This window comes from Dipodomys spectabilis, unplaced genomic scaffold, assembly GCF_019054845.1.
Source record: "Dipodomys spectabilis isolate Male_0828 unplaced genomic scaffold, ASM1905484v1 ptg000097l, whole genome shotgun sequence".
Classification (NCBI taxonomy): domain Eukaryota; kingdom Metazoa; phylum Chordata; class Mammalia; order Rodentia; family Heteromyidae; genus Dipodomys; species Dipodomys spectabilis.
Window position 1 is genome coordinate 2,326,780 of NW_024870774.1, and position 139,698 is coordinate 2,466,477.

The 139,698-nt window shown below is 45.9% G+C and overlaps 6 protein-coding genes and 1 pseudogene across 8 annotated transcripts; 3 read left to right on the forward strand and 4 right to left on the reverse strand.

The window, feature by feature from the left end:
* Positions 1–1,114: 1,114 nt before the first annotated feature.
* On the reverse strand, positions 1,115–2,052 carry LOC122113417 (annotated as a pseudogene).
* A 7,966-nt stretch (positions 2,053–10,018) lies between these two features.
* LOC122113371 (chymase-like) lies at positions 10,019–13,082 on the forward strand. Its single transcript, XM_042686336.1, has 5 exons — positions 10,019–10,086; positions 10,999–11,149; positions 11,846–11,981; positions 12,189–12,443; positions 12,787–13,082. Exons 1-5 carry the CDS (start codon positions 10,029–10,031, stop codon positions 12,928–12,930), a joined length of 744 nt encoding a protein of 247 aa, XP_042542270.1. The 5' UTR covers positions 10,019–10,028; the 3' UTR covers positions 12,931–13,082.
* A 20,952-nt stretch (positions 13,083–34,034) lies between these two features.
* Sdr39u1 (short chain dehydrogenase/reductase family 39U member 1) lies at positions 34,035–36,748 on the forward strand. Of its 2 annotated transcripts, XM_042686329.1 has the most exons (6): positions 34,035–34,104; positions 34,344–34,450; positions 34,614–34,696; positions 34,824–34,945; positions 35,665–35,808; positions 36,051–36,748. In XM_042686329.1, the coding sequence occupies exons 1-6, from the start codon at positions 34,089–34,091 to the stop codon at positions 36,464–36,466; spliced, it is 888 nt and encodes a 295-aa protein (XP_042542263.1). In that variant the 5' UTR covers positions 34,035–34,088; the 3' UTR covers positions 36,467–36,748. The 2 variants fall into 2 exon arrangements, with proteins under 2 accessions (XP_042542263.1, XP_042542264.1); XM_042686330.1 differs by lacking the exons at positions 34,035–34,104; positions 34,344–34,450; positions 34,824–34,945 and having other exon boundaries at positions 34,615–34,696.
* A 1,216-nt stretch (positions 36,749–37,964) lies between these two features.
* Khnyn (KH and NYN domain containing) lies at positions 37,965–48,916 on the reverse strand. 2 transcript variants are annotated; one of them, XM_042686328.1, is made up of 8 exons: positions 48,758–48,916; positions 47,314–47,531; positions 45,770–46,881; positions 45,500–45,630; positions 45,318–45,414; positions 40,520–40,627; positions 40,211–40,312; positions 37,965–39,386 (listed from the first exon to the last, which is right to left on the reverse strand). In XM_042686328.1, the coding sequence occupies exons 2-8, from the start codon at positions 47,512–47,514 to the stop codon at positions 39,116–39,118; spliced, it is 2,022 nt and encodes a 673-aa protein (XP_042542262.1). In that variant the 5' UTR covers positions 47,515–47,531; positions 48,758–48,916; the 3' UTR covers positions 37,965–39,115. The 2 variants fall into 2 exon arrangements, 1 of the variants encoding a protein (XP_042542262.1); XR_006148436.1 differs by lacking the exon at positions 37,965–39,386 and having other exon boundaries at positions 40,221–40,312; positions 40,444–40,627.
* Positions 48,917–49,940: 1,024 nt separating this feature from the next.
* Cbln3 (cerebellin 3 precursor) lies at positions 49,941–51,064 on the forward strand. Its single transcript, XM_042686337.1, has 3 exons — positions 49,941–50,243; positions 50,501–50,620; positions 50,867–51,064. The coding sequence occupies exons 1-3, from the start codon at positions 49,941–49,943 to the stop codon at positions 51,062–51,064; spliced, it is 621 nt and encodes a 206-aa protein (XP_042542271.1).
* A 10,474-nt stretch (positions 51,065–61,538) lies between these two features.
* Nynrin (NYN domain and retroviral integrase containing) lies at positions 61,539–85,161 on the reverse strand. Its single transcript, XM_042686470.1, has 8 exons — positions 84,915–85,161; positions 74,374–75,017; positions 72,055–73,614; positions 69,697–69,827; positions 69,465–69,561; positions 67,632–67,733; positions 67,303–67,404; positions 61,539–66,239 (listed from the first exon to the last, which is right to left on the reverse strand). Exons 1-8 carry the CDS (start codon positions 85,110–85,112, stop codon positions 63,389–63,391), a joined length of 5,685 nt encoding a protein of 1,894 aa, XP_042542404.1. The 5' UTR covers positions 85,113–85,161; the 3' UTR covers positions 61,539–63,388.
* A 28,551-nt stretch (positions 85,162–113,712) lies between these two features.
* On the reverse strand, positions 113,713–124,742 carry Nfatc4 (nuclear factor of activated T cells 4). Its single transcript, XM_042686414.1, has 10 exons — positions 124,400–124,742; positions 122,212–123,307; positions 119,766–119,928; positions 118,952–119,151; positions 118,471–118,643; positions 117,505–117,645; positions 115,903–115,958; positions 115,495–115,621; positions 114,756–115,331; positions 113,713–114,112 (listed from the first exon to the last, which is right to left on the reverse strand). Exons 1-10 carry the CDS (start codon positions 124,497–124,499, stop codon positions 114,045–114,047), a joined length of 2,700 nt encoding a protein of 899 aa, XP_042542348.1. The 5' UTR covers positions 124,500–124,742; the 3' UTR covers positions 113,713–114,044.
* Positions 124,743–139,698: the final 14,956 nt, after the last annotated feature.

Genomic DNA, 139,698 nt, shown 5'->3' on the forward strand with positions numbered 1-139,698 from the left:
GAATATGTATGTCTTTTAGATCTAGCTTCCACATATGAGTGAACATGCCTGGTGGCCCATGGTTATAATCCCAGCTACTCAGGAGGATAAGATCTGAAGATCACTGATCACTGTTTGAAGCCAGTCTGGGCAGGAGAGTCCATGAGAGCCTTATGTTCAGTTAACCACCAAAAAAATCCAAAATTGGAGCTGTGGCTCAAGTGGTAGAATATTTGTCTTGAGCAGAAAAGCTCAAGGACAGTGCCCAGGCCCTGAGCTCAAGTCCCAGAACCATCACCAGCAGAAGAAAAAAAAAAAAAACACCTTACTATATTTTATTTAGCTTGCTTGTCTCACTCACTATGATATCCTCCAATAGTATCCATTTTCCTGTAAATAACATGATTTAATTTTATGGCTGCCTAATATTCTATAGTCTATACGACTCCTGTTTACCATTCACTGGTTAGGATGATTTTCTTTCTTTCCTAGTTCCTGTTACACTGGAATGATTAACAATTTGAATGGTTTTATTTTGGTTTTGGCTTGGTTTTTTTTTTTACATTTTAAAAGGGCATCACTTTTTATTATCCTGCCTTATAGTTAATGATTAGAGGTACGCAGATTCTGACTTCCTTGGGGAAATATCACTTATATTTTATTTGCAGATCCTTAATACCATTTTTAAAATTTTTTTTTTGTTTTTGTTTTTGTTTTTGTTTTTTTGCCAGTCATGGGGCCTGAACTCTGGGCCTGGGCGCTGTCCCTCAGCTCTTCAGCTCAAGGCTAGCACTCTACCACTGGAGCTGCAGCACCACTTCTGGCTTTTTCTGCTTATGTGGTGCTGAGGAATCAAACCCAGGTCCTCATGTATGCAAGGCAAGCACTCTACCACTGAGCCACCTTCCCAGCCCCTAAAATTTATTCTATAAACTACTATTCTATGAACTATAAATGAAATGTCCTAAGATAGCCAGTTTTGTTTTCATTGTGATTATGGAATAATGAAAATTTCTATCAGACAAACAAATCACTGTTTTACATCATTTTGTACATGTAAATATTATGAGAAGAAAGCAAGCAGCTGTTAAAGAAGTTCATCATGGGAGCTGGCAAGGCTCAAAGATTTTCTTCTTCACTTGTCATCTCCTCCACAGATCTATGAGAGAACGATTTCATAGGCTCCAGAAGTGTCTGATTTGATCGCTGAATATAGGGAATATCCATAATGCTTCTTAAACTCAAATGTCTAGAAGGTCAATTTCTGATCTGAAAACCATTATTCAGTTCAGAACAAACTCATCAGTTTCAACACCCCTCAAAGATTGATGCAGTCTTTCAGCTAAAAAGGTAGGTGTGTTCCTCACACAACGAACTATGGCCAGCAGTTAAGTCTTCAGAATGCCCAGATAATTCTCCTTTGATGCTGTCTTCCATGTCCTTCTGGCTAATATTAATGTATTCATCAAATGTTAGTTTCAGTTGAGGAAAGCTCCTTAAACACAGGATCTCGGTAAATTTGTCTTCATCTGTGCCCCATTTGTTCTCACCAGCATTATAGAGGATCTGGGCATCGTTTTTGGCCAGATGTCCATCAACCTTCAGGCTTTCATCTCGTCTTCCATCTGCCAAAGTCAACAGAACTAATATCATCTCCAAGACTCTTCTTGAATACTGATAATAGGCTTGAGAGATCCCCTTTATTTCCCCACTTGCCCTGGTAGTTAAGATTTCAGTCAAGGGTATCTTCATCTGTTCCTGTGCCCTTCATGGATTTCTTTAGCTGCTTCTCATCAAACACGGCTGGTGGAGTTACAAGAGCCACCATGACATATTTAAAGTTGCCAGAGAGCTTGCCCTTCAAATCATCTTTCAGCTCCTTCTCATACACTGCTTGATATTCCTTGGCAGTCAGTTGTTGCTGTGCATTAGATCTCTGAATCAAAATGCTGGATGAGCATTTTCTCATCTGTTCCAATTCCTCTGATTGCCTTACAAACCGCTTCAGCATCCACAGGCTAAAGCCTGGATAGTCTCTAATTGTCCCTTGGTGCCAACCCAGACAGATGCCATGATATCCTACATTTTCCTTGAATGAAGATTACACTGACCCTGAGCCCCCAGGACCATGCCAGGAACAGGAAAGGCCAGCCAAGCTGTGAGCTGTTGGTTTTGGTTTTTTGAAACCGTCAAATTGGTTTGTTTGTGGGTTGTTATTTTTTCTATCACCTCAGTTGGCTTTGAACTCACAACCCTTCTGCCTCAGCCTCTGTATTTCTGGGATTACAGGATTGGACCACCACCCCAGTCTTAAATAACAATTTCAAAAGCAAAGGCACTGGATATATTTCCTAGGAGACAGCTAAAGCCCCATCTCCACTTTATTCACAGAACAGCACAGACTACTCTAAGAACTGCACAGACGCGGCAGTCTTCCAGAAGTTGAGCCCACATGAAGTAATGGGGCAGGGAGAAATGACTCAGACTGAGCCGACAGATTAAATAGGAATAAAAGTACTTCCATAAAGGTCATCTCTCCAAACCAAACTGCAACACAAGAGTGACTGGTGTAGAAAAGCAGTTGACAGCCCAAAAAGAGATTAGAGCACCATTATCTCTGCAATATTAATTTTGAGATGCAGTGAAGTGGACCCACGTAGTGGGCCTGTCTGACAGACTCAGAGGATAAGAGAATCATACTTCCACAAGATCAGCAGGGGAAACTGTCCAGATAAGGTTTTGTTCGTGATGAGAGGCAGTGTCAGGCAGCCCAGCTACATGGAAGTACACTATGGCAGCAGGCATCTTCCCCAATGCCAAGATGCCCAAATGGAAGATCAGCTTAGACAAAGCAGGTAAAGAAAGAGCCCAAGAGAAGGTCAGCAAGGTTGGCAGATAAACCTGCTCCTTTGAAAGTAGAAACAGTCCCCACAAAAAGCAAATGCAGCAAGAAAGGAAAAATCTTGAAGAAGTGCAAATATGGGGCTGGGAAGGTGGCCCAATGGTAGAGTGCTTGCCTTATATGCATGAGGCCCTGGGTCCTCAGCACCACATAAGCAGAAAAAGCCGGAAGTGGTGCTGTGGCTCAAGTGGTAGAGCGCTAGCTAGCCTTGAGCTGAAGAGCCGAGAGACAGTTGCCAGACCCAGAGTTCAGGACCCATGACCAGACCCCCCCAAAAAAGAAGAAGAAGAAGTGCGAATAGAAGGGAAAAAGAAAGCTGGGCACCAGTGGCTCACTCCTTTATTCCTAGCTACTCAGAAGGCTGAGATCTAAGGATCACAGTTCAAAGCCAGCCTGGGCAGTAAAGTCTATGAGACTCTTTTTTTTTTTGGGGGGGGGGGGTCCGGTCCTGGGGCCTGAACTCTGGGCCTGGGCGCTGTCCCTTGGCTCTTCAGCTCAAGGCTAGCGCTCTACCACTTGAGCCACAGCACCACTTCCGGCTTTTTTCTTTTTGCTTATGTGGTGCTGAGGAATCGAACCCAGGGCCTCCTGCATGCAAGGCAAGCGCTCTACCACTGAGCCACCTTCCCAGCCCAAGTCTATGAGACTCTTATCTCCAGTTAACCACCAAAAAGCCAGAAGTAAAGCTGTGGCTGAAGTGATAAAGCACTAGTCTTGAGCAAAAAAGCTCAGGGATAGAACCCAGACCCTGAGCTCAAGTCCCACAATGGAAAAACAAACAAAAAGACTGAACAGTCAAACCTCTGTTGAAGTAAGAGGGAAAGAAATCTAGCTAGTATTATAAACCAAATGTTACCACTGGTCCCTAACTCTACACTTACATAATCCAGAGCAATATCTGTTTCAACTACTTAGTAAAGATAAGCTCTTTAGTAGCTCTAACAACATTTCTAAGAAAGAGAAGATGGGTACAGTAATTTTAGCTACTAAAGAGCCTGAGACCTGAGGATCCAAGTTCAAAGCCAGCCTAGCAAAAAGCTGGAAGTGGAGGTTCAAGTAGTGGAGTGTCAGCCAAGTGAGTGAAAAAGACAAGATGGAGCTTGAAGCCCTGAGATTAAGCCTCATTACTGGCATAAACCAAAAAAAGGAAATAACATGTCATCTCATGTCATTTTTCAGGTATAAATTACTTTTTAAGAAATTTGGGGCTGGGAAGGTAGCTCAGTGGTAGAGTGCTTGCTTTGCATGCATGAGGCCCTGGGTTCGATTCCTCAGTACCACATAAGCAGAAAAAGCCAGAAGGGGTGCTGTGGCTCAAGTGGTGGAGCACTAGCCTTGAGCTGAAGAGCTCCGGGACAGCACTCAGGCCCAGAGTTCAAGCCCCATGACTGACAAAAAAAAAAAAAAAAAAAGAAATCTGGGGTTTATTTGCGGGGAGAGTTAATTTTTGAGCTCTAAGTATATTTTAGATATGAGGTCTTTGTCTGATGCATAACTGGTAAAAAAAAAAAAAATCTTCTCTCCTTCTGTGGACTTTCTATATATCTTGTTAGCTATTTCCTTTGCCGTGCAGAAATTCTTCTGTTTGATGCAATATCATTTATTCAGTCTTTCTTTGATTTGTTCTGATTCTGGATCTTTACTGAAGAAGTTTCAACTCGTGCCTAGTAGGCCTAGTGTTTCCCCTACCCCTTCCTATAATATTTTCACAGTATCTGGCCTTACATTGAGGTCTTTGACCCATTCAAAATTGATTTTGGTGCAGCATAACATATGAGTATCTAGTTTTTTTGCACATAGTCATTTTGCTAGCACCATTTGTTGACAAAGCTGTCTTTCTTCCAACCTGTGTTTTTGGATCCCTTATCAAATATTAGGTGACTAGAGGTCTGAGAGTTCATTTCTGTGTCTTTTATTCTGTTCCATTGGTCCTCAGGCCTATTCTTCTGCCAGTACCATGCTGTTCTTATTGCTAAGGCTTTATAATAAACTTTAAAGTTTGGTATTGATATTCCTCCAGCACTCTTCTTCCTGCTACAGATTGCTTTTGCTATTCAATGTCTTTTATTATTCCATATGAATTTTTTTATTGCTTTTTCTATTTCTTTGTAGAAAGTTATTGGAATTTTGATGGATATTGCATTGAATTTGAAAATTGCTCTGCACAGTATTGCTCAGTTAGAAAGGTTATTATCAAGAAAACTAACAATAACAAATGCTGGCGGGGATGTGGCCAAAGGGAACAAATGCAAACTTGTTCAACCACTCTGGCAAGCAGTATGGAGGTTCCTCAAAAGTCTAAACATAGAGCTATCCTATGATCCAGCAATCCCACTCCTGGGCATTTATGCAATAGAACACAAACAACACCACACTAAAGCAACCAGCACAACCATGTTCATTGCAGGGCTGTTTACCATAGGCAAGATATGGAATCAACCCGGATGCCCCTCAGTGGACGAATGGATCAAGAAAATACGGTAAATATACACAATGGAATTCTACTCATCCATCAGAAAGGATGATATTTTACCATTCATAAGGAAATAAAAAGACTTGGAAAAATATATTAAGCAAAGTAAGCCAGAGCCAAAGAAACATAGGATGCATGGTTTCCCTCATTTGTAGTATCTAGAATGTGCCTATAAATCTACATATATGTATATGTTATATATAATATAACATATATGTCTATGTTATATATATAATATACATATTACATGTATATAGTATATAATATAGAATATATAGAATATAATGTATGTGTATACATATATAGTATCTATACATATATACACACTGGAACATGATAAATTATATAGGGCTTCAGACAGTCACACACTGAAGCCAAAGAAGGATATGCATAGGAGTGGTGGACAAAGGCTCAATAGCTATGTGCATATGATCATATAAAATAGTATTTTATGAAATGAACTCCAAGAAAAGGAAACAGATTCTTTTTAGTTGCTGTCATTGCTGTTTTTGTTTTCTTTTCCTTTTGTTTTGTTTGTTAGTTTGTATTGGGAGGGTAAGGAAGGGCACAGAAAAAGTGGAACAAAGAGTAAAGAAATACCAGTGGTACTCACCAGACACTATGTGGAAAATGACCTGTAGATCTTGTGGGTTGGGACAAGAGGGAAAAATTGGGAGAAAGCAAAGGAAAAGAGACATGGCTCAAAAAGGATTGTACTCATTATCTGACTCATGTAACTGTAACCCCCATATATCACCTCTACAATAACAAGAAGGAAAAAAAATCTGGGGTGGCAGGTATGACTGAGTTGGTAGAGCACTAGTCAATGAGCAAAAGCATCAGGTACTAGGTTCAAGTCCCAGTCTCGGACCTAGAAAAAGAAGTGAAACCAAGCTGGGCAAGTAGCATACCTTTGACTCCAGCACTTTGGAGGCTAAAACAAGAGAATCATAAGTTCCAGGCTACATAGCAAGACCTTATCTCAAAAGAACAAAAGTAAACTCAAAACAAAAAGTCATTCTCTGGCTGCTTATTTTTGTACCACCAGAAAATAGTGAGCTATTGGACTGTGGCAGGCTTTGACTTTGTTGGGTATCAGCTTAACACTCCATGGGGTTGGAGGGAATAGATTTTTATCCTATTAAATACAAAGCTCCTATAGGATAGTTTAGGGTCACACTCATACATTTAATATGTCTTAAACATCTTAATTACTTGTGTGTGTGTGTGTGTGTGTGCACATGTATGTGCATGCACATGTTCGTGCCAGCCCTGGGGCTTAAACTCAAGATTTGGATGCTGTCCCTGAGCTTTTATGCTCAAGGCCAGTGCTCTACCACTTGAGCCATAGCTTCACTTGTAGACTTTTGATGGTTAATTGGAAATAAGACTCTCACGGAATTTCCTGCCTGGGCTGGATTTGAACCATAATCCTCAGATCTCAGCCTCCTGAGTAGCTAGAGTTGTAAGCTTCTGATACCCATCAAAAATTCTCAAAACTGGGGAAAAGAAGCTCAGATTTGAGGAAGAAAGAGACAGGCTGGGTTACCTTCTCTTTGACCACCTGATCAACATCTCATTTTTACTTCCACTGTCCACATCATCTCCAGCTGTGAAACAAGCTCTTTGAACTGCCTACTTTTTGTCCCAGGAAACCAAAGGCTTTAGGAGCCACCTATGGAGCTGATTTTCTTCCTCAGCCCTTTCTTCAACTATGGTTGGATAGAAGTAACGGTGGCACACTCCTATAATCCTAGCTACTCAGGGGGCTGAGAGCTGAGGATAGTGACTCGAAGCCAATCCAAGCAGGAACATCCGTGAGACTCTTATCTCCAATTAATCACCAGAAATACAGAAATGATGCTGTGGCTCAAGTGGTAGAGCATTAACCTTGAGCTGAAGAGCTCAGGGACAGCCACCAGGCCCAGATTTAAAGCCCCATGACCAAAAAAAAAAAAAAATTCACAAGTGACCCTTAGTGGGTTGGACCTATCATATGATTGTTGTTTCATGCTTTTGAAACTACCTGTCTCATTAGTCTCATATTGTTCCCTTTCCTTCTATCTATCCCATCTGCCTTACCAAAACCATGTAGTCCATATATCTGCCATTGAAGACACAAATGCAATGAAGATTTTGAGGCATAGAGGAAATACTAGACCAAAAGGATAGGTTTGTGAGTCCCCAACATAATACAACAGTCCTTGTAGAAGAAGAATATGAGGCTTTTCTGGGGCCATCTTAGGAGACAATCACTTCCAATCCAGAAATATACACAGAAGCTTGGCTCTGAAGTAATGGTGAGGAGCAGAGGTGACTTTGCAAGCATGACTCTACCACTGGCAGCCAGAACAGACCAAATCAACATTATGTGGACCAGAGGAAAAGGAAGTATAATTATCACTTCATCTTGTTTCCCCCATAGGCCAACAGAAAAGATATGATCAGCATGGCCACACAGATGAGATGTAGACAATAAAGGCCCAAAGAGTGAGCTCTCTGACTGGTGTGTGCCTGTATACCTGGAATATGCCTGTCATTTTAGCACTCAGGAGGCTGAGGCATGAGAAAGCTTGAAAGCAGACTGGATTACAAACCAAGACCTATTTCAAGAGAAAACAGGAAAGGATGCATAAGAGAAAGCAGCCAGGTAAACTACCTTTCCCAAACTCATGAGAAAGGGCACTCTTGCGCTTTCCCTCCTGTAATTCTCACTTACTGAATAAATGGTAATTAGAAAGAAAAATCACGGAAATAAACCACCAAATGAAAATTGTTGAGATAATTAATTTTTCAGTTTTTTAATATTTTAAAATGCTTACTTGTAGAAGTTAACACTTGTGTGAATCATTAGAAAATTCAATTCTTTTCTCTCTGCAAACATTTATAACAAGTTAGGAATACTAGACAAAAAGGTAATACATTATACAACAGTAGCCTGTGACTATTTGTACATCTGATAGCTAAGGACTGAGAAGCACCTGGGAGATTAGTAAAGCACACCTCTGGGTATGTTTGTGATGGAGTTTCTAGAAGAGAGAAACTAAGTAGTGCTACCATGAATATGGGCAGAGCATCCTATAGGTTGTGGACCCAGATGGATGAAAGGGAAAGAAGAGCTGGGTGCAGATGGCTCACATCTGTAATCCTATCAAGAGGCTGAGATCTGAGAATCACAGTTAGAAGCCAGCCCCAGGCAGGAAAGTCTGAGACTCTATCTATCATAAACTAGCAAAAAGCCAGAAGTGGAGTTATGGCTCAAGTGATAATGTGTTTTTGAACACCAAAGTCTAGGCCCTTAGTTCAAGCCCAAGGACTGGCATTGAAAAGCATTTTTGAGTAGAATGGAGTGGATATTGAAAATACCACATATGGAGTTAAAGCAATAGCATAATAAAATAAATAAGTTGAAAAAAGGTCTTTCAGCTTACCTTACAGATGATGAATATCAGCTTAGTATCAATTATAAGTATACTTTAAACTTCTAAAAAGAAAAATTGGCCACATAGAAATGTCAACTGTAGAAGTAGGTCAAGCTAGGTGTTGGTAACTCGTGCCTATAATTCTAGTTATTCAGGAGCCTGGAATCTGAAGATCACTATTCAAAGCCAGCCCAAGAAGGAAAGTCTATGAGATACTTATCTCCCATTAACCACACACACACACACACACACACACACACACACACACACACACACACAAAGTCAAAAGTGAACTGCGGTTCAAGTGGCAGAGTACCAGTCTTGAGCAAAAAAGCTAAGGGATAGCACCCAGACTCTGAGTTCAAATCCTACTACCACTAGTACATACACGAATCTAATTCTGGACCATAAACCTTGATGGTCAGATCAATGCAATTGAGATTATATCTATTTCACAAGTTTGCTGTCAAAATAATAATGTACATAATAGGTGTGACCAAAATAAATCATATCCATGACTATGAGGATATGCTCATTTCATCCCTTTTGCCTTTGTGACAGTATGTGTCAAGTCCTGTCCCTAGGCTCTGTTTCCTTTCGCAGTCTACTCCTTTGGGTCTCTCTCTTCCTCTGCCAATGAACAATGGCTCAGAGGAAAAGATGCAGACTTACGTTTTGTTTTTTTTTTTTTTTCAAATTGCAAATAACCATCCAGCAAGGCAAGAGGCAAGAATGAAATGGAGAGGGTTACACCTGATGAGGATAAATATTATCCCTGCAACTTTTGCTTACTGGTATGTGTATTTGTGTACATCTCTTTGTACATACATATATACGTGCATTCCACAAGATACATGCACTACTGTGAGCCACAGTGACAACAGCGTGCATGCTGCTGAATGCTCAGTGTGAAGACTACCCCTGGCCCAAAGTTTCTGATGGCCTTTAACAAGCTTCCCTGACTGGGAAAGATAAGATCCTGTCTCTCATATCCATTCCCCAGACAGGATGTATGCATGAAAACTCATATGGAGAGCCAGGATATAGGAGTTCCGTCTTCAGCTTTACCTCTAGTATGATACTGGGGAAACTTTTGATCATAAAGACAATTTAGGGTAAGGGAAGAAATGTGACTGTGCATTTCCTGTGGTTACCAGCCCTGCTTCTTGCTTGCTTGCTTGCTTACTGGGAGTAATAAATCCAAAGACTGAAAGCTAAAATCATCACTGCCCACTGCAGCCTCTCTAAGAAGATGCATCATCTTTCTCTCCCTCTGCTGCTCTTCTTCTTATGCTCCGGAGCCAAAGCTGGTGAGTACTGGGATCCTTTCCTCTGTAATCTACAGGATCAATCCCTAAAATGAAGGTGTTTAGTCTGAATATAGACAAATCTTTTGTTTGTTTATTTGTTTTGATGCTGATACTTGGGCCTGAACTCAGGGCCTTGATTCTATCCTTTAGCATTTTTGCTCAAGACTAGCGCTCTACCACTTGAGCACAGTTCCATTACCAGTTTTTTGGTGGTTAATTAGAGTTAAGAGTCTCACAGACTTTCCTGCCAGGTCTAGCTTTGAACCAAAAGCCTCAGATCTCAGCTTCCTGAGTGGCTAGGATACAAGCCACTGGTATAACCCACTGGAACCCAGCTGAATATCACTGATTCTTAAACAGGTCCCAAGATCACTCTTCAAGAGTGAAGTCACCCCTCCAGATCCTTAGACCCACTCTGTCACCTACAGTAGTTTCCAGGAGCAAAGAATTCTACATTGGTTGGGGGAATCCCAGAGCTAGTGGAAGAGGAAGAGGATCCTCAGGAAAATAAGCACATTCTTGACATCCTCTGAGCTTCAGGACTACAGATAAATAACTGTGTGATTGAGCCACTGTGTGGTGCTGTTCATGGACAATGAGAAGACCAGGACAGGTACCTGCATCACATGCTCTATACAGAGACGGGGCAAGGTGGGAGTGGAGGGAATCTGAAATGAAAAAGAAAAAGTCTACATGGCTTCTAAGGCAGGTTGATTGTTGCGTCCAGAGGAAAGAATAAGAATGGAGGTGAAGGTTGTAAGTAGGGAAAAACAGATAAAGAGAGTGGGTGATGGCCAGAAATCAGGACAAGAGTGAGATTCAAGGGAAACTTCTCCCAACCTTAACCCAACTGTGCATTCTCAAGATAAAGCATCAATGCCAGTCTTCATGGCTTGGGCTTTTCTGTTTCAGAGGAGATCATCGGAGGCACAGAATGCAAGCCACACTCCCGCCCTTACATGGCCTCCCTGGAGATTGTCCATTCCCAAGGTCAAGTTTATGGTTGTGGTGGTTTCCTGATCAGGCGAGACTTTGTGCTAACAGCTGCTCACTGTGCAGGAAGGTGAGACTATAAGTAAGATCTTCACTTTTGAAGACAAACAACTGGGGTAACAAGCTGGGACATGCCTATGGAAGAGCTGAATGGGGTTTCTAGTCCTGAGTCCACTTTCAGGACCAAAAAAAAAAAAAAAAGAATTGGGCTTAATGAATGTGCTCTTATCATAGATGCCCTGAGCTTCAGTCACTATGAGTACAGCATCCTATAAAGGAAAAAGGAGGCCCTTTTCAAGGTCTCCTAAAAGTAGCTCTCTTCACCCCCGCTCCAATATATAAGATGCACTTTATAGTCTACACCCAGTTCTCTGGGCCACTTCCTTCATGCTGTTTCAACAACACTATTCATTAGTGCCCAGGGTCCAGAGCACACCCTTTCTATGGGAGGTAGAAAAAAGGATTCACAGAGCACCACCTCTTCCCCTTTTCTCTACCATCTCTTGCTCTCGAAGACTGGACTCTGTATAGGCTTCCTTGAGCCCTATCCCCCAAGCTCTTCCATGGCTCATTCCCCAGCCATTCCTAGACATTCTGCCCTGAATCTTCCCTGACTGAAATATGAGACCCCAAAAAGGAAGTCTACTTCAGGTAGAGTCTGTTATCCCAGTGAAAGATTCTAGCCTCTACTGAAAATAGACACAGGTCAGGAGAAACCTCTAGCTAGCATTTGTTTGTGTTTGTCCTTCCTTCTTCCTCCTAACAGGTTCATGACAGTCACCCTAGGAGCCCACAACACAACAGGGAATGAAGACACGTGGCAGAAGATTGAGGTTGAAAAGCAATTCCCTCATCCAAAATATGATGATAATTTCATTGTCCACGATATCATGTTACTAAAGGTGACAGTATCTTTCTCCTCCTTTTCCACCTCTTTATAGACTTTGTCTTCAGCTTAACTTTCCTTGCCCAGTGTCTAAACAGTACTCCTTCACCATTCCTTTGTGGTTTGGCTCTAACACGAAGCTCTTGGCTCTGCCCTGCCTGGGTTGCCACAAACTACCTCATAGCCCCTGGTCTGTGCTGAAAACCCCTCATTCCTTTCACAGTTGAAGGAGAAAGCCAAACTGACTCTGGCTGTGGGAACACTGCCCCTCCCATCCCAATTCAACTTCATCCCCCCTGGAAGAATGTGCCGGGCAGTTGGCTGGGGACAAACAAATGTGAATGAGCCCAGCTCTGACGTTCTGCAGGAGGTGAAGATGAGACTCTTACCTCCCTGGGCCTGCAAACACTTCCCAAAGTTTAACCACAAGCGTCAGCTGTGCGTGGGCAATCCCACAAAGATAAAGAATGTTTACAAGGTGATCCTTTAACTATGTTCTCCATCCATCACTACTCAGGGGTCAGAATTCTAGTAGCATCAGATAGATAAAGATAACTGTCACCAAGGACAACGTTTGGGGGACACAGGAGTGAAGAAACTGAAAGTGGCCCTCCTCCCATGATGCAGGACATTCTCTGACCATGCATCCTGTCTGCTGTACAAGACATATATGGAGTAATAGGAAGAAGTGGGGATGTCTGCCCCAGGAAAGAAGACTACACATATAAGTAGAGGAGTCAGGCATCTGGGGCTAACTCTGTGTGGTGGACCTGCTGTGGTGGACTTGTTGGCTCACCTCCTGTTTTCTCTCTCCTTCCTAGGGGGACTCCGGAGGCCCAATTCTGTGTGCTGGGATAGCCCAGGGCATTGCATCCTATGTACATATTAATGTGAGGCCCCCTGCTGTTTTCACCCGAATCTCCTACTACCGGGACTGGATCAACAAGATCTTGAGGGAGAATTAATCCAAGAGCCCAGACAACCTGAAATGAGATCTGAAACTAGAGCTGAGCAGGTCCTCCGTGCCACTTACACTGGCCCATCTCTGGTTCTAGCTGAAGTCTTGCCACCTCCCTGAGCCACTAGAAGGTTCCTACACGTCACAATCTTCGTGAAATTCAATAAAGGTCCAAATTTCAATATGTGTTTCCTATCTTGGCTGTTCTCTGTGCACACAGTAACCTGATTCTCAAAAAACAAATTGTTTAAATAGTTGAAAAATGAATTTTACAATTTAGGCAAGGGGGGGTGTAGTTGAGGAGGTGGGAGGGAAGGGATAGTAGGGGAAAAACAAAAGAGGAGGCAACAATGCTTGATAAGAAATGTACTCATTACCTTGCTTATGTAACTGTAACCCCTCTGTAGAGTATTTTCACAATAAAAAAAAAAACTTATTAAAAAAAAGAAACCTGATTCCCAACCAAAACAATTTGAAGATTTGGGAGGGAAAATGGAGGGGGGGAATAAGACAGAGGAACAGAGAAAGACTGGGCAAGAGACAGAAACAGAAAAACAGAAATACTTAAAGACAGAGATAGGGAGAGACAGAGTCAGAGTGCTAGAGAGACACAGTGATCTTGTAAGCAAACAAGATATGGGAATCTTTGGGCTGTCCTTGGCCTCCCGCTACTACACACCAATAGCAATATCCTATCTACTCAAGAGGTTGAGATCTGAGGATCATAGTTCAAAGCCAGCCTGGGCATGAAAATTCATGAGACTCTTATCTCCAATAAAATACCATAAAAGCCGGAAGTGGAGCTGTGGCTCAAGTGGTAGAGCACTAGCCTTCAGCAAGAGAAGCTGCCAGAACCTGAATTCAAGCCCCATGACCAGGAAAAAAAAATAACGCAACGAAGGACTAGGGCTATAATTCAAATGGTAGAGCACCTGCCCATCAAGTGCAAGGAGTACAAACTTCAGTATTGCCAAACAAAAAATAAATAAATAATGAAAATTAAAATAGAAGAGAGAGAAGAGATAGTAGCAGAAAAAAATTGAATAAAATTGAGGCTACAACGGAGACATGAGGGAAGGAAATTTACTGACAAACCAAAATGAAAAGACTTAATTTCTTTTTTTAACTTTTATTTATTTTTAGTATATTTTTATTGTAAAGATACTGTACAGAGGGGTTACATTACATCAGTAAGGTACTAAGCCCATTTCCTATTGAGCATTGTTACCCCTTCCTTTGTTTTTCCCTTACCATCCTTTTCCTCCCCACCTCCCGATTCCTCCCACCCCCCCCCCAAGTTGTAAAGTTCATTTTCAACATAATGTCTTATATATCTCATTGTTACAATGAGTCAACCTGTATCCTTATTTAAGCATTTTGTTATCTCCCTTTCCCTCCCCAAATTAGAATAATGTATATGCAAGATGCAGGGCACTAACATCAAATACAGTGAAAACAGTGGTTTTACTATGGGGGGAAGAACATACAAAAGAAACAAAACAAATCACATAGTACATTATAAATACATTAAAAACAATAGCAAGAAAAAAAAACACTGTGTCCCTATTGTGGGGTTCATTTCATTGAACATTGTCTTACATGGTCATATGTATGGAGCTTTTGACCTTTTCTGCTTGTCCTAGACTTATACTCATTATTGTAAATAAGGGAAATCATGGGACCTATGTTTCTTTGGGCCTGGCTTACTTCACTTAATATAAGTTTTTCCAAGTCTTTCCATTTCCTAAGAAATGGGGCAATGGGGCAATGTCATTCTTTCTGATGAAGGCATAGAATTCCAGTGTGTGTGTGTGTGTGTGTGTGTGTGTGTGTGTGTGTGTGTGTGTGTGAATCACATTTTCTTGATCCATTCATCTACTGAGAGGCATCTGGGTTGGTTCCATATCTTAGCTATGGTGAATAATGCTGCAATAAACATAGTTGTGCTGATAGCTTTAGTATAGCCTTGTTTGTGATCATTTGGGTAAATGTCCAAAAGTGGGATTGCTGGGTCATAGGGGAGCTCTATGTGGAGTCTTTTGAGGAACCTCCATATTGCTTTCCAAAGTGGTTGAACAAGTTTACACTCCCACCAATAATGCAGTAGGGTTCCCTTTTGCCACATCCCCTCCAGCATCTGTTGTTATTAGATTTCTTGATTATAGCCATTCTAACTGGGGTGAGGTGGAATCTCAAGGTTGGTTTTTTGGTTTTTTTTGGGTCCGGTTGTGGGGCCTGAACTCTGGGCCTGGGCGCTGTCCCTCAGCTCTTCAGCTCAAGGCTAGCGCTCTACCACTTGAGCCACAGCGCCACTTCCGGCTTTTTTCGTTTTGCTTATGTGGTGCTGAGGAATTGAACCCAGGGCCTCAGGCATGCAAGGCAAGCGCTCTACCACTGAGCCACCTTCCCAGCTCAAGGTTGTTTTGATTTGCATTTCTTTTATAGCTAGAGAGATTGAGCATTTCTTCATGTGTCTATTGGTCATCCTTCTTTCCTCTTCAGAGAAGTTTCTCTTTAAGTCTTTAGCCCACTTATTTATCAGGCAGTTGTTTCTTTGAGGATTTGTTGTTGGACGATTTAATTTTTTGAGTTCTAAGTATATTTTAGATATAAGAGCCTTGTATGGGGGCTGGGAAGGTGGCTCAGTGGAAGAGTGCTTGTCTTGCATTCATGAGGCCCTGGGTTCGATTCTTCTACACCACATACACAGAAAAGGCTGGAAGCAGTGCTGTGGCTCAAGTGGTAGAGTGTTAGCCTTGAGCTGAAGATCTGAGGGACAGAGCCCAGGCCCAGAGTTCAGGCCCATGACCTACCAAAAAAAAAAAAGACCCTTGTATGGCTGGTGAAGATCTCACAATCCGTGGACTTTCTATTGATCTTGCTAGCTATGTCCTTTGTCATGCAGAAACTCTGTGGTTTCTTGCAATCCCATTTGTCCAACCTTTCTGTGATTTGTTGTGTTTCTGGGTCTTTATTAAGAAATTTTTATCCTGTGCTAAGGAGCCTTAGAATTTCTCCTATTCCTTCCTCTAATGTTTTCAGGGTGTCTGCTTTGACTTCGAGGTCTTTGATCCATTTGGAGCTGATTAAAAGACTTAATTCCAAATGATTGGCTTATCCAGAGCCCAGTGTACTGACTCAGTCCTGACTCAGCCCATGGCAGTGGTGCCATTGAACAAGCTCCATGTGGGTTGTGTGTTAGGAAGGACAAGATCACGTAGCAGTAGAGATTTGATTCTGAGTTGTGAGGGACTGTTACCATCACTAAATGCAGGTGAGGGCTTGTGAAATTCCCCTCTAAAGATACTGACTCTTCACCTAAGGTCCTTGACTTCGATCACAGAATAAGAATATCTGGACAAGTTATAATAGTAAGAACACTTGGCAGGGCTTTATTGAGTAAGTAAGCAAGCAGGCAAGCAGACAAGCAGACAAGCAAAACAGCAGAGACACACTCTAACAGGTTGTGAGTGCTCTCAAAGGGAGAGAGATGCACTTGGCTCTTTGACATCAAGGCAGGAACTGACTTAAAGTTATGCGGGCAGGTCTTTAGCTTTGCTCCTAATCACTCTTGATGTTACACATTTACCACTGTGGCTCAGGGACTCTGAGACTGACCAGTACCTTAAATATATGATCATTACATCTGAGCATCACTTTTAAGAAAGAATGCCACATATTTTAAAACATGTTTATTCCTGAGATAGAATGCATCTTACCACAAATGTTTATCCTTTGAGATAAGCATTTAGTGCCAGGAGGAGCCATTTTTCCAAGTATTTGCTTCTCCAGGATACATGTCTTTTTATGAAGTCCTTTCTCAGTTTTTAGAGCACACTAATTATTTGGGGACAGCAGGTAAGATCAGATGGAGAAAGCTGTTCCTGCTCTTTGTTTTTTCTTGTGTTAATATTGCAGCTTATAAAGGGGTGCAGGGGTTAAAACAAAGATAGTGCTATGTTTTTAAATTCCCTGTTTCTTCAAACCCCATGACTGACCAAAAAAAAAAAAAATCCATGAAAACTGGGGGAAGTGGCGCTGTGGCTCAAGTGGTAGAGTGCTTGCCTTGAGCTGAAGAGCACAGGGACAGCACCCAGTCCCAGAGTTCAAGCCCCACAACCGACAAAAAAGAAAAAGGAGAAAAAGAAAACCTTCAGTGACCTTTCCATTCTCAGTGGTCTCTTGAAGTGTGTGTGTGCTGGTACAGGTGTTAAATACCCTGTTTCTCAATTCCTGGCTGCCATTCACCTTATTTTCCCTTGTCTATTTTCCCCTGAACCAACTTTAGTCCCTGAAACTTAAAGGAAGTTGAAGGGTGAATATCAGTCTACTGTATTTGCTTTAAGATGAGTTTTTTTTTAATTCCTGGCTGCCATTTACCATGTCTTATTTTCCCTAATCTCAGCCCATGGCAGTGGCACCATTGAACAAACTCCATGTGGTTGTATGTTGGAAAGGACAAGATCACCCAGCAGTACAGATTTGATTCTGAGTTGCGAGAGGCTGTTACCATTGCTTGCTCCTGCCTGGCAGGCACTGAAAGCCAAAGGCAAGTACTCATCTGACTTTCATCCCTCCTTATGAGAGGTTTACACAACTGCTGGGATGGGAAACTCAGGCCTGCCCAGCACAGACACTGTCCAGATGCATGCCCGGTACAAAGGGAAAGAGAAAAACTAGCACTTCTCAAATTAAATTGAGGGGAGCAGGGGAGGTGGAGAGGGATGGAAAATAATGATGACAGGAGTGATTTAATTCATGATGCATTATACTGCCAGGTGCTAGTGACTCACACCTGTAATTCTAGCTACTCAGGTGGCTGAGATCTGAGGGTCATGGTTGGAAGCCAGCCCAGGCAGGAAAGTCCATTAAGACTCTTATCTCCAATTAACCTGAAGTGCAGCTGTGGTTCAAGGGGTAACGCAATAGCTGGAGCTTTTTTTATTTTTAGAAAGAAATCTCAAGGATAGTGCCCAGGCCCTGAGTTCCAACCCCAGGACTGGCACAGGAAAAAAAAAAGGCACAGCATAATCCAGGTGCCATGGCTCAGGCTTGTAAACCTAGTTTCTCAAAAGGCTGAGACCTGAGGATCCCTATTCAAAGCTAACCCAGGAAGATAAATCCAAGAGAGTTTTATCTCCAACTAATTAGTAAAAAGCCAGAAGTGGAATTATGCCTCAAGGGGTACAGCACCAGCCTTGAGTGAAAAAGCTAAGGGACAGAGCCTAGGCCCTGAGTTCAAGCCCCACTGTTGGCACAAAAAGAAAAATGAAAGAAGGCAGCATGGTATATGAAGCTAAAGGGGAGGGATGTTTATGTGCATGTGTGAGAGCTCTCCAGCAGGCTCAGTTTTTTCTGGAAAGAATCTGGACTTTTTCTCTTTCCCCTGTAAAATATCCTATGACTGAACATTCTTCACCAAGACCATCTGTGGCTACCCTTCCGTGCACCAGATCTCTCTGCCTGCCAAGCTAGAGAGATGGAAAAAAGTAGTTTATAGATCTCTGTCCAGATTATGTGATTTGTGGCTTGGGCAGTTATTTACTGAGCCCATGGTTTTGATTAAATGACAAGAGGCTTCTGTCCTCATTCAACCTCTAAGGACTTTCAACTTCTTTGGCTAATTGGGGTATAGGGATTGTGGTTTTGTTATATGGATTTGAGGCTATCAAATGCAACTTAAGAATTGGTTGTATTTATTTGGATTCATCTCTTCATCACTCATTGTATCATTAAGCAAATAACCAGGTAGCTAAGATCTCTGTTAGTTTTCTTGATAGTTTGTTAGATGGAAATCTGCTGTGGCCTTCATCCAGCACATGACCTTATCTTTACTGGGCATGATGACTCTGAAAAGTGCACCATGACCCACAATATGTTTTCCGTTTCTACTTCTGGGCTGCAAAACAATCTGTTTGGCTTGTTCTTGGGACTTTTTTTACTCAAAGGGCCTTTCTGTCGGGTCCTGACAGTGACAGATGATACAGTCACATAGGATAATTGGGGGAATGTCTGATGGAGGAACTCTTTGCAGAGGGAACTAATGGGAGCTCATGCTATATCCCCAGAACTAGAAGAGTAAGAAGCCAGCTTACCTCTTTAACATAACATAAAGAGGCCTTGGGAAGAAGCTACAGAACTAAAAGAGAGCTGAAGTTCTGCCTGTGCTAGTGCTCATTGTAGATACAGGATAGAAGCTATAAGCAGTGATAGGAAAAGGACCAACCGTGATCACTGGTGTGAATAAATTCTACCTCTTTATTCTCTTGCTACTCATAGCCAACTCCAACTGCAAGCCAGAAGAAAAGGCCAGCCTTCAAAGCAAACTACAAAGATGGAGCCAAGAGGTATGGAGAGTGGGTCCCTTAGTCTGTCTTGTGTTACTACAAGTGCAAGATGCAAGAGCCAGACTCTATAAGGAAATGTGGCCCACAATTCTGGTGGCTGAAGGGTCTAGAATCTGACTGTAACAAACTATGGCAGAGAAGTGGGACAGGAACCCAGCCTCATGCAGAAGGAGCCAGGAGCCAGGTTGGGGGGGGGAGGCTTGTTTTATAATAACTCATTCTAGCAAGCACCAATGCAATCCTTCCAGATCTATGCCATAGTTGCAAGACAGGCACTGATCCCTGCCAAGGTCAGCCCCATAACCTAATCAACCTGAAAGAGACACCACTTCTCAATAGCACTATATTGGGACCAAGTTTCTAGCATGTGAAGCTTTAAAGAGCAATTCATGTCTAAACCATAGCAAGGGGTAAATGGAGACCAGCCACACAGGATCTCTTTCCTGCCTGAGCCCAAACCCCAAAAGTTCCTTCCATACAGTCCTTCAGCCTGCTTTCTCTCCCTGCCTTTGGTTGAAAGTCCCAAAATAAGCCATACTTTGTTCTTTTCACAGGAGCTTCCTCAATTCTTCCACTTCAAAGAGGGAAAAAGAAAAACAAAGTCACATTACTAAGACGACATATTCTCAATGCACGCTAAAGTAGTTTTGTTGTAAGAAACATAGTGTTTAAGAAGTGTACTTAGACAGGGTATCTATGGCTCTTGTCTGGAAACCTAGCTACTCAGGAGGCTGAGATCTAAAGATTTCAGTTTGAAGCCAGCCTGGGCAGGAAAGTCCATGAGAGTCTTATCTTCAATTAATTAGCAAAAAGCCGAAAGTGGACCTGTGGCTCAAGTGGTAGAGCACCAGCCTTGAGCAAAGTAGCTAAAGTACAGCACTCGGACCCTGAGTTCAAACCCCAATATAGGTGCTCATGCACACACACACGCGTGCACACACACACACACACACACACAAAGAACTCTTAGTAATCACCTAGAAAATTTGGCTTCTCTGTTCCCACAACTTTAGGTCTCACTTAATCAAAGATCCTGTTTCAATTCCACAGGGCCAGAGTTACAGCAAGAGTGTCTTCAAATGTAAAGCTATGGCTACCAGCTGTCATGTCAAATTTCTCTTAAGAGAACTGTAGGCAACAGGGAAACTATCAAGTGACCCCGATTATCATGAAGGAATAGAGTTGTCACATAACACTGTAATCAGGGGGCAGGGATCTTCATGATTCTATACCCAAGAGTAAGTATAACATGCAGTTGCCCCAAGAAGGCAACTTAACCTCAGAGATAAAGGTCTAGGTTTTGCCACTGGATAATCAACCAACTGACACTCTTATCAAGGGGTTAGGGGGTAGACAGGGGTAGGAACAGTGCTAGAGGAGAAAGATGATAGCTATTTAATAATGACTCTGAGACTTAGGAGCATGATCAAGTCAGCATCTTGAAAGTAAAGTCCTGAGTTCAAAACCTTGCACCAGAAAAAAAAAATTTTAATGATACCTTTAAAAGTAAAAAAAGGGGCTGGGAAGGTGGCTCCGTGGTAGAGCCTTGCCTTGCATACATGAGGCCCTGGGTTCGATTCGTCAGCACCACATGGACAGAAAAGACTGGAAGTGGCACTATGGCTCAAGTGAGCTAAGGAGCTGAGGGACAGCGCCCAGGCCTAGAGTTCAAGCCCCACGACCGATGAAAAAATAAAAGTTTAAAAAAGTAAAAAACAAATGCAAGCCAGGTACAGTGGACCACATCTGAGATCAGGAGGATTGCAGTTTAAGGACAACTTTGACAAAAAGTTTGAGTTCCAGTATCAACCAATGAAAAGCTGGACACGGGTACACACCTGTCATCCTGGATATGTAGAAAGTATAACTAGAAGGATTGCAGTCCAGGAGGCCCTGGCAAAAAAGAAGACCCTATTCAAAAAAAAAGCAAAAAGATCTAGGGAGGTTGGGTCAAATGGTGAGGTGCCTGTCTAGAAACTCCAGTGCCATATGAAAAAGAAAAGTAATTGTAGAAAGACAAATCAGAGAATGGAAGGTGTTTGTACAAAATTAACTAATCAATAAAAAATAATCAGAAAGCCAGGTATTTTGTACATGCCAGTAATCCCAGCATTCAGAAGGCATGCAGATAGAGATTTCTATGTCAGCCTAAGCTACATAGCAAGATTCTTGCCTCCAAAGAGAAAAGGAAGGAGAAAGGGAGAGAAAGGGGAAAATAAAAAAGGAAGATCTGGGTATCAGTGGCCACACCTGTAATCCTAGCTATTCAGAAGGCTGAGGTCCGAGGATCATGGTTTGAAGTGAGCAGTGGCAGGAAAGTCCTTGAACTCTTATCTCCAATTAACTACCAAAAAAACTAGGAGAAGAGCTGTAGCTTAAGTGTAAGAGTGCTAGCCTTGAGCAAAAAAGCTCAGGAACAGCACCTAGGCCCTGAGAAAGAAAAAGAGGAAGGAAGGGAGGGAGGGAGAGGGAGAGGGAAGGATAGAAGGAAGAAAGAGGTAAAGATTCTCAGGCACAGCTTGAAATCCCAGCTTGTTGGGTGGTGAAATTGGAAGAATCATAGTTCACAGCCAGACTGGGCAAAAAGTTAGTGAGACACTCATCTCAGTCAATAGCTAGGTATGGTGGCTTGCACCTGTCATTCCAGCCATGCAGGAAGCATAAATGAGAGGATCAGTGTCCAGGTCAGGCTGGGCAAAAAGCACAAGACCCTATTCAAAAAATAATGAAGGCAAGAAGCACTGGAGGCATGGCTCAAGCGATTAAAAGAAAAATCTGCCTAGAAAGACCCTGAACTTTCCAAAAAAAGAAAATGGAAGAAAAAATTAAGAAGATAGGACAACTCTATAGAAACACAGACAAGAGGAAATTAACAAAATAAAATAAAATGGCAAAAAAGGGAAGTTACTCAACGGCATTACTAATCAGGAAAATAATACAAATTGAACCACAAGTGATAGTCCTACACACTCCAGAGTGGCTAATATTAGAAAGACTGATAATGTCAAGTAAGAATAAGAACAAGAGGAAAGAATGTCAATTGACTCAACCACATTAACTGCAGCTGCTGAGGAGCTGAAAATGCATGTATAGTGTGCCATTGGCTCCACACCTAGGAAAACACAAAAGAAATCACCCCACCATAAAGCATGAGCAAGAATATTTACAACCATGTGAGGAGAAATGAATACAATGGATAAATAAAATATGGTAGGATCATGAACCCAGCCATATAAATTAACCACTGTTACAATAATATAGATGAATCTCACAAATGTAATTTGTGTATATGTGTGTGTGTGTGTGTGTGTGTGTGTGTGTGTGTGTGTGTGTGTGTGCTGGTGCTGGTGAATGTAAGGCCTGGAGACTGTCCCTTAGCTTTTCTACTCAAGGCTGGTGCTTAATTTTTGGTGCTTATTTAGAGATGAGTGTCATAGACTTTCCTGCCCAAATGGGCTCTGAACCTCCCTCCTCAGATCTCAGCCTTCTGAGTACTTAGGAGTCCAGACATGAATCACTAGTGCTCAGCCTCAGACATAATTTTGAGAAGAGAAAAATGTGAACTTAGGAGATCTACTATGTAAATCTATTTATATAAAGCCTAAAAATACCCTAAACTTAGCAAAGTATCAAAAGTCAAGATGGCAGCTTGGTCACTAGTGACTCACACCTATAATCCCAGCTACTCTGAGGATCAAGATTAAAAACCAGCTCAGGCAAGAAATAGACTCTTATCTCCAACTAACCATTAGAAAAAGCTGGAAGTGGAGCTGTGACTCGGATGGTTGAGGTTAGCCTTGAACAACAACAATAAAAAAAAAAAACTCAGAGACAGCACCCAATATCTGAGTTCAAGCCCCAGGAATGACGCAGAAAAAGCACAGTCACTATGATAATTACTTATGGCAAGGATAGAGGAGGGTTAAAAATTGGGAGGAGGCATGACTAGGGTGGGAAGCAAGCCTCCATCCAGAGTGAGGGTGATGCTCTATTTGCTGACTGGGTTAGTGGTTATATAGCCAAACACAGTGGGAGAATTGGAGTTGTAACTCAAATGGTAAAGCACCAACCTTGAGCAGAAAAGTCAAGTAAAAGTGGGAGGTCCTGAGTCCGAGCCCAGTACTGGCGCACACACACACACACACACACACACACACACACACACACACACACACACACACCATAGGTTAACCTTTTGATGAGTGATAAGCCAATAAGCCTGACCAGGAAGTTTATCACTCACCACAAGTAAGAAGAGCACTGAAATTAAATTATTCTTCTCAAATAGCAGGCAAAGAACTTTCACTGAAACGTTATACTAACTTATATAGGTTAGACTCATCCTCACAGAGAAAGGGAGGCACGTTCCTGAAATGTTCAGGATCATATTGCATATTCAAAACAAGCGGGACAGGAATGGCCCAGAGCAAAGAATGGCCCTGACATGATAATAAGCAAGTTTACTCCAGGTCACTGAAAAAATGAGTCACAGCAACGCAGTAATTTGGGCTGGTTCTTTACCAGTTTCTTCCAAGACCCTTAGCTGAAACAAAAAAACAACTTTAAAGTCAGATCAACAGTCCTAAAAGGGACATCACCTTTTGATACCACCACCTGGTTCCTAGGATAGGATCTTGCCCCTAAAATCTCCAGTCATGCATTGTAGGTAACAAATTGCACAGATGAGTTCACTGTGAGATACCTCATAGTGAATGTGGTGTGGATGTGTGTGTCAGTACTAAGACTTGAACTCAGAGCCTGGATACTGTAGCTGAGCCTTTGCTCTCAAGACTATCAAGCACTCTACCACTTGAGCCACAGTTCCATTTGGTTAGGGAGAATGGAGGACCACCCTTTGGTACAGAGGTAAATTGCCTTGATGAAAAACTCCTACATCTCCTGTGTGTGTGTGTGTGTGTGTGTGTGTGTGTGTGTGTGTGTGTGTGTGTGTGTGTGTGTGTGTGTGTGTGTACATTCCTGACACTGGAGGGGTGTGCATTTCCAACACAGGTATCTGTAACTCAGAGTTCCTATGGGTTGTTGCCTTTTATTAGCTTATCTTTCAACTTTTCATTAACTAATTTTCCTATTTCATCACAGGTACTTCCATTCTCTCACAAGGATGTTGAATTTAATTGGGCATAAACACTATTGCTAGAGGAGTTACAGCTAGCCAGTTTTGTATGCCAGTCTATCTCTGTATCCCAAATCTTAAACACACCATCTGCAGGAAATGGCTCAAATGGTAGACTATCAGCCTTGTGTGAAAAAGCCAAGTGAAAGTGTCCAAGCCCTGACTTCAAGCCCTACTAACAGTGGGGGAAAAAAATCATTTTTAATTCTATCGCTTGTCCCTTTGAACAATACCATTTAATCTCATGTATATTATTTCTTAGACTTTTCAGGTAGATCGGTGATGCACCATTGAGAATTCCTCCTCTTCTTTTTTTTTTTTTTTGTCAGTCATAGGGCTTGAACTCTAGGCCTGGGCATTGTCCCTCAGCTCTTCAGCTCAAGGCTAGCACTCGACCACTTGAGTCACAGCACCACTTCTGGTTTTCTGGAGGTTAATTGGAAATAAGAATCTCACAGACTTTCCTGCCCAGGCTGGCTTTGAACTGTGATCCTCAGATCTCAGCCTCCTGAGTAGCTAAGATTACTGGCATGAGCCTCCAGCATCTGGCACCTCCACTTCTTTTATTTTTTGCTAGTCCTGGGTCTTGAACTCAGGGTGTGGAGATGTTCCTCTGTGCTCTTTGTGCCTCTTTGTGCTCAAGGCTAGCACGTGAGCCACAGTGCCATTTCCAGCTCTTTCTGGGTAGTTGATTGAATATAAAAAAAAGTCTCATGGACTTTTCTGCCCTGACTGGCTTTAAACCATGATCCTCAGATCTCAGCTTCCTGAGTAGCTAGGATTACAGTATAAACCACAAGCACCCAGACTCTCCACTTTTTTATATTCGTATTTCATTGTTTCAACCACAAAATGTTCCAAGTATACATCTTACCACCTCACTGACTTATCCAATGGTTCAAGTAGGTCCATGAATAGGTAAGATTTCTTTATCTAGCAGCATACTTCAAAGAGTATATCATAAAACCAGCAAGCTTTTAACTATATGTAAATATGATTTGGAGACTCATGAGGAAAGTGGATTTAGCTGCATGGACATTTCATAATTTTTTTTACATTTTTTGTACATTTTTATTGTAAAAATACTGTACAGAGGGGTTACAGTTACATGAGCAAGCAAGGGAATGAGTACATTTCCTATCGAGCATTGTTGCCTCCTCCTTTGTTTTTCCCCTACCATCCCTGCCCTCCCATCTCCACAACTACTCTCTCCCACCCCCGCCCCCCAGCCCCCACCCACCTCCCCCTCGCCAAAGTTGTAAAGTTTGTTTTCCGTATGGTGTCTTGTACATCTCATTGTTACATTTCATAACTTTTTGTTAATATTATTTGTATGTTTTTGCCAGCTGCTGGAGGTTCTCACCTGTATACTTAGCTACTCAGGAGGCTGAGATCTAAAGATCACAGTTCAAAGCCACTCCAGGCAGGAAAGTCCAGAAGACTCTTATCTTCAATTAAACATCTGGAAGTAAAGATGTGGCTCAAGTGGAAGAATGGCTGTCTTAAGCAGAAAAAGTCAAGCAACAATGACCAAACCCTGAATTCAAGCATTGGTACTGACAAAAAAAAAAAATTCTTATGTCTTTCCTGAATAAATGACTACATGCCTGTCATCTGTTTGTCCAAATCCTTATTTCACTGTGAAATTACATTCCATTGGCCATCTCCCCTGCTGATCATACATGCTGCTATAGGCTTTACATATCCCATTTAATAATCCATGAACCAGCAATAAAGAGGACCATTTCACCGGCCTTATTTGTTACATTGGTAACTGGATTTTGGGAGTTAGGAGGTCTTGTTGCTGTTGTGCCAGTCCTGGGTCTTAAACTCAGTGCCTGGGCACTATATCCCTGAGCTTTTTTGCTCAAGGCTAGAATTCTATCACTTGAGCCACAGCTTTACTTTAGCTTTTTTGGTAGTTAATTGGAGATGAAAATCCCATGGACTTTCCTGTCCAACAAAGATTCTTGAATAGCTAGGATTACAGGTCTGAGCCACTGGCACCCTGCTTGATAGCTAATCCCAAATATCCACTCACTGCCATTATGCTACAAAACTACTCCAAAATCTATTGACATAAAACCACTGTGGCAATATTGTCATTGCTCCTGTGGTTCAAGAATTCATACAGAGCACTGCAGGGACATCTGGTCTCTGTATAGAGCTTCTCCTAGGAAGACTCAAATGCTGAGGTGACTCATCGGGGCAAGAGTCACACATCTGCCAGCTGCTTCTGGCTTTTGGCTAGACCTCAGTTGGCTAGACCTCAGCTGGAGCATCTCCCTGTAGCTTTTCCATGCAGTCTTTTTGCATGGGCTAATTTTTTTCTGCTCATAAGTTACTAAGGTTTCTAAGCACAATTTCTAACATCTCAAAATAGTAAGTGTGGCCATTTTATGACCTAGTCTTGGAAGTCACATTCTTTGATGTAGTTATGACTACCCATCTGGCTCAAGAGAAGGCATATGTAGTCCACCTTTTTTTGTTTTGTTGTTTTGTTGTTGTTTTTTGTCAGTCATGGGGCTTGAACTCTGGGCCTGGGAGCTGTTCCTCAGCTCTTCAGCTCAAAGCAAGTGCTATACCGCTTGAGCTACAATGCCACTTCCGGTGGTTTTTATTGGAGATAAGAGTCTCACAGACTTTCCTGCCTGGGATGGCTTTGAACTGTGATCCTCACATCTCAGCCTCCTGAGTAGCTAGAATTATAGGTATGAGCCACCGGCGCCACGCTTGTATTCCACCTTTTGATGAGGAATTAACAGGATCAAGAATAGAGTGTAAATCTGAGATGCTGTTCCAGGCATCTTTGGAAAATGCAAAGTCACCAAGAAAGCTTCCACCAATCCCATCCTCATGTGCTTCCTTTTTTTTTTTCTTTGTTGGTTGTGGGGCTTGGACTCTAGGCCTGGGCACTGTCCCTCAGCTCTTCAGCTCAAGGCTAGCACTCTACCACTTGAGCCACAGTGCCACTTCCAGCTTTTTCTACTTATGTGGTGCTGAGGAATGGCCCAGGGCCTCATGAATGCAAGGCAAGCACTCTTACCACTGAGCCACCTTCCCAGCCCAATGAGCTTCCTTCTTTACTGCTCTCAAATTTGCAGGATTCTGCCTTTTATATTTCTGATATTTTTGCTAGTAATTTCATCTGATGATGATGTTATAATAGCAATGATGATGGATGATGATAACTAACGTTTATGGACTCTATTGTGCTAGAAACTGCTCTAAGAGATTTCAATATAGTAATTTATTGGTCCTTAAAATATTCCCATGAGGTTATCCTCATTTTCTTAATCTCCAAAAAACTAAAGAGAAGAAATTTACAAGGGAACAGTAAGTAGGGCCTGGGCAGAAGCTATTTGGCGTGCCCAGTGTGCGTTAGATAGGACAAGCAGATGAGTGATAGTTGATGGTCATGGACCAGATAAGATAAGGACCAGATCATTTTAGGTCCTGGAGGTCTTTATAAGGTCTTTGGCTTTTACACTAAAACCAGAATACATTGGAGGACTTTGAGCAGAGAAATGGCATGATATAAATTTTTTGAAAGGGTCAGCCATTTGAAGAACCATAAGAGACCACCAAGAATTAGAGCTTGAGCAGGCACTGGTGGTTTGCATTTGTAATCCTAGCCATTCAGAAAGCCGTGATCTGAGGAGCGCAATTTGAAGCCAGCTGGCAGATAAATTGGAGAGACCCTTATCTCCAATTAACTAGCCAAAAGCCAGATGTGGAGATATGATTCAGCCTTGAGCTAAAGAGTCAGGCAAGGCCTCGCGTTTGAGCCCAATACCAAAACAAAATAATAATTTTTTAAATGGAAGAATAGAATATTCTAGATTTGGAGCTAGAAAAATCAATAAAAGGTTTTCTTCATATAGCAAGACTGGTGCCGATGGCTCACACCTGTAATCCTAGTTACTCAGGAGGCTGAGATCTGATACTGCAGTTTGAAGCCAGCCAGGGCAGGAGAGCACATGAGACTCTTATCTCCAATTAACCATCAAAAAGTTAGAAGTGGGGCTGTGATTTGAGCGCTAGACTTGAGCTAAAACTATGGAGACAGCCAGATACCGGTGGTTCACACCTGTAATCCTAGCTAGTTAGGAGGCTGAGATCAGTTCAAAGCCAGACCAAGCAGAAGTGTTTGTAAAACTCTTATCTCTTACCAATTAACCACCAAAAGGGCCAGAAGTGGTGTTGTGGCTCAAGTAGTAGAGCACTATGACTTGAACAAAAAAGCTCGGGGACAGCACCTAGACCCTGAGTTGAAGCCCCAGAACTAGTACAAAAAAGTAACTCACAGATGAAATTCTAGCTACTCAGGAGGTAAGATCTGAGGAACATGGTTTCAAGTCAACCTGGACAGTAAAGTCCATGTGAAACTCTTATCTCTAATTAATCACAAAAAAAAAAAAAAAAACAGAAGTAAAGCTGTGTGGCTCAAGTGGCAGAATGCTAGGTTTAAGCAAAAAAGCTCTGGGACAGCACCTTGAGTTAAGCCCCAGGACAGGCATTTTTTTTTAATGCAGGAATAGGATAGCATTTGTTTATTAGGTGGTAACTGTGGTTAAGTTGATAAGAATTATGCATTGATTTATTAGTGACAGAGCCTGAAGAACTGCTCACAGATCAGCTCTGGGAGAAAAATGGAGGAGTCAAAGGTGACTTTAAATTTTTCCTCAGCAAATAGAAAAACTACAAGTCCCATTTGCTAAGACCGGGAGAACTAATTTTTTAAAAAGCAAAAATAGGTTTGGGGTCAGGGAAATCTAGAGTATAATCTGGGACATATAAAATTTACATGCTTTTAACAGTCTACATGGAGATGTGGATTCTAGATTTCAGGGAAAGGGGCTTTGGGATCAAAGCGGAGAGTCATAAATTTAGGAGTTACAGGATACTATTTTTAAACAATTCATACTGGCATGTAAGTAGTATACATAAAGAAAAGGTCCAAGAACAGAGGTGGAGTGTTTCAGAGTCTAGACATGAGGAGGAAACAATCAAAACCAGCAAAGGGACTGAAGATTGGCTAACAAGGTAAGAAAGAGGTGGAAGAACATAACATGGAAATTAAGTGAAAAAAGGTGCTTAAACAAATGTGACAGCAGGCAGAGTACATGCAGGTCAGAAATGAGATCTATGAACTCAGCCAAGTGAAGATGGCTGGCAAGAACTATTTCAGCAGGGTGGAGGAGAGTCACTGTCACCCCTGCAAATAAACTCTGGCTTTCCTGCAAAAACTCCATTTTCCCTGAATGCAAAACTTGAAACTTTGAAACTAATAGAGGAAAACAGAGAAACAGAAGCATAGGCTTCCTGGTTAAGACTCTGAAAACTCAGCAAATGAGATTGCATCCAACTAAAATCTTCTGGGGCTGAGGGTAGGTGGGTAGACAGGAGAGTAGAAAGACACTAGAACAGAGACAGCTTGCAAAATGGGAGAAAAATCTTTGCCAGATATATATGATAGGTGAATAATAACTAGAATATATGAGGAGCTCAAAAAAGCTGAACTCCAAAAGAACAAACAACCCAATTAATAAATGAGCAAATTAATGAACAATGCTCAAAAGAAATACAAATGACTAATAAATATAGGAAAAAATGTTCAACAGCCCTGACTATGAAGGAAATACAAATCAAAATAGCATTGAAGGGGGCTGGGAAGGTGGCTCAGTGGTAGAGTACTTGCCTTGCATGCCTGAGGCCCTGGGTTTAATTCCTCAGCACCACATAAGCAAAAAGAAAAAAGCCAGAAGTGGTGCTGTGTCTCAAGTGGTAGAGCACTAGCCTTGAACTGAAGAGCTGAGGGACAGTGCCCAGGCCCAGAGTTCAGGCCCCACGACAGGACCCCCCCCCCAAAAAAAAAAAAAGAATATCAAAGACATATTCTAGTTATGACAAATGAGGGAACCCATACAACCTACTTTTCTTTGGGTCTGGCTTACTTTGCCAGGCTCACACCTGTAATCCTAGCTACTTGGGGAGATATGCAGATCAAGGTTGGAAGCCAGCCTGGGCAGGAAATTCTGACCCTTACCTCCAATTAACTACCAAAAAAGCCTGCAGTTCAAGTGGTAGAGTACTAGCCTTGAGCAGAAAAAAAAAAAAAAAAAAAAAGCTCAAGAACAACACCTATGCCCTGAGTTTAAGCCCAGGCCCAGAGTTCAGACCCTATGACCGACAAAAAAAAAATCATAACTATAAGCCAGGCACTGGTGGCCCACACCTGCAATCCCACCTATCAGGAGATCTAAGAATCAAGGCTTGAAACCAGCCTGGGCAGGAAAGCCCATTAGACAATCACCAAAAGCAAGAAACAGAGCTGTGGCTCAAGTGGCAGAACACTAATCTTGAGCAAAAAAGCTCAGGGACAGCACCCAGGCCTTGCGTTCAAGCCGTAGAATTGGCATAAGAAACAAAAATGTGAACTAAGTGGGCAGAAGGTAGAAGACAAAATAAGAACCAGCCTTAGTTAGCATTACCTCAATACTGCTTAGGGCTACAGACTTCATCCCCTGTGTTCAGTGCACACACCCCACATATACATACACACTCACAAACATGCACATGTGCGTGTATGAGGATTTCCAAGCTGCCTCCTCTCCACGTTGAGTCCAAGCATCTTGTTATTGAAGTGCAGAGAGAAAAACAGGCTCTTCCATCATCATGTCTGCGATCCAGAGATGTGAGAAGCAGCCCTCCTCCCTGCACAGGCCTGGCCAGGCAGAGCTGCTCTATAGTCCCCTTGGTTACATTTCCCTGGGGCCATCTCCTGGGGCCCAGTCTTGCTCTGCCTCCTCCTGAAGGGCCATGACCACTCTGGTGGGAAGAGCTTTCTCCATAATTTCAGAGGTCTGTGCTAGGGCCAGAGGAAAATAAACCGAGGAAAAGTCTTTTAATGTCGATTTTAAAGCCCAGGGCCACAACAGTGGCAAGGGTGTACTGCCTCAAATTCTCTGAGTGAATGGAAATAGAAGATCTGGGCTACTGTAGCCTCTGGCGGCAAGTAGTGCTCTAACTGAACAGTGCTCCTCAGCCATAGCCTGTCCAAAGACCACTATCAATACATTCATCTCTCTCTCTTCCTTTGTCCCTCTCACCTCTGTCTCCCTCTCCCTCCCCACCCCTTCCTTTACAATACTGGAAGGGCACACAGAAAGGAAATTCTTAGCCCATTGCTCATTCATTGCTGTGGGTTTCTGAAGCAGATCTCAGCCAAGGGTATCTGTCTGGATGTCTGGATCAGATGTCTGGATCCAATAGGAAGGGCGGCATCTGAAGTCTTCATGTAGAAGGAAAGTGCAACCCTGAAGAGGCTGGCATCTCCAGAAGGCAAGGGGCAAGCTATGCCCCAGAATCCAGGGTCAAAGAAGATCATTTTTTAGAAATAACAATATTATTATATTAATAATAATATTCTTTATCTGATATGTCTCCATAGTTGAAATTTTGGTGGGTTTGTTGCTGGGTTGATTCATTTACTCACTGTAGTTCTACCATAGTTTCATCAGAAACTATATTAAATGATGACAACAATATAAATAACACCTATCAAGTAACATCTAGAGTCTCACAAAACCTGTCTGTAAAATGAAGCAAAGGGCAGCTACACTGTTAGAGAAGGCACAGACAAGGGATAGCAGCCCTACTCTACCCTTCCCTGGCCTAAGCCAAAGTTGCAGCCAGAATCCTGCTCCATGATGACTTCCTATCCTCCAAAGAGATGACCTGGCTCAGTTCCTCACTTCCCACAAAGCAAAGAAACTTCTCTTTCCCATCCACTCAGAGAGAATGTTCTTGTGTCTTGCTGTGTGATTCGAAGTTTAATAGACTATTAAGTGCCAAATGGTCTATGAGAGCTGAAAATAATTAAACTTAAATACTTCAGTTGTAAACGCAGGTACAGAAAGAAAAGTTGATCCTCCTAATTCTCAGAACCTGGAAAATGAAAAACTTTAAGGGGCTTAGAGAAGAAGCAGGAAGAGCCTGTTACCCATCAACCTCCTTGGAGATCCAGAATTGGTCTCTGGGATTGCAGCTCCGTTCTATTGTACCTTGGGCACAGGGTTCCTATCTTACCTGTATAAGATTACTAACAGGCCACTGTCTTCGTCTATCTGTTTAGAAGAACTTGTCTCATGCCACCCCCAAATTCATTGAAAGGAAAGATAAAGCCCAGAGAAAAAGGAAAGGGTTGTCAATAACTAGAGTATGTGGGTGAGGAAGCATAGTTGGGTTTCTACAATGGTGAATAGTAACCGGTGAACCTCTGCTCTAGTAATAGACATATGACCTATTCCTGGCCATTTAGAACCCTTCCTACTTGGCCAGAATGGTTGGTTGAAAGAGGATATGGATCCTTAATGGGTCAACAACAGTCAATCCTAAGATGATTGCATTGATGGAAACAGAAGCCAAGAATCCATCTTTGCTCTTAAGGAAGCCACTCTTCCCGAAAATGAAGCTAACCTACAAAAACAAAAACAAAAAAGCTTATGAAAATAAGAAAAACATGAAGACCTGATGCAGTGTGGCCTCGTGGTTAGAAGCCACCTCTGGCCTAAGAAGCATGTAATACTCTTCTCTCTAGTAAAAAAAAAAAAAAAAAAAAGTTTGAAGTGGAGCTGCGACTCAAGCCCTGAGCACAAAAGCTAAAGGACATGCACAGGCACTAAGGTCAAGCCCCAATACACACACACACACACACACACACACACACACACACACACACACACGAACAGACAAAACACAGTGCTAAGGAGTGTTGAGAAGACAGGAGCCTGGCATCAGTGGTTCTCACGTGTAATCCTGACACCTGTAATCCTAGCTACTCGGTGTGAGGAAAATGGAGAAGACCGGATTCAACGGGTGAAGACTGTTTATTGAGGCACAGCCAGGAGTGGCCTTCCTTCCCGCGGGATTGGAGGTGGTGTCACAGCCTGAGGCCGGGATAGTTGGTGATTCAAGGGAGCAGATCGTGGCACAAGGGGGCTGGTGCAGTACACAGGACATAGTTTTTCTCGAAACCGGGGTAGATGGAGACCTGTAGTTAGACCTAGAATGTCCCCCTCTCCCCCTCCAGGTTGTGGAAATCCAGGGGTTCATGGTCAAGCCCGGAACGGAATGCTTTACCCAGAGCCAGATATTTGCTGATGCACCTGGGGAGGCTGAGATCTGAAGATCGAGGTTCAAAGCCAGCCGGGACAGGAAAGTCCATGAACCTCTTATCTCCAATTAACCAGTCGGAAGTGGAACGGTGGGCCGTGAGCCTAGGGCCCAAGGACAGCACCCGAACCTTGCGTTCCAGCTCCAGGGCCCGCACAAAATAACCGCAGAGAGGAAGTCTGGAACAGCTAACCCCCAGGAGAGACGAGAGCGGTGAGGAAGGGGACAGGGGTCCTCAGATGACAGACCCCACAATGAGTGGACATCCAGAACTGTACGGACTGGGTAACCCGGAGTCTGCGGGCTCACGTTTGTCTCTCCGGAGGAAAGCGCTCCCCGCACGCGGCCCGGTTTCCCAGACCTTTTGACCCGCCCAGTCTGGCTTCTCTCCCCCCCCCCCCGCCCCCCCCGGGGTAGAGCGCATGCGCGAGCGGCCGCGAGCGTCCAGCCGCGCAGCGTGGGGGGGGAGGGGGTTGTGTTGCGCGTGCGCTCTGGCTCCCGGTCGCTATGCGGGTGCTCGTGGGTGAGGGCGGGCAGAGGGAGAGTACGGGGCGGGCTCGGCTTAGAGTTTGAGGGCCGGCGTCCCAGGTGGAGAGAACGCTGCCTCCCGCACTGAAAACGCGACCCTGGCCTCCTAACCCAAGAAGCGGAATCCCTGGGGTCGGGTGACGCGGGTCACCTCGGCATGGCGGGGAGGGAAAGGGCCAGGCCCGGGGTCGGGCGGCGGGGACGTTTGAAACGGTTTTTGTGTTCTCGGACCAGGCGGCGGCACGGGCTTCGTGGGGACCGCCCTGACCCAGCTGCTGAAAGCCAGGGGCCACGAGGTGACGCTGGTGTCCCGGAAGCCCGGGCCGGGCCGGATCACGTGGGTACGCGGAGGGCGGCCTGGGAGCCCGGGGGGGCGGGAACCGGCGGGGGGGGGGGGGGGGGGGGAGGGCAAGGGGGAAGGAGGAGGGAGGGGGCAGGGGGAAGGGGGCGGGGCGGGCGGGAAGGGGGCGGGGCTGAGGGGCACTGTGTTGCTTTCTCCTTTAGGATGAGCTCGCTAGCTCCGGGCTGCCCAGCTGCGATGCTGCGGTCAACCTGGCCGGGGAGAACATCCTCAACCCCCTCCGAAGGTCAGCCGGTCCCTCACCCCATCCTCCAGCGAGACCCCCCAGGGATTGGAGAGGGAGGGACAAGTCTATGTGTGTACGCTGTACGACTACTTGTGGACTTTTACATCCTCTTATGATTGTCCTGCAGGTGGAATGAAGCCTTCCAAAAAGAGGTTCTCCGCAGCCGACTGGAGACCACCCAAACTCTGGCTAACGCCATCGCGAACGCCCCACAACCCCCAAAGGCCTGGATCATAGTCACAGGTGTAGGTATGCTCCACCCCCCCCCCCCCCCCCAAATCACCAACTACCTACATTAACTAGGGGAAAGAAGGGAGCAGAGAGAGTAATCGAGGCCTTTAGGCTGTACACACCCCCAGAAAACTGTTGTTTTCCAGACACAATAACTTCTGGGCCTTTCCTACATGCATGTTTCTCCGCGCCTCTGGGTACTTTTAACTGAAAATTGGGAGACCTGCGAGGGGAGGAGGAATTAGTGTCGTTCCTGTTTTCAGGGAAACACGACTCAAGTGTTTTTGCACTACAGTTCTTTAGGAACAGAAGACCTGTTGTCACCTTTGGGAACAAATAATTGCAAAGAATTATAACGCACATATCAGTCACTATTCTTAAGTGTTTTATATACATCACATCATTTCCTTGTAACAGCCCTCTGAGGTAGGTACTATTATTCCCACTATAAAAATACAAGACTTCCATACAAACAGGCAAAGTAACTTACCAAATGTCAGAGTTCAGTGATAGAGCAGGAATTAAAATCCATGCTGCCTGATCCAGGTTTCTGTTAACCACTCTTGGCAGCCAAAGATAAGACTTCTAACAGGAAGGTACAAGTCAGGTCAAGGAGAAACGCAAAGTAAAAATAGCTGTAGCTTTCTCCGCAAGGGGCAAAGACAGTGAGGCCAAGTGGAGCCTTAACTAGAAACGTACAGGATACCCAGAGCAAACCAATCATGTTTCACCCACAGCATACTACCAACCCAGCCTGACTGCCGAGTATGATGAGGACAGCCCAGGAGGGGACTTTGACTTTTTCTCCAACCTGGTAACCAAATGGGAAGCTGCAGCCAAGGTTCCCGGAGATTCTACACGCCAGGTGGTGGTACGCTCTGGTGAGAATCAAGGGCCTGGGTACCAGGCAAGGTAGAATGACCTCTGGCCTGTGGTAAGGGACACGGGGATGGGGAGAGCAAGAGAGGGAGTCATGGCTTTTGGCCAACTTGCAGAGGGAAGGATGGGAAGCCCAAGAGCCAAAGTCCTTCACTCTTACAGTTAAGTCACCATATGGGGGGGGGGGGGGAGGGAAAAATGAAGGTGGTCTGGCTTCCCAATGCCATCTCTTTTGCCTGCTTAGGAGTTGTGCTGGGCCGTGGGGGTGGTGCCATCGGCCATATGCTGCTGCCCTTCCGTCTGGGCCTGGGAGGTCCCATCGGTTCAGGCCACCAGTTCTTCCCTTGGATTCACATCGGGGACCTGGCAGGAATCCTGACCCATGCCCTTGAAACAAGCCGTGTGCATGGGATCTTGAATGGAGTGGCTCCAGCCTCCACCACTACTAATGCTGAGTTTGCCCGGGCCTTGGGTGCTGCTTTGGGCCGCCCAGCCTTCATCCCTGTCCCCACCTCTGTGGTGCAAGCTATCTTTGGGCGGGAGCGTGCCATCATGCTGCTGGAGGGCCAGAAGGTGGTCCCCCGGCGGACACTGGCCAGTGGCTACCGATATTCCTTCCCAGAGCTGGGGACTGCCTTGAAGGAAGTCGTAGCATCGTAAGTAGGGAGGTTCACAGCAGGAGTTGAGGCTTGTGCCCAGTAGATACTGTGAATAGGTGCGGGTGATTCTTAGGGAGGCTTCTCCCACAACTTTCTTCCCCATTGTGCTGTTGCTCCATCTTACTGAGAAACTCCACAGCTAGTCATGAAGTTCAGACCCTGACCTCTTCAGCTCCTTATAAAAGAATGCCCAAGTCTGGTTTCTCTACATGGTTGTCCCAATTCTTTAAGTTATATAGAGACTGCTTTGCACTTTTGGCAATAAAGATAAATTATCTCACTAGCTTCAGCTTATCTCTTTAGCCAGATCCTCCTGGAATTTATTTCAAGGATGTCATATTAGATGACTCTTCCCAGCATGGGTTCTTGAAAGTTATAGTAAGTAATATTCTCCTCACACTTTCCTTTCTTGGTTAATGTTATCAAAAGAGTTGGTCACAAATAGGAAGTATGAAGTTAGGATAAAGGTAGAGAGTAGGAATTATGACAACCTTGCAAACCTGTTCACAGAACACCATCAAGATACCAGCAAAAGAAGGGACAAAGATCCAGTATGGGTCACCTTCAACTTCTATCACAAAGGCAGTAGTAGGTAAAGCCAACTCTCCAGACTGTAAGAAGGCTATGATTGCCTCTCAACTGATTAGGGCCACTTCAGTGGACTAGGGCCCTCAGCACAAAAGGGCAGAAGATACTTCTGGCCTATTTATTGTATACCAACCACGTGGAAAGTGAAAAGGGCAGATAACTTATCATGAATTACAAACTCAACCCTATCAGGAAAAAAATAAAAGTGCTCATCTAGAACCTTCTTTATCTAAAGTTGTTATAGCTGCCACAACTTAGCCAGAAGCAATTCCCCCAGTTCAGACCAAATTAACCAATCTCCTTTCTTTCCCAGGATACTGGAGACTCACTGCATTTCCCTGACCAAACTGTCTAGTACACCTGCCCAAGTCAATATGATCTAGCTATGTAAATCTTAAGAGCAAAAATACTGGGACCAAAGACCCTTTTCCCCCATCATTCAGCTCCCTGTACAGTATTCAAGTCCCTGTGCCAGTAAAGGAAGTAGAAGTCAGAGCCTAAAAATTGGATCTTATTCAGGAACTTGATACAGGGCACAAACAGAACAGAATCCAGGGACATCCATTCCATCTTCTCTCTTAAGACTCTAAGAAGTGGCTGGCTCTGTATTATTCTAGGGCATGACTTGCCTCAAAGGAAGAAGTAACAAAAGCATATTTTAGTCTATGTTAGAACTACTGATTAAGGGCTGGGAAGGTGGCTCAGTGGTAGAGTGCTTGCCTTGCATCCATGAGGCCCTGGGTTCGATTCCTCAGCACCACATAAGCAAAAAGAAAAAAGCTGGAATGGAGCTGTGGCTCAAGTGGTAGAGCGCTAGCCTTGAGCTGAAGAGCTGAGGGACAGCGCCCAGGCCCAGAGTTCAGGCCCCACCACCGGACCCAAAAAAAAAAAAAAAGAACTACTGATTAATATTGCCTGTGTGAAGAATATGCTACATTTAAGGTAGCAAATCCGTGGCACAGGGAGAACTTAAGCAGAGACATGGAAATGACTTACAGCAATCAGGATAGAGAAGGCATGTCATGTGACAGTGAAATTGGTTTGGTAGCTAATCAGGCACCTTCTGACTCTTGATTCTTGTTTTCATTTTCTGGATAATTGGTTTGTCTAAACCATCACAGTATATACACACACAGCAGAAGTGTTGGTCACCTTGTGCACCCTCTGTCTTCCGTGAAGAAAATTTGTGGGGCAGATCACCCTCACATTGTCATTGCAGAGCACAAAATTGCATCAATTTGGTAAATACCCTGTAAACACTACAGCAAGAGGATTTTACCAGGGACTTGGTGACATATTTGTTATTCTCTGAACAAACACATTATAGGAACCCTGAGTATATTGATAAGGAAAACAGTTGCCTTAACTATTTTGTAAATGTAGATTTGAAGGTTATCCAAAAGGGACACAACTGTTAGGGGAAGTTATACTGAAGACACATGTAGAGGGCACAGCCCTGGACTTGGCCTACAAATGCTCGAAAAGTGAGGTTTTGGCTAGGGAGCCTGTGCAGCCACAAGCAGGGTATTTTCTACTCCTACTCTTTAAAGGCAGAAATAAAGGCCAGTCATCCCAAATGAGCACAGCTGAGGCTGAAGGCCTACTTTGCCTTTTCCCCAGCGACCTGCTGTAACCCCTGCAACCCAGCCCATCTAAAACCAGCATTTTCTGTGATACTCGCAAGACACTACCTGGTCTGATAAGCATCCTGTCCACTAGCTTCTACTCAGCTTGAGGTTGGAGCCAATAATCCAGATTTGTAGGAACTGTCCCACACTCCCTACAAAAAACCCTGTGCTAAGACAAGGTAGAAAAGACTTGAGAAGAACCTCTCAAGAGCTGCTTGAGGTCCTGACTCAAGATGAGGTCACTTTAGGGAGCTGTCCCAATGCTCCAGGCAAGAGCATTCCCCCCACTCCTCTTCCTAATGCTTCCTCAAGGCACCAACTCCAAGTGTGTCTTGAGTCAAAGTCCGAGCAGCAAAGGAACTTGTCACAGAAGGCACTGAGTTGGGAGAAGCTGGGGTTAGCTAGCAGGGCAGCAGCCACATGGGCAGGTAGGCTTAAAAGTTCAGACTCAGCAGGGCCTCAGACAGTTGGTTAATGTCCCGACAGTATGGCTCCCGCTGTAGGATGAAATCCACTTTGTGATCCTGACCCAAAAACACCTCCAACAGCTGGCGCCGGAGCCGCTCTGTTTCCCGGGTCTTCCGAATGCCACCACTGGCTTTTTCCTCTTCCCTCCTTCCCTTTTCCTCTTCCCTCTCCTGCTGCTTATTACCATGTTCTGCAAAGCTCCTAGAAGGATGCTGAGCCTTAGAAGCCTCCTGTTGCCTGGGAAAAAGGAGAACAAGAAGAGGTGATGAGCATCCTGGAGGGAAATTAGCTTTCAGGGGTTGGAGGCATAGCTCAGTTGGTAGAGCACTAGCCAATGAGTGGAACTATCAGGTACAAGTTTAAGTCCTGGTCTCAGATGAAAGAAAGAAAAAAGGAAATTAGCCTTCAATTGACCTCCTCAGTCTGAAATTGGCTGCCTATTCCTAGTTCTCAGGAAGCAGCAGTGAAGTTCCTGATTTTGACCACTGAGTGGCAGTATCCATCCACTTGGATGAGGAGAGCAGCCTTTGAAACCAGGAAGGTGAATTCTGACTATATGATGGACTTCTGTTTCCAAATTAATCACTTAATGGCTAGAAGAGGGTGTGCTGAGTACAACTGGCTATCAGTTCAAGCAATTCTCTGCCAAATAACTGCCAAACAGATTAGGAGAAACAAGAAACAGTTTCTCTCCCAATCACGAAGATACCAGAAAGCTCTGTGAAGGTTGTTTTATGGTTTTTGCCAGTCTTGGGGCTTGAACTCAGGGCCGGGGCTCTCTCCCTGAGCCTCTTTGTGCTCAAGCTAGCACTCTTACCACTTGAGCCAAAGCATAGCTTTCAGCTTTTTCTGAATATTTTATTGGAGATAAGATCTCATGGACTTTTCTGTCCAGCCTGGCTTTGAACTGTGAACCTCAATCTCCACCTCCTGAGTAGCTAGGATTACAAGTGTGAGCCACTAATGCCTGGCTTCTGTGAACATTTTTAAAGGCTTATCTAAGGTGGCCCAAACTGAAATTCCTACCCAAGCCTCCCCGTTTAACAGAGAAAGGGACAAACCTGGCTGGCTTCTTTAGAAATTTGTCCAGGGTTGGGCCATTTCGCCCCAGTGGGTCATCAGGGACTATGAAGTGGTTCTTCACAAAAGTGAAGGGCAGCAGTCTAGACAAAGAAAGGGAAATATTGTCACAAAGGTGCCCCCAAACACCTCCCAGACAGCTGGGACCAACACCACCAGAAACCACTGGCTATCATCCTTTGAGGCACCTTCAAGCCCTTCCCAGAATTCTCACCCAGTAGCCAGAGAAGAGCTGCTTTTAGAGAAAAGGCCTGAATCCGTGCCCTATTCTCAAGCGAGAGCTCCCTCACCGCTCTCTGATGATTGCCATCCACTTGTCAGACTCTTCAGCCAGGTCCCGAAACTGGTCATTGGAGACAATGATCCCATTGGTCTCTTCAGCCAGCTTCACCATGAACCTGTCAGAAATCAAGAAAAACATAAGGGATGTTGGCCACATTTGGAGATGTATTTGTCATAGATGTCAGAGAGCCAGGGTGGATGATGATGCTGGCATCCAATTGATAGATCTAGATATGTAGCTGTGTATCCTATATTATGCAGAGCATCCCCCTCAATGAAGAATTGTCTCACCCATAATATCCATAATCCCAAGTTAAGAAGGCCTGCTGCAGTAAGATAATCACACTTTCAGGACTGAGTACAGCACTAAACTTGAGAAGAGCCAGCCATGCATCAGTGCTGTAGTGCTCAGATGAATTAACACATCAGTCATTTTAAAAATGCATTAGCAAGATAAGCCATGGTTTAATGATTTCACATTGTATCTATCAGATTATAACACTGACATCTCTAAATACATGCAATTAAAGTAACAGTAAATTACAAATTACCAAAACATTCTATATATTTCCTTTAAAAATCAAGGCAATCATTTGGGGATTTTCCAAGTCCCCAACACCAAAGAGGGCTATCAACTCCTGTGACCCATTTCTGGTGATGGAAATCTGACCCCCCTCACCTTTCCTAGACCCAATGACAGGTGACAGCTAAACACAGATGTCACAGGTAAGAAAACAAAGGTAAATCCAACATGGTATCCCAATAGCATCACTTCCGCAGTTAAAATCTGGTTATCATTGTCTTCTACTGTATGCCTCATCAATCACTCACAAATCAAACATGCTTTTCTCCTGAAAAGACTTCCACACTGCCCTCCAGTTCCACTATTACCATTCGAGTGGCTCGGCTATTACAAGTGAAATGTACACAGCATCCTAAACAATTCAACTGCCTCTTAATTTTTACTAGTTACTTCTAGTTACCTGTCCTCCTCCACAAAACCTATTGCCCTACCCAGAGCTCTTCTACACTTGTCCTTCATCTCCCAAGTCCAGCTAGGGGCCTCTAAAATCAAGCTACGTGCCATCCTTATAGCCTTCTCTCTCCTGGTGTACTCCAGCCAAAATTGACCAGATTATACCTTGCTCTCCAGTCACTGCTGTCTGACTTCCCTGTTTCTCAGTCTATTCCCTGTATCTGGAAAGAGCTTCCCAAATCTGGCTAGTAAGCAATGATGCTGACCCCCATTTCAGTAATCCTGATTCTACAGGGTAGTAATGATTAAACTGGTGGGAGGGGTCAACAGATTTACAATACAAGAGATCTAGCCTATCTATCCTTCTTAACCAACAAAAAAGTCAGAAACCTCTCCTTCTACAAAATTCCAGTAGGAAGAAGGCTCCTTTTCCTCAGAGTTCCTTTAGTGTTTGACTTTATATTTTCTTTTGGCTCTCTAACATCAAGAATCAGGTCTTGAAGCTGGGTGTCAGAGGCACACACCTGTAATCCTAGCTACTCCAGAGGCTGAGATCTGAAGATGGAGGTTCAAAGCCAGCTTGGGCAGGAAAATTCCATGAGACTCTTATCTCCAATTAACCACAAAAAAGCTGGAAGTAGAGGTGTAACTCAAGTGAAAGAGTGCCAGCTTGGAGTAAAAAGGCTGAAGGGACAGTGCTCAAGCCCTAAGTTCAAGCCCCAGTACCCAAACCAAAAAAATCAGGTCTTCTCAGCTTTCCTTCTGAAAACCATGTATGAAGAGAGTATTCTCAATATTTGAGGATGAGTGACAATATTTGAGGGGACCTAGAACCAGGATTAGCTGTGAGAGATGCTGGGTTCTCTCTGGGAAATAAATGGCCAAGATAACTACAGTATGCACAGTACACAAAAGGGATTTTCTGGTTACTGAACTTTACAATTACTGTGTTTTGATATGTTAATCAGTGTTTATTCAGTAGACTACAAGAGTACCGTAGGTTAAAGAAGAAATAAAGGTGAATCTACTCAGTCAATGCTTATAGCTGTTAGGCTAGTTTCCGTTACTTGTTACACAGACACATTTTAAATTCATTAAATCTGACTCAGCCTACAGATTCAATTCTATTTTAATACTAATGTGAAAATAAAACCAGCCAGGCACTGATGGCCCACACTTGTTACCCTAGCTGCTCAGGAGGCTGAAATATCGGGATTACTCTGGAGGCTAAAATCTGAGGATCAAGGTTTGAAGCTAGCCTAGGCAAGATAGTCCATGTGACTCTTATCTCGAACTAAACATCAAAAAAGCCAGAAGTAGGCTAGGTCCCAAGTGGTAGAGTGCTAGCCTTAAGCACAAAAGCTCAGGAGCAGTGCCCAGGCCCTGAGTTCAAGCCCCAAGGCTAAGAGACAAAAGATGAAGATTTGAAGACCACTCCATCTAAAATAAACTGTAAAATTTAGGCATAAAAAACAGCAGTAGGGGGCTGGGAATGTGGCTCAGTGGTAGAGTGCTTCCCTTGCATGCATGAACCCCTAGGTTTGATTACTCAGTACCACATAACACAGAAAAAGCCTAAAGTGGCGCTATGGTTCAAGTGGTAAAGTGCTAGCCTTGAGCAAAAGAAGCTCAGGGGCTGTGCCCAAGCCCTGAGTTCAAACCCCAGGACTAGCAAAAAAAAAAAAAAAAAAAAAGCAGGAGAAAGTGAACTGCCTTTCAGTAGAATACCATTTGTTTGTTAAAAAAAAAAAAAAAAAAAAAAACTAAGGCATTTGACAAGACAACATATAACCATTACAGTTTGGAAAGTATTTTCTTTTTTTTTGGGGGGGGGGGGGGGAGAGGGAGGCAAGTCTAGGGCTTGAACTCAGGGACCTGCACTTATTAGACAGGCATTCTAGTTACTGCTGACCCATATTTCTAGCCCTTTCTTACACTATTTTTGTTTGAGGGTTTTTTTTAACTGTTTTTTGTTTTTGTCTTTTCCTTTTTAGTACTGGGGAGTAAACCCAGGACATTTCGCTTGCTAGGCAAGCTGAGCTACTAGGCCACTGAGCTATATCCCAGCCCTTTCACACTATTTTTGAGGTAAGGTCTCATTTTCTGTCCAGGGTTATACCTAGACTGTAATCTACCTAGTTTATGTTTCCAGTATAACTAGGATGACAGACCTGTGCTTTTCCCATTGTAGCTGGGATGACAGACCTGTGCTAGCATGCCCAGATTCATTCACTGAGACAGTCTTGAAGAATTTTCTGTGCCAGGCTAGCCTGAAATTAAAATCTTCCCAATCTTAGACTCCTATGGAAGTGAGATGACAGGCATGCCCCGCTCTTGGTTAAGAAGGGGTTTTAAAAGGTCTATGCTGAGACTGGTCTTGAACTAAGATCCTTCCAATCTAAGCCTCCAAAATAGCTAAGGATAACAGGCATGAACTACCCACGCCCCGCTGGAAACTGGTATTTTTAAACTGAATAATGTTCTAAGGAATAAAGAAGTTGTAGTGGCAAAGTCTGAAACTGGCTAATTCACTTTAAAAATCTGCACATTTCCCATGCCATGCACGCACATACATATTTGGCCTGTATTTTCTATTTAACCCATCTGGCAGCTTTAAGATCTATTTTTCCTTTGTGAAGGTTTACCTATTCTTACTCTGGATCTCCACATCTATAACACATAGTATTTTACACATCACTAGGCTATGTCCATGCAACACGTTCAGAAAGAAAATCACTGGACTCTTGAGGGAGGTAAGCGGGTAAGCACATATGTTATCGTCCTTGGAAATACACAAGAAAGGTAGACAAGTGGGGAAGGATCCAGCCACAAAGAGATCGACTCATATAAAGATGAGCCAACAAGAAAAAGCCAATGAGTAGCAAAATGTGGGGCACAAATTCAGATCTTCCAGTTTTTGTGTGCGCGCATGTGTGTCATGTGTGTGTGTGCGCGCGCGTGCGCACACGCGTGGACACACACGCATGCACGCACGTGAGTATGCTTATACTGGGCTTCAACTCAAGGTCTCATGCTCTCACTTGGCTTTTTCATTCAAGGCTGTCATTCTGCCACTTGAGCCACACCTCAACGTTCAGCTTTTTTGCTGGTTATTGAAGGGTCTCATGGACTTTCCTGCTCAGGCTGGCTTCAAACCGTGATCCTCCAATCTCAGCCTCCTGAGTAACTAAGATTACAGGTGTGAGCCACAAGCACCTGGCTCAGATCCTCTAACCTAAGTCCATCATCAAGCTCTCTAATATTCAAAGTTTTGTATAGTCCTGTTACTTGTGGATATTACTTCTTCATTTTACTTATTGGGAGTGTCTACCCTAGTTTTCCCAGAATGTTTTCCCAGATTTCTCTACATTTGGAAACTAAACCAGGATTTTTTTTTTTCCACTTTTGTCAGTCGTAGGGCTTGAACTCTGGGCCTGGGCACTGTCCTTCAGCTTTTTAGCTCAAGGCAAACACTCTACCACTTGAGCCACAGCACCACTTCTGGTTTTCTCGTAGTTAATTGGAGATAAGAGTCTCATGGACTTTCCTGCCCAGGCTGGCTTTGAACAATCCTCAGATCTCAGCCTCCTGGGTAGCTAGGATTACAGGCGTGAGCCACCAGCACCCGGCTAAACTAGTATTTTCTAGACAGCAAGGCACTGAATGAAAAATAAATGATGACTGCCCAAGCATGTTTTTTCTGTATTCCATCTGGAGATTAACTGTCTACTACTGAGGATTAAAGAGCAATCAGGAACGTCTCTTTCTCCCTCAACTTCACGTTGGGCTCCTTAAATATGAAACCTGGGGGCCAGGCAAACAGCAAGTACCTGTCATCATAGGAGGAGATCCTCTTGCCATCCACAACTCGGGAGGGGGTAAGGGACAGCAGGCTGAGGGAGTACAGCTCCTGCAGGAGGTGACTCTCTAGAGAAAAAGAAAAATACAAAAGGGTTCTCCTCCAAGTGGAAATAGGGCCTATCCCAGATCCAGATGACCAGACCCAACTCACCTCTGACCTTAGAATCCTTACTGAAGCGCCACTGAGGCACAAAGACCGTTATATCTCGGTGCCCACGGTCCCAGAAGTGTTGCACAGCAAGGGCGATGCCCCGACTGGAGAAATACTGCTGGCGGCCATGCCTGAAGTGGGGGTTCTGCACTCAACACCCAGAGGAGGGGTCAGACCCCTCAGCCCATGTCCCCCAAGGCAGACAAATATATATATATGTACCATCCTCCCTCCCCAGGACTCTGCAACCCCTATACAACAGCTACTTACTCCATGGCCACATTGCTGCCATCGATGACAATATGGCGGAGGTCTGGGTTGCCAGGCACGTTGGCAAGGGTCAGGGTAAAAGGATCCTGTAGAGCCTCCTCAAAACGCTGAGTGCCAGTCACCAAGTTGCCCCCACGTGTGCCTCGTTTCCAAGGAGACCCTCCTCGACTTCGAGCCACAGCCTGCTGCTTGTCTCCCCTGTTTCTCCGATCTCTTCCTCGGTCTCCACTGGGCAACTGGGGTTCAGGCGCAGGTGGGGGGCTAGGCACTCTTGGAGAGGAGCCTTCCCCATTATGGAGGTGATGGAGGAAAGAGGGTGGAGCTGCCCTCTGCCAGGAGCCACCCTGGACACTCATCCCTCCTCTTTCCTGAGGTGCTCTGTCCTTCCCCAGGACTTTTCCTTGCAGGAACCCAACCTCCCCTGCTCCTCCACCTGTTGACTGGGGCCTGACAGCTTCTGATTTCTCCCAGGCCTCTTCCCCAGTGACATCCTTCCATCCCGAATCCATCCCTCTAGAGCCATCCTGTTTCCCACCCTCCTTCACGGTGTGACTCTTAACTCTTGCTCCCTTAGATTCTTCCTGCCCCACAGCCACAGCAGTGTCCAGAGACCTCCCACCTTCATTCTGGAGCCCTTTGACTCCTTGGTTCTGAACATCCCACAGGCCTGGGGTCCTCCCTTCCCAAGAGAGGAGTGCTTGTGGCCCCTGCCCCCTGGATGCCTCCTGCACCAGACTCAGCAGTTCCATTTGTACAGCCAGAGGCAGCCGCAGGAGAGCCTCGCTATGGACATCTTCCCGGCACCGCAGCAGAGCAGAGAAATCTCTCAACACACCCCCAGCACCAGAGGAGGCTTGCAGGTGTGGCTGTGGCTCAAAGTCCCAGCTCAGCTTCCCCACCAGGGCTTCCACCAGGCTCTGAGCCATGACAAAGGCTTCCATTAAGCCACTGATCCTCAGTGAGCCTGGTGCCCCTGGCACTAGGTGGGCCGAGGTGCGCCAAACCAAGCAGTCAAGGAAGAAGCCCTGGGCTCCCAGGAAGATACAGTGCAGTTTGGGTGGGTAGTGGATTTCACTCTGTAGTTCTGGGCTGCAAAGACCCTTCAGGTAATCCTGGAGAGAAAGATCAGAAAAGGAAAATGCTGGAAACCACCTTCTTCATGCTCTCCTAGACTCAGAGGTGCCTGGAATATGTCTACTTCTATAACTCACATCTTGGAGATGAGGAAACAAAATTCAAATCACAAGGCTGACAGGAAGGGAAGTAATGTGGCCCAGCTCCCACCCCACCCCCCAGTAAATTCCTGGGTGGAGCCCAGTTGCTCAGCTGGATTAACCACTCCCTCCTAGAAGAGCAAAGATTGATTCCTCCCAGAGTCCAGGAACAGCCAGGGTGGGGTCACAGAAGTGAAACCAAAACTCTACACAAAGAAAAACAGGGAAGTCTCCAAGGGCTCAGGGACAGCTTATCAGTAAAGCAACCAATCAGAGATCCTCCCGGTCCCCACCTCGGGCGCTTCCAGGAATACCAGAGAGGAGGATCACCTTGGCTCTGCTGACATTCTCCTGTGGGCCCTCAAGCTGCAGCCAGATGTGAGGGTTTTCCGGACAGTCCTTGGGGAGGATGCTCATTCTCACACTGAAAATGTGTTCCAAGTAGGCCTGCTGCTCCCGAACCTTCTCCTCTGCCTCAGCAGACACCGCAAAGCGGTCTGGAGTCAGGGAGGCAGCCCCCCAAGTAAGCATGGCTTCTTTCTGCTGTCCTAAGAAGAAAGAAGGTAGCTCTGGTTCTCACCTTTCCCACAACCCAAATCCTAGCCTCCAGGCCTACACATCTCATAAACAACCGCAAAACACTACGAATCTACCCCGGGGGCAGGGAGGGTGTGGTATTACAAAACACCACAGGACCAAGTCCCCAAACGGCTCACCTAACCCTAGCTACCTAACCCTAGCTACGTAGGAGGCTGTAATCTGAGGATCATAGTAGGAAGCCAGCTCACGCAGGAAAGCCCAAAAAACTGTCTTCAATGAACTATTCCCAAAACCCCGGAAGTGAAGCTGTGCCTCAAATGGTAGCTAGCCCTAAGAAAAAGAGCCCAAGGATAGTGCTCACCTTTGGTCCCCTCCAATTCCTGGAGTTCCTAACAGCTAGCCCCTCCCTCTCCGGCCCAGACCCACCTGAACTCCCAGCCACCTCACTTCCTACCCCTCAGACCCCCTGCTACCTAGATGGGGACGGAGGCCAAGTGCTCCCTCTTGGGGGAAATAGGACTCCTCTAATGAACCTTATAATCTTTCTCCTGTGCCTGTCTGCCTCTGCGTGGTCCCCTGGGATGGATGTGTGGGATCCTCTTTCATGCCCAGACCCTGAGTTCCAGCCCCAGTACTAGCGCACACGCACACACAGGAAAGAAGAGCAAAAAGAAAACAAACAGTGGTAAAACAAGAAACTAAAGGCACTAGCTTTGAGCACAAAAATCTCAGACAGTGTCCAGAGTTCAAGGCTTAGGACCAGCGCACGCGCGCGCGCGCGCACACACACACACACACACACACACACACACACACACACACCCACCACGGGCCAGTGTCCCCAGAGAGGAAGTCCAAGAGTACACCCGGGTAAGTGGAATGGACAACGGCTTTAGGACAATGGAGACCACAGCCCTGAGCAGAGAAGGGGTGGGGCTCCAGCCTTTGGAGATCAAAAGGAGTGGACGACACTGATCCAAGTCCTCAAATCCAAGGTCCTCAAAGACAGATCCTGGCCAGGCGCGGGAGCTGGGCAGTCCTCAGGCCCCCAATCTTTTTCCCGCCTCTAGCCACTCCCACCTCCGTTCCCCCCCTCCCTCCCTCACCCCCTTCCTCCTTCCCCTCCCCCAGCGGCCAGCCACCGAGCCACGAGATCCGGCCCCGCGCTCCACCCCGGCCCGCCCACCTCCCCTGCAGGGCCCCCGCTGCCCACCGCGGCCCGAGCCCCGCCTACCCTACAAAGCCGCCAGCTCCGGCCTCCGTCCAGACGGCGCCTCTGGGTACCCTCGGGCCCCCCACTTCACCCGCACCCCTGGCCCAGGGGACAAGGGCAGGGGGCCCGAATCGGGGCGGGCCTTGCCGGGTTCTTCACCCCACCAGGACTGCTCCACTCAACTGGGTTGGTGTTTTCAGTCACTTCCTGGCCTGGGGCGGAGTCAGCCCTGCTCCGCCCCGGCCGGGGTGGCCCCATGGTCCCGCCTCGCCGCCCACCGCGCGCTCCCTCCCCTGCAGTCGCCCCAGCAACCCGAGCCCCAGACACGGCCCCCGGCCCCCCTGGCCTCCCCGCCAGCTCCTCCGCGCCACTCCGCGTGTGTCCCGGCACGCTTTTGCAGGTGTTTCCCGGGGGGTGAGGGGGAGGAACCACTTGTCCAAGTTCCAAAGAGATAAGGTGACAGCTCAGAGGTCACAAGACTGGCCCCAGCACTTGCCACCAAAACAACCGTGAGGGTGACAGGGACGACCCCCCAACAAGTGGAAAGGCTTTTCCAGAAGGGCAGTTTGGTTTTTGAGGGATTTTGTGTTTAAACCTCTGAAATTCGTTAAAATTGATCAAGATGGGTGGTACTCACAAACTGACCTTTTAAATGAAACTCCTCACACAACGATTTCAGGATAACAAGATAATCAAATTAAATAGATCCAAAGAATGACTATCGGAGTTAGAAACTTTCTCCTTTCCTCCTCTTCCTACCCCTTTTTCCCCCTCCCCTTCCTCCTCCTCCTCTTTTCCTTCATCTGTGTGTGAGACACACACACACACACACACACACACACACACACACACACGAGTTCCCCATCACCCTAGGTTGAGCCTCCCCTGCTCTCCCATCCAGGGGGCAGCCCCAAAGCCCTGGTAGTCACCCTCCAGACCTATCTTCATCTCTCCCTCCCAGAGCTCAACTGCTTGCTGTCACTTCATGCCCTGCCAAGGAGGAGGGAGCTACAGTGACAGCAGGAGGAAACCCAGTGAGGCAGAGCGGAGCTGTGGGACAGTATGGAGAGGAGGTGCTGAGGCCAGGTGACAGTAAGGACCTGAGAGAGAATAGAGGAGCAAGCCTGAGACAGAGGACTAAAATTTAAAGGCAGCAGACAGGGCCAGAAGACAGGGACACTTGAGCGTGGCAGAGGCACTAGCCATGTTGGGAGAAAAGCACTCATGGCTATCAGCCCCCCTACACCGCCTAGGGCTGCCCTTGGCCCTGGTGCTTGTGGCCCTGGGGACCGGATGGGCCCAAGAGGGATCAGAACCTGTCCTGCTGGAGGGTGAGTGCCTGGTGGTCTGTGAACCAGGCAGAGCTGCTGCAGGGGGACCCGGGGGAGCAGCCCTGGGAGAGGCACCCCCAGGTCGGGTTGCTTTTGCTGCAGTCCGAAGCCACCATCATGAGCCAGCAGGGGAAACCAGCAACAATGGCACCACTGGAGCCATCTACTTCGATCAGGTAATTCCCCAGCCCTGTCTAGGGGACCTGCAATGACCTACAATCAATGTCTAAGCCCACCTGCTATCCTTAGACTAAGAGAACAACTCTACATCTTCCCTTCCCACCCTCCTTACCTTTCTCCATTTCTTTTGAATCAGGATGTTCCTGTTGACTCCTACTCACACCCCTTCCTTCCTTCCTTCTCACTCCAGCCCCACAATATCAGGGACACAGGCGTCCCTGAGCCCCACTCAATGGGATCTGCTTCCCCCTAGGTGCTGGTGAATGAGGGAGGAGGCTTTGATCGGACCTCCGGCTCCTTCGTGGCACCTGTTCGAGGAGTCTATAGTTTCCGGTTCCATGTGGTGAAGGTGTACAACCGCCAAACAGTTCAGGTAATCTGAGCCCTGGGCTCCATCCCTAGCTCAGGAGAAAGGGAAGGGGACCTTGGATGCTACCAGCAAGGGAGAAAAGGTGCTGTGTACCACAGAGTGGAAGATTGTACAGTTCATTGCTGGTCATCCTGCAGCCCCTGCCAGGAGAGTCCACCAAGTCCCAGATCCACAAGAGAACACCCTTGGGCAAGTGAGTGTCCTGAGCTGGGCGAGGTCATAGATAACTAACTAGGCTTCCCTCTCCAGGTGAGCCTGATGTTGAACACATGGCCTGTCATCTCTGCTTTTGCCAATGACCCTGATGTGACCCGAGAGGCAGCTACAAGCTCTGTGCTGCTTCCCCTGGATCCTGGGGACCGGGTGTCCCTGCGCCTTCGTCGGGGAAATCTGCTGGGTGGCTGGAAGTATTCAAGCTTCTCTGGCTTCCTCATCTTCCCACTCTGAGGGTCCCATCCTCGGAAAGACAGAAATCCAGCTCCTCATCACTGCTCTCTGCCATCCTCTACCCCAGAAACAGCATCTTTGGAACAGGAGAGACTATCTCAAGCTGTCTATACCCTTCTCCTCGCATGAGATTCTGTGCCAAACACCCAAGGTTAAGAATAGAGCAGGACTGTGGCATCTGCAGCCCTGGACCCCCTTCTCAGCATCCACCCCCCCCCCCCACAGCTGCCCTCCCAGCCTCATGCCACACCTCTTCCTGCCTGCCACCCAAGGCTCAGGGAAGGATTTGGTAGGAAGGAGTCCTACACTACTGCTCAGTCTCTGTTCCCATGTTTCTCCATCCCAGCCTCCCTCCTGCTCAGTGCTATTAGGGGACAGTTGGCTCAGGTAAGCTTAATAGTCTCCCACTGGTGCCCAGATGGACTGGCCTGAGTGCCTGAGTGTACCCTGCAGGTTCCTTCCTGTGAGGAATACCAGCATCGGTATCTCAGCCAAGCACCATACAGACTAGAAGGAGGCTCAGTTACAAGCAGGAGTGTGGGCAGGACCACAAAACAGTGTAGAGTCCCAGGCTGTTGGGACAGAAAGAGGGCACAGCTTAAACAGGATCCGCATTGTGTAGCTAGACTGGGATAGCCAGCAGTCAGGGATCCCTATGTGCCAGGTCCCAAGTGGACTCTGTCCCTTGCCTCATCCCACCCCCAATCCCACCCCCTAGACTTTTGCTCTGGCCAACAAGATTGTTAAGCAGAGATACTCGATACAGCTAGAGATAGAGGTAGGTGTATGTGGATCATCCTCTTGTTTGGCTACCTCCTAGTGACCCCCACTTTTGAAGTCCAAGCTTCAGTCTCTCTATTGTGACTATCACCTTCTTCCTCCACCTCTCACTGTTACCTCTACTGTATTTTCTGCAGCCCTACTGCTTCTCTTTTTCTTCCTGAGTTGTGCTTATTCTTCATCCTAAATTGCCTATTTGCTGCAATTCTGTGATTTGTCCTTCCAACCACTTTGCTGCCTGTATCATAAACTGTCTTTTATCCTACAGTCCTAATGGTCCAGAATGGGTGAACCTATCACTGTAGCAACTAGAGAAGGGTGATAGATGAGACACTATAGCTTCACTAGAACAGAGATGTAGCATGTACAGGATACAAACAAGTACGGTATTTTGTGAAGGGAATAAATGTAACACTGTGTGTTATAGTCAAGTATAAAGGATTTAGTAATGCTTAAGTTAAAATGAAATGCAAATGTGAATTTGTGATTGAAAATAATAGAGTGGAAGTATGACAGTATAAATATGGTGATTTTCATGAGGCTCTGGATTTGATCCCTGGAACTGTTAAAAGGATTTTTTTTTTCACTATTTGACAATACTTGGTGACCAAGAAGACTTAAACAAGGTAAGAGATTATTCTGCAAATAAAGAGTACTGGGGTGGATTTTCACTTTATGATAATCAAAATGCAATATCTACCATCTTTAGCATACCATCTTTTGACCCAAGATGGCTCCTTGGGCTCCAGCCATTGTATCAGCCGAGGAAGAAGGAAAGGTACACTCTTTTCAAAAAAAAAAAAAAAGCTTTCTGAAAGTTGTACCTACCATTTTGTGTGTGTGTGTGTGTGTATGCCAGTCCTGAGGCTTGAATTCAGGGCCTACGTGCTGTCCCTGAACTTTTTTGCACAAAGATAGTGCTCTACCACTGAAGCTATAGCTCCACTTCTGGCTGTTTTTTGTTTGGTTGATTTGGTCTGGTTTTGTTTGCCATTTAATTGGAGATAAGAGTCTCATACTCACGATGGCTTTGAACCACTATCCGCATATCTCAGCCTTCTGAGTAGCTAGGATTACAGGTGTGAGCCACTGGTGCCCAGCCTGTACTCAACATTTCTGGTAACTTTCATTGCCTAGAATTTAGTCACATCTGGCTCCACCAAATCAGGAAGATAGGCTAAGAAATACACTTCATCCACGTCCAACTAAAATTCAAGACGAAGGGGACATTACATCTTAAGGAAGACAGTTTTTTGAAATGCAAATAAGCTAGACCAAGTTGTTTATAATGACCAAAACTCACCTTATTAGTTTACTCTTGCTGTGTAACAAATCACAGCAACCTCAAAGTCTTAAGACATTTACTTATTCTCTCATTTTCTATAGATCAGAACTTTTTTTTTTTTTTTTTTTGGTCAATCGTGGGGCTTGAACTCAGGGCCTGGGTACTGTCCCTGAGCTTTTCAGCTCAAGACTAACATGCTACCACTTGAGCCACTTCTGGCTTTTTCTGTTTATGTGTTGCTGAGGAATCGAACAGAGGGCCTCATGCTTGCAAGGCAAGCACTCTACCACTGAGCCACCTTCCCAGCCCTAGATCAGAACTCTTGAAAGGCATGATTAGGTCTCTGCTCAGGGTTTCACAAGGTCATAAGCAAAGTAAAAGCAGTATGACCTTCTAGAGAGGAGGAATCCACTTCCAAGCTCATTTAGAATTCCATTCCTGCTGGGCAGAAGTGGTTTATGCCTTGTAATCTTAGCTACTCTGGAGGCTGAGATCTAAGGATTTCAGTTCAAAGCTGGAGCAGGAATGTCCTTGAGAGTTTTATCTCCAATTAACCGCCCCCCCCAACACACACACATACACAATAGCTTGAACTGGAGAAAAAAGATCTATATTAAATGCAAAGAAAATGTGTGGGCTTGAAAATGTACATAATGTACAAGATAAATATGAATTCAGGTTTTAATCATCTTAGAAAATAAATCAATTCTCAGGCTGTAATGAAAAATGTATTAACAATCCAAAACATCCAAGGGACTGGGATAGCATCCATTTTTATTTATTTGTTTGTTTGCTTGTTTTTTGTCAGTCATAGGGCTTGAACTCTGGGCCTAGGTGCTGTCCCTCAGCTCTTCAGCTCAAGGCTAGTGCTCAACCCCATGAGCCACAGCGCCAGTTCTGGTTTTCTGGTGGTTTAGTAGAGATGAGAGTCTCACAGACTTTCCTGCCCAGGCTGGCTTTGAACTACGATCCTCAGATCTCAGCCTCCTAAGTAGCTAGGATTACAGGTGTGAAGCACCAGTGCCCATCAATCCACTTCCAGCTTTTAATGATCCTAAAAATAGAATCTGTCAACCTTCGCTCTACTCTGCCCACAGCCTGGCAGCTTGAAGTTGAAGGACCCACTGTGAATGTACATCCGCAACCTCCAGGCACACCTGGTCCTCAATAGTGTAGGCAATTCTCTGGTTTTCTTTTCAGTTTCTTTCTTCCTTGTCCTCCTTCCCAGAATCCAATGTCAGCCTTCTATGCTCTCCATCAACCTTTAGTACCATCAAAATCACCCCCACCGTTAGCTACAGACAACCTCAAATTTGACTTCACTGAAAAACAGACACCAGCCAGGAACTAATAGCTGTAAATACCTGTCAACCTTGCTACTCAGGAGACTGAGATCTGATGGTCAAGGTTCAAAGTTAGTCCAGGCAGTAAAGTCGTGAAACTTTTATCTCCAAATAAGCACTAAAAAAGCTGGGCTCAGAGACAAATCCCTAACCCTGACTTCAAGCCCTCATATTGTACACACACACACACACACACACACACACACACACACTCACACACCAGACACCAGACACCAGGAAGGATCCCTTCCCTCCACCAACCTACAAACTCACTTTCCTCATCTCTGCTTCTTCTTGTCAGGTTCGATGAAAGCTGAATTCTGCCTCCTGTCAAGGTAGCTATCTTCATCCACCAGTCATGAATTTTATTCCCTCCAGACATGTTCTTGCCTTCTACTGCCCTCTTTACTTCCAGTTAGGATTTAAGAGCTAAAGACTCTCAAATAAGAAAAGAAGAGCAGTATAGAAAAAGCTATAGATAAAGGGATACAGTTCAGCTATTTATACCCCAGCAGCTAGTTAGCATATCTCACCTCATATATTCTAATACAAACTCTATGCTCACCTGCTAATCATTGGTAAACTTTGGCCTCCACTGCTCCACCTAAGCTGACCTCAGCCAGTTACTCATACCGCTGCATCACTACTGTCCACATACCCCTCCTAGTCCTCTTGCTGCCAGGCTGTCCTTAACATTTAACCCTGTTGCCCACACCCTGCCCAGAGTACTCTGCCCCACTTTCCTGAGTGAGGATCCCCTGGGCTTTCCCTCCACCTCTCTGTTCATGCCCCAGCTTCTTTTGCAGAATCTCCCATCATGTCCTCTTGCTTTTTAGGCAGAGTCTTTCCATGTAGCTTAGCCTTGAACTCTCAAGCCTCCTGTTGCAGCCTCCATTGTGCTAGAATTACAGGTATATGCCACCACATCCAGCAAACCTTCATCTCTTACTCTCTCCCCCCACCCCACACTAGTCTTGGGACTTGAACTCAGAGCCTGAACACCATCCACTGGCCTTTTGTGCTCAAGGCTGATGCTCTGCTCCTCAACTCCACTTCTGCCTTTGTGGTATTAATGGGAGATAAGTCTCTTGGATTTTCCTATCTCTACTGGTTTCAAACTACAATCCTCAGGTCTCAGCCTCCTAAGTTTGCTAGGATTACAGACATGAGCCACCAGCACCTAGCTAGTGTTCCTCTCTTAAATATTGGTTTCCTTTAGGTTTTGTCCTAGAATTTCTTTGGTTCTAACATACTCTCAATATCAAGAGCACAAATGTCCATATGTGTATTGACAATTTCCCTATCTCTATCCTAACCCTTCTTAACCTTGTACTCACATTTGACATTTTAACATATAACATTTAACATTGCCTTCTACTGCCCTCTTTACTTCCAGTTAAGATTTAAGAGCTCAAGACTCTCAAATACACAAGAAAAGAAGAGAGGTATAGAAGAAGCTATAGAGGGGCTGGGAAGGTGGCTCAGTGGTAGAGCGCTTGCCTTGCATGCCTGAGGCCCTGGGTTCAATTCCTCAATACCACATAAGCAAAAAAAAAAAAAAAAAGCCAGAAATGGCGCTGTGGTTCAAGTGGTAGAGCGCTAGCCTTGAGCTGAAGAGCTGAGGGACAGTGCCCAGGCCCAGAGTTCAGGCCCCACGACCAGACCCCCCCCAAAAAAAAGAAAAAAAAAAAAAAGAAGAAGCTATAGATAAAGGGATAGAGGTCAGCTATATATACCCCAGTAGTTAGTACATCTCACCTCATATATTTTAATACAAACCAAAAGACAAACAGCTAAAAACTAAATGTACAGACTTTCTCACTAAATCTCTCCTCTGTCCCTTGTTCTCTCTGTAAATGGAAGTTTCCTAATGTCTAAACCAGAAACCGGCCTTTCTCCTTGATGGGAAGAGACTTAACCTAAAACACTCACCTTTCCCTTGACAGCTGTATCTTAGACTATCCTTGCTGATGACCTAGCTGAATGATCTCCCCTCCCCTCACCCCTGAACAAACAGTCTTGGAAGAGAGTCTGAGACCAAGGCCATGTCTGACGCTGATGCCCATGACAAACACAGATGCTGTTGAGACCTTGAAACTCCTCAGTCAGAATAACATTGCTCATCCACCCTGCCTCCATCTTACCCTGCCTCCAAATAACCATCTCAACTTCACTCTTTCTTCCTAGTACTTAAAAACCCTAGTTGTAAGAAGGTGCGCCATTTCCCCTTCAGCCAAGCTGAAGGAAACTTGGTCACCTTTCCCAAGCTTCCCTGCCAAATAAAGCCTGTTGATCTACTGAGTTGGCTTTTTGCCTTTCCTTTATTCTACACTCTCATGACTCAGTTTCCTTATACTCCCAGTCACCCCTCTCTCATAATCCATGCCCAGTCCTTCACAGCTACTGGTTCTTTCACTGTTTTCTATCTACTCTGGCACAAAACACCTATATGTCTGCTAAATTCATTTATTCATTTAAATAATTCATTAAGTTACTTATTTAGTCACTCATTATTTTGCCAATACTGGAGATTGAGCTCAAGACCTTGCTTAGCTTTTTCACTCAAGGCTTGTGCTCTACCACTTGAGCCACACCTCCATTTTCAGCTCCTTGCTGGTTAATTGGAGAGAAGAGTCTTGAGAATGTTTTTCTGCACTGGACTATTGAGCAGTGTTTTAAAAGGATATGAGATGTTTCTTTTATTTGTTAGTGGCCTTGGATGTGTTACAATGTTTCTTTCTCCCAAGTTCACTTTTATCACTGAAGTACAAAAATTTAGTAAGTGGTTGCTAGGAAAGCTGTGTATAGCAAGCTTAAGTGGTTCCAATCTCACAAATGTTTGGGGGGGTAGGGTTGAACTCAGGCTCTCATGCTTTCTCTTGGCTTTTTTTGCTCAAGGCTAGATTGTCCTCAGATCTCAGCCTCCAAAGTAGCTAAGATTACAGGTGTATGGCACTGATATTGCCTTTTATTTTTTTTATTTTTATTTTTATTTTTTTTTGTCGGTCGTGGGGCTTGAACTCTGGGCCTGGGCACTGTCCCTCAGCTCTTCAGCTCAAGGCGGGTGCTCTACCACTTGAACTAGAGCGCCACTTCCGGTTTTCTGGTGGTTTATTGGAGATAGGAGTCTCACGGTCTTTCCTGCCCAGGCTGGCTTTGAACCTCGATTCTCAGATCTCAGCCTCCTGAGTAGCTAGGATTACAGGCGTGAGCCACCAGCACCCGGCTGCCTTTTATTTTTATAGAAGCTTCCCAACTGGCCAGCTGGACTCCAGTTTCCCTGAGTTTCTTCAGATCCCTCCAGTTGCCCTAGTGTTATGTCTGAATTAACTGTGATGTTTATTTTTTAAAGCTCAAGGTGGCCTCTAAATGAAATCCCTATTGCCTAATGTAGGTGAGGAGGTCTTTCACAATCTAGTTAGTGCAACCTCCACTAACTCTTTTTTTAACCATCTACAAACTATGTGAAGACCTAAGAAATAACACTACCTGGCAGAGAGAATGATACTCCTTGGAAAATATATTATAGAATTTGAAATTTGAGTCAAAACAGTACCACATGGCTTAAGTGGTAGAGCACTTGCCTTGAGCTGAAGAGCTCAGGGACAGCACCCAGGCCCAGAGTTCAAGTCCCACAACCACACACACACACACACACACACACACACACACACACACACACACACACACACACTCACACACACACACACAAAGCCACAAGAGTCAGTCTTAGACCAGGAGAGATAAACAAGGTCTTAGTTTCAGACTGATTATTACTATTACTATTATTATTATTATTATGCAGTTGTACAAAGGAGTTGTCAGTCTACAACTGTCAGTTTTTTAATATAATGCCTCTTGACCTCTTGCCTCACTCCTTTCAACATTTTCAACCATCCCTCCCAATCCACCCTTTTCTTTACTTTTCTTAATTTTGGATATACATTGAATTCTTGACTTCATTCTCCCCTAACATAATCCTCCCCATCATCACACTACTCAAAAAGTGGTGTGTGCATGTGCTGATCCTGGGGCTTGAACTCAAAGCCTTGGCACTGTCCTTGAGGTTTTTTATGCTCAAGGCTAGCACTCTATGATTATATACCCCACAACTCCACTGCTGGCTATGTAATGGTTAATTGCAGATAAGTGTCTCATGGACTTTCCTGCTACAGGTAGCTTCAAATCGTGATCCTCAGATTTCAGCCTTTTGAGTAACTAGGATTACAGGTGTGAGCCACTGGCACCAGAATGAAATGGAAAGATCTTAGCTGAAACTATATAATGCAGTAACAAAAAGAGAAGCCAGAGTTAACAAAGTGAATACATTTGCATAAAGGCAGTGATCCAAGCTCCGATGGTGGTAGGTACATTTGACCTCAATGAGTTTTCTTCTCTTGGTGCTACATTTTCTTCCACTAGAAAATGGAGGTCTAATTGTATCTGTCCCACAGCATTAGAAATCACTCAGAAAAGGTATAATATACAGTATCAACTTGTAAATTGCTGTTACCATAAGAATTAACAAGCAAATTGTGCATGTATCCCAAGGACTCCTGAGCAGTGTTTTAAAAGGATAAGAGATGGGGCTGGGAAGGTGGCTCAGTGGTAGAGCGTTAGCCTTGCATGCATGAGGCCCTGGGTTCGATTCCTCAGCACCACATAAGCAAAAAAAAAAAAAAAGGCCAGAAGTGGCGCTGTGGCTCAAGTGGTAGAGTGCTAGCCTTGAGCTGAAGAGCTGAGGGACAGCGCCCAGGCCCAGAGTTCAGGCCCGACAACAGGAACCAAAAAAAAGGATAGGAGATGATTTTTTTATTTACTAGTGGCCTTGGATGTGTTGCAATGTTTCTTTCTCCCAAGTTTGTTCACTTGTATCTCTAAACTACAAAAACTTAGTAGGAAAGCTTGGTATGGCAGGCTTAAGTGGTTCCAATCTCACAAAAAAAAAAATTGGGGGGGTGGTTGAACTTCAGGATATCATGCTTTCAACGTGGCTATTTTGCTCAAAGCTAGAGCTCTACCATTGAGCCACACCTCCACTTCCAGCTTTTTGATGTTTAATTGGAGATAAATCTCACAGACATTTTTGCCTGAGTTTTAAACCTTGGTCTTCAGATCTCAGCGTTCTGAGCAACTGGGATTACAGAATTGAACCACCAATGCCCAACTTGTTTATGTGAATTTTAACTTGGGAATGGAATATTTTCCTAGTCATGGTACTATCTACATACTGGCTATTTTATCATTTCTCTGTTGGAGCTGGGAAAGCCTACTGTTTCCCAACTATGAAGGAAAAGCTGAGGATGGGTATAAATGAGGGACTGGACTGTGGACAAACCTCCACATCTCCAAAAACAAAAAAATCTCAAATCTCTGCTCAGAATTTTTTTTTCAACAGTGAAGGAAAAAAAAACGCAGAAACCAATATGAGTAAAACTTGATTCCTTCTTAATCTATGATAGAAAATAAAGGGATTTTGCTAAGCTTTCCCAGTTCAGCCTCCACTTCTGCATCTTTTATTCTCTGACCTGAACGAAGTGTGATGTATTGCTTTTGGTGAAGAGGTTCCAGGGAGGCCTTCTCCAAATGACATGTGAACTGAGATCCATTGGCTCTGACATCTGTCTCCCTTATCGTTTTGAACTGCATGTGTTTGTTCAGTTGTCATGTGTGTACAAGTGTGTGTGCCTGTGCCAGTACTAGAGCTTGAACTCAGGGTCTGGGCATTGTCCCTTAGCCTTTCCACTCAAAACTGGTGCTTTGCCACTTGAGCCACACATCCACTTCCAACTTCTTGCTAACTAATCAGAGACAAGAATCTTACTGACTTGCTTGCCCAGGTAGGCTTTGAACCTAAATCCTCAGATCTCAGCCTCCTGAGCAGCAAAGATTAGAAATGTGAGCTGCTGGTGACCAGCTAGCTCTTCAGTTGTTGCTCTCCCTCACTTGACTATGGGCTCCAGTGGGGCAGAGATTATGTCAGTCACATTATCTGTTATCTGCTCCACACCTAGAGCCCAGAACACAGTAGGTACCTTATAAATAACAAGTAAATGAATGATAGTGACACAGGAGGCAGAGTTCTCAGGAAGGGAATTTCCCTCTTGCCACCTATGCTCATGCCAATGCTCAACAGATGAGAATGGCAGATGAGATTGTCAGCCAATAAGCAGAGGCCCAAAGCCAAGCAATTTGACAAAGGGTAAAAAGTCCTCCAAGCCAGAGGGGGAAGCACAGGGGTTTCTAACACAAGAAGAAGAGTAATATCAGCTAGGGAATACTGAAGCCCATTCTGTCCCCAAGATATACATTAGACTATTCACAAGATTATTTCCTGCCAGGTGCCTGTAGTTCATACCTATAAGCCTAGCTACTCAAGAAGCTGAGATCTGAGGACTGGGGTTCAAACCAGCAAAAGCAGGAAAGTTCATGAGTCTCTTATCTCCAATTAACCACCAAAAAATGCCAAAAGTGGTAGAGCAACAACCTTAAGTGAAAAAGCTAAAATTCAGCACCCAGGTCCTGAGTTCAAGCCCTAGTATTGGTACACACACACACACACACACACACACACACACACACACACACACACACACACACACACACTTCCTATAATCCTTATCCCATCACTTGGGATTTGTTACCTTGTATAACACTAATAAAGAAACAGGTCTGTCTCCAAATAGGCAGTAGGCAAACCTAAGTTTGTGGGGCTTCTGGTATCATCAATTCTGCATGAATACCCCTTCTGGAGCCAGGAACAATTGGTCTTCATTCCTACTCTGCCCACTTCTAACACAGGAACCAGAAGAACACCAGGTTGGACACCAAGCCTGGGCTTTCCACCCTGTGCTGGTGTAAACCAGCCAAGCTTCAGCATATCACTCTCTGTACCTGATCTACTCTAGCTGTCCATCAACAGCTTGGCCAGATGATCTTGAAAAGGCACTAACCTTCTGAAAGTCTCCATATCCACCTGAGAAATCTAGCAGTGACATCCACAACTGCCCACACTCCTTACCACCTAATTGAAACTAAGGTTAAAAAAAAAAGACTGAACATCAACTCTAGTTTAACCCATTTATTGACAAAATGAAAAAAAATCACTTTAAAAGGGGATACAGCATCAAAAATATAGTTAACAGAACAGAAGGGGAGGATAGGTTGCACATATCATTAGAAGAAAGGGAAGGACCAGGAATTGGGTAAGGTGGGAGAAGCAAGAGAGTATCTGCTAAAATCCTGAAGCTAACCTTTCAGTTCTTTGGCTGCCACTCAATCACTCTTGGACAGGATTAACAGCTGGAATTGGTTTAAGGAGAACATCCAGAGAGTCTATCTACAAATTGCCAAAGGATGACAGGGAGGGAAAAATGTATAGAATCCCAAAGGATTCTCTTGTTGAACCCTCTGCCAAAACCTTTTTCATGGTGGGAAATTCAATCCAGGGCCCAGTTCAGCCACCAATTGGTTATGTGACTTTGGACTAGTCATTTTCCCTCTCTGGGTTCTTTGCTCTACAGTAAAACAAGCAAGTTAGGCTTGATGGCAGATTTTCCTCTGGCTGCAGATTTCTGCAATGCCAAGTGTGCTGGTAATCTGAGCTGGGCCAACAGACTGGCAGAGCTACTGAAGAAAAGAAGCTACTACAGGGCTCACCCAGAGCAACACAATGCTGGTCTCACATGTTTTCCTCAACAGCAGCAGCAGTAGTAGTAGTAGCAGCAGCAGCAGCAAGAGCAATTCAGAGTGGAGCAAACACACTCATGAGAAACTCACTCTCACTACAGGAGTGGCTTTTGTATGGTGGCTCTGAGGGAGCTCAGGTTTAATTCTACACAGAATGTGGAGCCAGAGGACCAAGAGGTGAGGCAAATAAGACAATCACTCTATGCATGGTCTCAGGAAGGCAGGGCAGTGGAGACCATAGAGTATGATAAAGGTGAAGACAGAAAGCATAGAGGGCTGAGGACTTTGGAGGAGGGTTGGAAGGGGTTGGGAGATAAAGCCACTAAGCATCTGGCTGTGTAGTGAACCACCTTCTTCAGATACCCTTCCTCCTTCAGAGTAGGGGTGGGTGGGAGGGATGACCTTGGTCTAGCAAAAGCAGCTTTTCAAATAGAGATGCCACCCTTGGCATCAAATCCTTGGTTCCTGAGGGGCTGGCAATTATCAGCAGGGGTTATGAGTTGTTTCTTTGGGCTGGTGTCAAATGAGGTAGGTTACCCCTCCCCCTCCCCTTCCTGCCCCTCTCCCATGCTAAGGGGGAAGGGGGTGATGATAGTTGGCTATCCTCCCATCCTGAGCCACTGTCCTCTTGAGGGGGACTGAAGCCCTTTCTTGACATCTGGGAAGGTCAAGTCTGGCCTAAGCACATTGGCCAGGAAGATAGGGAGCCAGCTGCCTCCCACAATCCATGAAGGTTTGTGTCAGTGATAACTCCAAAGGCCAAGGCTCTCCAAATGTACAGGTTTCTGTCTGGGGAAAAGACTCATTTCATTTGTGAGGTCCAGAACCACACAGTTTTATGATTAAGACAGCCAGTAAGACCGGGGCAGGGAGAGAGAGATATATCACCATACACCTGCATGTGTGGGAAGGGGAAGAAGAGACTAGGAGGGGAAAAATCTCTGATCCTGGACTATTTTAGAAGGGGGCTTTGCTACCCTCCCCCATTGTAATAGTGTCAGAGGCGCATATATGACAGCCTTTGGCAAATTCTCTGACTACTCCAAGCTAGGGTAGTCAGACACTCATCCCTAAGTCAAGGCAACTCAGCAAAGCTTTAGGAAGCAACCTCTCTACAAAAGGCACATGGAGGGCCTCCAAAGAGCATAAAACACTGGCTAGGGGCAGAGGGAGGCCTAGTGGCAGAAACCCAGGACTGGGGCAGGGGGTTCCCCTCACCACTCTAGTTCACTGCTCCAAGCCCTTAAAAGGCAAAGATGTACTACTCTTGGCAAAGGTCTTCATCAGATTACTGGGATAGACACACCCTAGCTTCTCTGGGGTTGGGAAACCCCATACCCTATAGAGTGACAGGCTCAGCCGATCCCCAATATAGAAGGGCCCCACCCATTTGGCACTGTTGCCATTCCTGGGGAGGGACAGCAGGAGGACCTGGTCACCTACGTTCCACTCCGTCTCCTGGGTCTCCTGCTTGAATCGCCGATTCTCGGCTTTCTCACTGGGCTTTTCCGCCACCCTCAGGTGCAGCTCCAGCAGCTCGCTGAGCAACTGGAGCAGGAAAATATCCATCTTGAGCCCTTCAATGTTTGCACTGCTCATCTCCCACCACAAAGGCTTGGTCAGTCTCTCCTCACCTCCTGTCAGGATCCGGAATGGGGTAGCCTCCGTGGAGGAGGCCCTGAAGGCCAGATGCAGCAAAGGCAGAGAGGCTGCCCACTTCTTGCCATACAGGAAGATGAATTCCTTCAAGGCTCTCTTGAATTCCCAGTAGGCCTCTGAGCTAGTCAGACAGGTGAACTGGAGAACCCTACTCAGGGTAACTACCTGAGCTCCTAGGGCCAAGCCACAGCTCACTAGGACATGTCGGGCGAATTGGGGACCTTGGGCTGCCTCCAGCTTCACAGGAACCCCCCACCTGGAAAACACATGTTGAAGTAATAGCTGGGCCACTGCCATGTGTGTATAGGGCTTCAGTGGGAACGCTTCCACCCAGCGGGTGTTGGGGTCAGCCACAATGAGCACGTGCTTATAGCCCTCCTCACTTCCGGTGACTGGACCGACCACCTCCATCTGCAGGTTCGCCCAAGGAGCAGTGGACCTGATGGGCCACGGAGATTCAATAGCCTTCAGCTCGCAGCCTCCAAGGTTGCGGGGGAGGCAAAACAAGCAGCTCCTGCAGTAATCTTTCACATGTTCCTGTATCCCAGGCCACCAGCCCAGCAACCGCAGCTTTCTGTAGGTCTCCTCTGGCCTCTGGTGGCCCCCTACAGGGACGTCATGCACAGAGAAAATCAGATCCCTTCTCAGTTGCCTAGGAACTACCCAGACTTTGGGCTTTTTATCTCCCTTGAACATAAGCAGGCCACTCTCCTTGTCCAGGCTGAGTGACTGAAAGGCAGAACTAAAAGGGGAGGAACCAGATACTTTCTGACCAGCCTGAAGCTTGGCAATGACATCTGCTAGGGTGCTGTCACTCATTTGCAGTGCTAGTAGATTGGGCTTCTTGCCCATCAAATGAGGAGTCACCGCAGGGACTGGCACATCTGTTGGCAAATTCCAGCACTGCCCACCCCCTTGGGCACCTTGCTTAGCCAGGGTGTCTACAGTCACAGCAAACAGAGAGCCCCGGTAGGAGGTTCGGTAGATAAATGGCAGGGATGACAGACTAGAAGTGAGTGATATGATGTAAGAAAGCAGGTTTGGGTGAGGTAGGGGGGCCCCATCAGAGGACAAGAAGCCCCTGGCCTTCCAGAGGGGTAGCAGCTCCCACAGGAGGCTGAAAATCCAGCTGCAGTGGGTAAGGAAAACTACTGGGAACTGTGACTGGCCAAAGTGCTCCAGACCACAGGCCACAGCCGCCAGGTGGGCATAAGTGGGAGTGGAAGGGGCACAGGAAAAGGAAAGGGAGACAGGGGGGCTGGTGGGAGACAGGACATAGAGACCAAAGCCAGCACACCACTCATCATCACGGTAGAAGCAATAGCCTGACACGTGAATACAGATAAAAGTGGACAGGTCAGAAAAAGGAGGTAGAACCTGGAAGAATCGAGGCATGGAAGAAACAGGTGGCAGCAGTTGGTTTTCCCCCAGCAAGCCCTGCAAGAGGGTTAACTCTAAAGCCCTTTTGCCTTTATCCTGTACCAAGACGGACCATCGGATCAACCATGTTTTGGAAACCCCACCGCCCTCTTGTGCCTCAGGGTCTACAGTGGTCCGGGAGGTATAGGAAAGATCTAGGACCACTGGGGAATCTCCAAGACAGTGAGAAAAATGCTTGATTGCCCAGGCCACTGCATAGGGGCTGTCTCCCCCTGATTGGGGGCCCTCACTGTCCTCACCAGGGAGGAGGGGCTTCGAGGTATAGGCAATGAGGTGCTTTTTTCCCGAGTGCTCTTGATGAAGGATGGCTGTGAGTACCACTTGGCTCACTGTCACCTCCAGATAGAAGGGCAGCTGGGAGTTGGGGGCTGTCAGGCAGAGGACAGACACCAGGGCCTGCTTCAGGGCCAAGAAGGCCTTCTCATGCTCCCTGTCCCACTGCCAGTCTGGCTTCTGCTTGAGGAGGCAGTGTAGGGGGCCCACAAGGGCTTCATAGTCAGGGATGGCATTCCGGTGGGAGTCCATAAACCCCACAAAGAAGGACAGAGCTGTGAAGTTTCTGGGGATGGTCATCTGGGCCAGCTGAGCTAGGATCTGCTGGCAAGGAGCATTTCCATCCCAAGGGATGTCCAGGTTGGGAGAGGTCACCCCTGGCAGGAGGTCAATGTCTAGAGCTCCATCAGGAGGGTCATTCAGGCTGAGGTACTGAAGGATTTCCTCAGAAAGGGAAGGGCACTCAACACGGAATGGTGACTCCCAGGAAGAATCAAGACTGTCCTCCTCTGCTGTTTCTGGTATCCCTTGCCCATCCCTCTGCTCCTCTTCCTGCCTTTCTTCCTTTTCCTCTCTGGTTTCTTCCACATCCTGAAGCTTCTCCACAGGCCCAGGGTCAGAGTCATCACTCAGCTCTGAGATGCTGGCTGAAATGGGAGGAAGAGTCTTCCACACCTTCAAGAAGTTGCCGATGTCCATGTCCAACCTACAGACCAAAACAAGTCAAAGGAGAAGGGCAACCCCACCCCCAAAGGTCATCCAAGGGGAAATTCATTCCACACCTAAATGTCCCTGAACACCAGCCTCTTCTATGGCTAGGCTTAGTCAGATCCATACCTGTACCTGCCAGAACCTCAACATTACAGACTTTTCTGTGCCTCGAAGTCTTAGCAAATAAAATCCTCACTATCAAGACATATCTAAACTAGTTTTAAGCCAATGGCATCTAGTCTGACACTCCTGGGGACAGGATAACATGTACAGCTGGCTAACCTCAACCTCATTTCCACACTGGTGAAAGTGGACTTCAAGACCTGGCCTGGGAAGCAGGACCTGGCCAGGTCCAGTCAGAGCCAAGATTCCTGCTGGTCCTAGGAAATGGAAGATAGGTAGGAAAGTGACTCAAAGCAAGTAGATGCCAAAGGATAGCTGCTAGTTGCTATAGACCAGTTCTGCTAGCACTGACAAAGTGACTTGGAAAAGTCACTATAGTCTCAGATTCTTCTCAAGGGTCAAAGGAGATGGTTACCATGACAGTGTGTACTCAAGACACATCTGCTCCTTTAAACCTTAGCCAGCACAGGTTGCCCACACCTATAATCCTAGCTACTCAGGAGGCTGAGATCTGAGGATCCAGCCAGCCTGGGCAGACAAATTCAAGAGACTCTTACCTTGAATTAACCAGAACAAAACTGGAAGCTCAAATGGTAGAACATTAGCCAAGTGGAAAATCTAAGGGAGAGTGTCAGGCCCTGAGTTTAAGCCCCAGAATTGGCATCAAAATAATAATAATAACAATAATAATAATAAGGAGCACAAATACCAGTTGTAGAAGGATACATATTAGTAGTAAAGCTTGTAAGTAAAACATTGAAAGCATCCTGTAAGTGGCTATAGATACATCAGTATGTAATAGAAGTATAAAGATGTGAAAAAGCCAAGTGGCCCTGTTTATTAGTAAGCATTAGGCACATGGTAGCTAGCACAATCAAGAAGGATTTGATCAGTCCCTGGAGAGCTTGGGAGGCAGGGCAGGTCTGACCTTTTACCTGTTTGGCTTCTTTAGAAATTCATCCAATGTGGGGCCATCACGACCCAGAGGGTCATCTGGTACCATGAAGAGATTCCCCGCAAACGTGAAAGGCAGCAGACTGAACCCGGGAGAGAAAGGGGCATGTCATAGATGAGCTCGTGATTCATTACTGTCCCATATATAGTAGCCTGGTGCTGCCATAGACACTTAGACCTCCTTCCCCCAACCTCCAGGCTGGTGATGCAATCCCCACTCCCAGACCCCTTTCTCTTTACCAACATTTCTCCTATGGAGTGCCCAATATCAAGCAGAAGGATAAGTTCACACCCCCAGGGAGCACCTCACCGATCTGTGACCATGACTTTCTTGGAGTTATTCATCAAGACGTGAATCTGCTCATTGGTAACAATGACGCCATCTGTCTCTTCTGCCAGCTTTACCATGAACCTGCGTGGAGATGGAGGACTGCTAACTACCCAGTAACCATCTCTTTTATTTTCTGGAGACTAGAAAAATGAACTAGGCAGATGCAGGTGACTCACACCTGTAATCCTAGCTACTCAAAGATGGGACATCTGAGGATCATGATTCAAAGCCAGCCTGGGCAGTAAAGTCCATGAGATTCCTATCTGCAATTAACCTTCAAAAGCCCGAAGTAGAGATGTGGCTCAAGTGTAGAGGGCCAGCCTTGAGGAAAAAATGCTCAGGGACAGCACTCAGATGCTGAGTTCAAGCCCCAGTACTGGCAAACAAAAAGAAAAAAAAAGAAAAGAAAAGCAAGAGAGGGGAAAAATAGGAATAGAAAATGAAGTAGCAGTTCCACAATGAAGTATGTTAGACAAAAACACTACTCCTTGTAGTCAAAGTGCCAGGGCTCCAGAGCACATCTGGCATCATCAAGAGCCCCCAGCACTATGGATCAGGATGCATATAGCTCCTAGTATATAAATGAACACATTCCCTATGATACACATATGAATGAGATGCAGCATTCTAGTATCTAGCTCAGCATCTGCCACACAGTCTACACACAAATATCCCCGTTTTCTTTGCCAATGCACAACATTCATACGCGTGCCAAGACACAGGTATATACACTAGCATGTATAAAAATAAATTGTGTTGGGCTTGGAATGTGGCTTAGTGGTAGAATGCTTGCCTAGCATGAATGAAGCCCTGGGTTCAATTCCTCAGTACACATAAACAGAAAAAGCCAAAGTGCCGCTCTACCTCAAGGGCTAGAGCATTAGCCTTGACAAAAGCAGCTCAAGGACAGTGCCCAGGCCCTGAATTCAAGTCCTCAAGTCCCAGGAATGGCAAAAAAAAATAAATTTGTGGAAAAAAAATAATTTTTCTGAAGACCACCCTCTCTCTAAAGAAGGTGGTGATCACAAAAGAGGATACTCAGTTCTCCACCCACTGAAAAGTTTCATCTAACTACCCAATTATGCTCTTCAGGAAGTGTCCAGCAGGGGTCCTTCTGCAGTCAAGCATCTCTCCTCAAACCCAGTCCTGAACAGAGGATCTTACAGAACTTACACCAGGGGCTGGTTATTAAAGGAAAAAAGTCTGTGGCACATGCCAAGCTCTGAGACTAGATGGATGGATGTCAGATCTTGAGGAAAGTAGAAAAGAAACAACTCCTTGGCTAGCAAGGGAGGTGCTAAATAAAGCCAAGATCTCTATCTGTCAGACATCAACTCTGGGCTATGGCAGGGCCTTGCTGCAGTAGAGACAGGACTACAGAATCCCCCAGGCAGTCCAGGCCAGCCTAACTCCATTTTTAGAGACTAGTCTACAGGTCATCTACATGCAGCTGCATACATACCTCCTCCCAGTACCAGAGCTTAGGGGAAGAAAAGACTAAAGGAATTCTTTGAAACACTGATTTCACCCCAAACTGGCCACCAAAAACCTGAGGCACTTCTGATGCTCACTTGAAGCATGATGCTCATCCAATGCAAAGCAATGGCTCTTGATGGCCCACAGGCCATGGAAAAGAAAGCCAGGGAACTCATGGATGACCTTCTTAGCCAAAAAGAGCTCACCTTGAACTCTCTCTTCACTTGTACCACATCCTCCTCTTGGTCATGACTCCCGACCTCTATTTCCCCAGGGAAGATAGACTGGAGTCCACATCACACGCCAGCCCACAGAGAGGCCTGGGGAACTGCATACCTGTAATCACAGGTGGTGATCTTCTTGCCATTCTCCAGCTGGGAAGGGGTGATTGAAAGCATCTTGAGTGAGTGGAGTTTTGTCAGGAAGTGGCTTTCTAGTGGTAAAAGAGAGAAAAGAGAGATGATTAGGGAGAGGCCACGGTGGGGTAGCAGGAGGGTAGAGCCAAAAGGCAGGGAGAAGAAAAGCGTAGTAATGGAGGAAAGGTTGGGCAGGCATAGTAGTATCTCACCTCGCACTCTCCGGTTCTTCCTCAGCTGCCAGGTGGGCACAAATACAGTGATCTCCCGGTGTCCCCGGTTCCAGAAATACTGCACTGCCATGGCTATCCCTCGGCAGGAGAAGAAGTGCTGAAGGCCATGCCTGTGGGGTGGAGGAAGTGGCATCCTCTGTCAGGAGAAATGACCTTGCTTCATCCTCTTCTCTCAAACCCAGCCCCAGGCATCAGCAATGATGTTCTTCCTTCCCTCCATCTGTTTGAAGATCCACTGAATCTTCCCATATCCACTGAATACAGGACACTTGCAGATACTGTGTGTGTGCACATACACATACACATGCACAAAGAGGTGTAATCTATGTGCATGCATGCAAAAAAAAATTATATGTATATATATATATATATATATATATATATATATATATATATATATATGACATAAAAGACAAGAGAAAGAGGGAAGCCTCTATACTGGACTCAGTTTAAGCTTGAAGCAAAAAAAAAAGTCCCGATCACCTACTATGTGCTCAGAGCATTCTCATCAAGAATAACTACTCCAGCAGGTGATAAATTATGTGGTTTGGCACTTACTTGTGCTGATACGTCTCAGCAGTAATCATTAAGTAGGGCAGGCAATCTCTAAGGGCTAGAGTGGTCAGTTAGAACTTCAGAGATCTGTTCTGTGTTAGGTCTTGAGGTTTGGACCAAAGGTTTTCATCTCTGAGCCTGCTTCTGCATTTATCACAGAAGAAGAACAGAAACCTACCCTTATAGGGATGCTATAAGAATCCCATGCACTGCCAGAGGCCAAGTGACTCACTCCTGTAACCCTAGCTTCTCAGAAGACTGAGATCTGAGGATCCTGGCTAAAAGCTAGCCCAAGCAGGGAAAGTCTCTGACACGTTCATATCCGATTAACCAACAAAAAGCCAGAAGTAAAGTCAGCTGGAAGTGGTAGAGTGCTAGTCTTGAGCCGAAGAGCATTCGGGCCCAGAGTTCAAACCCCATGACCGGCAAAAAAAAAGAAAACCAGAAGTAAAGTAAACTCAAGTGGCAGAGCTCTAGCCTTGATCAACAAAGCTTAGGAGCCAACCAGCCAGACGTTAAAGTGGTTCACTTGTAATCCTAGCTACTTAGGAGGCTGACATCTGAGGATTGCAGTTTGAAGCCAGACTGGGCAGTAAAGATAATGAGATTCTTTTTTTTTTTGGATCCGGTCATGAGGCCTGAACTCTGGGCCTGGGCACTGTCCCTCAGCTCTTTGGCTCAAGGCTAGCGCTCTACCACTTGAGCCACAGTGCCACTTCCGGCTTTTTTTTCTTTTTGCTTACGTGGTGCTGAGGAATCGAACCCAGGGCCTCAGGCATGCAAGCGCTCTACCACTGAGCCACCTTCCCAGCCCAGTAATGAGATTCTTATCTCCTTTAAGCACCCCTCTCCCCCCCCCCCAAAAAAAAAAAACAACAACGAAGTGGAGCTTTAGCACACTGGCTTTGAGCAAACAAAAGCACTCAGCCACCTTCCCAGCCCAGTAATGAGATTCTTATCTCCTTTAAGCACCCCTCCCCCCCCCCAAAAAAAAAAAAACAAAAACACTAAGTGGAGCTTTAGCACACTGGCTTTGAGCAAACAAAAGCTCAGGGACAGTACCTGAGCTCTGAGTTCAAGCCCCAAGACCAGCACAAACAAGAACAAAAGAAAGAAAGAAAAAAGGAAGGAAGGAAGGAAGGAAGGAAGCCAGGCAGGCAGGCAGGCAGGCAGGCAGGCAGGAAGGAAGGAAGGAAGGAAGGAAGGAAGGAAGGAAGGAAGGAAGGAAGGAAGGAAGGAAGGAAGGAAGGAAAGAGGGAAGGAAAAGAACAATCACAGCTGGGTGCTGGTGGTTCACACCTATAATCCTAGCTACTTACTGAGATTTAAGGATTGCAGTTCAAAGCCAGCCTGAGCAGGAAAATCTGTGAGACTTTCATCTCTAAATAGCTACCAGAAAACTAGAAATGGCACTGTGTCTCAGAGTGGTAAAGTGCTAGCCTTGGACAAAAAAGCTCAGGGACAGCTTAGGCTATGAGTTCAGTCCCCACAACCAACAAAAAAAAAAAAAAAAAGAGGGAAGAATCTCAGGGACAGTGCCTAGGCCCTGAGTTCAAGACCCAGGACTGGCACACATACAAACACACACACACAGACACACACAAATAAACAATCAGTGCCTGCCACAGTGTGGGTACTCAGCATGTGCCAATTTCCTCCTATCTTTCTCCTCTTTGAATCCTTTCACCTCTATGGAAGTTATGAAATAATGGAAGCCTATATTGCATTTTCCAAAGGTACCTTGTCCCACCCCCACCCCACCCAATGCCCATGGCTACTCACACCATGGCCACACTGCTACCATCGATGACCACTCGCCGAAGTCTCTGGTTCCCAGGTTCCTCTGATAAGTTCAACTCGAAAGGCGTGTTTAGGGCCTCGTGATACCTTTGGAAGCTGGTCACTGTGCTGTTTGCTTGTGGCTGGCAGGGCAACTGCCTTGCTGCCCCCTCCAGAGCCCCCAAGAGCCCTTCCCTCTGGCATTGGTGCTTACTGCTGGGAGTCAAGGTGCTGCTGGACTGGTTATCCCAACTCCCAGGCTCTACCTGGCCCTTTGGCAAGGTGTTACCACCTCTTAACAAAGGCAGGGCTTCATTCTGCAGTTTGGCTACATCCAAAGCTGGACCTGCATCTATGGGTGCCTTCTGGGCTACGGGTGTTTTGGGAGCTCTGGAAGTTTTTGAACCTACAGGTGTTTTGGGGGGTGCAGACGCTTTTGGAGCTACAGATCCTGTTTTAGTTGTGGACCCAGTTTGAGTTTTAGGTGTTTTAGAACCTGCAGGTAATGCTTTTGTGGCAGGCATCTTCTGAGCTATGAGAGTTTGGGGAGCTGTAGATGTCACTTGTACTGCTGATACCAATGCTGGTTGAGCCACAGCTGCTTTTGGAGCTGTAGATGCCATGTGAACTGCTGGCTTTGTCAGGGCTGAAAGCACTTTGGGAGCTGTAGGTTCTGTGTGTCCTGCTGACATCTTTTGGGCTGTTGAAGGCATGTTGGAAGCTGCATGTGGCCCTTTGGCTGGGGGTAGGCTTTCTGCTTTGGCCACTGTGGCAGCAATGGGCACTTTGAGAGTGTCAGGCACTTCTGGAACTTCAGGGGCTGCCTGGGGTATCAGCCCCTCTTGAGCCATGGGCCTTCCCTGAGCTGTGGGCAGTGCTGTAAAGGACCCTTTTTCCAGGCCCTTACAATCTGATGGGCTATGTCCTTGATTCCCAGGGTCAACTTGAGCTTGTAGTTTGAGTGGAGAGGTCAAGGGTGGCCCTATCTGCGGAAGTCGTGAACTAATCTCATGTTTGACCCCAGAGCCCTCCGGGACCACCAGTAAGCTCATGACTTGTGGAGGACTCTCAGGCCTCAGACAGTTCTGTAGGGCTCTCTCTTCTCCCAGCTCCCCATTGGGTCTGCAAGCTGGGCTTTCTGCACTAGGCAGGGGAGCTAGCTCCTTCTGTTTCCACTCCAGATTTAAGGGCAAAGCATTCTGTCCTGGCAGCTTCAGCTGAATGGGACCCAGTGGCCTCTGCCAGAAGGGGAAATTGAAGCAGGCTTGGGACAGAAGGCAAGCCAGGTGGAGAGAACGCAATTCATTGATTGTCCAGAAGGATGCTGCAATAGTCCCAGGCCACAAAGGCCCAAAGGCTGGCCCTGGGGTCCAGGCCTTCCATGATGGACACACACTCAGGGATGACGCAGGAGGCTGGAAGGAGAGTTTATCTTCCACTCTCTGTACCTGCCTTTGCTTCAATAAGGCTTGTGTGTGGTGTGCAGAGTCCTCACTGCTGGTGGCTTGTGCTGGCCTTTCCTCTGGAGAGCTGTTTGTACCACCTTGGTTGTTGGAACCAACCCTAAAGGAAACAAGGTAGTTAAAAAGGTAGAAAGACACCAGGTACTCAGGAGGCTGAGATCTGAGGATTGTGGTTTGAAGCCAGCCAGGGCAGGAAAGTTCATGAGACTCTTACCTCCAATAAACTATTAAAAAGCAGAAGTGGAGGTGTGGCTCAAGTGGTAGAGCACTATTCTTGAACAAAAAAGCTCAGGACAGTCCCCAAGCCCTGAGTTTAAGCCCTAGGACCAGCATAGATTTAAAAAAAAAAAAAATAGAAAGGCCAGATGCCAGTGGCTCATGCCTATAATCCTAGTCTGTAATCTTCCTAATCTCAGAAGGCTGAGATCTGAGAATCATGGTTCAAAGCCAGCCCAGGCAGGAAAGTCCATGAGTGGACTAGAGTGGTAGAGCACCTACTGAGCGCTCTTATCTTCAATTAACCACCAAATAGCCAGAAGTAGCTCAAGTAGCAGAGCACCAGCCTTGAGTGAAAAAGCTAAAGGACAGTGCCCAGACCCTGAAGTCGAACCCCACCCAGTACAGTCACACACACACACACACACACACACACACACACACACACACACACACTATATATATATATATATATATATATATATATGAAGGAGGAGAGATTTAAAAAAAATAAGGAAAGAAAGAGAGAGAAAGAAGGAGAAAGACAAGGCCAATTTAGACCCCAAACTACTACTACTATTGTTTCTGGGGTGAAGAAGCAAGGACAGGATCAGAAAAGCCAGACATGTTGTCCAGAACTTACCATAGCAGCTGATTTGCTGTCTCCAGCTGTGTGCTCTGGGTTTGGACTAGAGACGGGGTAGCTCCCAGGCTCATCAATCTTTTGGGGTTTTCTGAGCCCCCATTCTGGAAGGACCCTATCTCCAGGAAGGGCTCAGGAGACTCTCCCACAGACACTATAGTTGTGTCTTCCTTCTGCTGGGGAAGGCAGATCGAGACCTCTGGGCTGGAGATGCCAAATTGGCCGAGCCACTCAATGATGTCCTCTTTGCCTGCAGCATCTCGGACCAGGCTCAGCAGAAGCTCTTGGACTGCTGGGGGCAACTGCAGGAGGTCTCCTGCATACTGGTCACCGCGGATCCATACCAGTGCCCCAAAGGCTCGGGTCACCTCAGCTTCCCAGACACCCCGGGAAGTTAGGAAAGAAGCAGGACCCCAACGCAACCTGGCTACCAGCTCCTCCAGCCAGTTCTGGGTCATGGTGAAAGACTCAGTCAGGCCGCCCACCATCAGGGAGCCAGGGGGGCCAGGCACTAGGTAGGCCAGGGTGCTCCAACAGAGGCAGTCCAGGAAGAGGCCCTGGGCCCCAAGGAAGGCGCAGTGCAGGACTGGTGGATAGCGAACCTCCTTCCATAGCTCTGGGCTACACAGGCCCTTCAGATATTCCTAGGCACCATAGAGAGAGCAAAAGGAAAGCAGTCCATTACTGACCTGCAGCTGGCTCCACTCTCTTTACCTAAAAATCCAGCCCCTTCCTAAGCCATGTCCTCCCTCTACCTACACAGGGCCAGCTGCTCTTTCCATGATCTTGACCCTCACACCCCATCTCCTTCAGGGAACACTGAGAGCACATGGCAGACACAAAAAGAGGAGAAAAAGGATCCAGGTACAGAGTCAAGAGATCTAGTTCTACTTCCATCGTGGAGTCATTAGATCGGGATCCTAAGGGCAGGGGATGGAGAGATACAGCATCAGCCAAGTAAGTGCAAAGCCCTGAGTCCAAGCCCTGATACCACACACACACACACACACACACACACACACACACACAAGAATGCAATTAGAAATCAACATGTTCAGCAAGACAAGTTAAACTCAAAAAGCTAAATATCGTATATTTTACTCTTGTGGAAGCTAGACTTAAAGGACATTTTATATATGAGGTAGTACATGATTTGGAACTATTTAGGAGGATAAGAGGTGGGGGAAGAGAGGGGAAATGAAAGTTAGAGGATAGCAGGGCATTGGTGGCTCAGGCCTGTTTTCCTAGCTATTCAGGAGGCTGAGATCTGAGGATCACAGTTCAAAGCTAGCTGGAGCAAAAAAGTCCATGAGATTCTTATCTCCAATCAACCATCAAAAAACAGGAGTGGAGCTGTGGCTCAAAGTGGCAGAGCACTAGCCTTGAGCAAAAATCAGCTCAAGGACAGTGCCTAGGCCCTGAGTTCAAGCCCCACAACTGACAAATAATAAAATAATAAAAAAGAAGAAAGAGGGTAAATAACTTCAAAGTACATTGCAACTATATATAAAAGTAGTATAAGGAATTTCAGTAAAAGCTGTCAAGAAATAGAGTTGGGGGGGCAGGGCAAGAAAAAGAAATAAAGAGGTTTATTCTGATTAATTTGTATCCTGTTTAGAGACCAAAAGGAACAAAAACTAAAGTGAAGGAAATCTGTCATCTTCTAATGGCTTCAGTCTCTTAACCTCTAAAATGATAGATGAAACTATATACTCCAGGGCCAGTTCTCTGGCATTATATAATTGTGATAGTTAGGGAAAGAGACTGAACACTACTAAGCATTCTCTGTACTTAAGCGTGACCTGGGGCAAGTTATTTATTACCTCATCTTCCCACCAAGCCACCTGATTCCTATTGTCAAGACAGATTCCACATCATAAGTGTAGTGAGTATTATGGAATACTGACATAGTGCGTTATTGAATACTGATATAGTATGTTCTAGGATATTGACATAATGCGTGTGTTATTGAATACTGTGCCTCAGTGGATTGTCTCGCTCTTCGGAGGTCCTAAGTGTGCCTTCCCCAGAATTACAGTCCACATCTACCTGACTTTGAAAGCAGAGCTCTTTCCACCTCTTCTGTCTGACTACCAACCAGGTGACTACAGTGAGTAGCAGGTAATCCTAAAAGATTCCAACTTAATCCTTGTCTAGTACAACCTGCACTTGTAACCATGGTAACTGTTGCCCAGAGGCAGAGATTAAGTTGCTGGGCCAGTGTCCAAGGTTTTAAAATGCCCCACTGATACATATAATGTCTAATCAGAAGGAAGACCTCTGGCTCTCTGGCCAAGAGGGAGAAAAGTGTCTGGGAGACATTGAGTTCCTCCACTCTCTGTCTGAGTTCCACTAGCACAGGCCCTTGAACTCTAAGAAGCAGGAACACTTGCAGTTAATCCACCAGCCCCTATGGACTGTATCATCCTTCTTCCTGCTTTCCCCAACAGTTCCATTAGAAGATAAATGCTCCATTTCAGATTTTCAACCATCCTGAAGTTCAAGCCAGCACCTCTGCTCAAGTATCCAGGAAATGCTTTCCTGTTTAAGCCTATGTTTGACTCTTACACCTGGCCTAAACTATAGACATGCAACCTCTTCTCCAATCCCTGCTCCAAAATATACTCAGTTGTTAATCTCTGATTTTCAACCAGACAAAATGACCACAAAATTTGATAGGCATCCAGTCAATCCCTCCCACTCAATCTTCACCTGGTCATATGAACCCGCAAGGCAAATCTGACCAGGTACAAAATAACATGTGAAAATAAAGAGGCATGCTGCAAAAGAAAAGTATGGATTCATTCTCTCTGTCTCAGTCTCTGTCTCTGTCTCTGTCTCTCTCTCTCCCTCCCTCCAAAGATCTTAGAATATTTCTGTCAAGTGTGTGTGTGTGTGTGTGTGTGTGTGTGTGTTCTGGTCCTGGGGCTTGATTCAGGACCTCTTGATCTTGCTCAGCATCTTGCTACCACTTGAACCAAACCTCTAGCCCAGGTTTTTTGCTTGTTAATTGGACATTGAGTCATTTGTACTTTTCTGACCAGGCTGGCTTTGAACTGCGAATCTTCAAATCTCAGTTCCCTGAGGAGCTAGGATTATAGACATGAGCCATTACAGCTAGGCCTGTTCAATATTTTTTTTATTGAAAAGTACAAATTGAGATGGTTTTCAAAATAATCAAAATGACTAGGCATCAATGGCTCTGGCCTATAACCCTAGCTACTCAGGAGGCTGAGATCTGATGATCAAGGTTCAAGACCAACCCAGACAAATCATACTGTTACCTCCAATTAGCCAGCAAAAAGCAGGAAGTGGAGGCATGGTTTAAGTGGTAGAACACAGCATGGAAAAAAATTCACAAGAGAACACTAGGCCTTGAGTACAAGACCTAGTAATGGCATTAAAAAAGTTTATTACCATTACTTTCCTCAGAGATGTAATAAATGATATGAAACACACAAAATATGAATAGGATGCTTCTAAATTTTTTTTTAAAAAAACTTTTTTGTGCTGGTATTGAGTCTTGAACTCAAGACCTAAATGTTGAACATTAGCTAATTTTTAATTCCTTTTTTGCTCAAGAATAGCATTTTATCACTTGAAACAGCTCTACTTCTGGCTTTTTGGTGGTCACTTGGAGCTAAGAATCTCACAGACGTCCCTGCCCATCTGACTTTCAACCATGATCCTCAGATCTCAGCTTTTTGAGTAGCTAGGATTACAGGCATGAGCCACAGGCACCCAGCCAAAATGACTTTTAGACATTGAAAATATGATAGCTAAGCCAAGTGGCACTGTCTGTGATCCCAGCTACTTTGGGGCAGAAGGATTACTTGTTAAGGCCATCCCAGGCAAAGCTGTCCACTCCATGACAAAAGCAAAATAGAAAAAACAAGTAGCTATGCACCAGTGGCTCTTATTTATAATCCTAGCTACTCAGGAGGCTGAGATCTGAGGATAATGGTTCAAAGCCAGTCTGGGCAGGAAAATCCTTGAGACTCAATATGCTAGTAAGAACAAACAAACAAACAAACAAAAAAATCTATGCCAAATTCTACCCTTCTACAGAAAAAAAAAAAAAAGAACCAAAAAGCCAGAAGTAGAGCTGTAGCTCAAGTGGTAGAGCACTAGCTTTGAGCCAAAGAAGCTCAGGGACAGTACCCAGGGCCTGAATTCAAGCCCCAGGCTGGTGCACACACGCACGCGTGCGCGCGCGCGCGCACACACACACACACACACACACCAACTGAACACCACAACACAACAACACAACAGAACACCAACTGAACACCACATCACAACAACCCAACACAACAGAACACCAACTGTTTGGTAAAATATTTGAAATGTTTCCCAAAAGTTTCTGTGTTAAAAGCTCAGTCCTCAGCTTGACATGATTGGGAAGGTCTAGAACCTTTGTGATGTCCTTGTAGAAACAGGTTAGGCCACTGTGAACATATCCTTGAGGGGATGTTGGAAAGCTATCCCTTTCTTTGTCTCTCTCTCTCTCTCTTTTTTTTTTTTTTTTTTTGGTTGGTTGTGGAGCCTGAACTCTGGGTCTGGGCGCTGTCCCTCAGCTCTTCAGCTCAAGGCCAGTGCTCTAACACTTGAGCCACAACACTACTTCTGGCTTTTTCTGCTTATGTGGTGCTAAGGAAGCGAACCCAGGGCCTCATGCATGCAAGGCAAGTGCTCTACCACTGAGTCACCTTCCCAGACCTCTTTTCTTTTTTTAGCAGCCATGAAGTAAGCAGTCTCCACTGCTATGTGTTCCAATCAGGATGCACTGTGCAATCACAGGCCCAAAGCAACAGGGTCAAGCAAGTATGGATGGAAATCGCTGAAACTGTGAACCAAATAAGGCTTTCTTGATCATAGGTTGTTTATCTCAGGTATTTTATCACAGTGGTGGAAGGCTAACTAGTATGCTAATTAATACGCTAACTAATACATAAAAATTGCTTTGAGAAGCTACTGGAAGATTTAAGGATTAGCAATAGGAACAAAAAATAGACAAAAGCAAAAAAATTAAAGTAAAATCATAGTACATCTCAGTATATGGATGTGAATATGTGGATAGGCATAATTAAACAACCACTAAAGACAGATTTAGCAGAAAACTCAAACAAGCTACCTTGGGAAGAAAGAAGAAATGTCTATAGAGCTAAATCTGACAATTGGAAATAAAAAACAACAACATCTATAATTGATCAAAAGGTTATTATGTCTAGCTGGATGTCAATGACTCATACCCATTATCCTAACTACTTAGGAGGTTGAGATTGGTAGGATCATGATTTGAGGCTAGCCCAGGAATCCATACAAGAGCCTTTCTACAACAATAGCTGGACACAGTGTTGCACATCTGTCATCTGAGCTCTGAGGGAGGCTGAGGTCTAGAGGATTCAAATTTCAGTATAATCTGGGCAAAAGAGAAAGGTTGTAAGATTCCATTTCAGTGAAAGAAGATGAAAGTGGTGGTATGTACCTATCATCCTAGCTAAAATGAGAAATATAGGAAAGAGAAAAAGGAAGGGAGGATTATATTTTATACTTTTTGATAGAAATGCCAGAGCAAGCATCCATAGGGAAGGGTACTGACAAGGAGATAGAACAGAAAATCACTATCTCTTTTTTTTTTTTTGCCAGTCATGAGGCTTTAACTTGGGGTCTGGGCACTGTCACTGAGCTATTTTGCTCAATGCTAGCACTCTGTCACTTTGAGCCACAGCACCACTTCTGATTTTCTGGTGGCTAATTGGAGATAAAAGTCTCACACTTTCTATCCAGGCTGGCTTTGAACTATAATCCTCAGGATCGCAGGCTCTTCTTTAGCTAGGATTACAGGTCTGAGCCACTATCTTCTTTTATAAACCTTTTTTTTTTTTCTTTGCCAGTCCTGGGGCTTGAACTCAGGCCTGGGCACTGTCCTTGAGTAGTTTCTTTTGCTCAAGGGTAGCACTCTACCACTTGAGCCACAGAGCCACTTCCAGCTTTTTCTGTGTATGTGGTACTGAGGAATTGAACCCAGGGTTTGATGCATGCTAGGCAAGCACTCTATCACTAAGGCACATTCCCAGCCGATTCTTTCTTTTTTTTTTTTTTTTTGCAAATTCTTTATTGTGATTAAGTGATTACATAATTTGACAAATTTGTGGGATAGTGATCCAGCCCATTCTTTTATAAACCTTTGAAGTATTTTTTTAAGCAATTTAAAATGTATATTACTTGATAAAAGTTTAAGTTAGGAATTAAGTACTTGCAACACAATTAGGTAGATGTTTCACAGTTAGCTGGTGGGGAACGTATAGCCCTATTAGCATTTGCCAATTTCAATGGGGTAAATACTCCCAGTGTGGCTATAAATATTACTCTAGCAGTTTACAAAGTTCCTGAAATTTTAACAGTGGTTCAGGAGGAGCCAAGTCCAACACTCCTCCGACCACAGACAACTTCCTTGGTTCTTCCCATAGTGTGAGGCAAGGACAGATCCATTTCCAACTGACAGCCACACCAAAGTGTACAAGCCTCGCCATAACCCAGAGTTCCAGAATCCAGACTCCAAAAGTCACCTCTCCACCCAAAGTTCACTATCCAGTACCACAAAAATCAATCAATCAAGCCATCGCCTCTACTGCCACAGCTATGGTTGGAGCTCAGGGCCATGCACTTACATGGCTTCCTTTGCTTGGTAGGCAGGTGCTCTACCACTTGAACCAAGCTACCAGCTTTTTTTGCTTTAGCTATTTTTCAAATAGTCTTTTTTTGTTGGTCGTAGGGCTTGAATTCAGGGCCTGGGCGCCATCCCTGAGCCTCTTTGTGTTCAAGGCTAGTACTCTACCACAAGCCACAGCACTACTTCCTCAGATAGAGTCTTGTGCTTTTTCGCACAGGCAGATCAGGCCATAGTCCTCTTACCTAATGCCTACCAACTAGCTGAGATTACAAATGAATAGCACCAGATTTTGTTCTTCCACAATCTTTGGGCTCCCCATTGCTTCCCTCCATCTTCTCCAAAAGGGAGAAAGGCAAACATGCCACCTTTTCTTTCTAACACCCAACCCAAACTCACATTATTGTGAAGGAAGGCAGAAAGAACGAGTAAGGCTTATCCCTGGGCTTTTCTAATCACTATTAAAACTCCTCTCATCCAAACACTTGTGGTTCACACCCATAATCCTAGCTATTCAGGAGGCTGAGAACTGATGATTGAGGTTCAAAGTCAGGCTAGGCAGATAAATCTAAGAGATTCTTTCCCCAATTAGCCAGCAAAAAGTGAAACAAAACAAGACACAGAATGGGAGGTATAGCTCAAGTGGTAGAGCACCAGCTTTGAGGAAAAAGCTAAGAGTTGTGAGGCCTTGTACCAGCACAAACACAAAGGAAAAAAAGGAAAGGAAAAAACCAACTGGGAAAAAAGGGGGAGGGGCAACCCTCTTCTCCTTATTTGCTGTTTTCTCTTCAGAGAAGCCATGATTTTGCTGCGAACATGCTTTACGGCAATATCCTTGATATTTTATAGTCCTCCAAAACTACAAAACAATTTAAAGGTACCCAAGATTTTTCCAGAAATCTAAGTCCATATGATGTACAAATATACCCAGGCCTTTTTCAAGATGATCCTACCTAGTTCCTTCTTAACTCTTCCACTCAGACCCAAACAAGCCAGTCTACCAGATAGCCTAGGTAGGAGAATCCACAGTCAAAGTCCAAGATTCTGTGTCCGTAAAGCTGGGATTGCAGTCAACTAGCCATACCACCTCCATGTGGAAAAGACAAGGAATGTTCATAAAGCCAAGCCTCTTACTTTACAAACAAGGAGACCAACACTTAGGGGAAAAGTTTTGCTCACTCATACAACTATTTAAGAACAGTAATACCTCACTCTATCCCTCACAGCTCTCCACATTTTGCAAAAGTTTTGTTTTTGTTTTTGTTTTTTTTTGGGTCCGGTCGAGGGGCCTGAACTCTGGGCCTGGGCGCTGTCCCTCAGCTCTTCAGCTCAAGGCTAGCGCTCTACCACTTGAGCCACAGTGCCACTTCGGGCTTTTTGCTTATGTGGTGCTGAGGAATCGAACCCAGGGCCTCGAGCATGCAAGGCAAGCGCTCTACCACTGAGCCACCTTCCCAGCCCCAGTAGGTGGTTTGGTTTTTTTTTTAATTTTTCTTTTTTCTTTTTGTTGGTCATGGGGCTTGAACTCTGGGCCTGGGCGCCGTCCCTCAGCTCTTCAGCTCAAGGCCAGCGCTCTACCATTTCAGCTACAGCGCCCCTTCCGCAAAAGTATTTTAATAGCACCTATTATTCCAACTGGCTCTCACAACCCCTCTACAAAGTGGGCATTTTCACATTGTTTTATAGATAAGGGAATTGTCCTCCCAAATAGCAAATTATTCAACCCAGACTCACCCCCCTCCCAGCTAGAAGATAGCAAACCCTAATCTCAAACTCTAACACACCCCTGAATCTGGGTCATATTTGGTGATGACATGTCAGATTCAGATCTCTAAACCCCTGGGACAAAATCTTATCCTTCTCCCCAAATTTCTTCCTTCTATTCTCTGGGCAACAGGAGAGAGAGTCCTATAATCACCTTTCATTAAGCTCCCACCTTTTTTTTTTTCCTTTGCCAGTAGGGGAACTTGATCTCAGAGCCTGGGTGCTGAGTGCTGCTGTCCCTCAGTTTTGTTTTGTTTTTTTGTTTTTCTCTCAAGGATGGTACTCTACCACTTAAACCACATCTCCACTTCTGGATTTTTGTTGGTAAATTGGAAGTAAGTCTCACAGACTCTTATTTCCTTAAGAAAGAGATTCTTAGATCTCAACTTCCTGAGTAGCTAGGATTACAGGTATACAGGCAAGTCACTAGTGCTTGGCTCTGCCACTAGCAGTGCTGTAAAGGCAGTGGGAGAGGGAACTGAGTCACTGGATTTACTAAAGGTAGCAATGGGAGCTGGCACTGCCAGGCTTGAACTAGCTAAATCAAGACTTAAGCAAGGAGCAGGGGAGCGAGCACTTAGTATACTCACAAAGCTAGAGATGTGGCTTAATGCATAAGATCCTGTGTTCAACTACACAGCAAACCCCCCCCCCAAAAAAAAACACAGTAATAAAAGACTGAGTTGTGGTATTTAATAGTAACAAAAATATTTAGAACCCAAGAGATTCTTCCTACATTTTTTCTTTGTTATAATTTTTGTGCCTATTCTGGAGCTTGAACTCAGGGCCTGAGTATTGTCCCTGTTTTTTTGCTCAAGGCTACCACCTAAGCCACAGCACCTCTTCTAACTTTTTGCTGGTTAATTGGAGATACAAATCCCATGGACTTTCCTGCCCTGGCTGGCTTCAAACCACGGTTTTCAGATCTTAGCCTCCTGAGTAGTTAGGATTACAGGTGTGAGCCACCAACACCCAGCTAGGCCTCTTCCTACTAACCTACCCTGTTCTAGCTTCTGAAACTTCTTACTCTCAAAAGTCTCCAGCCCATCTAGTCTCACTAGACACTCCTCCCCTCCCAGCTCCCACCCCTTCCCTCCCAAAACCTCTAAGGAACTGAAAACCCTCCCTTGCCCCAGCACCTCTGTCAGAAAAGTGCTGATGTAAGCAGCTCAAGGAGGGGGTGAGGGAGGAGCTTTACTGCTGGCTGTATTCTGGGCCTCCTCTCCCAATGGCCTTGATCTAGAATACTGTGTGTCTGGGGGAAGGTGGCTTGGGACAGAGTGAGGCTGTAACATTTCTACCAGGAAAAGATAAGGGAATTTGAGGGCAGTGGGAGCACCAGAGGCCCAGGCAAAGCAGCAGCTAGGGAGAGAAGCCAGGGAAAATACAGGAGACATACTATGTGACTTGGCCAGTCAAACATCCGGCCCCAATTGCAGGGCCTTTAGTCTCCTCCCAGGTCCTCTCTCATGCCCAAGGGCTACAGTCTTCCCCAGCACCTAACCCGAGCCCCTTATTCCAGGCAGCCTCGTATATCTAACGTGTGAGGCAGACTCCTGGGCTCCAGTCCAAACCCCACCACCCCACGCCTACTTGGCCCTTAGCACTTAGGCAGGCCTCTCTTGCTCTCTGATCTCCAAACTCCTTATTTCTAAAAATGCCAGCATGGCTTTGGAAGTGTCTCTGAAGACCAGCTCCACCTCCTCCCTTCAATCCTAGCACTCAGGATTTAAGAAAGATCTAGGCCTTCAGTGAACAAAGGGGTGTGTAGCAAAGCCACAGAAATAACAGGGCCTTACCACTGGTCCCCTGATGGAATCCTGGGGCCTGGCCAGGGACAGCTAGTGGGATAACACACTCGGGGAAGGTTCTCCCAGAGCATCGGAGGGACAGAAGTGACACGCAAGAGAGGGGTGGGGCAGAAAAGAGAGAAGGGACCGGAGGGAAGGAGCTTGGACTGCAGATCTGGAGACAGAACAGCCCTGCCCTCACTACCTGCAAACCCCACTACGGGATCCACTTCGGGGGGGGGGGGTCCTCTGGGGGCCGCTGCCTCCCGAGGAGTCGCAGAGAGAGGCGTCGGGCTGGGAGAGGAGCTGTTTACCTTGGCCTTGCCCGTGTTCTCCCGGGGCCCCTCCAGCTGCAGCCAGAAGTAAGAGGTGTCGGGGCGGCTCTGGAAAGCGTTCAACTTGACCCTGAAGATGCGTTGCACTTGGAGCTGCTGCCGCCGCACCCGAGCCTTGGATTTTGTCTGCACCATTAACCATTCCAGCGCCGGGGGTTCGCCCCCCGACAGGAGCATGGCCGCCCCGCCCGCCCTTGGAGAGAGCCAGAATCCCAGTGACACCCGGGTCCCAGCTAGCCCGGCGCTCCACAGCCCCGGGGGCCCCCCGGAGCCCAGGCCACGCCCCCTCCTCCCCGCGGCGCCCCGCCCCGCCCCGCCCCGCCGACCCCCACCCGCCCCGGCTGGGGCTCGGGCCCCCCCTCCCCGCCGCTGCCCCCCGGGCCAGCTCTTCCTGCCCCGAGTTGTAGCTGGGGGTGGGACCCGTAGGGCTCCCGCCGACCGCCTCTCCCCGTTCCCCCTCCTCCCCTTCCTGCACTCAGCCAGGCCCTCTAGGAAAAAAACTGTCTACCGGGTCACTTAAAGGGGCGCGGAGCTAGAGGGGGGAGGAGGGAATGAAGGGGCAGGCAGGGGCGGGAGACCGGGCAGGAATGAGGGGTGGGGAGGGTCCTGGGCCCAGCGCCAGAACCTAGGGGTTAAAGTTAATTTGCTTCCACGTTCCCTTCTTCAGTGAACAGGAGAGGAAAAAGCAAAAGTTAGCTTGTCTCCGAGACCTTGTTTTGAGGTTTGAAACGAAGGCTTCCTGCCCCTCTCCTGGGCCTCCCTGGCTTCCCCAGGAGATCGGGTACCTCAGACACCTCTTGCCTTGAAGAAAAGAGTTAAGGGAGAACCGGGTGGGGAGCCTGGAGAGGCTGGGGCTGAAGAAACTCTGGGCTGAAGACCAAGCAGGAAGGGAAGGGTAACAGCACCGACTGCCCAACCCCCTACTCAAGTCTGGGGCAGCCTGGGGCTGGCCAGCAGCCCAGACCTTCCAGAAGCCCCCAGGCTGGAGGAACCAGGGGGAGAGGCTGGAGTTTTCAGACCTGAGTTGCCTATAAGAGCCTTTTTTCCCCCTCAAGTGTGAGTTCACACTTGGAAAAGGGATAGGAGTTGAAGACATGCTGTTACTTAAGTAGTGATCTGGGACTAGCCATGGGCTGGGGGGGCCTCCCCGAAACCTCAGTCCCTGGAGATATCAGCACAAAGAAAACCTTTTACAGCTCTGGAGAGAGGCTGCATTAAGGCCTTCAGGGACCTTATTTCTCAAATCCAAACTAAGACCCACAGTCTGGCAAGCACAGCAGGCCTATAGGGAAAAAGAGCTGCCGATTTCAACACCTGGTTTTCAGGGTTACCTACCTGTGTATATAGGCAAAAGAAGGGGCCCCACTAAGGACAGGGAGGGGCTCAGATTGCTCCTACTCTGGCGGCCTGGACCATCTCACCCCACCCTGTGCTTTACCCCCTAGACTCTGGTTGCTAGATTGGAATCTAGAAAAGGGAAAGATGGCTTAGGTTGGCTCTGGCTGACTCCCCTGCACGCTCCCCGCCCCCCCCCCCCAGGCCTTAAAGCAGAAGACCCTCAGGGCCTATCTCCGCATCTCCACCAGGCTTCACCCTTGCCACCTGGAACAAAAGGACCTAGTAGCTTCAGTGGCTCCACCTAATTCAGATGAGCACATAGAGCTGCTCCTACACCCCTCCTAGTGAATGAATGCTGAACTTTTTGCCCTCTTCTTCTAAAAGACTGTGGACTCCAAGCAAAGTCAAAAAGGCCCTGTGGAGGAGAGTAAAAGGTCAAGTTTAGAAGTTAGGTACTTCATAAATTGACAAGTTAGTTAAAGTTTAAATGAACTTTTGTGTCTCCATAAAAATGAGAAGAATAGCTGGGCACTGGTGGCCTAGATACTCAGGAAGCTAAGACTTGGAGGATGGATGCAGAAAAGTCTAAGACACTCTAACTGCAGTTAACCAGCAAAATTGGGGCTGGAGGTGTGGCTCAAGTAGTAGAGTACCAGCTGTGAGCAAGAAAGCAGGACTAGGAGTCCTGTGTTCAAGCCTTACTACCAGAAGAAAGAAAAAGAAGAGAGGAAAGGAGGGAGGGGAGGAAGAAGGAAGGAAGGAAGAGAGAGAGAAAGCCATCACTCATGCAGGTAAAATACCTGGCCTAGCACAGAGTAGGTACCCAATAAGTACCCAGATCTCATCTTTTCTCCCTTACCTCGGTTTTATACATACATCACCCTACTGCTCCTTCCCATCCTTTCCTGACCCTTTCTGCTTACTCACCCACCTCTGCCAGCAGTGTATTTGGCTTCATAGCCTGCTTATTGCCCAGGTTTACAAAGAATGAGTTATGAACCCTTAAAAAGGTTACACTAGATCCCTTTCGAACAATCAGGGCATCCTCATCTAAATGTATTCATTGGACCAAGTTCATTAAATAATTTCTACACTTGACAAAAATAATCCAAACTAAAATATTCGCCTTCCTCCTGACAGCCATATCCTAGAACTGTCCTTGCCTAACCCCCACTGAAACATCTCCCCTCCCCCTTCCACCTGAACAAACATACCCAGCAGTCTTGGAAGAGAGCCTAAGCCCAAGACCAAGGCCATAGCCTGAGACCAAGGCCACATCTGGCCCAACACCCCTGGTGAACACAGATGCTGTTGAAACCTTGAAACTCCCCACTCTCTCCCACCCCACCTCCATCTCACCCCACTTCCATCTGCCCTGCCTGATTTCACTTTTTCTTCCTAATAAGAAAAGATGCTACCTATAAGGGAAGTGCACCATTTCCTCTTCAGCGGGGCTAAAGGAGACTTGGTTGCATTTGCCAGATTTTTTTTCTGAATGAAACCTGTTGGTTAGCCTGGCACCAATGACTCACACCTGTAATACTATTTACTCAGGAGGCTTGAGATCTGAGGAGTGCAGTTCAAAGCCAGCCTAGGCAGAAAAGTCAGTGAGACTTTTATCTCCAATAAACTACTCAGAAAAAGCTGGAAGTGGCATTGGGGCTCAAATAGTAGAGTGCTGCTAGCCTTGAGCACAAAGAGGCTCAAGGACAGTGCCAAGGCCCCAAGTTCAAGCCCCAGGACTGGCAAAAAACAAAACAAAACCTGTTGGTATATCAAAGTTCACCTTTCTGCTCTTTTCCTTTTCTTACAACATCTATACATTGGTTATCTAATGTGAGTCAGTCCTAGGAGTACAACACTGAGTGAGATGGCTTTTGTCTGCTCCTTGTGGAATGGGAAAAGAAGAAAGAAAAGAAAAGAAATGAAGGAAGCCATTTCAGAGAATAATTACTCTTCTGGAAATTAAACAAGATTTTGAAGGGCTTTGGCAAGGTGATATTTCAGATAGAGGAAAGCAAGGGGCAAAGAGCAAAGTGTGTGTGTGTGTGTGTGTGTGTGTGTGTGTGTGTGTGTGTGTGTGTGTGTGCCAATACTGGAACTTGGTACCAAGGCTTAAATTGAGGGACTGGACACTGTGTCTTGGGATTTGTTTTTGTTTTTGTTTTTGTTTTTTTCTCAAGGCTTGTACTCTACCACTTGAGCTATACCTCTACTTCCAGCTCTAGGGTACTTTTTGTTGGTTGTTTGGTCAGTTGGTTGGTGCCAGTCCTGGGGCTTGAACTCAGGGCGCTATTCCTTAGCTTTTCTGCTAAAGGTTTGTACTCTACTACTTAGAGCCATAGTGTGCTTCTGGTTTTCTGGTGGTTAATTGGAGATAAGACTCTTACAGACTTTCCTGCTGGCCTGGCTTTGAACCACAATCCTCAAATCTCAGCCTCCTGAGTAGCTAGGATTACAGGCATGAGCCACTATTGCCCAGCTTAACAATTTTTGATGGAAGTCTTTCCCAGATCAAATGCATTCATTCACCAGTTTCTTTCCCACAGTGCTAAGTTAAAACATGTTTGATTGTGTCAGAGGACTTCCGCAATCTGGCTCAATCTACTTTTCCCTTGACTAGAAAATCCTAGCTGCAGTGACAGTGTAATGAGCTGTGTCCAGGCATGTCTGGTAACTGCTAACTCGCCAAGCTTGGAATCTGTTTACGTGAGGAATAAGAAGCCTCGAAGGAGAAAGATTGTCTTGATTAAAGAAGGACCTAAACCTATGGGTTTGACAGTCATAGATTCTTATCCCGCTAGACTTCCAGGGGCTATTGGTCCTTCAAATACCTAGCCCAGACCCAAACCCATCTAAATGCCTGGGCATGGAGTAGGGAACCTTAGCTGGGGAACTTTCTGAGACAAGCTTCTCCTAGACTTTGCCTCTGTTCCTCAACAGCTTTCATGGAGGACACCCCTCAGAGCAGAAGACAATTCCCAGAAGTACATAGAATTGCCAGAACAGAAGGTAGTTCCAAAGGAGAAGACGGAGGTAAGAGCCAAGGTTAAACATCCCTCAGAGGGCTGGGAAGGTGGCTCAGAGGTAGAGCACTTGCCTTGCATGCATGAGGCCCTGGGTTTGATTCCTCAGCACCACATAAGCAAAAAGAAAAAAAGCCGGAAGTGGCGCTGTGGCTTGAGCTGAAGAGCTGAGGGACAGCGCCCAGGCCCAGAGTTCAGGCCCCACGACCGGACCCTCCCCCAAAAAAATCCCTCAGAATAGAGATGTGAGTAGTGAGGATCTGTGTTGGAACCATGTGGTTCACTAAGAATAAATGAGGGGGTAGTGGTGGTGGTGGTGGGGAGGATGGGAAGGGATGGGAAAGGGAAACAAAGGAGGAGGCAACAATGCTTGATAAGAAATGTACTCATTATCCTGCCCATGTAATTGTAACCCCTCTGTACGGTATTTTCACAATTAAAAAAAAAAAAAAAAGACTGAAAGGGGCACCAGTGGCTCACACCTATCATTCTAGCTACTCAGGAGGCTGAGATCTGAGGATTGCAGTTCCAAGCCAGACTGAACAGGACAGTTTGTGAGACTATCTCCAATAAAAATTACTTTTTAAAAATTACAAAAAAAGAAGAAGAAAAGCCAGGAGTAGAACTGTGACTCAAGTGGTAGAATGCTTTTCTTGAGCAAAAGAAGTTCAGGACAGTGTCCAGGGCCTGATTTCAAGTCCCACGATCAGAGCAAAAGAAAAAAGAAAAAAAGAAAAATGACTGTAGAAAGTTAAATATATATATATAGTTCCCAGGCCCTGAGTTCAAGTCCCATTACTGGCACAAAAAAATTTTTTTGAAATGAGATGAAAGATAGATCTGTTATGGGACAGGCTTAGGAAACTGAGAAACTGGTATAGTGCTCTGAAGCTAGTGTCAGAGAGATGCTCTTAGTATCTGGAAGCTTGGAGGGAAAAGACTGACACTATAACCCATCATTAAACAAAGCCCATAGGAGAGGAGCTACAAACTATAACCCAGCATAGAGAAATCCACCTTCCAGTTTCTGTATATACACTAGGTACTAGGGCCTTGAACTCAGGATCTGGGTACTATCTCTTAACTGTTTTTACTTGAGGCTGGAACTCTGCCACTTGACCCACAGCTCCATTTCTGGCTTTCTGATAGTTAAATTGAGTCTTACACACTTCCATGCCCAGGATGGCTTTAAACCTCGATCTTCAGATCTCAGCCTCCTGCGTAGCTAATATTATAGGCATAAACCACCAGCACCTAGCTACTTTCAATTTCTTGATAATTTTTTAGTATTGACCAAATCCAACCAGAAGCCAAATGACAAGTCAGATCTTCAGGTAAGGCTCCTGGGCACAAGTGGTACAGAGAGAAGATACATAGAGAATATTCAGTCTACGCTTTCTTTTTAACATCCCACAGGTTGGTGAGGCCTGAGGAAATAAAATGACTCCCTACCCCCTCTTACTCTCAAGAAACAGGAATGAATATTCTTCTACTTCCATTCAGACAAAGCCTTGCCTCACAGGCTGATACAAAGACTTTGGTCCACATCCCAACTTTGTAGCTGTATCAATTTCCTGATACCATTTCCTGTTATGCTGCTGTAATAAATTATCACAAATCCTGTAGCTTAAAATAACAGAGTTATTCTCTCATAGATCTGGAGGCCAGAGACCTAAAAGCAAGACATATTCCAGAGCTCCGGTAAGCAGCAAGTATATGAATAAAACTGTTCAATGTGACAGTATGTAACCCTAGAAAATAAGATCAACTGTATGTTTAAATTATTTATTTATTTATTTATTTAGTGCTAGTCCTGGGGCTTGACCTCAGGGTATGGGCGCTGTCCTTGAGTTTTTTTGCTCGAAACTAGTGCTCTACCGCTTGAGCCATAGCTCCAATTCCAGATTTTGCTGGTTAAATAGAGTCTGCCTGAGCTGGCTGTGAACCCTGATTCTCAGATTTCAGCCTAGGGAGTACTAGAATTACAGTTGTAAGCAACCAGCACTCAGCTCTATGTTTATATTTACATATAAGAAAGATTGTCACAACCCACTGAGAGCTGGGGCAAGGCAGTAACGGACACCAGACTTTGGAATTGAGGTTTGGGGCACCAAGGGCCTGAAGCCTTCCGCCAGCTTCACGTGCCCTAGGCCCATTTTACAAGGTGTTTATTGAGTAGGGTACAGGGGTGTACATGCAGAAAGTGAAGTCACAATATCTTTGAAGTCCCAAGCACCAATCATGTGGTACAATCTTACTCAAGTGATAAATCACTTCTTTGTCTTAAGAAGTAGATATAAGCAGTAAATGATTTACAATTTACATAGACATTTGACCATCATCCAACTCCCAGAACGTTTGGTGTGGAATTAGCCTACACCCAGGATAGAAATCTGAATTCCTATCAAGCCAGGACTGATTAACCTTTTCAGGAAACTCTCAGTGTTCTGACAGTTCATGTTGGGAGGCCTTCCATCCTCCCAATTCTTTTGGGTCTCACAGCTTGGCTTTTAGGGGCTCTCACAAAAGATAATCTTTTAGTCAGTGAAGATTGGATGTGCTTTTCAGTAAGAGATGCTGGGACAATACAGTAGTCTTCTGAGATCAAATTAAATGCCTTCATCTGATGGTATATGCCAAAACTAAATTCCAATACTAACAAACTCCAGGAAGTAGAAATAAGAGATTTTTTTCTTTGTTGCTATTTTTGTTTTCTTTTATTTTTTCTCTTGTTTATTTATCTGTCTTTGGGAGGGTAAGGGGGCACAGAAATGTTGGGGCAAAGGGTGAACAGATGTAGCAGTGGAACTTACTAGACACTATGTTGAAAATGAACCCGCCGTGGGGGCTGGCTCAGTGGTACAGTGCTCACCTAGCACGCATGAAGCCCTGGATTCAATTCCTCAGTACCACAGAAAACGTACAGTCAGTACACAGAAAAAGTCAGAAGTAGCACTATGGCTCAAGTGGTAGAGCACTAGCTTTTGAGGTAAGAAGGCCAGGTCTGGCTGGCGCTATATTGGCCACATGGTGGATGGTAGGGTCTGACACCCAGATGATGGGCGTGCTGGGACCCCTGGAGGCAGGGGCAGGCAGTTGGTGGATAGGTTACTGAATCTGTCAGTCTAGTGCCTGGGACTGGGAATTTCCTGAGGATCTGCCCCCAGTGGCTGACCTCTTTAGGCCTAGACCAGCCTAGCCATGGAATTCCATGCCACAGTGTGTCTCTGTGATGGTGTCCTGTGTCCTGTCTCCTGGCTCATCTTCAGTCATCATGGAGTTCCAATTCAGCTCTCCATTGGAGCTGAATTGGCTTGTTGGTATTGTTTTTGTTATTTTTCTCCTCTTTAGCACGTTTCTTAGCTTGGTTATATGTATTTGTGTGCTGCAGGCCTTTGTAACAACTGGCAACCTGCAGCCTGTTAACTGTATAATAAAGACTCCAATATTCTATATTTTAAAGTGTGGCTTCTGGGATGATTTACCTTACAATACTGAGCAAAAGAAGTGCCCAGGGGGTGGGGGGAAGGTGGCTCAGTGGTAGAGTGCTTACCTTGCATGCATGAGGCCCTGGGTTCGATTCCTCAGCACCACATAAGCAAAAAGCCAGAAGTGGCACTGTGGCTCAAGTGGTAGAGCGCTAGCCTTGAGCTGAAGAGCTGAGGGACAGCACCCAGGCCCAGAGTTCAGACCCCCACGACCAGACCCTTCCCCCACCCCAAAAAAAATAAAATAAAATAAAAAGAAGTGCCCAGGCTCTAAGTTCAAGCCCCAGAACTGGCAAAAAAAAAAAAAAAAAGGAAGGGAAAAACAGAAAACGAACTATCCAACTTCTGGTTGGAACAGAAAGGAAAACTGGGAGGGAGTGAGGGAAGGGGTGACATTGTCCAAAAAGAAATGTACTCATTACTTAAGTAATTATAACCCCTCTGTAATAACAATAAAATTTTATAGTACTATAACTATGAGTGAATTTTTGTATAGAATCATGGGCTGGGAATGTGGCTCGGTGGTAGAGTTCTCGCCTAGCATGTATGAAGCCCTGGGTTTGATTCCTCAGTACCACATCCACAGAAAAAGCCGGAAGTGGCACTGTGGCTCAAGTGGTAGAGTGCTAGCCTTGAGCAAAAGAAGCTCAGGGACAGCGCCCAGGCCCAGAGTTCAAGCACCAGGGCTAGCAAAAAAGAAAACAAAACACATAAAATAGAATCATAACCCAATAAACCCGTGGTTACACTGAAAATACCATGTCAATTTATTTTTATTTTTTTGCCAGTCCTGGGGCTTGAACTCTGGGCCTGGGTGCTGTCCTTGAGCCTCTTTGCGCTCAAGGCTAGCATTCTACCACTTGAGCCACAATGTCACTTTCAGCTTTTTCTGAGTAGTTTATTGGAGATAAGAGTCTCATGGACTTTCCTGCCTGAGCTGGCTTCGAACTGTACTCCTCAGATCTCAACCACCTGAGTAGCTAGTATCACAGGTGTGAACCACCAGCACCTGTAAGTGCTTGAACAAAAGAGCTCTAGGACAACAACAAAACAACAACAAAACAACAAAAAAAAAGTATTTATTTCACTAATCTACTTTTCACTTATCATAATTTATAAGGACATGGAAGATAACTAGTTATTTTTTCTGGGGATCTTGGCTCATTGTTTCTGTCCAGTACCACAAGAAGGTATCATATCAGACATGTCATTAATCAAGGAAAAATCAAAGTTTAAAATATTAGCCAGGCACTGGTGGCTCATGCTTTTAATACTAGCTAAACAGGATGCTGAAATCTGAGGATCACAGTTCAAAACTAGACTAGGCAGGAAAGTCTATGAGACTTATCTCCAGTGAACCACCAGAAAACCAAAAGTGGCGCTGTGTCCCAAAGTGGTAGAGCACCAGCCTTGAGTAATAAAGATAAGGGATGTAGTCAGGCCTAGTTCTAGACTCAGTACACCCACACACATCTCACACACACACACACACACACACACACACACACACACACACACACACACAAATAGAATGATACCACATTAAAAGCCACTATAAATTATCGAATATATTCATTTATGTAAATTTAGAATTCTTTCCATGACAATACAAATTCCATAAATGGGCATTTCATTTGTCAGTAGACAAATGAAAAACTGTAAAAACACCTTTGGAAATCATGTCATAGAGCAAGGTCTGGTTTCTTTAATTAATTTAAACAGCAAAAAAAAAAAATCTAACCCAACAGAAATATGGACAAAGCATATAAAAAGTTCACTCATACACACACACACACACACACACGCACACACACACAGAGAAAGGAAATATTACTGTCTCTTCAAATATGAAAGCATGACGAGGTGTTGGTTGCTCACACCCCTAATCCTATCTACTGAGGATGCTAAGATCCTGCTTTTGAAGGTAGCCTAGGCAGACAAATCTTATTAACCAGCAAAAAGCTGGAACTGGAGTAGTGGCTCAAGTAGTAGAGCACCAGCATTGAATGGAAAAAGCCAAGCAAAGTGAGAGGCCCAGTGTTCCTGCATCAGTACCAGTTCTAAATGTTAAGGCTGCTTAGCCACAGTGCTTCCATCTTGAGACCCCCGACTAAGATTTTGTTTGACATCAACTCAAACACCAAAAAATTCTCCACCTCACCACTCTCTTAGGCTATCAGACAGTCCAAACTTAGCCCAACCACAAGCAACATCCTCTGCCCCAATCAACCACAAACTACACCCTTAGATATCCTTAGTAGCAACCTGTCTCTGAGCATACCTTTCCCTAATTTCCATTGCCCATAGGCAAGCCAGCCTCAGTCCTTCATGCCCCTCCAGAAACCCACTTGCCTTCCCCTTTAAAACCTACTATAAACATCTGTGGGCTCTAACTTTTAGCTTGAGACCCTGTTCTTCAGGCTTTTATCCCAAATTAACCTGTGCTGGCATTGAGCCATCTCTTTGCCTATTTTGAGAGTCTAACCATAGATAGATAGATAGATAGATAGATAGATAGATAGATAGATAGATAGATAGATAGATAGATAGATAGATAGATAGATAAATTTCTTTTTGACATTGTTATGAAAAGTATCTAAATATGTATGGTCTTACAATAGAATAGTACCATTAGAAAAGGTAGAACTTGGTGTTGCTGGCTCATGCCTATACTCAGGAGACAGAGCTGAGGATCATGGTTCAAAGCCAGCCCAAGCAAGGAAGTCCATGAGCCTCTTTTCTCCAATTAACCACCAAAAAGCCAGAAATGGAGGTGGGTTCAAGTGGCAGAGTGCTAGCCTTGACTGAAAAAGCTAAGGGAACAGAGCCCAGGCCCTGAGTTCAAGCTCCAGTACTGGCACAAGAAAAAAAAGAGTAGAATTAGGCATTTTTCTTTGCCCTAACATGGAACTATATCCAAGACATAGAAGTGTGAACTTGGTAAAGCCAAGAGCACAATTGTTAGCTGCCTGTGCCAACATCTCAGCACCCAACCAACCCACTGGCACCACTGTGGTGTCACTGAGAAGCTGAAACTTCAGGGCCCTTCTTTTCTTTTTTTTCTTTGTCGGTCGTGGGGCCTGAACTCTGGGACTGGGCGCTGTCCCTCAGCTCTTCAGCTCAAGGCTAGCACTCTACCACTTGAGCCACAGCGCCACTTCTGGCTCTTTTCTTTTTGCTTATGTGGTGCTGAGGAATCTAACCCAGGGCCTCCTGCATGCAAGGCAAGCGCTCTACCACTGAGCCACCTTCCCAGTCCAGGACCCTTCTTTTCAAAGGCCCCTACCATGGCCCTGGGAAAGCTCCAGACATGTGTTCACATTTTGCTTTTGGTTTTTGATGCATTTTAATGGATTTTTGCCATGACATTTTCATAGATGTATATGATATACTTTGAACATATTCATTCTAATACTGTTTCTGGTATACCATCCCTCTCCTCCCAAATAGTCCTCCTGCTTCTTTCATGCCTTTTAAAAATAATCTAGATTCAATTATGAAAATAAATGTGATCTTTAGCTTTCTAATTACAGCTTATTTTGTTTAATACAATAATCTCCAGTTCCATGTTTCCCTAAAACCAATATTATTTTGTTCTTTAGGGCTAAATAATACTCCATTTTGTGCATATACCACATTTTCTTTATCCATTCATCTTTTATGGACACCAGGCTGATTCTATGACTTGGCTATTATGAATAGTACTATAATAACCACGAATGTGCAGTATCTCTAGTGTATACTGACTCAACGCTTCTTCAGGTACACACTCAAGAGTGTTATCCTATAGTAGTTCTATGTTTTTCATTTTTAAATTGATATTGATAAAGGTGATGTACAGGGGGGTTACAGTTATATAAGGCAGGTGAAGAGTACACTTCTTCTTGGACCATGTCATCCCTTCCCTTGCTCTCTCCCCATTTTTCTCTCCTGATAGTTCTATTTTTAGTGGTGTTTTTTCCACTATGTGTATATGCATTTATTTTTGTGCTGGTCCTGCTTGAACTCCCTTGGCATTTTCTCTTAAGACTTACTCTCTACCATTTGAGCCACACCTCCACTTCCAGGTTTTTACTGGTTAATTGTAGATAAGAGTCTCATGAATTTTTCTGCTCTGGCTGGCTTCGAACAGTGATCTTCAGATCTCAGCCTCCTGAGTAGCTAAGGTTACAGGCATGCTGCTGGAACCCACCTTTATTTTTAGTTTTCTTAAGGTACCTATGTACTGGTTTCCACAGTGATTGCATTAATTTACTTTCTCTTTTGTAATGTATAGTGTTCTTACCCCTGTCCCCTCCTCCATCCTTACTAACATTTGTCATTTATTTTTTGATGATGTCCATTCTAGCTGGGATAAGACAGAATTTCAGTTATAGCTTTGATTTACATTTCCCTGATGGCTAATAATGTTGAATTTTTTTCATGTATTTATTGTGATCCTGTGTTTTGTAAGATGTGTCAAAAATATTTCAGCCAGAACTCCATCTTTAGGGCCCTGACAAGTATTTGCTTGACATTTGCTACAGATATCAAAATGCCTGACTTTACTCCCTATTTTGAATGTGTCCCACTTAACATAACACCTTACCCAACCATATGTGGTATCCAGTGCTCCAACTGCAAGCTACATCCTTAGTTATTCCCATAGCAATCCTGCTTCAAACCAGACTCCAACACATTTCCTTCCACATGTGAATACATACCCCTTCCCCCTCCATGCCTTCCCAGTGACCCACTTGCCCTGCCCTATAAAATCCTACAGGAGCTGGGTGCTGGTGGCTCACGCCCATAATCCTAGGTACTCAGGAGGCTGAGATCTGAGGATTGCTATTCAAAGCCAGCTCAGGTAGAAAAGTCCAAGAGACTCTTTTCTCCAACAAACCACCAGGAAAAAAAAAAAAAAAAAACAGAAGTGGCACTGTGGCTCAAGTTGTAGAGCACTTGTCTTGAACTGAAGAGCTCAAGACCCATGACCAACTAAAAAAAGAAGAAGGAAAAAAAAAACCCTGGGGCTGGGAAGGTGACTCAGTGGTAGAGCGCTTGTCTTGTATGTATGAGGCCCTAGGTTCGATTCCTCAGCACCACATAAGCAAAAAGGAAAAAGCCGGAAGTGGCGCTGTGGCTCAAGTGGTAGAGCACTAGCCTTGAGCTGAAGAGCTGAGGGACAGCGCCCAGGTCCAGAGTTCAAGCCCCACGACCGGACCCAAAAAAAAAAAAAAAACCCTACAGGTAAGCCAGGCTTAAAAGTGGGAGCATATGCCCCACTACTGGCACAACAAAAGCAAAAACAAAATGCAAAACCTCTGCAGTTCTAAGTGGTTGTTGATTCTAGCTTTTGGCTGGAAATCACTTCTACAGGTATTTCTTCCAAATAAATCTTTATTGAGAGGAAGCCCCATCTTTGCCTATTTCCTGAGGATTTTTGTTTTGTTTTGTCCTTTGTTTTGGGGTGTTTTTTTTGGAGGGGGGGGCAGTACGTTTTTCCCTCAAAGCTGGTGTTCAACCACTTGAGTCATACCTCCAGTTCTGGCTTTTTACTAGTTAATTGGAGAAAATGCTGAACTCTGAGCAAATATTTTTTTTTACTATTATTGATTTAAATGATAATCTCATATAGAAACATCCTCAAGAATGCACCCAGAAATAATGTGTTACAGCTATCTGAGCATCTAGTTGACACATAAAATCAACCACCCAAAATCCTCACAAAGCCATGTGTCAGTAGCTCATACCTGTAATCTTAGCTACTCAAGGAGGCTGAAATCTGAGGATCAAGGTTTAAAGCCAGCCAAGGCAGGAAACTCCCTGAGACTCTCATCTCCAGTTAACCACAAGAAAACCAGAAGAGATACTGTGGATCAAATGGTAGAGTGCTAGTCTTGAAGAAAAGGAGCTCAGGGATAGCACCCAGATCTGGAGTTCAAGCCCCAGGATCAGAAAAAAAATCACAAAAAGAAAGTTTGTTCAGTGATGAATTAGCAGTGCAAATTGAATAGCAAAATGGAATTTGGGGTAGCTAATAAACAACCAAATGAAATTTTTGGAGATAGTATGATACATTGTGGGAGGAAAAAAAAAAAGGTCACCTTGACCAAATGCAACCTCAATACTAGATACTGAGGAGTCTTAATGAAGATGTGGAGTGAAACGTATCCAGAGCCACCCTAAATAGGGAAACCCCCCAAATCAAGCAAGAAAATGAAATGTACCTCCTCTGTCTTGAAAAACCTTTAATATAGGGTTGGAGTCAAGTTTCAAATGGTAGAGCACTTGCCTAGTAAGCAAAAAGCCCATAGTACAGCCAAAAAGGAAGGAGAGAGAAGGAAAGAGGAAAGGAAGGAAGGAAGGAAGGAAGAGAGGGAGGGAGGGGTGGAGGGAGGGAGGGAAGGAGGAAAGAAGGGAAAGAAAAGGAAAGGAAAGAAAGAAGGGAAAGAGAAGGAAGGAAGTAAAGAAAAAAAGAAAGAAAACATTGTGTGCTGTATTCATCACTTGTGTTAGAAGTAGTAAGGTTTCAATACCTGGTTGAAGCTAAGTAGCTAGGGGATAAAGAGTAGCCTGGTACAAGGATAGTATATGGTCTTGGCCTTTCTCTTCTCCGCTACTCTTTGTCCCCAAGGAAGATAATGGACAGAAAAGACTTCTTTCTGAGGCTGAGTAATACCCTTAACAATTCTGAAGAGTCTATAGTTCTAGCTACTTAAGAGACTGAGATCTAAGGATCACAGTTTGAATCCAGCCTATACAGGAATGTCAGTAAGACTTTATTTCCGTGAAACTTATTTCCAATTAACCACAAAAAAAGCCAGTAGAGCTGTGGTTCCAATGGTAGAGTTCCAACCTTAAGCATAAAAGCTAAGGGACAAAGCCCAGGCAGACCCTGAGTTCAAGCCCCAGTATGGCGTGCATGTGTGCCCCCCACACACACACACATTCCACAGAAGTCCAATCCATATTCCTCTTCCCCGTCTGCCCTTTCAGGTGAGTGCTGGCTGATGGGACTTGGCCATCTTGTATTATATATAGCAATTCTTTAAGGAAAATAAACAATATCAAATAAGAGCTGAATCCTCGGATCTTTGCTTGGTAGTATTAAGTCTGTTCTCTGGGCTGCCAGGCTGCCTTGTCGGAAGGCTCCCTGGTGTTTGCTTTTATTCCAGTTTCTCCCATTTGATAAGGTTTTCGCTGCAAAGATCACTCTGTCTTGACCATACCTGGCTCTAACACACTCAGTGCCTCAGTTTCCTTGTCTGAGAGGATCAACTTGACAGTTTCTTTGGGAGATGATTGAATAAGATGAGCTGTGAACGAAAAGGGCTTGTTGAGGTATCTGGGTGAGGTGAGCACTCTCTCTCTCTCTCTCTCTCTGTCTCCGAGGTCTCACTATATAGCCCAGACCAGCCTGAGAATCAAGAGCCTCTTGCCTCCACCTCCCAAATGCTGAGATTATAGATGTACCACCACACCCAGCTGATACTATTCTTAGTTTTTGTATCACAAAACTTGTAAAATCTTTTTCTTTTTTAGGTCTGAGACTGAGATTCAAACTCAGTACCTGCCACTTTCGCTCACTGGTTAGCATTCTCTCAACTGAGCCATGCCTCCAACCCCATGTAAAACACTTCTCTACTGCACATCACAATGTCGTCTTTATGATTCACTGCACAAGGAAGTACAAAGAGTTAGAAACATTGTCTCTTGCTCCTCAGTCTACTAAAGGAGAAAGAGAATTCTCCTTAAAAATAGTTAATATTGGGGCTGGGGGTTTAGCCCAGCAGAAGGGCGCCTACCAGGCGCGCGCAAGGCCCTGGGTTTGGTCCTCAGCCCTGGAAAAAAAAAAAAGTTAATATTAACCAAAAAGTTAATATTAACCGGGTGTCACGGTGGCTCACACCTGTATCCTAGCTATTCAGGAAGCTGAGATGTGACGACTGCGGTTCAAAGCCAGCCCAGGCAGGAAAGTCCGTGAGACTTTTTTTTTTTAATTGTGAAAATACTGCACAGAGGGTTACATTTACATGGGCAAGATAATGAGTACATTTCTTATCAAGCATTGTAGCCTCCTCCTTTGTTTCCCCTTCCCATCCCTTCCCATCCTCCCTGCCCCCTAGTCCGTGAGGCTCTTATCTCCAGTAAACCACCAGGAAACCAGAAGTGGTGCTTGGCTCAAGTGGTAGTGCTCTAGCCTTGAGCTGAAGAGCTGAGGGACAGCACCAGGCCCAGAGTTCAAGCACCATGACCAACAAAAAGAAAAAAAAGTTAATGTTAGCTGGGCACTGGTGGCTCATGCCTGTAAACCTAGCTAATCAGGAAGCTGAGATCTGAGGATCATGGTTCAAAGCCAGCCTGGGCAGGAAAGCCCATGAAACTCTTATCTCCAATTAACCACCAAAAAGAGGAGGGGATTCATGCTGTAAATCTATGATTATGAAGGACTAAATGAGGGCTGGGCAGGTGGCTCAGTGGTAGACTGCTTGTCTTGCATGCATGAGGCTCTGGGTTCAATTCCTCAGCACCACATTAGCAGAAAAAGCTGGAAGTGGTGCTGTAGCTCAAGTGGTAGAGTGCTAGCCTTGAGCTGAAGAGCTGAGGGACAGCGCCCAGGCCCAGAGTTCAGGCCCCACAACTGACAAAGAAAAAAAAAAAAGAAAGCCGGGCGCTGGTGGCTCACGCCTGTAATCCTAGCTACTCAGGAGGCTGAGATCTGAGGATCGCGGTTCAAAGCCAGCCCGAGCAGGAGAGACCGTGAGACTCCTATCTCCAATAAACCACCGGAAAACCGGAAGTGGCGCTGTAGCTCAAGTGGTAGAGCACTCGCCTTGAGCTGAAGAGCTGAGGGACAGCACCCAGGCCCAGAGTTCAAGCTCCACGACTGACAAAAAAAAAAAAGGACTAAACGACTAGTGACTCTGAGGGAAAGAAAAACAATGTGTGGGAGCTGGGAATGTGGCTTAGTGGTAGAGTGCTTGCCTAACATGCATGAAACCCTGGGTTCAATTCCTCAGTACCACATAAACAGAAAAGACCAGAAGTAGCATTGTGGCTCAAGTGGTAGAGCACTAGCCTTGAGCACAGAGAGGCTCAGGGACAGAGCCCAGGCCCTGAGTTCAAGCCCTAGGACTGGCCAAAAAAAAGAAAAGAAAGAAAAACAATCTGTGACAGGTGGTTTGAGAAAACACAGAGCAGTATGTGGGGTGGGACATTTCTTTCTCTAACCTTTCTCAGATGCTCCTTTCCCTTCGTCCTGCCTCCTTACACCTCCTCCACCTTGTCACTGCTGCCGCCTGGCGTTAGTCACCTGCCTAGCACCTCTGGGTGATACTCTAGGGCAAAGAGCAACTCCCACTCAGGGGCATCACCATGACTGAAGGCAAAGCTGAGCCTACTGGGAAGGAAGGAGTCTCTCTTCTCCATATTTATCAGCCTGAATAAGTTACTGCCTGGCCACAGGGAAGGAAAGCAAGAAAAAGGAATTACTATCAGGTGGAAACAATGTCCAAGGTAGAAAGCCTGTGACTTTTATGACTCACTGCACAAGGAAGTACAGCCAGAAACATTGTCTCTGCTCCTTAGTCCAATATATTCAAGACCACATGTCCCCTGAGCTTGTGTGCCACACGTACAGGGATATATCCTGAAAAACTACAGGTCAGAGGTTCTAGAATGAATTGTCCTCCCCCTACCATAGCTTCTTCAGGACCAGCTTTTGACCCTGAAGAAGCTATATGTCTTATCATCGAAGAAGATTCATATTTTCCATATAACAGGAGCAAACTCGTGGCCAGAACACTCTCCTTTAACATTTTTTTTTTTCTTTTGCCATCGTGGGGCCTGAACTCTGGACCTGGGCGCTGTCCCTCAGCTCTTCAGCTCAAAGCTAGCGCTCTACCACTTGAGCCACAGTGCCACTTCTGGCTTTTTCTGCTTATGTGGTCTGAGGAATCGAACCCAGGGCTTCATGCATGCAAGGCAAGCACTCTACCACTGAGCCACCTTCCCAGCCCCTTCTTTAACTTTTTTGCTCAAGGCTGGTACTCTACCATTTGAGCTACACTTCAACGTTTGGCTTTTCACTAGTTAATTAGAGCTAAGAATCTTTCAAAATGTACCTGCCAGGACTGGCTTTAAACCTTGATTCTCAGATTTCAGCCTTCTGAGTAGTTAGGATTACAGATGTGAGTCACCAGTGCCTGGAAGGGCTTCAACTACATTAAGGATCCCCCAAGAATCCCTATCTTCTTTTATGGCTTGCTATGCTTCCATGGTAAGTAAACACCTCCAAAAGAAAATAAACCCAAAATTACCCAAACATATCAGGGAATGGGAGACACGTACTTGTAATCCCGCCTACTTTGCAATCCCAGCTACTCTGGGAACAGAGGCAGGAAGATGGCAAATTTGAGACCAGCCTGATAAAAAATACCAAGATCTTATCCAAAAGCAAAGTAAAGTGTTGGGGATGGAGTTCAGCGCTAGAACACTGTTTGCCTAGCATGTTCAAGGCCCCAGGTTTGATCAACAACATAAACAATCAAACAAGCAAATAGGAGTTGGGGACATAGCTCAAGTGCTAGGCAAGTACAAAGCACTGGATTCAATTCCTAGTGTCATAAAAAGAAGAGGAAAAGGATGAGGAAGAGGAGGAGAAAAAGAGGAAAAAATAACGTCCTAATCTTCCCTCATTTGAAGTCACTTTTCCCACCTATAAAGTCAAAGGACAATGCTTTCCCCTTCACCTTTGAATCACAGGATAGGCATTTTTATTTGACTTGCGTCTTGTCATACACAACTGAGATCAGAATGACTGATATAACTTTGCAAGAAACTCAATGTCGTGAATTGAATTGAGTCCCAAAAGATTATGTTCAAGAACAAATCTCCAGTACCTGTGAGTGTGAGCTCATTTAGAAACAGGGTCTTTGTAGATGTATTGCTATTATGATGAGGTCATGCTGGGTTAGAACAGCCCTAAATCCAATGACTGGGGTCTTTGTAACAGAAATTTGGACACAGAGGAGACATATGGGAAAGGTGACAACAGAGGCAAAGATTGGAATGAGGCTTTTTTATTTTTTAGGACTAGGGTTTGAACTCAGGGCCTTGTGCTAGGCAGGAGCTCTACTACCTTAGTTATGCTCACAGCCCTTTTTGCTTTTCTGGTTTTTGAAATGGGTAAAATAAGGTCTTTCATTAACGCTCAGGTCACCCTGAGCCATAATTCTATATATGCTTCCCATGTACCTGGGATGGCAAGCACATGCCATTATACTAGTTTGTTTTTTAGGCGGAGGTTGTTTGTTTGCTTTTTGTTTCTTGTTTTGTATGTGTGTGGATTGAAATAGGGTCTCATGATTTTTTTTGGCCTGGACTGGCCTTAAACCTTTATCATCACTCCTGATTAAGTTGGTTTGTTTTTTGTTTTTTGTTTTTAGATACTTCTTATAACTTAAGTGCTGGTGGTATACACCTGTAATCCTAGCTAATCAGGAATTTGAGATCTGAGGATTATGGTTTGATGCCAGCCAGGGCAGGAAAGACTGTGAGACTCTTATCTGTAGTTAACCAGTAAAAATCTAGATGTAGAGTTGCAGCTCAAGTGATAGAACACTAACCCTGAGTGAAAAAGCTAAGAGACAGTGCCCAGGCTCAGAGTTCAAGCTCCACTACCAGGAGAGAGAGTCGGGAGAGGAAGGAAAGAAGGGAGAGAGGGATGAGGAGGGAGGGGAGAGGGAGAATTAGGGAGGGAGAAAAAGAAATGTATAGCATATAATAGTTGTAAAAGAGGGTTTTCAGAATATTCTATACATGCATACAGCATGTATGCTCTAGCAATGAACCTTTTTATGTGAGAGGCGGGGCAGGGTGGAAGGTCTTGGGGTTTGAACTCAGGGCCTGGGTGCCATTGCTGAGCTTCTTTTGCTGAAAGCTAGCGGTCTAGCACTTGAACCACAGCTGCTGCTGCTCCTCCTCCTCCTCCTCTTCTTCTTCTTCTTCCTCCTCTTCCTCTTCCTCCTCCTTCTTGTTCTTGTTCTTCTCCTTCTCCTTCTCCTCCTTCTCCTCCTTCTCCTTCTCCTTCTTTTCCTTCCTTCTTTCCTTCTCTTCCCTTCCCTTCCCTTCCCTTCTTTCCCTTCCCTTCCCTTCCTTTCTTCCTTCCTTCCTTCCTTCCTTCCTTTCTTCCTTCCTTCCTTCCTTCCTTCCTTTCTTCCTTCCTTCCTGGTCAATTGGAGATAACAGTCTCTTGTACTTTGCTGCCAAGACTGGTTTCTAACTACAATCCTCAGATCTCAGCCTCCTGAATAAGCTAGGATTACAAGCATGAGCCACCAGCACCCAGCTAGCAATGCTTTTAAAAACCAAAGAACACCAAAAATTGCCATCAGCATAGAATAAATCAAATTTTCTTTTAGAGTCTCCAGAAGAAACACACCCATACAAAAGAAATGGATACTTTCAGAAAGGACAAAAAGAGATAACTTAAAGGAACACAAAAGTAGAGAGCCAAGCCAGGTGCCAGTGGCTCACACCCATAATCCTAGCTACTTGGGAGGCTAAGATCTGATGAAGGGATTCCAAGCCAATCCAGGCAGAAAAGTCTTATCTCCAATTAGCCACCAAAAAACCAGAAGAAATGTGGCTCAAGTTGTAGAACACCAGCCTTGAGCAAAAAAAGCTATGGGTCAATACCCAGACCCTGAGTTCAAGCCCCAGTATAGGCACAAAAAAATAATAAAAGGAAAGAAAAAAAAGCATCCATGGTTAGGAGTATAGATTTGTTACTCGGGCCATTAGTAGAGTTGGAAGGAGCAGCTCTCTCCTTATTTATCTTAGACAAGAACTTTGGAAATCTAGTTAGGTGTGAACGCATCCAAGCAACCTCTACCACAGTGAGTCAGGATCCTGGCAGGGCTAGAAGCCAGGAGCTAAGGTTGGCAAGCTGACAGTTTTGTGGCTGGGAGGCACTCCTCTTTTGTGTGTGTGTACCTGGCTTCCACGAATGCTTTAAACTCAGGATACCAACATTAGGAGTATCTATTCATTTGAGAGAAAACTTGTCCTATCCTGCCAAACCGACCACCTCAAAGAGATGTATCCAACCATCTAATCTAGCCATATATCATCATTACACACCGCAGCAGGAGAGAGATTTCCTCTGAAATCTCAAAGCCTCTAGTACTGACCTGATAATACACAGAGTTCTGGAAGTACTTGATAAAAATCATGTTTACTTGATCCATGACTTTATCCCCCGTACCAATCACAGAATTTGGTACAGAGCAAGAGCTCAGTAAATATTACAGACTAGGCTGTGAGTGTTCCATTAGGTCTGGTGATGGGCTAAAGGTCACTCTGGTAGTTGACAGCTCTCAACTTTCTGCCCAGGACTTTGCTATTCTCTATTCCCTATTTTAGTTCATATAGCTGAGGTAAGCATTAGATAGTGCCCAGACTTTCCTTGCCTTCACTACTAAAAACCTCTTCTTTGCAATTTCCAGTGGAACCTTTGCATAGATTTCATAACCTTTGTGTGTGTGTGTGTGTGTGTGTGTGTGTGTGTGTGTGTGTGTGTGTGTGTAGAGTTTTATCCCTTAGCTTTTTCACTCAAGGCTGGCACTCTAATACTTGAGCCAGACCTCTACTCCTGGCTTGTTTGTTGTTTTTTTTAAATGGTTAATGGGAGATTAACTGGATTTGTCTTGGATTCATCTGCCCAGTCTGGCTTTGACCTGAAATCTTCACATCTTAGCCTCCGGAATAGGTAGGATTACAGGTTTGTGGAACACCAGCACCAAGCAGGTTCTATATTTTAAATCACACACACACACACACACACACACACACACCTAGATATATCCTATGACTAATGAATAGTTGAATATTAATATAGTATGTGTGCTGCACACCTTAATCTGGCCATGTAATGTAGCCCACATCAATTTCTCTTCCTTTTGTCTGATTGACATCATATACTTTAACCCCCAGGTACAACCCTCTTTCATTATCTCTATTATCTTTATCTAGAATCTTATAAGAGGATAGGCTAGAGGTGTGGTTCAAGTGGTAGAGGTCCTGCTGAGTAAGCATGAGGTCTAGAGTTTAAACTCTAGTCCTGGTTTTAAAAAAATAGAAATATTTTCAGAGGTTAATTGGAGACTCTTATCTACTCCACTTAGCCACCAAAAATCAGAAGTATAGTTATGGCTCTAGTGGTAGAGTGCTAGCCTTGAGCAAAAAAAAAGCTCAGGGACAGCACCAAGGCCCTGAGTTCAATCCCCCAGGACAGACAGACAGATACACACACACACTTATGATGATTAAGTTATAATATAAACATTGTATATGACAGAGGACCTCCACTAGGGCAGCACAGATATGAAATGTGAAGGGAAACAACCCTCAGCTTGACAATTGGCTGACAATTCTAGTCTCAAAATTTCCTGTGCTGTTAGAAGGCTGATGGTGTGGTAAATAAAGGAACGATCAGAATGAACACAGATATTGTCACAGAATGAGCTGACCACATAAACTGCTGAACAGCAAAACAAAGCAAAGTTTCAAGTCTGATGATCTACATTGGAACATATATAGATAGATACATATACATATACATACATACATGAAAAATTAAATCTCCAGTAGAATATAGAGAAACAAGTATTAAACTATATCAAACTGGTTGAGGAAAGGTACAGTAAAATATCTATAGTTTAGCATAGATTTTACATAGATTTTGTAAAGGATGAAAATTCTTCCTTCATTATATACTTTACAAATATCCTTAGTATGTATTAGGTTTTTTTTTAATTGTGAAAATACCGTACAAAGGGGTTACAATTACATGGGCAAGATAATGAATACATTTCTTATCAAGCATTGTTGCCTCCTCCACTGTTTCCCCTTCCCAGCCCTTCCCATCTCCCTCTCCTGACCCTCCCCACCACCCTGAGTCAAAGTTGTAAATTTCATTTTTCTACGTAACATCTTGTACATCTCATTGTTGCAATGGGTCCACCTATATCCCTATTTAAACAATCAGGTTTTTCCCTTCCCCTCCACAAATTATACCAACATCAAATACAGTGAAAAGAGGGTTGTTTTATATTGTAGTAGGAACATCTATACAATGCTGAAAATTGGAATTACACAAAATATGCAACATGGCTAGGTACTGGTGGTTCAAGGATGTAATCTTAGCTAGTTAAGAGGGTGAGATCTGAAGATCACAGTTCAAAGCTAACCTGAGTAGGAAAGTTCATTAGATTCTTATCTCCAATTAACCACCAGGGCAAATGGAGTTCCAGTTCAGATTGTATGTAGAGCACTGGCTAAAACACAAAAACACCATCCAGATGGGCTGGGAAGGTGGCTTAGCGGTAGAGCACTTGCCTTGCATGCGTGAGGCCCTGGGTTCGATTCCCCAGCACCACATAAGCAAAAAGAAAAAAAGCTGGAAGTGGCGCTGTGGCTCAAGTGGTAAAGCGCTAGCCTTGAGCTGAAGAGCTGAAGGACAGCGCCCAGGCCCAGAGATTCAGGCCCCAGGACCGGACTCAAAAAAAAACAAAAAACAAAACACCATCCAGGCCCTGAGTTTAAGCCCTGGGATCAACAGAAACAAAAACAAAAAATAAAACATGGAGTTAGATATTTTAGAATGAAGCATATTTTAATATACTCTACATTGTTAGAAAGACTAGACTTCTGTGTTAGCTTTAAAACCTACCATAATAAGTGATAATGTCCATTTATTAAACAGAAAGGCTTACTCAGATTTACAAGTTTGAAGGTTTCAGTGTATGTTCAGTTGGTTTTATTGCTTTGGGGGCCTGTGAAAAGACAATGTCAAGGTGTTGAGTATGTCAAAGAGAAAAAAAGTTTGTTTTTTTTTTGGGGGGGGGTCCAGTCGTGGGACCTGAACTCTGGGTCTGGGCGCTGTCCCTCAGCTCTTCTGCTCAAGGCTAGTGCTCTACCACTTGAGCCACAGTGCCACTTCCGGCTTTTTTTTTCCCCTACTTATGTGGTGCTGAGGAATCGAACCCAGGGCTTCAGGCATGCAAGGCAAGCGCTCTACCACTGAGCCACCTTCCCAGCCGTATCAAAGAGAAAATTTTTTGACCTAGAATGATTAAAAGATAAAAGAACAAAGTAGATGAGAGTCTATGTTCTCATAGGTTTCATGCTGAAGAACTTAATCTCCAGACGAACTATTCAGGTATTCTCTGCAGTCTGGGAGGAAAGTCATTTCCACACTCTGTGGAAAGTCATTTTTCTTTAACACATAGGTCTTTCTGGGCATTCTAAATTCAAATGACAACATCGTCACCAATGACAATGACTTGTCCAGGGATCGAAGCAGCTAGATATTTCTATAAATTCTAATCAGGTCTCAGCAGACTAAAAATTTTATGGAATTCCTTTTAAAATATTTTCTTGCAGAGGGAGTGGGTCTTTATACTACAAATGTGTATATCTGTGTATTTGTATGTGTGTATGTGTGTTTGAATAAACTAATATAACAATGTAGCAGATAAAAGTAAAAAAAAAAAAATTCTTGTCCTGAAGAATCCCCTAGAGTGCTCTTTAAAATGAAGACCTGGGCCCCACTCCTCAAGAATAGAATTGAGTGGATCAGGGGTTACCTAGGAGTCTAAGTAGAAAAAAACAAAACAAAACAAATGAAATGCCAAAACCTTTCTGGTGAATCCAAGTAGTCCTCAGACCACACTTTTGAGAAATCATCTCGAATATGGTGTTTTCTGGCTCCAGCTAAAGTTCTACCTCCTTGTTTCTCTCCCAACTACAGCCTCAGGAAGCTAAATGTCTATAGCTAAATGTCTCTTCCTGAGAAGAAACAATTATACTAGAGTTTCAGAATAACAGTTTTTTAAAAGCTTTTTTTTATTATTACCTTTAAGTAGTTGTACAAAGGAGTAACCATTCAACAAAGCAGTTTATGATACAATGTCTTGATCAATGTTAGTCAGCCCTCTCAACATCCTCACCCACCCCTCCCCACCCACCCCTTCCCTCACTGTACTTAAATTTTGTAGGCTATATATTGGATTTTTACTGCATTCTCACCCTTCTTTTCATTTGTGTATCATCCCTCCCTTTGACCTCCCCCAACCCTTTCAAGTATCCATTTCCTAATGTTTGTTTTGCTGAACTATATTTATTTATTTTATTATTTATTTATGTAATGCTGGTAGTGGGGCTTGAACTCCCAGCCTGGGCACTTTTTCTCTCAAGGCTGTTGTTCTACTATTTGAACCACACTTTTACTTTCAGCTCCTTAGCTAATTGAAGACAAGTCTCGTGGTCTTTTTCAGACTGGCTTCAAACTTTCATCCTCAGATCTCAGCCTTTTGAGTAACTAGGATTACAAGCTTGAGCCACCTATACCTGGCAATGACAGTTTCTAAGCCCCTCCTCCCCAGACTGGCCCACATCAGGATTCTCAGTGAAGTGGTCAGGGTAGACCCTAAGGGCAGATCAAGGAAACACATATGAACTCAGTAGGAGGAAGAAGTGCAGAATTGCATGGTAAATGGTCTCCATCTCTACCAGCCTGTAGTGTATGGGCTAACCAGAGAATACCCACCACTCCAAGATAACTAAACTCTCTAGCAGACCACAAGGTCCTTCAGAATCTAGCTCTGCTTTCTCTCTAGTCCCTCCTTCCAGGCTCCCACTCCCAGAATTTAATCTGCTGTCGTTGGCCTCTTCTCTCCAAGATGGACCTCTCTTATTTCCCCAAACATGCCAGGTTCTGGAGATGTTTTAGCCTTCTGCATTTGCCTCTCCCCTTCAGATCACAGTCTGGCCTGCTTTTCCCTACTCTTAGCCTGATCAATTCCCAGTTATTCTTTTTTTTTTTTTGGTTGTGGGGCTTGAACTCTGGGCCTGGGCGCTGTCCCTCGGTTCTTCAGCTCAAGGCGAGCGCTCTACCACTTGAGCCACAGCGCTTCTGGTTTTCTAGTGGTTTATTGGAGTTAAGAGTCTCATGGAGTTTCCTGTCCGGGCTGGCTTTGAACCGTGATCCTCAGATCTCAGCCTCCTGAGTAACTAGGATTACAGGCGTGAGCCACCATCGCCCGGCTGTCCCAGTTATTCTTCAGGTCACTGTTTAGAAGTCAACCCTAAAGTTCCCTCTAACCTTCACAACTGAATGACGTGCTTGTTTTCTCTTCCTTCTCTACCTCATATGGAAATTCCTCCCTAGCTATCCCCCCTAAGATCTGATGATATACTTTGTGTTTGTAAGTACCAAGTTGAGTTCTTGAGTTATAATGAGCTTCTTCCTTGCTGTTGTCCCGTGACACTAGGAAGTCCTCCATGACCCAGAGGCTGGCACTTAGTGGTTGCTCAATTAGTGTCTGGCAATGAATGAATAGCAATGCCCTGGCAGGAAATGAAACAGTTAGTCTCAGGAGGCAGTGAGTCTCAGTCATGACAACTTTTCCTTCACATGGAGACTAATTCACACTACAGAGAAAATGGCGGGGGGGGGGGGGGGGAAGGGGGGGGGTGGAAAGTGGCATGGGTGAGTACTGAAGCTTGAACTCAGGGCCTGAGCATTGTCCTCTATTGTGTTATAGCTCCACTTCTGGCTTTTTGCCTGGGTTGGCCTCAAATTTTGATCCTCAGATCTCAGCCTCCTAAGTAGCTAGGATTATAGATGTGAGCAACCAGCAGCTTTCTCACCTCCAGAGATCTTGAAGGTAGAACTGAAGAGTGTGGGATGTGATGCATGGCCCCATATGTCTTCTGATAGAAAGATAATAGGGCTCATGACTGGCTAGGAACTAGAGAGGATCCTTGATAGAGCTGATCACAGTTGTTTGTAGCAGCTTTTGTTCAGGGAGGTAAAGGAAAATCATAAAAAGAAGCAACAGGCAGGAGGGAGGAAGGAGACTGAATCTCAGGTGCCTTCAAATCCACAGTCCACTTCTGTGATACTAGCTACTGCACTCCCAGGACTTGCCAGGACTGTCTGCAAAGGTGAAGCAAGTTTCCAAAGTTCTAGCTCTCCAAATATTTTGTGGGTACAACCCTTACCACCACATTGAGCCAATCAAGCTGGTTGCATTCAATGCTTGCTATATACGTCAGGATCCAGGGGAGTAGAGCCATAGTTTTAGTCTGACTTTTCTCAGCTCTCTGGGACTTGGCCATGTCCAAGGCTCTCTGGCCATTGTTTTCTTGTTGGTTGGTTGGTTGGGTTTGTTATTTTTTTTGTTATTGTGCGGTACTGAGGCTTGAATTCACGGTCTTGTATTCTCACTTGGCGTGTGTGTGTGTGTGCACGTGCGCACACACGTGTGTGTGTATGTGCGTGTGCATGCACTCACTCATGCCAGCCCTGGGGCTTCAACTCAGATCATGAGCACTCGCCCCTGCACTTTTTTGCTCAAGGCTACCACTTGAGTTATAGCTCTATCTCTATAGACTGTCATGGATTCTTCTGCCTAAGCTGGCTGGCTTGCCATGGTGATAGATAGACTGGCAAAAGGCCAGTATGTGTATTTCTACAAGATAAGCCAGGAGCTGGTACAGTGCTCTAAACTCCAGGATAGATTGCCTTCAGAGATGCCTAGGAGGTTGCTTGGCTTTCTACAGTCTACTGCTGAAGCACGTGTCTTTCCAAAATGTTTTCATAGTGTTCAAGGACAGAATTCAAAGTGTGACTAGACCACTTTAGCTCCTCAGAGTGTGGGCTTCCTGGGTCAGAGAGACCCAGTATGTACTGGGCAAGTCCAGGAAAGCTGTGCTGCTGATTAGCTGGGTGGATTTAGGAAAACCCTTTCTCCTCTCTGAACCTCAGATTCCTCCTGTAGAAATGAAGGAGTGACTCCAGGTGTGAGTGGCTGTGCAGGTCATTCTAGCTAATCAGGCATTGGAGATCTGAGGAATGTTTTTCCAAGTGAGCCCAGGAAGGTAAGTTCATGAGACTCTCTCTCTCTTTTTTTCTGGTCAGTTGTGGAATTTGAATTCAGCACCTGGGCACTGTCCCTGAGCTTTTTCGCTCAAGGCTAGTGCTCTACCACTTTGAGCCACAGCACCACTGCTAGTTTTCTGGTGGTTAACTAGAAATGTAAGTATCACAGACTTTCCTGCCTGAGCTGGCTTTGAATCTCAATCCTCAGATCTCAGCCTCCTGAGTAGCTAGGATTACAAGTGTGAGCCACCAGCACTCAGCCCATGAGACTCATCTCCACCAAAAAGCTGGAGTTGGAGCTATGACTTAAATAGTTGAAAACTCTGGCACCTTAAGCAAAAAAAGCTAAGGGACAGCTCCCAGGCCCTAAGTTCAAATCTCATTACTGGTACCAAAACATAAAAGGAGTAACTAGAATAGTGTTTTCTCATCTTCCTATGAATCAGGATCATCTAGATAGGGGCAAGGCAATGAAACTTGAAAAACTAAGGATTCTCATTCTAAAGCTAAATACCTGAACCCCCAGGAAGGAGAGAGTGGAGAAGCCTGTTCTCAAGCCCTGGCTCCTAACTTCAGTCCCAATCTAGGAGCCTCTAAAGCCTCCCTGGCCTCCCCCAACAAGGAACTCCTTTAATGCAATAGCCAGGCTCTGGAGGCTCACACCTGTAATCTTGTAATCAGGAGGCTGAGATCTGGAATCATGGTTCCAAGCCAGCCTAGGCAGGAAAGTCCATGAGACTCTTATCTCCAATTAACCACCAGAAAACTCCAAGTAGCACTGTGGCTCAAGTGGTAGATCACTCACCTTGAGCTAAAGAGCTAAAGGAAAGTGTCCAGGCCCAGAGTTCAAGCCCCACAACCAAAAAAAAAAAAAAAAAGATACAATGCAATGACCCATCCCTTCTCTCTTTCCAACTTCTCAGCTCTCTTGGATGAGGGCTGGAGTAAGCTAAACCACCACTTCTTCTCTCCTAAGAGATCTGGAGCACCTGAAGCACTAGTCAGTGAGCAGTTTATTACCCATCAATCTGTCCCCAGCTTCCCAGCATTGGAGCCTGCACACAATCTGGACATCATCTTCACCCCCAGTCAGGTCTGGCACTCAGCTTCAGTCTCTGCCCCATCTCTTCTTCATCTTCCACTTTCTCCCTTCCCTAGCCCTTCAAGGCAGCACCAGACAGGCCTAGAGCCTCAAACCTCAGCTGACAGAGGGAGGCAGAAGCTGGGGAAAGAGAAAACAGAGTTGGCCCAAGATTCCGGAGCCAGTGTGCCAGGAAGGAGGGCACGAGGCAGGGTTGAGGCCAGGGCTACGGTGGCCAGATGTGGTTCACGCAGGAGGCTCTTCTCCAGAAGGAGCAGGAAAACCACTCAGGTCTCGGCCAATGATCTCGCTCACTGCAAATAAAGGGCAGTTGAGAGACTGGGCTAAGGGTAGGTCCTTTCATTTTCTAGAGACCCCAATCGATTCCAGGAAGTCCTCAGTCTAGGACACCTCTGGGCTCCTCTTCCACTAGGCCTCAGTTTTTCCCCTAACTCAGTTTTCCATCTGTGTGGGCTCCTATGCTACCACCCCAGCTGGTTTCTGGTGGCTTGGCAGTATCAGAGAAGTAAGTGACAGCAGAGTCAGATGTAGAAAGGGAGAAAACAGGAAGGTCCTGACCACAGTGACCATGTGGAGGGGAAAGGTAAGACAAGGGAAAATGAACCTCTCTGGGAGCTCAGCAAACCCCACCCCTCTACAAGGTGTAATTCTTGACTCTACAAACTTAGGACACTAGATGCATTGACACTGAAAGTACTTCTAGCTCTGAGATTTGGTGGTTTGGGGCAAAGGGCAGAGCTGGGAAAGGCACTCCATGAGCTCTTCCAAATTAACTTACTGGCTTCAGGTGGCCACACACACCAAGAACTTGTTCCTGGGCCCCTATAACTGGCTTGAGGATCAAGGATGCCCAATCTGAGAAGTTAAGCTCCACCACCAGCAAACAGGCTGAGCAATCTCACACCCACTCACACAGGCCCCCAGTCCCACACCCACCTTCCTCCAGCGTGATACCCTGGATAGGGACACTGTCTCGGAAGCTGCTGCTGCTGTAGCCACCTCTGGATTTCTCCCGCTCTGGAGCCTCCTCTCCAGGGCCATAGCCTGGCCCAACCTCATTGTACCCCTCAGCAGGTAGAGGATGAACACTACTTTGGGGAGGGAAGGGGACTTCAATTGGTGGGGAAGAAGGAAGTGGCGGCCGGAAGGGGGCTGGAGGAGGGAATGGAAGCCCCATGGGAAAAGAGGAGCCCCGTCCTCCATATAAATCATTAGGGAAGGGGCGGGGAAGGAAGGAGATGGGAGGTGGGCGGCCACGGCCTCCCGTCTCAGGGAACATCCGCAGGCCTGGTCTATAAGATGGTGGGGGTCCTGTTTGGGGATACAGAGGGGGTGTGCCATAGCCGAAGCCATCTGACAGGTAAGGAGTCTCATAAGCAGGGTCTTCATGGGGATAGGAGGGGTATGGGGGCCTCGGTGGTGAGAAGTCCATATCAGAGCCAAATTGGGGGCCAGGTGCTGAAGGGAAACCCGGAAGAGTTGAGACTGGTAGGGGCTCCTCCTTGAAGATCACTAGGAAGTTGGAGAACAACACAATGGTTAGAATCTAGCAACATCCCATAACTCTATACACATACATCTCCAACCATCAACATCCCTCATCTCTCACAATGGGCTACTGCATCTCTCTGCTCCCATATCCTTTCACCCCACAATGGGCTGTCATAAAGCGCACCAGGCAGAAACTTGAAACTCTGGGTAGGACTGCGCTTCCTCCGCCCATTGGAAACATAAAAGTAGACCTGGACTGGTCGGGATACCCGTTTGTTGCTGTACTCAGGGACAGTCAGAGTCAGAGTCACCTGGGGAAGAACAGAGGGTAAGACAAGAAGTCCTCAGGGATCGGAAGCTGGAAGTCCAACCTTTCCAAAGACCCCAAACTTACCTTCTGTTTTGTTTTTTTTTTTCCATTTGCTAAAGAGCAAAGTTTATTCCCTAAAGATGAACCTTGCCTCCAGAGCAGCCAGACCCTTCTAAGAAAGAGGAATCTACTCCCATAGGCAAGGAGATTTGTTTGTGAATCTTCTGACATCCCACCCTTTACCCGCTTTCCTATGCATGGGCTCCTCAGGGACATTGGTACCTCGTTGCTCTGCAGTCGGTTCACTGTGGCCTCCTCCTCCCATTGCAGCTTTCCATCTATACAGAGGGAAGAGAGAGTTCCAGCCCTGTCTCCTGCCCTGGTCCCTGGCTACTTTTCCCTCCTCCTAGAGTCAGATTTTTTTTTTAAGGGGGGCAGTCAGTCATGGAGCTTGAACTCTAGGCCTGGGCCCTGTCCCCCAGCAATTCAGCTCAAGGCTAGTGCTCTACCACTTGAGCCACAGAGCCACTTCTGGTTTTCTGATGGTTTATTGGAGATAAGAGTCTCACGGACTTTTCCTGCCTGGGCTGCCTTTGAACCTCGATCCTCAGCCTCCTGAGTAGCTAGGATTACAGGCATGAGCCACCAGTACCCAGCCAGCATCAGATTGTAAAAGTCCTTGGTAGGTCTGGCACCGAGTCTACTATGTGTTTACCCAATCGTATGGAAAATGTAGGTTTGTTTGTTTGTTTATTGTGCTAGTGCTGGAGCTCAAACTCAGGGTCTGGGAGCTTTTCCTTAGCTATTTCACTTAGGGCTGACATTCTACCACATGAACTACAGCTTCATTTCTGGCTTTTTGGTGGTTCATTGGAGACAAGAGTTTCACTGACATTTCTGCTATGTTGGTTTTGAATAGTGATCCTCAGACCTCATTCATACTACAAAGTAGCTGGAATTACAGGCGTGAGCCACCCTGGCCCAGTAAGGAAGTCTAATGACTTGGAACCTCTGGAGATGTGCAGACAGGGTGCCCAGGGTGCTGCCAAATGTGGGTCTAAGGACTGGGGCTCTTGGTGAGAAGACTGAGGGAGGAGAAAGGCCATAGTTGGGGCTAGCTGGGATCCTCAAGTCCTTCTTTCCTTAACCTCTATAACTCTATCTTAGGAACCTCGCAAGATCCCTCTCTCTCTTTTTCCCCCCAGACTGAGGACCAAACTCAGGGCCTTGCGCTTGGCAGGCAGGCGCTCTTCCGCTGAGCTAAACCCCCAGCCCCTCACAGGATGTCATAATCATATCTGTGCTGCTTATGTCCCACAACTGAGGAAAGGTCCAGGCAAAGCTGCCAGGATGGGAATCACCCCTTTCTTCATATACTTCATTTATCAACATGGGGGTGAGTTCTCTCAAAACCAACTCCTCCTTAATAAACAAGTTGTATATTTCTTACAATTCTTCTTCATTGTCAGTGTTCAAGATAAGGAAACTCCTTACCCATGTAACTGTAACCCCTCTGTATGGTATTTTTATAATATGGGCCTGGGAAGGTGGCTCAGTGGTAGAGTGCTTGCCTCACATGCAGGAGGCCCTGGGTTCGATTCCTCAACACTACACAGGCAGAAAAAAACTAGACATGGCTCTGTGGCTCAAGTAGTAGAGCATTAGCCTTGAGCTGAAGAGCTGAGGGACAGCGCCCAGGCCCAGAGTTCAGGCCCCGTGACCGACAAAAAAATAAAACCAAAAACCAAAAAAACAAATACAATAAAAAACATATAAAAAATATAAGGAAACTGAGGCTCAACTGAACAGTATAAGGAAACTGAGGCTCAACTGAACAGTTCAAAGCTGTTTCTGCCTGCCCTCCTCTCCCTAGGGCCTACTCACCAGGTCCTCTCTCAATGAACACCACCTTGGAGTCTGGCAGGAAGTTGGAGCCAGTCAGCACCAGTTCTTCCCCTCCTCTCACAGAGCAGGCACTAGGGCTGTAAGTCTCCACCTGAGGCAGCTCCTGGGCTGAGCGCTGGGCTGCAGAGCAGGGCAAGAAAGAGGCCTGGCTGAGCTGGGTATGAAGGGGACAACCTCCTCTGCCCCCTGCCCTCCTCAGGATACCTGCCATAGCCCCCAGGGGAGACCTCTGGAGAAGCACACACACAGCGAACCCAGAGTATACCTGAGATCCCTCACACCACTCTCGCTTCTGTGTATGCGTGCCCGTACTAGGGCTTATATTCAGGCCTGGGCACTGTCTCTTAAGCTTTTTGCTCAAGACTGGTACTCTGCCACTTGAGCCACAGCTCTATTTCTGGCATTTTGGTGGTTCATTGGAGATAAGAGTCTCTTGGATATTCCTGCCCAGGCTGACTTTTTTGTATGTTTGTTTTTTGTTTGTTTTTTCTTTTTTCCAGAGCTGAAGACCAAACTCAGGGCCTTGCCCTCGCCAGGCAAGTGCTCTTCCACTGAGCTAAACCTCCAGCCCCTCCAGGCTGGCTTTAAACAGCAATCCTCAGATCTCAGCCTCCTGAGTAGCTAGGAGCCACTGGCAACCTGCACAGGACTACTCTTGAAACATGAATAAACAAGGCAGCCCAGAAAGTTACCCAAACAAGTACACAGGCCAGCCCTGTGCAGCTATGACACACAGTCACTCTGGGCTAGCCCAGGGACAAAGTCTGAGGTAGACATCACCCTTACCACTCCCACATCCATGGTAGAAACGAGGGCTGAGTCCTCTCTGGGAGTACCCAGGACAGACAGGGCATGAGAGGGATACTATGTAAAGGAAACGGGTGACAGAGAAACAGACAAGAGAGTTGCAAGCGATAGAAAGAGGGTCAGAGCCTCTTTGCTCACAGCACTCGATGGGCACGGATGCAGCCTGCACAGAAACGACCTTCCCGCCGCCCTGAGGCACATGTACTCGGAACACCAGCCGCACTCGTGTGTTCTTACGCCCGATGTCTGTCTCACCCTTCCGCAGCTCAATGTCTGAATTCCGAAGCTTCAGGATTCCAGCACAGTCAATGCTGAGGGTACAAAAGGGTGGACAAGCTCCTCTAGGGGAAGCCAGAACAGTAATGCATCCCTAAAGAGGGACGTTCATGCCCTCTATCCAAAGCCCTGAGACCATCTAAGGGCACCGAAGAAGACTATTTTCTAATCCAGAGATAGTCTCTTCAAAGTGCTCCTCAACCATAAAAAGGCCTTTCCAGGATGGCAAGAAGGCTAGAAATTGGTTCTTGGTGATTATGTCCAGTTCTTCTGGGAAGAGGAAGAAGTACGCCTCATTGGTCCTAAATCTTACGTATTGAGGGAATGTTGAACAGAGACTTACTTGGCAGCCATGTTGTTCTCAGGGAGCAAGGTCATCTCCAACACTTTGGTACCACTGACTACAGCTTCATAGCTGGCTGTGGCCACCATCTTGCCTGTGATACGATGTACTTGATAGAAGGCATGAGGCCTCAGGTTCCTTTCATCTGCAGTGCCGATGAACATCTGTAGAGTCAGTGGCTTCTCACTATAACCTAGGAGCTGGCAGAGGGAGACAGAGGCCACCTAACTGAAAGCTTCACTGTTTTATGCTTTATTCACACCTGGATTTTTGGTCCATCAGGAGGTAGGAATGGTAAAAAATAAAAGATATCCTAGAAGGGATGGGGAGGGGTAAGGGAACTGGGTACCAGTTGTGGAGAAAATGTGGCCTGGAATTCAAAGTGTTGTTCTTGGAATAAAGCCTAAATAGGCTGGGCAAAAGAGGAAGAGCTTCCAAGAGACTAAACTAGGCCCAACTCAATATAGAGAAAAACCTAACTCCCAATGACCTTTGATCTCAGCTAAACCCTTCCCCCATATCTGGCAGGCTACCATTTCCAAAGTAGACTGGAGGCTGATGTCCCATGGGATGAGTTGAGAGGGGGTGGAAGGACAAAAGAGTAAAAAGTATATCCGGGTCCTTGAAGTGCATCCCCCCCCCACTGGCCCCAGCTCCAGTCCCTCCCCTCCCCTCCCCAAGGCTGCCTGCAGGGTCAGAGCTGAGAAGGAGTGTGGGAAAGGGCAGTGCCATGGGTCTGTACAGTGAGAGTCCATCTGCAGGGATCTGGGATGGAAGAGGAGAAAGAACATCTGGCCTGCCTTCCATCCCTTACCTTGACAACGGGGTGACCACCAGGAGCAGCTTTGACAGCCCCTCGGCTGCCTTCTGTCTCATAATGGGCCCTGTGGTGAGCTCTAGGCTGCACTTCAATCCTCAGCTCCAGCTGCTCATACTGACTAGGCAGAGGCCAGTCCAGTGGGGGGAGGGCAGAGGTCCTGGGAAGGAGAGAACCAAAATGATCAGCCACAGCTCAGATCCCAGTCAAGACCGCATTGAGTATATGAGGGAAAGAGGAGGGTGCAGGATGGGAGAAAGAATAAAACCACAGCAAACCCCCAAAACCCTATGTGTGGGGTATATAGGAGACAGGACTCCTTAGAGATAGGATGGAGGATGACAACAGCCCTGAGATTCCCTACTTCCCTGAGCACAAGGTTTGGGGTTTGCATAGGGATGCTTCACTTGAGTACAGAAGACCCCAAAGCCCCTTAGATCTGAATGGACATAAGTCAGGACCTCAGATATGAACTCTTTTGTTTTACAAATAAAGAAATGGGTCCAGCAGCCACTGACAGAAGCTAGGACAAGACACTTTCTGCCCCCCCCCCTCCCAGACAGTTCTCTTTCTACTAGCTAGGGATAGAGAGGTAGAGTTCTAGGAGTTAAGGGGTTTCAAATGAGGTGATCTTTCCGAATTATGCTCCTAGATTCCCTCTGCCTGGGATCTTAACTGATAATTATCCCTCACATATTTGACATTATCTAGAAACATTTTTGGTTGTCACAACTAGTGTAAAGGATCCTACAGCATATACAGGATCCCCTAATAGTAGAGGCCAGGGGGGCTGTTAAACCATCCTACAATGTCCAGCTTAGTCCCCCATAATGAATTATCTAGCTCTACAGATCTGTACTGCTCAAGTTGAGAAGCTATGAACTCTAGAGGATACAATAGTTAGGTTTCTTCCTTCTAGAAATTTTTCTGGATGTGGCCAACCAGCCCAGTCTGACATCTCAAGGTTTAGAAATATCAAAATGGGGGGCTGGGCCGGGCGCTGGTGGCTCACGCTTGTAATCCTAGCTACTCAGGAGGCTGAGATCTGAGGATCGTGGTTCAAAGCCAGCCTGGGCAGGAGAGACCGTGAGACTCTGATCTCCAATAAACCACCAGAAAACCGGAAGTGGCGCTGTAGCTCAAGTGGTAGAGCGCTCGCCTTAAGCTGAAGAGCTGAGGGACAGCGCCCAGGCCCAGAGTTCAAGCCCCACAACCGACCAAAAAAAAATGGGGGGCTGGGAAGGTGGCTTAGTGGTAGAGTGCTTGCCTTGCATGCATGAGGCCCTGGGTTCGATTCCTCAGCACCACATAAGCAGAAAAAGCCAGAAGTGGCACTATGGCTCAAGTGTTAGAGTGCTAGCCTTCAGCTGAAGAGCTGAGGGACAGCACCCAGGCCCAGAGTTCAGGGGGGGAGGCGGAGAAAAGAAGAAAGAAGAAAGAAATACTAAAATGGGCAGAATAAGGCTGGGAACATAGTTTAGTGGTAGAGTGAATGTCTTGCATGCATGAAGCACTGGGTTCCATTCCTCAGTACCACATAAACAGAAAAAGCTGGAAGTAGAGCTGTGGCTCAAGTGGTAAGAGTGTTAGCCCTGAGCAAAAGAAGCTCAGGGACAGTACCCAGGCCATGAGTTCAAGCCCCAAGATGGCAAAAAATAAAATAGAAGGGGTAGAAATGCAGGTTTAAATATAAATTTGCGTGTGCATGTGTGTGGTTCTGGGGCTTTGAGGGCCTGGTTTTTGTCCCTGCGTTCTTCAGCTCAAGGCCGGCCCTCTACCACTTGAGCCACAGTACCACTTCCGGTTTTCTGGTGGTTAATTGGAGTTAAGAGTAGCTAGGGTTACAGGTGTAAGCCCCTGGCACCTGGCTTCACTTCCAGCTTTTAAGCTGGTAACTGGTTTTGAGTCTCATGGACTTTTCCTCAGACTGGCTTTGAACAGCAATCCTCAGATCTCAGCCTCCAGAGTTGCTAGGATTCCAGATGTTAACTGCCAGTGCCTAGCTAATGAGTTCTTTGACTTGCAAATACATGCTACGTTATTCAAATTAACAAGTAGGATCTCAAACCACTAGGTTAAGTCCTAGAAAGTAAAGGGGGAAAATTTCATGTAACAATGTAGGGTTAGCATCTGTCTAAAGGATCAGATCCGAAGGCTGAAATTCAGCCCAAATTCTGTACCTACCAAACAATGTGTCAGGACACACCTGCCAGTGTGAGGAAAACTAGAATTCTGCCGTTACCTAAACTGTAGCTGTTGCTCTTCAAATTGCCAGTCTAGAAACGCACATCCCCCCACCCCTTTTTATTTCCAATGTCCTTAAAATCAGGTAGATGGCAGGGGCACTGTGGTTGCACATGCTTTTTTGAAGCATGGAACACATCCTTTGACCCTCCCACTCCCTCGGTGGGATGGTTGGCAAGAGAGGGAATGCAACCCTCACCTAAAGATGGGGCTGTGTCCCCCAATCCGAGCCTTGGACCAAGCCAGGGGAGAAGGCACCGCCAGGTAGTCCATGCCGGCCACTTCCTTCCGGGGACCCCCAGGAGGAGCCCCCGTCTCCTCGGCTCCTGAGGGCAGCTTCCCATTGCATGAGGCAGGCTCCTCGGACCGAGGCAGGGCCACTGCTTGCTCGCTGGAAGTCCGCCGGGTCTTCTGGGGGATACTCTCAGCCGGTGGGGCTCCCACGTAATCAAAGGGACCAGGAGAGACAGGGTCCCGGGCCAGAGGCAACGGCGGTGGTGGTGGTGGCTCTGATCCCTCTTCCCCCAGGCTGCCACGCCGGGACAGGGCTGGGGAGGCCGAAGATGGGGTTCCGGAGCTGGAATAGCGCCTCTTGCCACAGGGAGAGGCTGGCCGCGGAGAGGCTGGGGTGGGCCCAGGAGCGCTGAGGAGTAGCCAGCTATCCTCTGGCCCCCGACCTCCGGGGCTGGGGCCGTACAGGCTCCAGGGATCCTCTGGGGTCCATGGCCTGGGGGAAGCCCGGGGGGAGGGCAGCGGGGAGCCCAGGCCGAAGCGAGAGGCCGCCTCGTTCAGCTCAGACTCCACCTCATCACAGGCGGCGTACAGGGCCGCCTCGTCGGAGGCGTCGGAGAAGAGACTCCACGAGGACAGGCTGCTGCTGCCCGGGCTCGGGCTGAAGAAGGCTCCTCCGCCCTGGCCACCTGCCTCTCGGTAGCCCCCAAAGCCTTCTACTGGGGGGTAGTCTCTAGGCGAGCCGTCCCCCCAGGCGTCAGCGTTGTCCTCCAGCGGGGCCGGAGGGTCAGGCGTGGGAGAGATGGAGGTGATTCGGATGCTGGGACACTCAAGGACTCGGCCGCCCCCAGCGCCCCCAGCACTCTCTCCGGGTCCCCCCAGCCTCACCGACCGGGCAGGCTGGCTCTCCCAGGTGCCCGGCGAGGGCGCGGGGCGGGGCGGTGGAGAGTGCATGCCAGGCCGAGGCGGGGGAGGTCGGGGGATGCCAATAGGGGTAGCACCGTAGGGAGGGGGCTCCCCCAGGGCCAGACGGCAGCATGGCGGGGCATCCTCGGAGTCCAGTTCTGTCGAAATGGGAAGGAGGAAAGAGAGACCCGGTGAGAGGTATAGGTTCTCCCCAAGTTCTGCCAGATGCAGCTAGAAGGGGTCTCTGAGAAGCCCTTCAGACAGACAGACAGACACATACACACACATACGCGCGCGCGCGCACGCACAGCCAAGTTGGACGGCAGAGGATGGAAAAGAGAGGAGCTGGCGTGCCAAGCCTTTCTCGGCGGGCAGACCCTCACACTCTGAGCCCCTGGCCCAGGGACCCAGGGTACAGAAGAGGCGGGTCCCTAGATGAGGGAGGTGGGTAGGAAGGGCTGGAGCCAGGCCTGCAGGCGTGTTTGGCGAGGCTCTGGGCTGGGCTGGGGGCGACTCACACACATGAACCCAATTAGTAGCGGTTCTCAAACCCCCAAATGGAGCTGGCAGGAACCCCGGTCACCATCGCAACCGTGGCGGGATGGGGTGCCAGGGAAGGGGAGGGGGAAGGAGGCATGGCTGTGGTGACGAGGGGAATTGGCTCCTCCCTCGCTCCCCCAATCTGGGGGCGGAGGTGCAGCCAAGGGGGGTGATGCGTGCAGGGCCCAGCGTGGGAGGGGGGCAGCGGGCAGCACGGATTCCGTGCGAGAGGCAGCCGCCGCCCCCGGCTCGATCCCCGCCATCTGCCTCTCATTGTGGCCAGACGGGGGAGGGGGAGGGGCGCCCCAGCGCGGCCTGTGAGCACCCCCCAGCACCGGGAGTCCCGTCGGCTAGACCAGGACTCCATCCGCCAGGGACCAGTTCCAGAGCCAAACTACCCCCCTCCCCTGGCGGCACCCCGGCTCTTGGGGCCACGGTTCCCACCCCCCCCACACACCCCACCGCCCATCCCAGTGATAGGCGGCCGTGCCGGAGGCGGCGCGCGGCCAACGGCACCCCCACCCCCACCCGAGTCACGACCTAAAAAGGAAAAAGCGGTGCCACGGCCCCCGCCTCACTTCTGTAGACTAGCTTCTGCCCCGACACCCCTCAACTTCTGATCCCCCCCACTTCCCCTGACTAGCTGTCCTGAAATCTCTAGACTCTGCATCCCCACTGACCACCAGACCCCTTCCCAGTCCCGCACTAACCTTCCCCAGACCCCCCGGCGCCCAGTGGGGGGGCCTCCTTTTCCTCCCCGAACACCAGCTTAAATTCCAGCTCCTCATCCTCGCAGCTCGCTGCCCCCATGGATCCGGCCAGACCCCCAGGTCGCGCCCTGGGTGGGAGGGGGGCGCTCAGGAGGCTGCTGTGTCTTCACGCACACGGCTCCCTCCCTCCCCTTTTCTCAGAGCCCCCTCCTCCGTCGCTGCCGCCTCCTTCCGGATGCCCCCTCGTTATTATAGAAACTTTTCCAAACTTTTTCCCCCTAAACTTCTTCAAAGCGGGCCCCCCCCCCCCAGCTACCCACTGATTGGCTACCCAGGATGCTCCGGCCCCTCCTCCGGGGATGAGATGGGAAAACCACGCGCCCCCAGTCCTCCCCCACCCTCCCGCCCTCAATCCTCTCTCCAGTTCCTCCTCCCTCTCAAAAAAAAAAAAAACTGAATTGAAAAATGGTCCCTTCCAGCGTGCTCCGACCCCACGGAGGCCTACGGGCCCGCAGTGGTGACACGCTTCCCACCGGGAGCCCAGCCCCCCACCTCCCTCAATCTCGGTTGGGGGGCTTTGGGTCCTGGCGCCTTAAATCGGCCATAGTCTGGGCACTCCGTGTAGAGGGTCCTCGGAAAACCTAAGGCTTCTGTCGCCAGCATCTGGCAAGGAAGGACCACCTCTCCACCCCCTTTTCCTTCAAGCCTGCAGCCAGACGGGCTCTGGGGGTACAGAGGCTCTAGGCTGCTGAGGGCACGGCACGCTGCCAGAAGACCCTTCTGGAAGCCTTTGCCCTCTCCAGTCAGCAGCTCCACACACCATCCCTCCGCATCCCCAGAAGATGAAGCACTTTTAGCAGGCCTAAGAGCCTCTCGGAATGGTCAGTGACTTGTCAGGAGAGTCCAGCAGGCGTTGGGAACCATTCAAAGGCCCACAACCCGGATACGTGAAGATCCAGGCCGGGATTTGTCGATACCCTTGTCCCAACCACCCAGAGAGGCCATTAATTAGCCTCCTAGAGAAGTCGGCCCCCTCCTCCTCCTCCCTGGAACTGTAGTTTGGAACGAATCTCGAGTCCGCTGGCCTCTGGCTATGTTTCTCCGAAAACTCCTGGCCAGGTTGAGTGGGGGACCCTGGGCCTTCAAACCTGGTGGGCCCTAGAACTAGACACCTGTCACCTGGGCAGGGAGGGAAAGACCCGGACTGGAGTTTCCAGGAAGACCAGGCCGAGGGGGGGGGTGCGGGGGGACGTTCCCGTTGTGTGAGAGGGCGTGGCGTGAGAATTCGGTGTCTCCAGACTGTCGATGATGATGATGGGGGGGGGGGGAGGCTACCATTCTCCTCCCTCCACGCTTGCACCCCCAAGCTTTAGACTTCTCTCGGAGGCCGCACCAAGCTCGAGTTTCCAAATCCTGGTAGTCTGGGGCCGCCCCCCCCAGACGCACAGACACACACCTCCTAGCACCCACAGCCCCGCACCAGAAGGGTTAATCGGCCGCCCTCGGGTCAGACGTTTACAAACACTCGGGAGCAGGGCGGGGACCGCGCCCGGTGCTCTAATGAGAAACAGGCTGTGAGGGGCAGAGGGAAGGGGGGGAGGCTGGCCCGGGCCCGAGCTCCTCCGCGACAGAGGCGGCTCCCCTCCTTCTCGTTCGTCCTGCCCCGGGCCCGCCCAGGGGACAACCCCCCCCCAGCCCCCGGGGACCCCAATGACGCGCAGAGCAGCGGCGCTCGCGGGAGGGAGGACGGGGGGGGGGGGGGGGGGAGAGGCGGGCCTGCGGCTCGGGAAGAACGTTCCGCACCCGTCTGGATGGATTTTTTTCCCCTCCTAGGTTGGTCTCAGGTTACATTTCCCTTCCAGCTTCATCTCGGAAATAAAGGAGAGACCTCGAGACCGTCTACCAGCCCGCCCCTCCGAAAGGGGCTCGCGAAGGGCAGTGGAGAGCGCGCCGGAAACTCAGACCCAGCCCCGCCCCCCCCCCACGGCCCCCCCTCCCGCCGCCCCCCTCCCCCCCCCAGCTCAGGCAGACGCGCACATTCCTTTCAAATGTCATATTCCCTTTGATCCTGGGCAGCGTTGCTCCAGTGTGGGGTTCGGCTTCTGCCCCAGTACCCCCACCCCCGTCCCGCCCCCTCCCCTTTGTTTTCCTGAAGAGCCCCCCCCCCCCCCAGCATCTGGAAGGCCCTGAGGGCTGGCGTCGGCCCTTCTCCACCAGCCGATTCTGGCTTCTCCTCCTGGTGACTCAATTTCCACTCTGCGGTGTTGGGGCGGGCAGAGGGGGAGAGTTGTTTAGCCCAAGTGTGGTACGACAGAGTCCAGAGACAGCGCGGAACTGGGGCGGGGGGCGTGCATCCCCTTCGTCTCTGCAATCACTCCAGCCGGGCTGGGCTTCTGCGCAGGGTGGAACGTACGACTCCCGACTCCCGGACAGGTCTGGCCTGGTGCCGGAGCCCGGGGAGAGCCGGTCGTTGGGGGACCCGGTTGCCCAGCATGCTGCCCCCTAGTGACCACGCCGGTCCAGCCACCGTTCCTTCCCAGTTCCCGGTTCCCCCCGCCGCCCACCCTCGCGGTCCTAGCTCTGCTGCCCCTCTAGCGCACACCTTGCCTTGTGGCATGCTTGCCTTCCGGTCTGTATTTTTACCGAAATGATTCAACAGTCTTGGGAATGAATCCAATTGCTAATTACACAAGATGCATTCTCTTTACACATAATCACACAAAAATTTGTGGTTGACAATTGTTGTTTTGGTTTGGTTTGATTTTTGTTTTTTTGTGGTTTTTTTTTTTTTGACGGTTTGTGGGGCTTGAACGCTGGTCCTGGACACTGTCCCTGAGCTCTTCAGCTCAAGGCTAGCTCTCTACCACTTGAGCCACAGCACCACTTCTAGTTTTCTGGTGGTTTATTGAAGAGTTTCACAGACTTTCCTGCCCGGGCTGGCTTTGAACCGTGATCCTCAGATCTGAGCCTCCTGAGTAGCTAGGATTACAGGCCACCAGTGCCCAGCCAGTTCAACGCTTTTTATGTATTTATTAACATGTATGTACACACAGGTTGTGTGTGTGTGTGGTGTGTGTGCCAGTACTGGGCCTTGAACACAGGACCTAGCTGCTGTCCCTTAGCTTATTTGCTTAAGACTGATGTTTTCCATTTGAGCCACACATAAACATCAGGCTTTTTGGTGGCTAGTTGGAGATAAGAGTCTCATGGACTTTCCTGACCCCATTGGCTTTGAACCTCAACCTTAAGATCTCAGCCTCCTAAGTAGCTAGATTACAGGCATGAGCCACTGGCACCATTCACATACATTCCTGACAGCCCCTCCTCCTCCAGTCAATAAATGGCAATGTGGCATGATTTCCCCACTCCTGTAATCCTAGCACTCAGGAGGCTGAGGCAGGAGGATGGAGCTGACTTGGTCTACACAGAAAAATCCTGTCTCGGGGATGGGAATGTAGCTCAGTGGTAGAGCGCTTGTCTTGCATGCATGAGGCCCTGGGTTCGATTCCTCAGCACCATATAAACACAAAAAGCCAAAGTGGCTTTGTGGCTCAAGTGGTAGAGTGCTAGCCTTCAGCTGAAGAGCTGAGGGACAGTGCCCAGGCCCAGAGTTCAAGCCCCACGACTGACAAAAAAAAGAAAGAAAAATCCGGTCTCAAAAATAAAGCCTCATGCAAGTGACTCACATATGTCATGTCAGCTACATGGTGTTCCAAGCCAGCCTAGTCCCAAGGCAGCCTGGGCAGAAAAAGTTCTGGAAGCTGCATCTCAATGAAAGATGCTGTTCATGCTAGTATTCACTCATCATCCCAGCTACTGAGCAAAGGGGGGAAAAATGGAAGTATCAGGGTTCAGGAATGCTGGGACAGGAAGCAAGACTCTTCCAGAAATAACCAGTGCAAAAGAAAAAAATGTAGAGGTGCCTTCATAGTAGAGTGCGTATCAATTGTCATGCCCTGAGTTCAAATCCCAGTATTTTCTACAATAAATAAATAAATAAATCGCTTGAGACTTTGTGTAATGTAAGTACCTGTGCATCTGGAATTGTTAATCAAAGTGCCTACCTTTTCCATTGATTAAAAAACAAAGTTCGGGTTAACTACATGTAGAAAACTAAAGCTAGATCCTTATATATCACCCTGCACCAGAATCAACTCCAAATGGATCAAAGACCTTGAAGTCAAAGCAGACACTCTGAAAACATTACAGGATGGAATAGGAGAAACCCTAGGTCTCCTTGGCTCAGGCCAAAATTTTCTGAATAGAGACCTGGAAACACAACAAATCAAAGAAAGGTTGGACAAATGGGATTGCATAAAGTTGCAGAGCTTCTGCAGGGCAAATGATATAGCTAGCAAGATCAATAGAAAGCCCACGGATTGGGAGAAGATCTTTACTAGCCATACAACGGACAAGGGTCTCATATCTAAAATATACTTGGAACTCAAAAAATTAAACCCCCCAACAACAAATCCTCAAAGAAACAACTGCCCAATAAATAAGTGGGTGAAAGACTTAAAGAGAAACTTCTCTGAAGAAGAAAGAAGGATGGCCAATAGACACATGAAGAAATGTTCAACATCCCTAGCCATAAAAGAAATGCAAATCAAAACAACATTGAGATATCACCTCACTCCAGTTAGAACAGCAAAAATCAAGAACTCTAACAACAACAGATGCTGGAGGGGATGTGGACAGAAAGGAACCTTACTTCATTGTTGGTGGGAATGTAAACTTGTTCAACCACTTTGGAAAGCAGTATGGAGGTTCCTCAAAAGACTTCACATAGAACTCCCCTATGACCCAGCAATCCCACTTTTGGGCATTTACCCAAATGTTTACAAACAAGACCACACTAAAGCTACCAGCACAACTATGTTTATTGCAGCATTATTTACCATAGCTAAGATATGGAACCAACCCAGATGCCCCTCAGTAGATGAATGGATCAAGAAGATGTGGTATATATACACAATGGAATTCTATGCCTCCATCAGAAAGAATGACATTGCCCCATTTGTTAGGAAATGGAAAAACTTGGGAAAAATTATATTAAGTGAAGTAAGCCAGGCCCAAAGAAACATAGGTCCCATGGTTTCCCTTATTTGCAATATCTAGTATATGTATGAGTTAAGCGGAAAAGGTCAGATAATGTGATGTCAGGAAAATGAACCCTTAGATATGTATTTTAATGTTTTTTTCTTTCATGCATGTGTTTCTAACGCATTTATAAGATTATTTCTTTGTTGCTTTGTATGTCCCTCCCCCACAGTATAACCCCTGCTTTCTCTATATTTGATGTCAGTATAACTTGTGGAGGAGATGGGGAAAAACCAGTTGTTTAAGGATACAGGTAGACCTGTTGCAACAATGAGAAGTACAAGTTGTCATGTCCAAAACGAGCTTTACAACGTGGGGGGGGGGGGGGGGGGGGAGGAGAAGGATTGGGATTGGGGGGGAGGGGGGAGGCTGGGAAGGGATGTGAAGGGTAAACAAAGGAGGAGGCTGCAATGCTTGGTAAGAAATGTATGCATTATCCTGCCCATGTAATTGTAACCCCTCTGTACAGTATGTTCACAAATAAAATTAAATTAAATTAAAAAACAAAAACAAAAACAAAGTTCGCTCAGTAACGTTTAGTTCTAGCACCCAAGCCTCCTGAGACCTTGCCTGTATTAACTCACCATATTACATTTTCACCAGGAGTGTGTTTTAGGCTGGCTTTCCTAAAAAGCTAAGCCTATGACAAGGGTAAGATGCAATTTGGTCTGTGAAAAAGTTTGGTGAGTTTTGTTTTGTTTGTTGTTGTTTGGGGTTTATTGTTTTGTTTTTCTTTGCTTTGTTTTGTGGTAGCTAGAACTCTACCACTTGAGCCTCATTTCTACTTCTGGCTTTTTGGTGATTAATTGAATATAAGAATCTCATGGACTTTTCTTCCTAGTCTGTCTTCAACCTGTGATTCTCAGATCTCAGTCTCCTAAGTATCTAGGATTACAGAAATAAGGCATTAGCCCCTGGCTCCTAATCTTTTTTTGATTTACAATTTCAGTAACATTATGTAACATCACTGGCATACCTTACATGTTTGACCATAGAGGATATCACTTTTAAAATTCTTCTCTATAAAAAACTTACCAATCAAGCTTGAGGTCTTCAATTCAAATTCCAGTATTGCCAAAAGAAAGCCAGATATAATCCTAGCTACTCAGGAGGCCATGATCTGAAAATAGTATGGAGCCAGCCCCAGTACACAAATTAGAGACTCTATCTCCATCAAAAAGCTGAAACTAGACATGTGACTCAAGTGGTAGAATGCCATCCATGGTAAAAATGCCAAGGGAAAGTTTGAGGCCCCAATACTGGCACAAAATTAGAGAAGAAATATAATGGTGATATCCATTCAAGAAATGAAAACCTTCCTCTTACTAAATTTATATGTATAATAATGCCAAAGCATATATGTATAAATAAATACATATATATATAAATACATATACATCTATACACATGCATATAAATAAATATACAGTGTATATAAACATAAGTAGATATGGTTAAATAGATTGACTGCTGTAATTATATTAATATACTTTTTAGGTTTTTAAAATACAATATTATTTTTAAGGTCTTGTAAAGAGGGGTTACCATTTCATAAGTTAGGTAGTGAGTACAGTTCTTTTTTTTGGACAATGTCATCCCTTCCTTCCCTTATACTTTTTAGTTAAAAAAAACTACCTCTCATATTGCCTACCACAAAGATGAATAATAGTATTACAATATCTTCATGTCTTAACCTTCTTTGAAATTTGCCAGTATCGATATTGATTTTCACATATGTATCTTTAGTAGACAATATAGATACATTGTTCTATCTCACTTCTAGTTCATAAAAGAAAATTGTGTGTGTGTGTGTGAACTTAGGGCCTTGGGCTCTCACTTAGTTTTTTCACTCATAGCTGACATACTGCCACTTAAGCCATAGCTCCATTTTGGCTTTTTGCTGGTTAAGTTGAGCTAAGAGTCTTAGATTTGTCCACCTGGGCTGGATTTGAACCTCAATCCTCAGATTTCAGATTTCAGCTTCCTGAATAGCAAAAATTACAGGCATGAGACACCAGGGCCAAACTGATCAAAGAAATCTTATAGTTAATTATTGATATATTATTTACATTACCTCTATACAAGGTAAATCCTTCTAAATCTTACCTATGCCAATTGTCTCACTGAGTCCTCATTTCCTCTTTTTTTTTTTTTTTTTTTCAAATAAATGCATTGGGGGCTGGGAAGGTAGCTCAGTGGTAGAGCGCTTGCTTTGCATGCATGAGACCCTGGATTCAATTCCTCAGCACTACATAAGCAAAAAGAAAAAAGCTGGAAGTGGCACTGTGGCTCAAGTGGTAGAGCGCTAGCCTTGAGCTGAAGAGCTGAGGGACAGTGCTCAGGCCCAGAGTTCAGGCCCCACGACCGGACTCAAAAATAAATAAATAAATAAAATAAAATAAATGCATTTTCCTTATTATTATGAAGGTGATATACAGAGAGATTACAGTTATACAAGTCAGATAAAGAATATATTTCTTTTGAACAATGTCACCCCTTCCCTCACTCTCTCCCAGTTTTTCCCTCCCATCCTACCCACAAGTTGTATAGTTCATTTTTTTTTTACCAGTCCTGGGACTTGAACTCAGGACCTGGGCACTGACCCTGAGCTTCTTTTGTTCAAGGCTAGCACTCTACCACTTGAACCACAACACCACTTCAGGCTTTTTCTGTTTATGTGGTACTGAGGAATCGAACCCAGGGATTCATGCATGCTAGGCAAGCACTCTACCACTGAGCCACATTCCCAGTCCCTGTATAGTTCATTTTTAACATAGTGTCTAGTGAGTACCACTGCTGCATTTGTTCACTCTTTGTCCCACAATTTCTGTGCCCTCCTCCCCAAAACAGAAAAATGAACAAACAAGACAAAAGGAAAAGAAAACAAAAACAGCAACAAAGAAAAACTCTTATTTTTATATCCTGGACTTCATTTTGATAAATATTATTTTATATGATCTGATGCACATAGGTATTATGCCTTTGTTGTGTTCCTCTCCTAAGAATATCATCTTTTGGTCTCACTGCTTAGAGACCTGTATAATTTATCATGTCCCAGTGTATTTTTTTAAACCATTCAGTATGCTTGCTTGTAGATTTATAGGCACATTCCAACTAGCACAAATGAAAGAAACCATGCAACCTATGTTTCTTTGGGTCTGGCTTTCTTCACTTAAAATAATTTTTTCCAAGTTCTTTCCATTTGTTTATGAATGGTACAATATCATTCTTTCTGATGGATGAGTAGAATTCCATTGTGCATATACCCATTTTCTTGATCCATTCATCCACTGAGGGGCATCTGAGTTGATTCCATATCTTAGCTATGGTAAACAATACTGCAATGAGCATGGTTGTGCTGGAGGCTTTAGTATGACCATGTTGTGTTCTATTGGATAAATGCCCAGTAGTGGAACTGCTGGCTCATAGGGAAGCTCTATGTTTAGTCTTTTGAGGAACCTATACTGTTTTCCAGAGCCTCACTTCCTCTTCCTCTTGTAACCCTCTGATATGTCTCTATTTCCACTTCTTCCCAGCCTCAAGTTATCCCGAGAGAGAGACAGAGAGAGAGAGAGAGAGAGAGAGAGAGAGAGAGAGAGAGAGAGAGAGCTAGTGCTAGTGGATCACAATTGTAGTCCTAGCTACTCAGAAGGTGAGATCTAAGGATCAGATTTCAAAGCCAGCTTGGGCAAAAATGTCCATGACTTATCTTCAATAAACCACTAAAATATAAACCACTAAAAAAAAAAATACCAGAAGTGGAAGTGTAGGTCAAACGTTGAGCAAAAATGCCAAATGAGAGCATGAAGCCCTGAGTTCAAGCTAAATACTAACACAAAAGAAAAAAAATTATCCTCTGATTTTTCTTTCACTTAATTTATTATCCTCTCCTCTTTCTCTCCCTTAATTAACAACCTTAAGAGCAGCCCTACATCTGCTTTCTCAGATCTACCCACTCACTCACTCACAATAATATGTACAGCTTCTTTCTCAAAGAAGTTGTCTTTACTACAAACCCTGCAGACTGTGGAAGTCCATATCCACTTTTCATCTTTAGCAGATGTCCCTTCCACACATTTCTGAGTCCAGCCACAGCTGGAGTAGACAATTCTGTGTGAGCTCAGACTCCCTGGTACAGCTGGCTTACTATCTCAAATCTGCTCCTTGACGTACACATTTTGTTCCAGGTCTGTATCTCTCAGATTTATCAGAAGAACAGAACCAGGGGCTGGGAAGGTGGCTCAGTGGTAGAGCGCTTGCCTTGCATGCATGAGGCCCTGGGTTCAATTCCTCAGCACCACATAAGCAAAAAGAAAAAAAGCCGGAAGTGGCGCTGTGGCTCAAGTGGTAGAGCACTAGCCTTGAGCTGAAGAGCTGAGGGACAGCGCCCAGGCCCAGAGTTCAGGCCCCCACGACCGGACACACCCCCCCAAAAAAAGAACAGAACCAATAAAGTATACAAGCCAACCACTGGTGGTTAATGCCTATAATCTTAGCTAGTCTAAAGGCTGAGACCTGAGGATTGTGGTTCAAAGCTAGCCCTGGCAGAAAAATCCATGAGATGCCAATTAGCCCACCAGAAAACCAGAAATGAAGTTGTGGCTCAAAGTGATACAGTACTGACCTTGAGTGAAAAAACTCAAAGACAGCTGGGCACTGTGGCTCACGCCTGTAATCCTAGCTACTCAGGAGGCTGAGATCTGAGGATCATGATTCAAAGCCAGGCTGGGCAGGAAAGTCTGTGAGTCGGCTCTTATTTCCAATTAACCAACAGAAAACTAGAAGTGGTGCTGTGGCTCAAGTGCTCATCTTGAGCTGAAGATGACAGGGACAGCGCCCAAGCCCAGATTTCAAGCCCCACGACCAATGTCCCCTCCCCCAATAAAAAAAGGTGTATACCAAGAGATTTGCACAAAGGAATAGTTTACAGGATTAGGGATGATGGCAAGCATAGAATCTATAGTGTGTTTGGGCCCATGGGCTCAAAACCCGAGAGAGCAAAAGGTACAGATGAAACCCAAAGTCTGGCAGGTGGAGAATTTCCTCTTGCAAGAAGAAAGCTATTTTTTTTCTCTTCCATTCACACCTTCAATTGATCATGTGAGGCTCACCTACGTTATGGAGGATATCTGCTTTATTTTTTTAATATATATATATATTATTGTAAAGATAATGTGCAGGGGTTACAGTTACATGAGCAAGGTAATGAGTCCATTTCCTATGGAGCATTGTTACCCCCTCCTTTGTTATTCCCCCTCCATCCCTTTCCTCCCCACCTTCCCAATTCCTTCCCCTCCCTTTTCCCCCCTCCCCACAAAGTTGTAACATTCATTTTCAACATAGTGTCTTGTACACCTCATTGTTACAATGGGTCATTCTATATCCTTTTTCCAGCTGTTTGTTATTTCCCAATCTGCTTTATTTAAAGCCCATCTATTTAACTCTTAATCTTATCCCAAATACCTTTAAGTTCATATGTAAAATTAACCACTACCAATATCTTTCTCCTACACTAGGGGAGCTTGCTTACCTCCTCACTTACTCTGATGCATATGCAGCTAGCAAGTGCAAGGGAAGTTAATGCCCTCAACCATTAAGTGAATATATGGAAGCCCACCTCTTATGTGGACAGTTATGGGGGGGAGTCTGAATTACCCACAGCAACAACCTCAGTGAAACACTCTCCTATCAGCTTTTCCTCCTCCTGTTCTCTGTTCCTTTATTTTGTTAATATCAAGGGTTTGAACTCAGGGCCTCAAGCTTGCTCGCTCTGATTGTTTGTTCATTGGGCTGGTGCTTTACCACTTGAGCATGTCTCCAGCCTAGCTTTTTTCTGGTTATTTTGGAATGGAGTCTCATCAACTTTTCTGTCCTGACTGACTTTGTCAAACCACAATCCTCTAGGTCCCGGCCCCCTGAGTAGCTAGGGTTATAGGCATGAGCCATAAGTACTAAGTAAATATTTGTAAATACTATTATTATTAATTTTTTGGAAGTAATTTTTTGGCTTGAACTCTACTTTTCATGCTTGTTAGGCATGTGCTCCAACTACTAGCTCATACCTCCAGCTATTCTATGTTTTGCCTCCTGAGATTCCCTTCCAAAATGCTATCTGTAGCTAAATCCTTATTCAAGCTCTTCTTTGGAATATAACAAGTAAGTACTTAGAAACTGCTTTTGCTATAAAGCCCTGAATCCTTCTTTGTGCCTTCAAGTGTCCAAAGGGTAACTAAAAACAGGATAAAAACATGACATCCCTTGCCTTCATTTTGTCTGTCTTTGTTCTGAGCCATTTCTCTGCAGTTGCGTTGTAGCCATCCTGGATTCCAAGGACAAGACTGATGAATAACATCTTCTGACAAGAGTTGAAGCTGCCAGGAAGGCAATAATTACTTTCTTATTGTCAGCAGTGCTCCCTCCCCCCTCCGCTAACCAATCCTGAAATGATCAATTGGATCACACTTCTGATCACAGGACTGGGATTGCTTAATAAGTATGCATACCTCTCATCCTCTGCCCCAATGTCTGAACCTTGAAGCTGGGCTGAGATACTTACTTTGGCTCTTCTTACAGCTTGCTTCTGCCCTATAGTAAATCTTTCTTTGCCTTCACCACTACTTGGCTCTTCATTTGCTTGGTGTATTGGGGTGAGTAGCTGTAGAGCCCTTGGAGTTGGGCCTCTGGCTCCAAACCCCCAATTATGTAGACAAAGCCAAATTATTTTTCATATATGAAAGAATTTCTCTCTTATTTTATTTTTTTAGGATTTTTTTTTTGGGGGGGGGGGTTCCGGTCGTGGGCCTGAACTCTGGGCCTGGGCACTGTCCCTCAGCTCTTCAGCTCAAGGCTAGCGCTCTACCACTTGAGCCACAGAGCCACTCCTGGCTTTTTTTTTTTCTGTTTATGTGGTGCTGAGGAATCGAACCCAGGCCTCATGCATGCAAGGCAAGCGCTCTACCACTGAGCCACCTTCCCAGCCCTAGGATTTTTTTTGTAGGGTGCTAGTCTTGGGGCTTAAACTCAGGGTCTAGGTACTCATCCCTGAGCTTTTGTGCTTGAGGCTAGTTCTCTACCATTTAAGTCACAGCTCCACTTCTGGCTTTTTTTGTTGTTGGTGGTGGTGTTAATTGGAAACAAGAGTCTCTTGGACTTTCCTGCCCCAGCTGACTTGAACCACAATCCTCAGATCTCAGCCTCCTGAGTGGCTAGGATTACAAGTGTGTCACCAATGACTAGCTTCTTTTTTTTTTTTTTTTTAAAGTATGTATTAATTGGGCTGGGAAGGTGGCTCAGTGGTAGAGCGCTTGCCTTGCATGCATGAGGCCCTGGGTTCGATTCTCAGTACCACATAAGCAAAAAGAAAAAAAAGCTGGAAGTGGCGCTGTGGCTCAAGTGGTAGAGTGCTAGTCTTGAGCTGAAGAGCTGAGGGACAGCGCCCAGGCCCACAGTTCAGGCCCCACGAGCGGACCCCAAAAAAAAAAAGTATGTATTAATTGTACCAAGGGATGAAAAACTCAAGTTTAGATGCTTTCCCGGTGGTAGCTAACTGATTCTCCCTTGGCTATACTACTTTTTCTGTCTTCAATTTGTCCCACTGTTTTTTGTTGTTGTTTTGGTCAGTCGTGGGGCTTGAACTCTGGGTCTGGGCGCTATCCCTCAGCTCTTCAGCTCAAGGCCAGCTCTCTACCACTTGAGCCACAGGGCCACTTCTGGTTTTCTGGAGGTTTATTGGAGATAAGAGTCTCACAAAGTGGATTAACAAGCTTACACTCCCAACAATGCAGTAAGGTTCCCTTCTGTCCACATCCCCTCCAGCATCTGTTGTTATTAGAGTTCTTGATTATAGCCTTTCTAACTGGGATGAGGTGATATCTCAATGTTGCTTTGATTTGCATTTCTTTTATGGCTAGAGAGGTTGAGCATTTCTTCATGTGTCTATTGGCCATCCTTCTTTCCTTTTCAGAAAAGTTTCTCTTTAAGTCTTTAGCCCACTTATTTATTGGGCTGATATTTCTGAGACAAGCAGAAAAGATCAGGTAAGTTGATGTTAGGTGAAATGAACCCCAAGATAAGTATTCAAATGTTTTTGCTTTCATGCTATTGTTTCTAACATATTTATAAGATGATTTCTTCATTGCTTTGTGTGTCCCTCCCCACGGTATAACCCCTGCTCTCACTGTATTTGATGTTGGTATAATTTGTGGAGGGGAAGGGCAAAAATAAATTGTTTAAATAGGGATACAGGTGGACCCATTGCAACAATGAGATGTACAAATCCTTATGTCGAAAAACGAACTTTACAACTTTGTTGGGGGGGATGGGAAGAGATGGGAAGGGATGGGAAGGGGAAACAAAGGAGGAGGCAACAATGCTTGATAAGAAATGTACTCATTATCTTGCCCATGTAATTGTAACCCCTCTGAATGGTATTTTCACAATTAAAAAAGAGAGAGAGAGTCTCACAGTCTTTCCAGCCCTGGCTTGCTTAGATCCGCAATCCTTGGGTCTCAGCCTCCTGAGCAGCTAGGATTACAGGCATGAGCCACCAGTGCTCAGCTGGGGGTTTGGTTTTGTAGTACTAGGGCTAAAAGTTGGGGTCTCCCACTTGCCAGGCCAAGTGCTCTACCAATTAGCTACATCCCTAGAAAATCCCCTCCCATTTTCCCTAAATTCTGAGGCAAGGCTGGTGTTGCTGTGTTACTATTTCATTACCCAGGCTGGCCTCAAATTCATGATCTTCTTGCTCAGCTACCTGAATAGCTGGGATTATAGATGTGTACCACTATCCTGGTCCAATGTCATTACTTTTAGTTTAGTTCTCACTATTCCTTTTGCTCTGGTCTAATGTTTTCTTCTGCCTATAGGGACCCCTTGGAAGCCATCAGCACATAGCTGTAATTCAAATGTGTCCACATCCATTAGTTATATCCTCCTCCACAATCTGTGAAGCTTCTATACTCCATATCTTAGCTCATGCATTACCATTCTCTCAAGTTCCCCAAATAGAAACTTCAACTATTTCTTCTTTCTGGCTTCTTCTCCCTATCCCTCCCCCTTACCTCCTTCTCAAACCCTAGATCATCCTATGAATACCTCAAAACATCTCTAAACTAAGTTTCTTCTCCATCCCCCTAAACATCAAATCAGTTTAAATTCTCACCATTCTCACTTGATTTGCTCTCAGTGTGCTCTCTGACTTTCCCTGCTTTACAACCCTCCATCTAATATATCCTGCAAGGGCTGGGAAGGTGGCTCAGTGGTAGAGCGCTTGCCTTGCATGCCTGAGGCCCTGGGTTCGATTCCTCAGCACCACATAAGCAAAAAGCCGGAAGTGGCACTGTGGCTCAAGTGGTAGAGCGCTAGCCTTGAGCTGAAGAGCTGAGGGACAGCGCCCAGGCCCAGAGTTCAGGCCCCCACAACCAGACTCAAAAAAATAATAATAATAATATATCCTGCAAGCAGCCACTGGTGTGGTCTCTTTTGTTTTTTGACCAGTCCTGGGGCTTTACCTCAGGGCCTAGGAACTGTACCTGAATTTCCTTTGCTCTATGAGCCACAGCACCCCTTCTGACTTTTTCTGTTTATGTGGTACTGAGGAATCAAACCAGGGCTTCATGCATGCTAGGCAAGCACTCTACCACTAAGCCATATTCCCAGCCATGGAGTGGTCTCTTAAATCACAAATCTGATCATTGAAAGGAATCCTTTGTCTGTCCCAGGGAACCACCCGGGGACAAGCAGGCACACAAGATTATCTTTAGAGGAGCCATATTTCCCTAAAGAGGAGCACACGGCATCTATCCCTATCCAGATAGGTGGGTGCTCAGGTGGGTCTGGGTACACGGAGTGGCCAGCTGTAGGGCAGGAACTCCAGGGCAGGAAGGAACTCAAGTATGGGTGGAGCTGAGGACCAAAGGTGGGCATAATGCTAATAATCATCATGCTGCATAACTCTAAACCTTTCCACAGTTTTTTTGGGGGGAGGAGTTGTTTTGTTTTGGTGGTTCCTGGGGCTTGAACTCTGGGCCTGAGCACTATCCCTCAGCTCTTCAGCTCCAGGCAAGTGCTCTACCACTTGAGTCACAGCGCCACTTCTGGTTTTCTGGTGGTTTATTGGAGATAAGAGTCTCACAGACTTTCCTGCCCCAGCTGGCTTTGAACTGCAATCCTCAGATCTCAGCCTCCTGAGTAGCTAGGAT

Bases quoted from the DNA above. Each gene is read 5' to 3' on its own strand.
- LOC122113371 (XM_042686336.1), top strand. From the start codon at position 10,029: ATGCATCATCTTTCTCTCCCTCTGCTGCTCTTCTTCTTATGCTCCGGA. The intron at 11,982-12,188 runs GTGACAGTATCT...TTCCTTTCACAG, and splicing joins ACGATATCATGTTACTAAAG to TTGAAGGAGAAAGCCAAACT. The intron at 12,444-12,786 runs GTGATCCTTTAA...TCTCCTTCCTAG, and splicing joins AGATAAAGAATGTTTACAAG to GGGGACTCCGGAGGCCCAAT.
- Sdr39u1 (XM_042686329.1), top strand. The intron at 34,451-34,613 runs GTACGCGGAGGG...TTTCTCCTTTAG, and splicing joins GGCCGGGCCGGATCACGTGG to GATGAGCTCGCTAGCTCCGG. The intron at 34,946-35,664 runs GTATGCTCCACC...TTTCACCCACAG, and splicing joins GATCATAGTCACAGGTGTAG to CATACTACCAACCCAGCCTG.
- Cbln3 (XM_042686337.1), top strand. From the start codon at position 49,941: ATGTTGGGAGAAAAGCACTCATGGCTATCAGCCCCCCTACACCGCCTA. The intron at 50,244-50,500 runs GTAATTCCCCAG...GCTTCCCCCTAG, and splicing joins GAGCCATCTACTTCGATCAG to GTGCTGGTGAATGAGGGAGG. The intron at 50,621-50,866 runs GTAATCTGAGCC...TTCCCTCTCCAG, and splicing joins ACAACCGCCAAACAGTTCAG to GTGAGCCTGATGTTGAACAC.
- Nfatc4 (XM_042686414.1), bottom strand. From the start codon at position 124,499: ATGGGGGCAGCGAGCTGCGAGGATGAGGAGCTGGAATTTAAGCTGGTG. The intron at 119,152-119,765 runs GTAAGGGATGGA...TCCCTCTGCCAG, and splicing joins GTGGTCACCCCGTTGTCAAG to CTCCTAGGTTATAGTGAGAA. The intron at 117,646-118,470 runs GTGAGCAAAGAG...CCTGCTCTGCAG, and splicing joins ATCCGTGCCCATCGAGTGCT to CCCAGCGCTCAGCCCAGGAG.
- Khnyn (XM_042686328.1), bottom strand. From the start codon at position 47,514: ATGCTTACTTGGGGGGCTGCCTCCCTGACTCCAGACCGCTTTGCGGTG. The intron at 40,313-40,519 runs GTGAGGGAGCTC...TTCTTTGTCTAG, and splicing joins ATGGCAATCATCAGAGAGCG to ACTGCTGCCCTTCACTTTTG. The intron at 39,387-40,210 runs GTTTGTCCCTTT...CCTTTTTCCCAG, and splicing joins TTTCTAAAGAAGCCAGCCAG to GCAACAGGAGGCTTCTAAGG.
- Nynrin (XM_042686470.1), bottom strand. From the start codon at position 85,112: ATGCTCCTGTCGGGGGGCGAACCCCCGGCGCTGGAATGGTTAATGGTG. The intron at 67,734-69,464 runs GTATGCAGTTCC...ATCTCCACGCAG, and splicing joins ATCACCACCTGTGATTACAG to GTTCATGGTAAAGCTGGCAG. The intron at 66,240-67,302 runs GTAAAAGGTCAG...TTTGGTCTGTAG, and splicing joins TTTCTAAAGAAGCCAAACAG to GTTGGACATGGACATCGGCA.